A 142,815-nucleotide genomic window follows, 5' to 3' on the forward strand; every position below is an offset into this window, starting at 1 on the left:
ATAAAATTATTACTAATCTCTAACCTATCTATGTATTTGCTACCTCTTAAAATATCTGAAACATCATGATGTTACAAATGCCAACCAGTTTGGAGACTGATGGGACTCGTTTGAGAGGGAGTTCAGCTGTGTCAGATCCACTGTTAAAAAGGTTCTGGTAGGTATGTCAGAAGGCATACAGCCCACACAGAGAATTGAATGTTGAGTACAAAGAAACTGTACAATTAAAAATGTATATATTATTTGCTTCTTCATAGAATATTGACTTTGAGCTGCAATCAGACTGGGCTAGTGTAATGTTTGTATATGTATATAGAACCTTTATTCGCATAAATGAACAGTTAGCAATCATATACACAACAGCAAACAATAAACAGACAGCAAGAACAGAGTGAGTGACAATAAAAACTGATGTTCCTTACTTTCTAAGTAGTTACTACAGAGACAATAAACCCTTATAGTTTGGGGGAAAGTGTAAATAGCGTTTGGCGTTGTTGGATAACTAACAGAAGATAAGTGGAGATTTGTCTAACAAAGTTCTGGTATTCTGAAGCTAATAGTAGGTGGATACAGACATCATCCGAGTTCCATAAATGCGGTGGTAGATAAGGATACAGGTTAGTCTGCCAAAGGTCTTCATAGACAATATAGAAGAATTTGAGGTAAGAACTCACTAACTCCCTTATTACACGTACACAGGCAGTCTGTACTGCTATCTATAGAGCCATTAAATGGGACTTTTAAAATGTTACATGGTAAGATATTACATCCTGTGATTGTAAAAGCCTGATACGCTTGGGGTTTTCAATTAAACGTAGATACCTCGGCTTGCAAGAGTAACAGCCCAATCCTGAGCTCCCATGGTGCACAGCTTTGGCTGCACCAAAAACAGCTGCTGCTGCATCCTGCACACCTCAGGCTGTCGCAGACGGCACCTCGGGAGGAGGGTAAGGAAAGTGGCCCCACAATGGGGCTACTTAATTCACCACTGACCAAAAGGTCGGAGGTGAGGTAAAGGCATTCATGTAGCGTGCCAAGCCCCACACGAATGGACAGGATCTAGTGGAGCTCTGCTCCACTGGACCCACCTCCCTGCCTCCCCACTCCCTCCTCCCGGCACGCCTCCTGCCCGCCCTCTCCCCACCTCCCTGTCACACCTCCCCACCCTCTTTTCACCCTCCACCCGCCTCCTCTCTCCCCAGAATGCCCTCACGCTCCTGCTTTCCTTACCGTGGCTCAGCGCAGTCCGTGCAACCACCAAGCAGCAGAGGCCAGGCACCCACCCGGCACTAGCCCCATGCTGGCCACAAGCTCAGAATTGCGCTCTAAGTCAGCAGTAATTGAAGGTACAAAGGTGAACAAACCTTTGACACCTTGGCAAATAAATCCTGTCACTCAATGTCAAATAGCCTGGGCATAAGAATACTGGATGCTCTACTTAAAGGTCCAGCCCCCAAGATGTCAGCAGAAAGACCCATGGACTGGATTTTATGGGAAAGGTTCCATTATAGTAAGTGGGGCTTACTCCCAGGAAAGTGGGGACAGGAAAGCAGCCTCAGAGCCCTGCCCTGCACCTCTACTCAGCAGGCAGACCCCATACAGGCAGTGGGGCTTACTCCTGGATGCTGCCATGGGATGCGTCTGCAGGTGGGGGAACTGGACAGACCTGTCCTATGCACAGGCTACTCCCTATCTGCTTTGAGCAGTGACAGTCAAGAGTGACAGTCAAGGGGACTTACTCCTGGGCAAGTGCGGGTAGGACTGGAGCCAAGGAGCTGAAGGTGTTGCGCAGGCTCCTGCCCTCCTTTGGTCCTCACAACAACCCTGTGAGGTGGGTGCTGCTGAGAGAGTGCTGGCCAAGGGCACCCTGGAGGCTTCCTGGCCAGGGGGCTGTGAGCCGAGAGTCCTGCCTGGCAAGGGGGGCAAAAAAGTGGGTTCGGCGTGCACACCGGAGCCGTGTCTCGCCAGCAGGGCCGGCGGGGGCCCGTCAGGCTTCCCGGAGAGAAGGCTCGCGGCGCAGAGAAGAGTCCAGCGGCAGCGGGCGCCTCGCGGCCTGGAGCTCCCTCTGCGCCACGTGGGATAAGACTCTGCCTCTCCCCCACCGCGCCCAGCGGCTTCGCCCTCGAGAACCCGCGTCGAGCAGGCTCCGCGCGCTGAGCGGCGGGGGAGGAGCCTCCTCGGTGAGCCACAAGCGTCCTGACGCTCCAGCCTCCCCGCGGCGCCCTCTTGGCGCGCGCACGGAGCAGCCGCGCAGGGCAGCCGGTCCCCAGGCGGGACCAGGAGCGCCCCAGGCGGCGGCTCTCCTCGCAGTAGCCCGGGTAGCTGCCTTGGCTGGCAGCCTCAGAGCCCCTCCCTGCGCCTCTGCTCAGCAGGCAGTCCCCTTACAGCCAGTGGGGCTCACTCCCAGGAAGGGGGGACAGGAGGGCAGCCTCAGAGCCCCACCCTGTGCCTCCTACTCAACAGTCAGCCCCCTTATATTCAGTGGGGCTTACTCCCAGGAAAGTGTGGGCAGGAGGGCAGCCTCAGAGCCCTCCCTATGCCTCTCTACTCAGAAGCCGGTCCCTTTATACTGACTGGAGCACTGGCACTAGGGCCAGCAAACTCCTTAGGATTCGGCCTCAAAGAAAGGAAAAGACAAATAAATGTACTAGGTAAGCGCTATACTGTCAGCAGATGCTGCCACACTTTTAAACTGGAAGAGTTGGTTATTTTAATTTCTGGAAAATATCTTAAACACTAAAATGGGGTGCTTTGAGTTTTTATTTGCATACTGTCTTTAATGCCAAAAAGACAATGTTTTGTGTTTTTCTCAGTTTTTAAACAAACACCCCTACCAGTTGCTGAGCCACATCTTGTACAGAAAGCATTAACTCTTACATCACCACAGCAAAAGGAGGACCATAGCAAAATGGGTTGGGATATGAACCACTGCAATTACAGGTGCTTGGGCTGACATCAGCCACACTAGATGCTGTTCCAGAACCACCATCCAGAGCACGATACCATAGTCTTTCGAGACTGAAGGTTGCCAACTACTATGGGCTTACTTTCCATATTGGAGATGAGTTGCCCAACCAAAAGCTTCACAGAACAAGTCAGTTACCAGGAGAGATGTCAAGGAAGTTGCCAGGAAGCTGGACTGGTTGGGCTCTACATTGGGATTTCTGTAATAATGCTCTGTGTTTTAAATAGTTCTCCCCCCCCCCCAGTAGTTTGACAGTTCTTTTTATGACTTTATTGTTTTACATGTTGTACATTTGGTATTTGTAAGCCACCTTAGGCATTTGCTTAGGCATGGGAAAGGCAGGAGATAAATCTTTTAAATAAATAAATAAGGGCACAATCCTCACCCACTTTCCAGCACTGACATAAGGGCAGTGCACGTCAGAGGTAAGAGAACAAAGGCAGTGGGCAGCCAGGAGGCCCCCCCTCCCGTTTACAAAAAGAAACCCATGGGAAAGCCCTATGGTCAAGCTCCTTTTAATACTGAAAGTGCCTATAAGGATGGTGTTGAGACTGAATACAGTGCATCCTTGGTGGGGTGGGGTTAATGGAAAACTTTGAATTGCAGTGGGCAGCCAGGGCTCCCCCCCTTTTAGGGACTCTTATCTGGGGTACAGGAGTCATCTTGGCTTTTTCCCCTGTTGGGTGAAACCTGCTAACATTTTTGTACTGCAAACAACAGACCTCTGTACCCGCTGTTTGAATCGATTGAGCTATCTGTATTTCCCTTCCCTGGTACCTTAGGCCAGTGTTTCCAAAGTGTGGGTCGGGACCCACTAGGTGGGTCAGAAGCCCATTTCAGGTGGGCCCCCATTCATTTCCGTATTTTATTTTTCATCGACTGGATGCTGCCATGGGATGTGACTGCAGGTGGGGGAACGGGACAGACCTGTCCTATGCACAGGCTACTCCCTATCTGCTTTGAGCAGTGACAATCAAGAGTGACAGTCAAGGGAACTTACTCCTGGGCAAGTGCGGGTAGGACTGGAGCCAAGGAGTTGAGGGTCTTGTGCAGGCTCCTGCCCTGCTTTGGTCCTCATGTCAACCCTATGAGGTGGGTGCGACTGAGAGAGTGCTGGCCAAGGGCACCCTGGATGCTTCCTGGCCAGTGGGGCTGTGAGCCTGGAGAGCCCTGCTTGGGGAGGGGGGCAAAAGGACAGTAGAGCAGCCTCAGAGCCCCTCCCTGCGCCTCTCCACTCAGCAGGCAGTCCCCATACAGTCAGTGGGGCTTAGTCCCAGGAAGGGGGGACAGGAGGGCAGCTTCAGAGCCTTTCCCTGTACCTCTACTGAGCAGGGAGTCCCCTTACAGTCAATGGGGCTTACTCCCAGGAAGGTGGCACAGGAGGGCAGCCTCAGAGCCCCTCCCTGCCCCTCTCTACTCAGAAGGCAGTCTCCTTTTACTTAAAGGGTCTTACTCCCAGACAAGTGGGGACAGGAATGCTACCTCACAGCCTTGCCCTGTGCCTCTCTACTCAGAAGGCAGTTTCCTTATAGTGGCTTACTCCCAGGAAAGTGGGGACATGAGGGCAGCCTCAGAGCCCTGCCCTGTGGCTCTCTACTCAGAAGGCTTTTTCCTTGTACTCAAAGCAGCTCACTCCTAGGAAAGTGGGGTTGGGAGTGCATCCTCAGAGGGAGATAAATCTGCGAATGCACCAACAGAGAGATGAAACACATTCTAGGATGGTGATTTGGCTTCAGTTGGGTTCTGCTTCATCACATCCTGTCCTTGGAATAATTTGTAAAAAATGAAGTTGTAGTCTGTAATCCATTTTGTTGGACTCAGTAGCTAGAACTACGGATTACAGGACATTTTCATTATTCCCAAGCCAATGTTTGCCTTATAATGTAACTGTAGGGCCGGTATTTGCAGGAAAGAATATCATGTTTAACCCTTTCCCACAACCCCTTCCTCCAGAGCACTGGTTCTCAAACTTTTAGTACCTGGACCCACTTTTCTGAATGAGAAACTGTCAGGACCCACCGGAAGTGATGTAATGACCAGAAGTGACATCATCGAGCAGGAACATTTTTAACAATCCTAGGCTGCAATCCTACCCACACTTACTCAGGAGTAAGTCCCATTTACTATCATTGGTAGTATACATAATAGCCTATATCTATAAAAGTATAGATCTGTAACATTTCCCCAAATGCAGTCACAGACCATGGTAGCATCAATTCTAATATATTAAAAATACGATATTGAAATGAATGAGGACTCACCTGAAATTGGCTCATGACCCATCTAGTGGGTCCTGACCCACAGTTTGAGAAACACTGGTCCAGAGTATTTCCTTTCAGTTTTTCCCAGCTGACTCCAAGGCCAGAAATAAGTCCAGCTGGGAAACTGGCAGAAAAAACATCTAGGTGAAGGGGTTACAGTGGAGACCTGGTGGTGAGGGGGAAGGTTGAAGCACCTGACTGCTACATTTCCTTGAAATATGCCCCCTCCACGTTATTATTAAACATCAGGCAGAACAATCCTAAAGTTGCCCTGAGCTGGCACAAGTCTTTTGTGCCCTGAGCTGGCACAAAGCATGTTTGTGACTACTTGGGAGCAGAGCTGGACCTGTGCCAGGACAGGGTGAGTTTGTGCTGGCCTGGGCAGTCTGTAACAGAGGGTAGGAGAGGGCGGCAGGAGGGAGGAACGGGGGTGGGGAGGGGGCATTTTAGGGTGGGTGGCCCAGGGAGTGGATCGGGCCCAGGAGGAGAGTGGGACTGGCTGCAGCAGTGCATGTTAGGTCCTAACCCCTGACCGAAGCAGCGTTACAAGGGCCAGTCAGATTTGCAAAATTGTGGGTGCAAACCCAAATATCCCCAAAGGGCTGCCTGAGGCATTTTTTGGAGTAAGGGGAATAAAATCCCTTTACTCTGAGTTGTGCTTCAGTCTGCACTGTCTGTTGGTCTGCCTGTTCCAGGATTGCTAAGATTCCTTTGTGAAGCACAGATTTGCTGAGTCACTATGCTATTGGACTGTGACCATATCAGGGATGTGAAACTTGTTTCATACAATGGGCTGAATAGCAGTCGTGGCACTTACTGAGTGCTGGAAATGGTAATTAACCCTCCTTTGCCCAGCCTACAGATGTACAGATTTGGTCCCTGTTGTGTATATGCAACGTTGGGCAGAAATGACTTAAGCTTGAAGAGCCTCAACAGCATCGCCCTCTGCCACCTCTCTTGGTCTGCCCCTTTTCCCATAGCATTCCTTTCCTTCTTAGGCCTCCTTCCATCTCTCCCTCTCAGAGCCGAAGCAGAAGCGGTGCTGCTGAAAGGGTGGCACTGGGAGAGCCCAGTTACCTTGAGGGTTGGATAAAAAGTTTCCATGGGCAATATGTGGCCCACGAGCCTTGTTTGACAATCTCATTTTATATGGTTAACTTGTTCCGTGGTCAGACCAGAAGTAGCATTAATTATGTATCTAGTTAAGGGGATCACTTGAGTGAATAACTGCCTCATTCTCTCTTATTATAAATGGCTCTTCTTTTTCATATTTTCATGCACAATCTGTCTCTTTCTCTGTTCCGTCCCACTTGATTGGTCAGTCACAACTGCATTGTTTTGCCTCCTCCAAGATAACTGCATTTCCAAACATCACCATATGCATTTCAATAGTCTCTCTGTTTAAATATTAATTTGATAGCTGACAATTGCCCTATGATTAGAGAATCATCAGAGAACACAGGACCCATTGCAGTGTGACAGAAATATCTTGTATGGGGTGAAAGGAAGGGAAAAAAAGCTTTCCAAGATTAAAAAATAAAGAAAAGAAACAAGATAGGGAGACAAACATGTCATGACTGGTTTTTATGTTTTGTTCAGGACCACACTGATGTGTAAAGGTTTTAAGTTCTCCAGATCATTCTCAGTTTAAGCAAGTCTTTTTCTGGCAGACTTGGAGCTAACAGGCTTTGGGCGCAATCCTAACCCCTTATGTTAGTACTTTCCAGCACTGGCATAGTGTTGCCAATGCGACGTGTGCTGCATCCTGCAGCTGGGTGTCACTCAGGGAGGCCTCCTCAAAGTAAGGGAATGTTTATTCCCTTACCTCAGAGCTGCATTGCCCTTATGTCAGTGCTGGAAAGCACAGTGCAGTCTTCAAAGCACTGGAAAGCACTGACATAAGGGGTTAGGATTGTGCCCTTCATCAAAGAATAATACAAAGCATTAGTAGAACTCGAAACGAGTCATACACTGAGGAACAGATCTATGTGGGCATTACTCAGGTTGTGTGGTGTTTCCCCTCTTTTTGAAGTGAATGAAGCAATCTGCATGTGCAGGAGCAGCAAGGGTTCATAAGAACATAAGAACAGCCCCACTGGATCAGGCCATAGGCTCATCTAGTCCAGCTTCCTGTATCTCACAGCGGCCCCACCAAATGCCCCAGGGAGCACATCAGATAACAAGAGACCTGCATCCTGGTGCCCTCCCTTGCATCTGACATAGCCCATTTCAAAAATCAGGTGGTTGCACATACACATCATGGCTTGTAACCCGTAATGGATTTTTCCTCCAGAAACTTGTCCAATCCCCTTTTAAAGGCGTCCAGGCCAGATGCCGTCACCACATCCTGCGGCAAGGAGTTCCACAGACCAACATCACGCTGAGTAAAGAAATATTTTCTTTTGTCCTAACTCTCCCAACACTCAATTTTAGTGGATGTCCCCTGGTTCTGGTGTTATGTGAGAGTGTAAAGAGCATCTCTCTATCCACTTTATCCTTCCCATGCATAATTTTGTATGTCTCAAACATGTCCCCCCTCAGGCATCTCTTTTCTAGGCTGAAGAGGCCCAAACACTGTAGTCTTTCCTCATAAGGAAGGTGCCCCAACCCAGCAATCATCTTAGTTGCCCTCTTTTGCACCTTTTCCATTTCCACTATGTCTTTTTTGAGATGCGGCAACCAGGACACAATACTCCAGGTGTGGCCTTACCATCGATCTGTACAACGGCATTATAATATTAGCTGTTTTGTTCTCAATACCTTTTCTAATTCTTCCAAGCATAGAATTGGCCTTCTTCACTGCCACCGCACATTGGGTTGACACTTTCATCGACTTGTCCACCCCCCCCCCCGAAGATCTCTCTCCTGATCTGTCACAGACAGCTCAGAACCCATCAGCCTATATGTGAAGTTTTGACTTTTTGCCCCAATGTGCATGACTTTACACTTACTGACATGGAAGCGCATCTGCCATTTTTCTGCCCATTCTGCCAGTCTGGAGAGATCCTTCTGGAGCTCCTCAAAATCACTTCTGGTCTTTACCACTCAGAAAAGTTTGGTATCGTCTGCAAACTTAGCCACCTCACTGCTCACCCCTGTCTCCAGGTCATTTATGAAGAGGTTGAGGAGCACCGGTCCCAGAACAGATCCTTGGGGTACACCGCTTTTCACCTCTCTCCATTGTGAAAATTGCCCATTGACACCCACTCTCTGTTTCCTGGTCTTCAACCAGTTCTCAATCCAGGAGGGGACCTGCCCTCTAATTCCCTGACTGTGGAGTTTTTTCAGTAGCCTTTGGTGAGGGACTGTGTCAAACGCTTTCTGAAAGTCCAGATATATAATGTCCACGGGTTCTCCCGCATCCACATGCCTGTTGACCTTTTCAAAGAATTCTATTAGGTTTGTGAGGCAAGACTTACTCTTACAGAAGCCATGCTGATTCTCCCTCAGCAATGTGTTCATCTATGTGTTTTGAGATTCTATCTTTGATTAGGCATTCCACCATCTTACCTGGTATAGATGGTAGGCTGACTGGCCTATAGTTTCCCGGGTCCCCCCTCTTTCCCTTTTTAATGATCGGCATGACATTTGCTATCCTCCAATCCTCTGGCACTGTGGCTGTTTTGAGGGACAAGTTGCATATTTTAGTCAAGAGATCTGCAACTTCATTCTTCAATTTCTTAATAAATCTAGGGTGGATCAGGGCCCGGTGACTTATTGATCTTATTGATCTTTAATTTATCAATGAGGTCTGAAACATCTTCTCTTTTAACCTCTATCTGACTTAATTCCTTGGTATCTGCCCAAGGTCTTCTGCCATGAAGACAGATGCAAAGAACTCATTTAATTTCTCTGCCATCTCTAAGTCTCCTTTTATCTCCCCTTTCCCTGCCTCACCATCCAGAGGGCCAACCACTTCTCTGGCGGGTTTCCTGCTTCTAACATATCTGAAGAAGCTTTTATTATTCCCCTTGATGTTGTTGGCCAAGTGCTCCTCATAGTCTCTCTTGGCCTCCCATATCACCTTCTTACATTTCTTTTGCCACAGTTTATGTTCCTTTTTATTCTCCTCATTAGGGCAAGACTTCCATTTACGGAAGGAAGCTTCCTTGCCCTTTACGGCCTCTCTAACTTAGCTGGTTAGCCATGCGGGCATCCTCCTGGACTTAGTCGAGCCCTTCTTCCTTTGCGGTATGCACTTCACGGAGGACTCCTGGACTCCTGGACCAGACTGATTGCTTAAAATGTGAAAATCAGAAATATTAAAAGGAAAACTGGGAATTTAATTTCAAAGGCAACAGAATGATGGCTTATCAAATCTGCTTGATTGAACTGCAGAATTTCAAAATCATTAAATACCAGAACTCTAGAGAGTGGTGAGTAATAGTTTTCCAAATCAGGAACAATTTACTGGAATGGTCACATTTTAAAATGAAAAATATTATATTTGGATGCCTCTTTGGAATGAATATGTTCTCCATGGGAAAATTAGATGGCTTCTCCTGTTCGTGGTAGAGATTGCAGCATCTGGTAATTAGATAATTCATTTTTCTGTGTTTCAAAGATGTTCACAGGACATTCTTTGGCCCCCCCCCCTTCATTGTACTGGCCTTGAATGGGGCAAGGGCTTCTCGCAGATGTAGTAACACTGGTAGGTGCAGTAGACGTCATTCCATTCCCCATAGATCCAGAGATGGGCACAGTCCTCATTGCCCCCATCATCATTGGGCTCTCCTCTCTTCCAGTACCTGTAATTAAAGGAAAACTCTTTTAAAAATCCAGAACATTCAGAATTTGACAAATGTCTCTGTCTTTTGAAGGCAATACAGGTTGAGCATCTCTAATCTGAAATCTAATCACTCATCTGAAAACCTGAAATCTGAAAAGCTCCAAAATGCAAAACTTTTTGAGCACCAACGTGAAGCCACAAGCAGGTGGCTGAGTGTCACCAAAGTGACACTTTTGCTTTCTGATAGTCCAGTGCACACAAACTTTGCTTCATGCACTAAATTATTAAAAATATTGTATAAGGCTATGTGTATGAGGTGTAGATGAATTATAAATGAATTTCCTGTTTAGACTCGAGTCCCATCCCCAAGATATCTTATTATGTATATGCAAATATTCCAAAATCTCTCTCTTCCCCCAAAATATTATTTCTTTAATAAACTCTTTATCTTCTGTGAAAAGCTCTGTCTTGTGGTTACTGTTAGCCTAATTTTGAGGTACTTTGAGATTGGTCGCATTGCTCATCCATGTCAACGATCCCAAACCTTGTCACACTGCTAGATTTGACCTCTGGCTTGCTAATTTCCCCAATTTCAGGTATTTGTGTATGTGCGCATGATACGTGTAGGTCACACGTGTACATGTGAAGGAGCAGTGTTGGCAACAGTAGGGATAGGTTACAGCAGCTTAACTGATACAAAACTAAAGGCAGCAGTTGTGAAACTGACATCCTAGTTTCAAATGGTGTATGCATGTGTGTTTTAAATTCCATTTCCTTTTTAGATTTATACTTTTGGTGACATCACATTTAGGAGTCCTCCAATTTTATGGCCTACTAGAATTTTGGAATGGCCACAATTAAATTCAAGTTTGGATAATTTGGGTGAAAATTTCCACTTGCACATTTGAAAACTTGAATGAGAAAGGGTCTTTTTCCAAATTTGTTTCTGCTTTAGCTTGACAATTTTCAATGCTTATATGAGTCAAATTGAGTTAATGCTTACTTGAATCCGTTGTCATAATCACTACCATCCAGCCATCTCCATATTCCTTCTGTATTCCAGTCTGTGAGTCCGATCCAGTAGCGTTCATTCCTGGTTCGGGTCTGCAGGAAATTCTGCAAGAGAAAAGTCAGACCAATGTGGCTGAGTATACATTAATTTCAATTTTTCTCAGAATCTGAAGACTGGAAGATTTGGAATCATGGGCACTTTTGCACAGAGTTCCACAGGGATTTGTTTTGTCCCTAATATTGTTCAATATTTGTATAAACTTTCTATTTTCCAGGAAAATTTTATAACTTCAACTTGTCCATTGAAAAACCCCTGATTGCCTGTCATAGAAATTGTTCACTATCCCTGTTCCTTGAACCTCAAAAAGATCCTAGACTGGATTCATATCTAACTATTCCAGGATTATCTCTTTCTTCTTGGGAGCTGGGACTGGTAGTTTATCTCTCTGATGTAGGAGTATGCTTTTAACCTTCACTTTGTAGGTTTTGAGTCTTCTTCTTTAGGGGGAATATGCTTTTAACTTTCTTTTAGTAGATTTTTGCCTTCTGCTTTACATCCTGTGGGATATTTAGGTTCCAGGAACTCTTTGAATCTTGCTGTGTCACACTTTGTATCACAGATAAACCTTACCGCATGCAATAAATGATTTCCCTTTATGTCACCTCCAGCCAGGTTGTGGCTATTCTCCTGGCTATTCTCCTCCAGCCAGGTTGTGGTTCCATGAATCACTTCAAATGTGATGCTGTGCACACTTCCCTGGGAGTAAGCCCCACTGAACTCAATGGAACTTATTCCTGAGTAGACATGCATAGAATTCCACGGTAAGAAAGGCCTGGGAGGTACTAAACTCCTGTAGGATCACCTAATAGCAGGGAAAAGTTCTAGACATTAGGTTTAGGTTACAGGTTCTGGAGAAACAGGCTCCTGCTCTGCAGGACCTTGGAGAGCTCCCAGGAAGACAGCAGTTGATCAGACATAGTCCAGTGTTTATGTCCCAAGGAGAATGAGATGACTGCCCCAGAAAAACCATCTCATAAGCATTTAAGTTGCATCGCATTTAAAGCTGCAGTGGGCTTTCCAGTTTAGGAAAGGGCACCACAGTGGTTAATGATTGTGGGATAGCCAAGTAGAAACTCTCTTCTTTGAGATGGAAAAAGCATCTGGGCATTCTAGGGCCAAGAGAGGTACCAGGAGAGCTTCACAGTACTCTTGCCCCAAGTTGATAGAAGAGTTGAGGAACCAACTGCATTATACTATATGTCATGAACTTAGGAGCAAAGATACTGGTCTTTCTGATTGTAGGGAAAACTGCTGCATCAGTAGTAGTGGTAGGCAGTGGTAAACAGAAGAGCAGGTATTGGTGCTGGGCTATGCCCCCATGGCCAATTGCTTCTAGGCCATAGCAAATACCCCACTGAGCCTTGCGCTCAGTCACACCAAAACTGCTGCTCCGATGGGATGATTCCTTCAAAAGGGGTAGGTTACCCATCTCTTTACCTGTTCAGCCATATTATTGATGATAACCAGCTGTGACTGCCTGTCTTGACACGAAACCTTGGCCTGATTCCAGGTGCCTTTACTCAGGGAGAAGTAGTAACACTTTCCATTGAAGTACTCCCATTGTCTGGTTTCAGTGCCACATGGGAACACTGGGCATAGAAAAAGAGTTAATATTAGACAAATGGCCATAAAGTATGTCATCAAGGCAGAGAATAGCAGCATTATGCTGGGAGACCAACAGAGGCAGTGCAACCCGGCTGATTCTCCTGATTCTCTCAGTGACTTTTTATACCATTAAACATAATATTCTTCTGCGCAACATGACCAAGAAGAGGTTTGGAAGTACTGTTTCACAACGGTTCTACTTCTTTCTGGGAGATAAGGCTTGGAATGTGCCTTTGAGGGACTCTTGCTCCGTCTCATGGCCTGTGCTACATGGGACGCCACAAAGATTGATAACTTCCCTCATATTCTTTAACATGTACATCAGTGGTTCTCAAACTTTGAGGGAGCTTTACTCCCTCATTAAGTCTTTGCGGGAGTTCTAGGATTTGCGTCTCTAAGAGGGGTGGGGGGGTTGCTTTCCACTTACGTTTAAGTAGGTAGGGCTACTGGAGGCTGCAGGAGGTGAGGGCAGCCCTGCGCAGTGCTTCCCAAGGCTTGGAACTTTCACTAAAAGCGGGCACAAAGCACTTTCGTTTTGCAGGAGATGCTTTGTACCCGCTTTTACTGAACGTTCCAAGCCTCGGAGAGCGCTGCGGAGGGCTGCGCAGGGCTCCCTGCACCTCCGGGAGCCTCCAGCAGCCCTACCTACTTAAAAGTGAAAGCACCCCTCTTCACCCCCCCCCATAGGGACATGATCCTGGGAGTCGCTTCACACCACTCCCCTTTTTGGAAACCTTTACACAACTGGTGAGTCATGATCCACCAGTTTGAGAACCACTGATGTACATGAAACCACTGGATGAAGCTATCCAGAGACTTCCATTTAAGTATCATAAGCACACTGACAGCCAAGTCCTATCCAGCTTTCCAGTGCTGATGCAGCCATGCCAAAGGGGGTGCACACTGCATTCTTTGTTGGGGGGGGTAGACACAGAGGGCTCCTCGAGGTAAGGAAACGTATGTTCCCTTACTTCGGAGCTGTATTGTGGCTACATTGGTGCTGGAAAGTTGGACAGGTCTGAACCTTTAGTCCTCAACATATGTACTGGTTCCATTCTGGAGGTCTGTCCAGAAGTCAGAACGTATGTAACTCAAAAGTCAGAACAGCTGGCTCTTGCCAGCCCAGCAGCAGGGCTGGCTTTAGGGCAATGTGGCCTATATTGTGACACTGGGCCCTGCTCTCTGGGGGGCGGGGTCCTGTACTGGGATTGCAGGTGGCTCTCCCACTGCTGCAGTATCTGGAAGCCTGGGAGGGCAGCACGATGAGCTGAGTTTGGGATTGCTCACCCTCTCCTGGGACTGTTTGGCTTGAAGTAGGCCTCCTGGAAGTAGTTGGTGGTGATGTAATGTCACCACCAACTATTTCCAGGTCCCATGCTTTGCGTGCATCACCGCAAGTGTCTAGCTGCAGTTGCCGCAGTTTCCTGGTGAGTTGGGGGGGCCTGTGCAAGTGCCTCTCGTTGGGCCTTTCTGGTCCTGGGCCTAGCCCTGCCCAGCAATATCAGGCCTGTGTAAAAGCACCACAATATAGATGGCCCATACCTGCAGGAAAGCACCAACACAGCTGCCCTTCGCTCAGATATCTGTAACTCAGATATCTGTAACTTGGGAAGCCATTGTATGCTGATGATGCCTAATTTTATCTTTTGTTTTCATCAGCTAGTCTTGGGGAGCGGAGGTTCTGAATTCGTGCTTGGGAACAGTTTTGAATTGAATGAGAATCCAGATAAGATGGCTTTCTCTTAGAAGTGTCAAGTGAAGACCTAGATGCAAGCAGGGCCATTCTACTTTCTACAGGGTTTCTCTTAAGCCTTCTTCCCCATTCTTAATTTGAAACCCATACTGTTGCAATGTATTATCTTTCTGTGGGACAGAATGATTAAGGGGGCAATTCTATCTTGGGCTGCAACAGGTAAGCCAAGAGGCTTGCGCTATATCCTGCGCAAGATAGGGCTGCAAAGTGGCTCAGCCGAAGGTAAAGGGAAACTCTTCCCTTTGCCCCTGGGTAAACTGCTGCAGCCTGTATGGGTCTCCTTGAACTTACACCACCTCAGGAGAGCGGACTTGTGCCACCGAGGAGAGTGGAGTGGCTTGAAGCTGCTCCATGCTGCTCGGGAACAGGGTTGGAATCCGACATAATAGCCAGATCCCAGCCCCACCTCCTATTCCCTGCCTGCCCCGCCCCCAGGACTGCCCCCTGCCTGCCCTCTTCCTGCCCCCAAACGCCTTCCTCCTGCCTCCTTCCTGTTCACCCCAAAGCCTTGCGTCGGCCGGGCTCAGCCGGACTTACATTCAATGGAGTGTGTGTAGGATTGCAGCCTAAGAACCAGTCACCAAGACAAGTATTACTGAATAAATATATTTTGAAAACATAATAATAATAATAATAATAATAATAATAATAATAATAATAATAATAATAATAATAAACAACTTTATTTGTATCCCGCCCTTTTCCCTAAAAGGGACCCAGGGCGGCTCACAACATATAAAAACAGTTTTAAAAGCATGATTTAACAAGATAAAAACATATTAAAAACACATTAACAGAGGCCATAAAAACAGTAGTCAGAATAAAGTCAGAATAAAAAGAGCATAAAACAGCAAGTCATAGAGGAATCCAGCCTGTAAACAGAAACTAAAAGATGTATAAAAAAGTTAAAAAGGCCATGGAATCAGAAGGCTTGTTTAAAGAACAGGGTCTTCAGGCCTCACCGAAAAAACTCAAGAGAGGGAGCCATTCTCAAGTCAAGGGGAAGGGAGTTCCACAACGTTGGTGCCACTACTGAGAAGGCCCTATTTCTTGCCGCCGCCCCACGAACCTCCTTGGGCGGCGGCACTTGTAAAAAGGCCTTTTCTGATGACCTGAGAGGATGAGCCGATTGTACGGGAGTAGGCGATCTCTAAGATAGCCTGGCCCAGAGCAGTATAGGGCTTTAAAGGTCAAAACCAGCACCTTGAAACATGTGGTCAATAATTCTGAAATGGAACTCAGTTAGGAGAGATTTGAGATCCTCTCGAATAAAATAATCAAGGGACTCCAGGCCCTACCCCTTGCTCAGCAAGACACCACACCTAAGCCTTTGGAAGTCTGAGTTTTAGGAAATTGAGTTACCCTAGGTTTACTTACAGTATGTTGATACTTACACAGGGAATCATTTGCAGAGATTTGCTGTACAAAATCAGTGTCTATTTTACTCAGTTCTGATGACAGTGTTGCCACTGAATGTTGTAATGGAGGGAAGGGGGAAAATTGTCAGAATATTGAAGCTGAAATGAAGTGTTCAAATTTTAAAAGGTGGATTAAACAAACATGGTTTTTAAACATGCTTTATAAAAGATGTCATTTTATTCTTTTGCCAGAATAAACACAACAATTGTGCATTTACAGCCCAATCCTGAGCTGCCTGGGGTGCGGGGCTGCAGCGTTGCTGAAAATGGCTGCTGCCGCATCCAACGCGCTCCAGGCAGCCACCGGCAGCTCCACGGGAGAAGGGAACTTTTGTCCCCTTCCCCCAGGTAAAGCGAGTAGCCCTGCAATGGAGCTACACCACCAACCAAAAGGATGGCGATGAATCAAGAGCCTCCGTGTCAGTCCCACCTCAGTCTCTCCCTGCTCTCTCCCCCGGCACGCCTCCTCCCTGTCCTCTCCCCGCCATCCCCCTCCCCAGAATGCCTCCTCTCCACCCGCTTCCCCCCTTCCTGGAACACCTCCTCCCCGCCTTCCTCCATACCTCCACTTACCTCTCCACTGCTCGGCGGTCCATGCAACTGCCGAGTGGTAGAGCTCCAGTGGCTGCCCAGCGGTAGCCCAGCGCCAGCCAATGCTGGGCTACCACCAGCAGTAAGCCGGCACGCACTTCAGGATTGGGCCCTCAGTCCCTTACATACATTCCAACTCTGTTCTGGAGGTCTGTATGGAAGTTGGAACATATGCGGGTCAAAACTCTTGCTAGCCCAGCACTTTAGTGCTTGTGTGTGTGTGAAAGCACTGCAAAAGATGTACTGAGCCTGTGCAAAAGTGCTGATGTAACATCAGTAACTCAGATGTTCATGTAACTTGGGTGTCTGTAAGTCAGGGAGCCTGTGCGCAATAAATGAATGATGCCCATTCCCCCATATTTCACACATATATTACTTCTGCCTTATGGAACATCCAGGGAACAGAAGAGATAACTACCAGAGCTAACGGAGCTTAACTGCCGATAGTCAGCAGTTGATCTGGTGCCCAGCATCTGAGCAGGTTTCTCCCTCTCTGCCCCTAGAGCCTAAACAGCAAAAAAACGCAACAGTCCTGGCAGGATATGCTATAGTTGCAATGTAACTTTGGTTACTTTTGTCTTCTTATTCTCCAAACCACTTTTTTTGATTGTGAACCTCTTGGGGGTAGGACTATTAAGATTTAGAAAGATACTATAAACCTCTTGAGTCCATGGGGACAGAGGGGGGTATAAACCAAATGGCCAGAGTTTTGCTTGTGGGGTGGGGGCATGGGGGTCCATTTAAGTGTGTGCTTTATTTCTTGGGCTGTGTTGGTGCTTGGAGAAATCCTGGACATTTGAGCCCATTCATTCATTCATTCATTCATAAGAACATAAGAACAGCCCCACTGGATCAGGTCATAGGCCCATCTAGTCCAGCTTCCTGTATCTCACAGTGACCCACCAAATGCCCCAGGGAGCACACCTGATAACAAGAGACCTCATCCTGGTGCCCTCCCTTGCATCTGGCATTCTGACATAGCCCATTTCTAAAATCAGGAGGTTAAACATACACATCATGACTTGTAACCCATAATGGATTTTTCCTCCAGAAACATGTCCAATCTCCTTTTAAAGGCGTCCAGGCCAGACGCCATCACCACATCCTGTGGCAAGGCGTTCCACAGACCAACCACACACTGAGTAAATAAATATTTTCTTTTGTCTGTTCTAACTCTCATTCATCTAAGTTCCATCTCTAATGTATTTATTTAAATTTTATATTTCATTTTTTTTCTGGCCCGTCGACACCTGCCAGATATTTGATGCAGCCCTTCGGCCGAAAAGTTTGGAGACCCCTGCTCTAATATAACTACCAGTGCAATCCTATGCATGTCTACTCAGAAGTAAGCTCCATTGAGTTCAATGTAACTTACTGCCAGGAAAGTGTGTTTAGGATTGCAGCCTGTGTTTAATATTAAAAGTTAGGCCCCAATTAGTTAAAGGAATGGATGAATATATTTATTCATTAAAATGACAGTCTTCTATCAGATCCTGTCGTATACTGGCTACTATTGCACGTCAGCTATCACCCAGTTAATTCATATACTTAATTGGGGGCTCCTCAATTCAACACAACTTCCAATGCAGCTGCGCCAACATGGCACTTGTAATATCTTATGGGGAAGTTTGGGATCTGTCATGGGTTAGGGCTGCAGTTTTCAAACTCTCCAGGAGTTTGAAACCTGCAGTAAGACCTTGCGGGACCAGAGGGAGGTAGTGGGGGTGGGGGAATGTGCACAGTACTCTCTTCCCCTCTGCATTTTCTCTTCCTCTCTGGCCTCCTCTTCCTTTCCAATCCAGGGAGTGAAAGGAGAAGAGCAGTGGAGGCAAGTAAGTGGGCAGAGATGGGTGGCTACTACAGGTAATCTGCTGCTTGAGGTGATCACTTCAGTTGACCTAATGAACAGGCTGGCCCTCTTCAGACCCGACAACCCCATGTAAGTAGGAATTAGCTTTTGGTCCTTGCTTGAGCAGGTGTCATGTGTTGGGGAGAGGTCTAGTTTGCCTTATTTTCTAATCTAAACTATTTGGAGTGTTATTTATCATTTTCGTAGTGTCAAGTTATTAGGATTAATACACGCCCCATTCCTCAGTGCACCTGGTGAATTATTAATACTTATAATAAAAAATATCCCTCCTTATGAGGTCCAAGATATTCCCCCCTTTACAGAAGAAGCATGTTCTTAACAAGAAAAAAAATATGAAAGTACCTTTTGAAAGAACCACAATATAGTAAACACTAATCAGTAGAAGAGAGACTGCCAGTAGCACGTAGACTTGAAAGAAGGGATTCCGGCCATGCTGAAGAAAATTTCTTTCTTTAAAAGAAAGTGAAAAAAAGAAAGAGCAGGAAATCTATTCCTCTACCACTGGGAATCAAGTAAGTACAGTATCTTTTGTTCTGTTCTAGCAGTGTGCCAGTACATGCCTTGAACAGGAATTAGTCCATATGCCTATCTTTATTGCATTGTATTTGTAGTAGAGAAGCTTTGGAAGCCAACTGGTTGAGCTAGTCTGATGTCACAGAATGTTCCTGGACAGTGGTCCACAAATGTTTGATTGGCTCTCAGCTGTTGTAGTTGGTGGCAACAGCTCCTTTCCCCCCCCCAAATATCTCAGTATGTTAGCTGTTGCTGCTCAGAAGGGACTCCTATTTTTGGCTGCCTAAAAAAAATGATTGCGGAAACATAGCCATTGGGGAAGGGAACTGTGTGATCCTGCCTGAAGTGTGGCCTGAACCATGGTTCTGTTTGTCAGAGAGTTGGGGGGGGGGGCAAAATTCTGGTGAGATAACAAGTGTGTTTGTGGCCTGTTAATGGCTCACTTTCTTGAGGTATCAGCTCTGCATGTAGGTTATTGTGGCACTGGATTGTGCAGTTGCAGTTTATGATCTGAGGGTGGGGTGAGTGGGCCGAGTCCACAACACCAATACTGAATGCACCTACAGCTGGAATGGGACAATCTTTTTGCATGTATTAATTGTATGCTGTCTAAAATTATCGGCAATGCATACTCAGCCCCACATGCTACAGCACAATCCTGTGTATGTCTGCTTAGAAGTAGGTTCCATTGTGTTCAATGGGGCTGACTCCCAGAAATGTGTGCATAGGATTGCAGTGTATTTTCCTATGTCTTTTTGGTCTTAGATACCAGGTCGTCATAGAACTGTGACCCCAACATAGTTCACCACCTATGCATTGCAGCCTGCCAGATAACTGATACCTCTTCCATCCAATTTTGCTCTCCTAGGCAGTCAGCACAAATAGGAGGCTAATCAAGGTACCATAAATGGTTGTGGGGCCGTGCTCACTCTGATGGGCCACAAGAAGCTGCAATGGTTGCCAGTTCAGTTCTGAGCTCAATTTGTAGTTCTAGTTTTAACCTTTCAAGCCTTAAATGGCTTAGACGTCTCCTCCAGTATGGATCTCCTGCAAGATTTGAGGTAATCAGGAACGTTTCTGCTGTTTGGATTGCCAATTTGTGAGATTAAGGGCGCAATCCTAACCCACTTTCCAGCACTGACATAAGGGCAAAGCAGCTCTGAGGTAAAGGAACAAACATTTCCTTACTTTAAGGAGGAATCTGTGAGTGCCACCCAACTGCAGGATGAAGCACACGTCCCACTGGCACTGCTATGCCAGTGCTAGAAATTTGGTTAGGATTTGGGTCTAAATGTGGTCAATAGCTGAAGCAGAAAGAAGTTTGACTGATCAGAGTGCAGAGCCTGGTGACTTCTAGTGGGTTTTGGTGTTTTGGGGTGGAGCTTATAGAGAAGCATGTGGGGTTAATGTTAACCATCTCCCTGATCTAAAAAAAAAAACACACCTGATTAATCCAACTCTAATCCCAAGGTAAAAATACTGTAAGACAGGCAAAATAAGTTGGCAACCACATCATCCTCAAAAACACATTTCTAAATGAAGATCTGACAATTCCAGCTTCAGCTAAAACCTGACTCTGCCACTTGCCGACGTCAGATGGCAAGAACGGGAAGAACAGTCTTACCTTTATATTTCCGGAATTCGTCATCAAACTTCTCTTCATCCATTTCAGGAGTGGGGAAACCCAGCCTAAGTTATTTGACAGAGGACCTTTTATACAGGGCCAGACTTTCAGAACTAAGGTCCTGGCAGTTCAACATAGCTATTCCTCAGCAAAGTTATACATTAACTTGCTGTGGTGGAACAGACCACACCCCTCCTTTTCTAACCATAGGACACCAGTTTTGAGAGCAGGACCATCCCGAAAACGTTGTTGAACTCCAGGCCAGAGAGAGTTCTTGCACAACTTGCCTTTGAATCATCTGCCTGCTCAAAATGTTCTCGGTCAGCGATCAAAATACAACCTCTATACAGCATTTACTTAGCTTGTAAACTGCACCCCCATTATTTGGCTATGTGGGTAAATAGACCCACATTATTCTTCACAATATCTTAATTAACAAAAGGACCCTCTCAAATTTATGAAAACAAGTGTCACCCCCAATGGGGTGTGTGTGTGGGGGGGGGAGCAGCACTATAGGGCATGTAGCCACACCCTTCCTCTTTGAACATCTTGATACAACCCCATTATTAAAGAAACAGACAGTTGTACTCCAATCTAATATCATTTCATCATCATCATCATCATCATTATTATTATATTTAACTCCAGACTAATGAAAAATAGTGCCTAATGAATGAGTGCCATGCAGCTGTTCTGTTTAAGGGGGTGAAGAGAGGCTACTGGAGGAATTACAGCAAGGCTGGCATGCTTGGTAATTCAGCAAAAGAAATGGCTGTGTGCACAGCCACTACCAAAGCCTCTGTCATGTCATCTTCAACTTACTTAAAGCCCAATCCAACCTAACTCCCCATGCTGCTTTGCACACACACAAACACTGTTGCTTTCGTAAGTGCAGAAAAGCTATAGGATTTGGAGCCCAATCCTAAACGATCCCTTGCGCAATCCCTTGCGCCAGCTGTAGTGTGAAAGTGCTGTAAAGCACAGGTAGCGGGCATTCTCAGAGGTGGGCAGGGAGCGGGAGGTGGGACCAGGATCTGGAATCTATACCAGATCCTAGCCCCCGGGTGGCCTGGAGCAGTCCTGGGCTGCTTGGCTTTGTGCCACCTCACCTCAGTCCTGGGCTGCTTGGCTTTGGTGCAGATCTCAGTAGACCCATTGGGGCTGCTGCAGCTCTCCCTGGGGTAAGGGGAAAAGTTTCCCCTTTCCTCAGGCCAAGCCTCAGACAGCCCAAAACTTTTGCTGGATACAGCGCAGGCCTGCACAAGGTAGGACTGGGCTGTAAGATAGTTTTGCTGAAACTGAATTTGGGACTAGAGTCTTTCAAAAACATATTGCCATCTACCCATTACCAGTAAACAAAGCAGGAGATGACGGAATTCTTTTTATAAGCAGATTAGAATAGGGCTCAGCCTGAAAGCACAAGTCTGAAGGATTTTCAGCATACTATATTTAAGAACATTGTTTGAATGAATACAATGATAAGTTTAAATTTATATATTTGGTTTTTTGCTTTTGACTTGACTATTGTTGCCCATGGGGAGGAGGATGTGTCCAAGATAAGGAGGGGGTGCTTAAATTTCTGTCTTTTCTCTTTCCAATAGATGGTGGTATTACTTACAGAAGGTGAACAGAGTAGAAATCAATAGTTCTTGTTAGTTTAGGCTGTGGGTAAATATTCGAAACTTGTCTAATCCAGAATACAATTAGGAGAGCACAGCTTCCTGGATTATGTATACTCTATGGGATTTTGTACAAAAAGAGTTTTGTCTGTGAAACATATTAATATTCTTATCATTCATGTTAAAAAAAGTTTCTAGCCCTTATAGAATTTTTTTAAGCTCCTAGGTATTGCCTAGTGAAATTGCACAGTCTAAAGCAGGGGTGTCCAAACCCCGGCCCTGGGGCCACTTGTGGCCCTCAGGGAGCCCCCAGTCTCCAATGAGCCTCTGGCCCTCCGGAGATTTGTTGGAGCCCGCACTGGCCCGACGCAACTGCTCTCAGTTTGAGGGCGACTGTTTGACCTCTCGCGTGAGCTGTGGGATGAGGGCTCCCTCTATTGCTTGTTGTTTCACGTCTGTGATGCAGTAGCAGTAGCAAAGGAAAGGCCAGCCTTGCTTTGTGCAAGGCCTTTTATAGGCCTTGAGCTATTGCAAGACCTTCATTCATCATATAAGTTAATCTTTAATATATGCATTTATGTAAACTTATGTAAATTTATTCAAATTTGAAATATAAATTAATTCTTTTTTTCTCTGGCCCCCGACACAGTGTCAGAGAGACGATGTGGCCCTCCTGCCAAAAACTTTGGACATCCCTGGTCTAAAGCACTGGTTCCCAATCTGTAGTCCATGAATCACAGATGGTCCGCAAGACCCTGAGAAGTGGTCCATGAGATCTCAGGGGGAAAAAATCACCTTGGAACACTTCCAGCGTCTTGCCGAGCAAGTGCTCCCTCATAGACCACCAGAGAGGGCAGAGAACGGACTGCCCACAGCTGGCACTAAAGTGCCAGCAGCGGGCATTGCATTCTCCACCCTCTCTGGTGGTCCGTGGGGGAGTCCTCACTTGGGAGATACTTCCCCATGGACCACCAGAGAGGGCAGAGACCACCTACAGCTGACATTGCATGTGGTTCAGCTGACATTGCATGTGTTTATTCCACTTTTTGCCTCAGTGGTCGGTGGGCTCCTAAAGGTTGGGAACCACTGGTCTAAAGGGAGCCTCAGTGAATGTCCAGGATTTAGAAGAGGATGCTTCAACACAGCACTGCCTTTCCCTGCTGTAAGGGGCTCCCTAATGTACAAATTTGAAATATCATAGGGGCATGCTTCATCAAACGTCAAGATAGTTATTTTTACAAGATTCAATAAACACAACAGTAATAAAGTAACAATGACAGCGGCAACATTTATTTGGTGTTTTATAATATTCAGAGTATAGTATTTCCCGTACATAAACACAGTACAATAATTCTGTAAAGTAGGCAATTTTCACCCATGTTGCAAGAAACTGTCGTTTAAGAAATGATATGAGTTGTCGATGTGGTTCAGCTGCAGAATTATCAAATATCTATAATCCACCTGAAATTACTGATACCAATAATCCACTGTTGAAATAGTCATATTTGAAATGTATACATCTTCCTTCCAAAGCTGCATTGCTCTCTCTGCCGCAGGGTGGAGTCTGCAACCTTTTGCAATAGCTTTCATTCCTTAGGGGAGATGAGAACAGGTGCTCAGGTCCTCTTTATGCAACCCTGGATTTGCTTGGTAAGGCTTTCTCACAGACATAGTAGGAAATACTGCTGCAGTCATAGTCGTTCCACTCCCCATTGATCCAAAGTTGGCCACAGTCCTCATCAGTGTTTCGATAACTGTTGGGTTCCCCTGCCTTCCAGTTCCTGGAATGAAAAGATGCTATGCTTTAAACCTCCAAATGGTCCAGGATTTACTAAATTTGTTCGTGTACCCTTCAAGTCATCTCAGTAGTGCAACTCAAGCTTGTGGTCTGTAGACTGATGCTGCCAGACTGTGGTAAATTTCCAGGGGAAAAAAAGGCATAATATGGCATATGGTACTGCTCCCTGAGGTACTGAGTACGGAGGTACTGAGCCTCCCTGAGGCTCCCTGAGGGCTGGGGGATAAGAATAGGCCTTCAGTTTGGCTGTACTTGTCGTAAGAGGCGACTAAACAGCCACCGGGTAGATGGGACTCGTCAGCCTGGGAAGGCAGCTCATCTGAGAGAAGGAAAACTCTGACCCCAAACCTCCACTGCCTTGTGGCTACATCCAGTTGTGGAAAAGGCTTCAGGAGTCAACCTCGAGGCAAAATCCGGAGCCGGAGTCCCTGAGGCAGTTCATGGCTGAACACAGTCACGTTCTGGCAACTCCTGCGACGCCGCTGGAACCAACCGTATTGGCCTCTGCCTTTCCATTGGACCATTTCAGTGATGTGGAGAGGGGGGGATTTGCTGCATGGGTAACAGCCTATCCTCCATACCTACTTTACCCAGGCTTCGCGCACTGGAGAGGACACTCTGTTCCAGAACCACCATTCAGAGCGTGACACCATAGTCTTCTGAGACTGAAGGATGCCAACTGCTCCCTGGCACATTTGAAAGCTTGCTGGTCTGCTATATCAGAGAGTTTGAAAAGCACTGGTGTAGGCCTCTGTTTCCTAAACTCTTGATAGATTAATCTTGATAGATTAATAAAATTAATAGTTTAACTCTTGATAGATTAACTTTTTTTCAGAGTTAAACTTGGGAACCCACTTCATTCTTATATCTACATAGGTTTAAAATGTGTAAGAATAGGACTTATCCTTCTTCAGAGCAACACAGCACTTGTTTCTGTAGGAGTCATTGATTCAACCCACAGCACTGACTCATGCAAAGATGCAACTGGCAGTCTCTTCTGGGGGTTGGTATTTCTGGGATATCTCTGTATATGTGCTCTGCTCACCCTCCATGCAGAGAGAATGGAGGTTGATAAATCATGTGGAGATATTGCAAGCAGCCTCCTTGGCAAGTGGGCAGTTCAGGCTTATAGAGCAAGCAATTTATTTGTTGTGGCACATTGGTATTTTTCTCATAGGGGCATGCATTCATTTTGGAAGAAATGAAAAATTGAACCAAATTGGACCCGTTTGGTTTATTCTTCATTTGTTACAAAACAATCGATGAGATTGCATATTTGTCATTTGGTTGTGTTATGGGAAGGCTTATAAGGAGCATCATATATGGGTTGAGCCTCCATTTGTCTGAAGATAACATCCGAAGGTCGCCAGTTCGAGGCCACCGGCACCATACGACCTTGAAGCAGCTGACAAGCTGAGCCGAGTTATTCCATCTGCTCTGAGCGTGGGAGGCTGGAGGCCAGAATGTGTGGCCAGATCAAGAACGAAACATCTGATGGTTGTGGTTTCTTGAAAGATAGAACCTTTCTAATTGTAAAAATCCCTACAGGGATTTAAATTGCCTGCCCATGTAAACTGCCTTGAATAAAGTCTGAGGAGAAATCTGAGGACCTAGAAAGGCGGTATAGAAATACCTGTATTATTATTATTATTATTATTATTATTATTATTATTATTATTATTATTATTATTATTATTATTATTATTATTATTATTATTGACATGAGCTTTTTTAAACTTAAAAAAAACAACCCAAATTATAATACCTGGTTCTTTTAGCTGGGCAGCTGATTGAAGAAAATACTTGCAGCTGTTATTCAATTTAAGACAGGGGCGTCAGACATAAGGCCCAGGGGCCAGATGCGGCTCGTGGAAGCTTTTTATCCAGCTGTTAGGCTCTCAGCTGCTGAGCAGTGCTGAGATGTTACTGCTGAAGGGGCAGCCCACATGAAAATTGGGCTCTCCCATATCTTGAAATATGATCAAGATTTGCGTATTTTCTCTTCTGTCATTTGCCATTTGTCATTTCCGTCACACCCCTGGTATAAGACATCTTTACTGTTATGCATTCTACAATAAAGGGGACCTCACAGAGACAACATCCATATAGGGACGAAAGACCAGCCCAAAGAGCTTCTCCTTTGTCTGCTCTTTTTATAAGACAATGTAAACAGTCTTACGTTGCTGCTACATTTCTCCATACGTCTAATCCTCCTACCTAATTTGGACATCTTATTTCCGTAGAAGCCCCTCTTACGAAAGCTCTTGGCCACTGTGAAGTTCCTGACTTCCTGTCAAACCCTGTCAAGAGGGCTATAGCATCAGAACTGGAAAATCAGTCCTTGAATGAGAGTTGATGAAATGGAGAAGGTGCATGCAGGGCCAATCCCAATTCTTTGGACATCATGAAAATGTCCAAATATCCTGGACCAGCATCTACTGTATTGCTAGCTTAGGGATTTCAAGAAACAGGCTACAGGAGAAAAAGAACTCTTGGTGTGAATCAGCAGTGCCCTACGCTAACCATCAATTAAGTGTCCTCTCTCTTCCCTTGATTCCAGTTGAGAACTTTGCAAGCGCTAAGAAAAGATCTGCTCAGTTCAGTTTGGTATTCATTCCTTAATGCAACCCAGTAGCCTCTGTCCACAAGCTTCCTGGGTGACCTTGGGCCAGTCACTTTCTCTCAGCCTCACCTACCTCACAGGGTTGTTGTGAGGACAAGGAGGATGGGAGGAGCAGCTATGTAAACTGCCCTGAGCTCTTTGGAGGAAGGGTGGTATAAAAATGTGAAAAATAAATCAATAAATAAATAAACAGGCGTGGGGAATAGAGGTGGCAAGAGGAAGGAAAAGAGGGAGGAAATAATATTGAATATCCATTCACCCTGATCACTGTCTCACCTGTAGTTGTGCACAGCCTCTCAGAGGGCTGGTATGGATTTGGAAGAATTGGGGTCAGTTCCAGAAAATAGAGTAAATTTACCAAAAGTCCTGTTTTTGAAAAGTTTGAGTAAAAAGCCTAGTGTGGGCCAGAAGTATCAGTCTCTGCCCCCTAAGATGACAATAATGGGATTGCCTATCACTTACTTGAACCCTGTTATATAATCACTGCCATCCAGCCATTTCCACTCTCCTTCTGTTTGTATGTCATGGAGTCCAATCCAAAAGCGTTCATTCCTGGTCCGGGTCTGTAGGAAAAACTGGAAGGGGAAAATATACCCAATATGGCTAAGCATCTATTGATTTCTGTTTTTGTGGGAAAACTAAGGACCTGGGAAATCCCTGTTGCATCATAAAAATGGAGGAGGAATAGTTGGAGAGGAAATTGGATTTAAAATAAATAGTATATTCCACAAGATGTGGGGAACTACTATAAGGATTCTTTTTAGATTTGTTTCCTTTTGGGAGGCATTGTTAGCAGTGCCCTTCTCTACTCTGGCCCACACTTTTGCAGACTCCATAAGACCTGCTGGAGCTCTGCTGTGGACACTGATGTGTAACAAGGTTTGCAGGACAGTTTTATTTAGGGTTGATGCAGAATTTTAGATGAGTGTGTTGACTAATGTTTTTATGACAGCATTTTTCTTGTAACATTTTTGATTGGGTTCATTAAGTGGCAGCCTAAAGCGTGCCCCTCCCTCCCCCCCCCCCGGTAGTCTCTGCAGGTTGGAAAAATACATCACAGAGGGACCTTGGTTACCTCTTAAATGTTAAGATGTGGGTGAAAGATTCTTGCCCAGGCTGGAAAACTTTTCCCTAATCCAATCTCTCCGAGCATGACAGAACTCAGAAAGGCAGCTGGAAAAGCACCACAGCACTTTTCTATTCAAGAGAGATGTGGGACTAGAAGAGTGGCATCTCTTGGCCTTAAGAGGCTGTGATGCTGTTGTGGCAGTGACATCAGAAAGAATGACTGAGAGAATGGAAAGTGTTGTTACTCAGGCAGTGGCATAGCTAAAGGGGTGCAGGGGGGGTAGCAGTTGCACCAGGCATCAAGCTTTAGGGGGGCAACAAGCTGAGCTTGACACTAGTGACCAAAATTGTGAAAATCTTGGTATATACGAATAATACCATCATGTTATATATCGTTGGAAAGGTAACTTAATGCAGAAGGCAATGTAACAACCTGCATTGGAATATCTGTATTCTATCAAAAGTTATGGCCAGTTAGGCAGAAAATGAAAGCACAATTGCCTTATGGAACAAAAGTGGATTTTCTTAACTTAAAACCGACCTATGAGACTGATTGTTCTGAGAGCCAGTGACATATTATGTTATTAATAAAATAACCATCCCTCTTCACCCCAGCACAGTGACTCAAATCTATCAGGGGCACACTTTTTATTTATTTGTTTAATTTGATTTTGTCTGGGGGGTGTTACAAATCTTCTTTCACCCCAGGTAGCAGATAAATGCCTTAGCTATGCCACTGACTGGGGGGAGGCAGCAGAGCAATTAGGTGGCAAGCTGCTGGGGGCAGGAGCAGTTTTCACTTTTTAAAAAGCCAGGGCGTGATGTCACTTCTGGTTGTGACATCACTTCCAGGGCAACATTTTGAGCTTGGCACTGGGCTACATGATCATGAGCTATGCCACTGTACTCAGGGAGCGATGACTAGCTGCTCCTGACAAGCAACTGGCACACTGTACCTGGGCCTTGATCACATCTGCCTTCCTCTTATGGGATGTTCCCTCAAAGGTGGTTTATTACCTGTTTGGGAAAACCATCAATGGTGACGAGCTGCGAATCGGAGCTTTGGCACAGATTTCTGGCCCGGGTCCAGGAAACTGTCTCTAGGGAGAAGAAATAGCATTTTCCATTGAAGTACTCCCACTGTCTGTTGTCAGAACCACATGGGAACACTGGTCGAATAAAAAAGAGAAGAGGGTCAAAATTCAGTAGCTTGGTTATTTATAAACACATAGGAAGTGCTTGGGGAGAAGTGTTGACCACGGGTGGTCAATAAGGTTTCTTAGTACAAGGCTGCAAATGTACTCTCGAGGTACACGACAGGGGCATAATCTCCTATTTGAACTTGATGTGTCAAAAATGACTTGGAGCAGAATTGCCATGTAGAATGGAGTCTGGGAAGCCAACAATAATGGACCTCCCCCTCTATGTGCCCTGGGGGAAAGGTTTGTGATGCCGCCCACCTGCACCACACCACCCCCCTGTTTATCTAAGCGCGATGGAGCCTCGCATGGCATTAGGGATAACCCAGAAAGCTTCCTTAAAAAGTACTTCTGGGAAACTGGAAGTACTGCTTAAGATGGCATTGGAAGCCTCAGAAGGCTTCCTGCGCAATCTGGAATGCTGCGTAGATGCAGTGCTTGCGACTTTTGCCCCTTGCCCCCCCCCAAGCTGGAAGGGACCTTAGAAGTCATTCAGTTCTACCTCCTGTTTAGTGTAGGCAACTGCTGCAGCATTCCTGAAAGGTGGTCTTCCAGCCCCTGCCTGAAAACCTCCAATGAAGGAGATCCCACTTCCTCATGAGGGAGACTTACATCAGTGTCAGGTAGCTCTTACTGTTAAGAAATTCTTCCTAATTTCAAGCCTAAATCTATATCCCTGTAGTTTCAATCTATTGGTTCTAGTCCTGTCCACAGGAGCTGCAGTGAGCAACTTCTTCCATTGCTCTGTGTAACATCTCTGAAGATGTTTGAAGGTGGCTGTCATATATCACTTCAGTCTTCTCTTTTCCAGGCTAAACATGCTAAGTTCTTGAACCTTTCCTCATAGGATGTGATTTCCAGATGCTTCCCTATCTTTGTCGTGTTGATCTTAACCCACCCCACCTTATCAATATCCTTCTTAAATGTGGTGCCCAAATTGGATGAAGAATTCTGAGTGAGATCTGACTAGTGCAGAATAGAATGAAACTATTGCTTTTTATGATCAGGACTCTATGCTGCTGTTAAAGCAGGCCATATTTGCATTAGCTTTTTTTTCTTGCATCTGCATCATACTTCTGGTTTATGTTTAGCCCATGGTCCACTAAGGCTACAATCTCATATATACTTTCCTGGGGGTAAGCCCCACTGAACACAATTAGGCTTCTGAGTAGACATGAACAGGGTTGTGCAGTAAGGCACCTACCGGTAGATCTTTTCCATTCATGCTATTGCCAAACAAGGCCTCCCCCATTCTGTACTTGTGCCTCTGATTCTTTGTACCTATGTGCAGTACTTTCCGTTTGTCTCCTTGAATTCCAGCTTGTTGGTATAGGCCCCATTACTAAGCCTGTCGATTCCCTCAAAAGGAATTCACCAATTTACTTACAAACAAAATCAGAGCCAAAGGGGTCCTTTGCAAGGCTGGCATGTGTCTTATTAAGTTCTGAAGAAACAGTTGTTACTGCGGTTGTAAAACAGAGGAGAGAAATATATGTCAGAGTGTTCCATTATCCTGCTACCCATTCGCTATTTTGTCACATCATGTAGGAATAACATTGCCAAGTGAGTCAGAAAATCCCCGCAATCTGGCTGACTGTTTAATCTCTGAACCAGTTGCCAGATTTTTATTTTTGCATAAAAGCCAGAAGTGTGGGTTCATCAACAAACTTTATGGAGTCAAACCAGATAGTTTTAAAAGTAAAAACCAGTACAATTTTTTTAGAGTGTAATTTTGGGTAGCAGCTTTGCATATTGCTCTTACACTTGCTTCCCAGCACAGTCCCTTCCTCCCACACTAAAACCAAGCACAGCCTCTCTGCCAGCTATGGAAGCAAATTCAAAGCTTTTGCTATTGCCACAGCTTCCCTGCATCACTGCAATATCGTGGAGATTATACATAATATATCATATATGAACAGCATGCAAATTAAATGCATTCATTGGAGTCATATCCCAAGAGGCTCTTGGCACTGAATAAGTACCAGTCCCCCTTCGCATCATCTAAATATAGGAAATAAAGGCACACTTGATACCGGTCAAGGTATCGTGGGAACCTTGTGATGGTGCACTTATCTTCCCCCACAACATCTTATGATAGGAAAAGTGACAAACCAAGGCTGCAATCCTATATACAAGTTCCTGGAAGTAAGCCCCATTGAATACAATAGGTCATGCCTGGGCTTGCACCATAATTGACATCAGCACCAATTTACTTTTCATACTAATATACTTTAAGACATGCCCTCCTTTACAGATGAAATATTTTGGACTCTAATAGAGAAAACATACTTTTGGAGAGGGCCACCACCAAGCCAATGATGATCAGCAGGTAAGAGACAGCCAGCAATACGTAGATTGGGAAGAAGGGCCTCTGAAGAAAATTTCTTCTTCCTTCATATGAAAGAGGAGAATGACATGGTGGAAATCCAACTGGTCCAGTGGCGTAGCTAAGGATCCTGTTGCCCGGTGCAGAGCTCAAGATGATGACTTGGAAATGACGTCACATCCGGAAGTGACGTCACTCCCGGGTTTTGATTTCACACCCACCTTTTTTAAAAAGTGCAAAATAAAAAATCTGCCATATCCCCCAAGCTGCTTGCTGCCTCCCCCCAGCACCAGCTCCCTCCTACTCACCCCCAAGCTGCTGCCACTTCTCCAAATGAAGAGGTTGCTCCCCATCTCCGTTCCCTCTGAGGTCTTACACTGGGCTACTGTTGCAGCCGGGCCAGGCTCATTGGATTGGGGGAGGGAGAGAAGCAGTCAACCACCACCACTGGCATGCGCCCCACCAGCCAGGCACATTGGACTACAGGAGGCAATGGGCTTCACTGAGGAGAGCCCTGCACGCGTGTGAGGGGAGGTTGGGGCATGCCTGCCACTGCCATTTTGTTTGGTGGCACAGCTCGGGTCCTGCAGCTGCCTTTGTGGGGGGGAGGGAGGGAGAGGAGGCTGTGGAGAAGCCACCAGCCTGCTCACTGGTTCACAGTGTCTGTGGGGGAAGGAGAACTCAGGGCAGGCAGGTGGGAGGAAGCTGCGCCTGACTGACTGAGGCTCCAATCCTATCTGCACTTACCTGAGAGTAAGCCCCATTGACTGTAATGGGACTTACTTCTGAGTAGACCTGCCTGGGCTGGGCTCTCAAGCTTCTGTCCTAGCCCCACTTTCCTGGGAGTAAGCCCCATTGACTATAAAGAGACTTACTTCTGAGTAGACATGCCAAGGCTTGGCTCTAAGTGGGTGAGTGAAAGGAAGGCTTGCTCGCTCACAGCGGCTAGGGGGAGGACTTGGGCCAGGCAGGCGGGAAGACGTTGTGCCTGACTGACTAAGGCTGCAATCCTGTCCACACCTTCCTGGGAGTAAGTCCCATTGGCCACAATGGAACTTACTTCTAAGTAGACATACAGAGGATTGTGCTCTGAGGCGGAGGTGGTGGCGGCAATATGCCTCCTCCCTCCCTCCCTCCCGCTGCTGCCTCTGATGGGAATAGTGGCAAGCAAAGTGGAGGTGGTTGGCAGCCCCATCTTGCCTCAGCACCCGCAGGCGGCTGTTGGTTCTCAGCAGAGGGGGCTGCAGCGACCCCCCCACATCGAGGCATCCCACGAAAGCCTCCCACAGCCCCGCTGAGGTCTCAGGCACAGCGGAGCAGAGCCAAAAACTTTCTCCGTTCAGTGCCTGCTGTCGCTGCCTCGACCCACTTCCAGGCTCCACCAACAACAGTCACGCAGAGTATCTCCTTGCCTCTCCTTCTCGCCCAAACACAGAGTAAGAACAGCCCAGGTGGGGCTTCCCCAACCCCCCTCCAAGGAGCTTTCCTGCTCTCTCCTGGCTGCTGGAGGCTGCTGGGGGGGGGCCAACAGTGTAGCCCATTGCCTCAGGAGCGCATATACTCAGCATCTGGCCAATGTGCCTGGTGGGGCTGCAGCAGCCCAAGGTAACTCACGTGTGGGCGTAGTTGCCCCGATGTTGCCCCCTCAGCAGCTGTAGCCTGGTGTATTTGCTACCCCCTGCACCCCCTTAGCTATGCCACTGAACTGATCTTCCATAGTTGCACCTTGGTCTCCTCAGCTCTGTTTAGTACTCTCCTACCAAATTCATCTACCACTCACTCTGTTTGGATTGGCTCTTGTACTGAAGCATTCTGTGTGTACTTAACTTTCCCCCCTGAAATAAGTGGGAAATCACTGAAATGGGAGATTTTGACTATGTGTTAGAGTGAGCAGAGATCTTAGAAATTATTGATGTGCCTCGCTGACAATACTATGTTCCATAAAGTAGAAGGGGGAATGACTATCTTAGACGTCATCCTCACCTGTTGGGAGGAACTGGTTGATGATTTGAAGTCAGTGGGAACCTCAGGAGCAAATTACTGTGTCCACTTGGGATTCATAATATGGAGATGGGAGAAAGTTGAGTGGGACTGGACATGTACCTTCGACTGTAGGGAAGTGGTCTTGGGAAAGATAAGGAAAATACGGTGGACAAAAACTCTCAAGGGGAAAGGGTCTCAGGATGGAATTTCTTAACTGGGAGGCAAATAAAGCACAGTATCAAGTTATCTCATTCGGGAAGAAGAGAGGTAGGTGCCTAAAGAAATCAGACTGGCTCCACAAGGAGCTATCTGAGCAGTTGGTACATAAGAGGGGCATGTATAAGAAGTGGAAGGAGTGGCAAATTGACAAAGAGGATTACAAGCCATATTCCCGCTAAAGGTTCGTTTGCTGGGTGTTGGCGCAGTAATGTAGTCTGGCATTTGGCTATGCCTTCCCTTTAAACTTAAACCCATGCAAGGATGGGATTCAGTGAGGTGGTAAGGAGCTGGAGTTCCCACCTCCCAGTTCTCCTTCCAGTGCTGCTGGAAGGAGGGGGAAAGAGATTACTGCACACAGGATTATTATTGACTTCTAATTCATCTTTGTACAAACGTTTGCTATTTTTTCCCTTAGGCAATGGGACAAACAAATATATAAACAAATATATACAGTATATTTCATGGCCTGAAAGTATGAATGTCCAATATTCAGAATTGATTTCCAAAAGTTAAACTCCATTAAAAAGTTATTTTGGGTCTACCGAAAAGCTCTGAGTAAATGGAAAATTTTCACAATCTTGCCCCAATCATAGCGTCTGGACGCATCACATCCTGGTACATTCAAAACTCTTTTTCTTTGAAACAAAGTGAGAACAACTTGAAATATAAGATGCTTTGCTGCTATGGTAACTGTTCTCTGAACTGGTGACTTTCCAAGAAAAGTGGACGAATTCTATTGAAAAGGGGATAATTAGCAACCCTATTTAGAAACTTCAGTTGTGGTTTTTCTCACCTTTGCCTGATACCAAACACTCTACAATATTCATAGAGAACTGTCTTATCAATTGCCAAAGGCAATTGGTTCATTTAGCTTAGCACAGTCCTCTGACTGTAACTGCTCTCCAGGGTCTCAGACAATTGTCTTTTCCTCTCCCACCCAGAGATGCCAGTTCCACAAATAAAGCTGGCCCTCTACCACTTCATGGGAATGATCAGTAAGAATGACCAAGAATGGAAAGATCATCTTTACCTGTATAAGTCTGGAACTGATCTCTGTATTTTTCTTCGTCCATCATACGAGGAAGGCAGTGGCAGGAAAAGTTGCCTTTTGTGCAGTTTTGAAACACTTCCTAAAACAGGGATTTTGTCATTTCTTTTTGCTTTGTCTTTTGGCACCATGCAAAAAGTTAATTTGTAACTTGGGAGGTAGCAAGAGGGGCCAGACCACGATTCTGTTCTTTTGACCTCAGACCACCCCTTGCTGGAGTATGGCCACCCCTGAAGGCTCACCCATTGGACAAAAATCCAATAAATTAGGTGAATCAGTGGTAGGGCAAATTAGGTAAATCAGTAGTAGAACTGCGTAAATACAGGAGCTTAATGGAAGCTAAGCAGGTCCTTGCTAACTAACAAAACGATCCTCTTTTTTTTGTAACTTTAGAAGGTGAGGGTACTGTGAGCAGGGCCTCTGAATCATTGTCAGGATCTGAATTGTTCAAAAGTCTGAATCATTGACAGGATCATCTGGGAGTCGGTGGTCTAGGTGGTCACAAATTCCAAACCAATTAGAGCTTTAAAGGTTGAGAGTAGATCCACACTTTCACTTGTGCCTGGAAATCATTTGGTAGCTGATATCAGGGAGAAATGTTTTTTATTAGCAGTACCATTTTGCAGCCCACCCAGGGCAATGTCAGGGGTTGGCAGCATTGGGTAGCTGATAGGGGTTCAGGAGACTCAGAATGACCTGATTTCAAAGGGCCCCTGATGCTCATAGCCTTTGTGTAGTGGTGGAGCAACTGTTTTGGGGTCCAGTGACCTCAGAGATGGCCCATGGGGGGCACTTGACTGAGGACTCCCTGAAACCTGGAGCCCAAGTATTGTGCACCAGTTGTAGTTTCCAAACAGTCTTAAGAGGCAGCCGTACATGGAACACGTTGAATTGCTATAATCTAAATATCAGAGCCATGTTTGACTCTAACCAAGTCTTGTTTTTCCAGGAAAAGCTGCAATTGGTAAATGGTGCTATGAGCCACAAAGGATACCTGAGCATACATACTACACCAACATGTGTGTGTTCTAGGAATCTTTGCCTATTGGCTCATGGCATACCTTAGAAGAAACTAGCATTACAAAAGATGAGAGAGTCAGATATAGATCCAAATGCAGTAAAACCTTTTGTTTTTTGAGGGGAGGAGGGAAATAAACTTACAATCAGAGGGTAGGGAATCAAGAACAAGAATCAAACGGACAAGCAGCAAGACAAGTGAAGAGGCAAGTTACCTTCTTAGCTGCTGATGTTCACACAGAAACTTCAGTGGTGGGGTGGAAATGCACAAATGCAGTGCAATTGATTTCTCTCAAACAAGAGTGAATGAGAATGCACACCTTGGGAGACTCTGGTCTTTGATCTTTCACATGGGTTTTCCCCTCAACTATTTTTAATAACCCTAGAGAGATTTGCATGTTGGTTGAGGTTTACCTTTAACTGTCTTGAGCCAGGGGAGATAACTGAATACTGGGGGAGGAAAAGGCACACCTCCAACCTCTTTTTTGTATGCTTAAGGTGCCAAAGAAATGTGATCAGCATAAGGCACAGTTAAAGGCCAAAAGCATTTGAGCCTGTTGTTCCTTTGGTGGCCTAAATGACTTTGAGCCCAATCTTGGGCTCGGCGCGCTGGCTCGACGCTGGCACACACTGTCGCAAATGTGCCATAAAGCATGTTTGCGGGCCCTACCGCTGGGCGAGTGCTGGTGGTAGCCCAGCGCTGGCCGGCACCAAGCTACCGCCGGGCGGGCACCCAGCCTAAACGGGGGCTTGGGAGGAGGTGGGGAGGAGGCATTCTGGGCAGGAGCGAGGTGGGGAGAGGGTGGGGAGGAGTTGTCTTCTCCTGAGGAGAGAGGATGCGGCGGCAGCCATTTTCGGTGCCGTCGCAGCCATGCACCCTGGGCAGCTCAGGATTGGGCTGTTAATCTCTCTCTACAGTAGTGGCAGGCAGTAGCATACCAAAGGGGTGGGGGTTGATCTGCCCCAGGTGTCAGTCACAAGGGCAGTGCCAGCATCATGTTGTACGTTACTAGCTGCCCCACAAAAATTGTAGCACCTCATTGTAAATAAATAATGCCTGTAAATAAAATTGATCCTCCTAGCAGCCTGATACTCTGTCCCCATCTGGCCCCACCCCTTCAAGCCATAAATGTGCTTAGGAGTAATGGTGTCATGGGTATGGGTATTTAAATGCTAGGTAGACTTGTCCCCTGCTGGGGGTGGGTGGGTAGGGAAATATCAAAATAGAAGCCAGGTCTACCCGCTGCTTCAAATGTTCGGTAGACCTGGCTTCCTTGGTGAGGATCTGGAGTGGCAGCACCTGGCACTTCAAATGCCAGGTAGACCTGGTCACCACAGGTATCTCAGGGGTATCACAAAGTAGAGGTCAGGTTTGCCCATGGCTTTCAGGTGAAAGTGTGAGGTCATGGCTGGGGTGGTGGTGGGAATAGTCTGCCCAGCTACCAGTGGGGCTAGGTATGCAACTGGTGGCAGAATGACCCAATATATGTGCCAGGCCTTGCAAATCTTAATAATGTAATTAGGCAGTCACATCAGGAAATTTCCAAAGGATCCTCCAAGCAAAGAGTTAGGTGGTGAGGGAAACAAGGTACAGGGGGAAAAGGTTGCCCTTTTAAAATCCTGTTTAGGTTTCTAGCACCGACCTTCGACAAATGGCACATCAGTCCTATATTGACTTCATGAATTTCTAACATTCTTAACTAAAGACACAGAGGCACCCCAAAACAAGGAGGGTAACAATCTGTATGACCATATCTAAATAGCACATCAAAACAGTAGAGCTGACCCTTAAGAGTGTTCTGACCCCATTTACAACAGGTTAAATCCCAGTTCAACTGTCACTGTATGTAAACATTACTGTAACCATGGACAGCACCCCCACACTGATGTACTCCTGCCCCCACCAATCTTCCCATGTACATCAGAGAAGCTTAGCAGCACCCAGTGATTTTAATCATGAGGAGAGATTGCTCCCAGATACAGTGCTTGTCTTCTGCACAACACGAACTCTATGTTGGGAGAATGGGAGGGGTGGGCTAATTGATGTAGGTTCAATGCTTGCCATTTTACTTCTGCTGATAGTGTAATTTCAGGATAATAAAAACAACTTTCATAATAACTTTTATAGAAGGTTTTAGCGTGTTCAAAACATGTCCTATACATTATCTCAGAAGTCCTTACAACAACCCTATAAGGTAGGTCAGTATTATTATTTCTGTATTGCAGAAAAGACTTAGGAAAGATATGAAATCATTTGGTTCACTGGCAGAATGGCAAGTAATTCCGAGCTAATAATCCAAGCACCCAATTGTTCGTAAATGAAAAAGGACAAGTTTTTAAATGGAATGCTAAAAGTCTACTTTGTGTGTGTGTGTGTGTGTGTGTGTGTGTGTGTGTGTGTGTTTGTATAAATTTCTTCCAAGTTGCATTGTTGTATCTGATGTAGATAGAAGTTTGCAGCTACTCAGAATAGGTCTTTTGCTCACAGATGCTTATGGGAGGGTGGGGGCAGGCAGTCAGGTCTTCTTTGATGCAGCCATAGCTGTGCTTGGCAAGGGTTTCTCACAGATGTAGAAGCACATGGAGCTGCAGGTGTTATCGTTCCATTCCCCCTTGGTTCTGACTTGGACACAGTCCTCATTGTGGTTTTGATAGTTGTTGGGCTCACCTTGCTTCCAATACCTGTGGCCAAAGCATGTGATATTTTTGAAATGAAGGCCAGAACACATAAAGACAGCCATGTGGCTCTGGTAGCACAGCAGCAGCAGTTTGGGGGACCCCTGTCTTAAGGCTACACTGTATTCTGCATTGTAGTGGATCTCCCATGTCAGAACAGGCTCTTTTACTTTATGATACAGGTTCTTTATTTTAGGATAGTCTTAACATTACGATACAGGGCTGAGGCTTAGTTAGAGTCTTTTTCATTGAAATGATGCAGTGCCTCATCCTCATCAAGAATATTCAACAAAAAGTGAACAAATGTTAAAACTGGACTAAATCAGAAATGATGTGGGAAGTTTGTGAACAGAAACTCCTACTGCTGCAGGGGTGACGGATTCCATTCAGACCTCCTCTGTTTGAATTCAGACCCATTTTTCAGATTTAAAATCTGGAAAATGCCCCCTCCCCCAACTGCTGTCTGTGGGGGTCAGTCCCTGTATAGTTCAGTCTCTACAACCCCAGATGACAATGATGGGATTGCCCAGTGCTTACGTGAAGCCTGTGATGTAATTACTGCCATCCACCCATTGCCACGTTCCTTCTGTGCGGATGTCATTGAGTCCAATCCAATAGGCCTCATTGTGGGTCCTTGACATCAGAAAATTCTGAAGTGGAATATTTGATACATTTGGATGAGGTATATTGTCTTCTATGATTGCATGAACCATAAGCACATAATTAAAACAGAGGAGAAGGGCGAAGTTGCATTTTAAATAATTATCATGCCATCTTCAAAACCAGAACAGACCAGCCAAATTCAAAAAATCACTGGACCAGCCACGTCTGCTGGAAGAGCTCTGCTTAGAATTGCTTCCTCTTGAAAGGGAAATGTTAGCAGGGACACAGCACAGGGTCATCTTCACTGTGGCCCAGAACCTGCAGAGCCAATTGCTCAGTAGGCTTACTGGTTCTCTGCTCTGCAAAGCATTTTTATTTAGCATTTTAGCCTAGTAGTTTTCCTAGCTTTTCTGGTTGTGGGGGGAGTGAGAGCATTTCAGTTGCAATGATGGGGTTTAGATGGGGGTTCAGCAACTGGCAACTCCTAGGACAAATATGGCTGCCTGTTGCCATCTTGAATAGCTACTGGTGGTCTTTACACATTGAGAAAATATTGTCAAGCTGTTTGGCTGCCTCTTGCAACTTTTAAAGGTAGAAGATGACCAAAATAGCCTTCAGGCAGGGGCAGTGAAACCTGATATGCCACCTGATGCCACCACCATCACCAGCACTCTGCAGTGGCACACTGGAAAAAGTTGCTTACCATGTTCCTCATGTAGGTTCTGCAAACCCAGAAGTGTGGTACCTCTGGTTTTATTTACTGGGACCTTGGTAATGAAAAAGCTCCTTTGTTTGCACAGTCCCTGTAAATAAAACCAGAGATCTCACACTTCTAATTTGTGAAAACCACACAAACTGCATAGTAAGTTGATGATCTGTTTCCTGCTTCAGTAAGCAGAAAGTGGATCAATGCGGATTGCATCCATGGCTGTCCGAAGAGAGGGAGTGGCAGACTTGGGGGTGAATGGCAACCCAAATCTGCTGCCTCCTTGCTCCCCTTGCGATCTGCTACTGTCACAAAGCTGCATCAAGTCACCTCATGGCTGGGCCACCTCTCCTTTCAGAACTTCCCTTGCCTAGGCTAGAACGCTTTTCCTTGAACTAGCCAATCTGTGACTGTATGCAGATGATTAATATTTGTGGGAAATGGAAAGAAGTTTCCTTTCCCCAGCTGTCTTCTAACTACTGGGCTAACATTAGAATAACCAATATTTTGGTGGTAGTAAGTCTACACTGCATTTAAGTTGAAATATACAAAAATATATTAAGAAGTCCTTGAGAGATGTTTTCATCTTCTTCTTAAGAAGGTTTATCCTTATATCGTTTTATTAGTGCAGCAAGAATCCTTTATGTCAAATACTAGAGATCAGGATATTACTCCACAGGTAATTGTGGAAAAAATGTCTTTTTGCCATTTGGAACTTTTTGATTTGCACTGTATCTATGGTCTGGAATTATCAACACTAGTTTTTCAAGTTTAGTTGTGTATGGCCTCATCACTGAAGCACAGACAGGAAATTTCTTGAGAGGCAAATAACTGAGCCATTGTTTAAAGTGCTACCTGACTGAGAACGTTAGGCATTTCCCTTACTGGATTGGGGGGGGGGGGTTACCATAGCCTCCATCATACCTGCACTGGTCTAAGGAACTGTTCCCCAAAGTTGGTATGTTTCCCATCTCATTACCTGTTCAGCGAGATCATTGATAACAACAAGCTGTGACGTTTGCTTTTCACACTGAGCCTTGGCCTCATTCCAGGTCATTTCTTTCAAGGAGAAGTAATAGCATTTTTTATTGAAGTACTCCCACTGTCTGGTATCAGGACCACATGGGAACACTGGGCAAATAAAAATGGAAAGCGAGTCCAAACTTAGCAGGTTGATTTTGCAATATGAGTGCATGCAAAGTGCATGGGAAGAAATACTGAAGGAACACCAGTCTGGTGATCAGGGGGTGGTAAATAAGAACTACACGTACTAAACATACTCCTGGTGCATACTAGAAGGACATTATCTCCTGTTTGAACTTGACATGCATCAGAATTGCCAACAAGGGACTTTGAACAGAATTGCCCTTTACAGAAGGGACAGAGAAACCAGTTCTCCCTGAAAAGGGGAAGAGATTAGGGATACTTACAATAGAAATCATGGCCAGAAGGCTGCTTTGCCAGTTCAGCATGAATCTTGCTAATTTCTGATGAAACTGCTGCCACTGGATTAGTAAAGGAAATAGTAGAGAAATAGATGTCTGATTGTTTTATTCTTCCATTACCTATATGCAGTTTTGCTACATCACATAGGGTTAGCATCTCCCACCCAACCCCTTCCCAGTTAGGGTTGCCAACTCAGGCTGAATTTTTTAAAACTTTTTTAGAAGTTCTTGTTAAAATCTCCAAGATGGTTTTCATTAGTCACCTGATGCTTTCTTGCACAGCTGCTTCATCCCACATTAGACCCAAGTGCCCAGCCTCAGTCCACTGTACCTGCGAGCCATAGTAACAAACTGAAAGTGTTACTTCTTCAGTAGCGTTACTACTGCTTCTGCTTCATCCCATTAGCTCCACCCCAACCTGTCCCACCGTCCATCATGGCCCCATCAAGATAACAGCATATTGAAATTAAAAATGCCCCCCTTTCATCAGAGAGAGAATGGGCCGCAGTATTTCCTGATTCAAATCGACAGTGACATAGGTTTGTCATTGAATCAGGGTGCAATCCTGAGGTGCCCATGGGCTGACACAAGTCCCTTGTGCTGACCCAGGAGGGTTGCAAATGTGCCTTGGGCCCCTGACCTGCGCTGGATATAGCACAAGCCTCTTGGCTGGCCTGTTCCAGCGCAGGGTAGGATTGCGCCCTCAGTGTCACACAGGAAACCTAAACCCATCAGATTTCTATCAGCATCTGTATCAGGCCAGTTGTATTTTCTGTCGTCAGTGCAACAAAAATGTATTCCTGACACAGGTCTCTACCATTCACTGGACATTTTGTGTTATAAGAAAAGATAAGGATGTGGGGCTAGGATAAGGGGATAAGATAAGGATGTGGGGCTAAGATCATGATGGTCAGAGAGTCCTGTGTCTTCTGGTGGTGGCAAGTCACATGATCTTCCCCCTTTCCCCAAACCTTGTAGGAAAGGGCAGGTGGTAATTTCAACCAACTTAGGGCCCGACCCTGTGCTTCATGCGCCACCTTACCACTGGGGTGTACTGTTGCAAACATGCTGTAAGGCATGTTTGTGAGCAGTACCGCAGGCCCAGTGCTGGAGCTAGCCCAGCACAAGACTGCGCTGGGCCAGCTCTAGCACTGGGCCCACGGTCCACCACCCGGCGCTTGCCTGGACCACTGGGCGGTGGAGAGATGAGTGGGGGCATGGGGAGAGGCGGGGGAAGGTGTTCTGGGTGTGTGGAGAGTGGGGAGGAGGCATGTGGGGAAGGGAGCAAGGCAGGAGGGGGCCGGATCTTGAGCCCCATGTTGGGCCACGGAGCCCAACAGGGGACTCCTTGATTCTGCACTAGCTGAAGAGCCGCTGCAGAATCGAGTAGCCCCATTGTGGGGCTACTTCCCTTACTCAGGGGATGAATGTCCCCTTCTTCTGAGGAGCTGGCGGTGGCTGCCTGGTGTGCACAGGATACCATGGCAGCCCCATGGTCCAGGCAGCTCAGGATTGGGCTGTTAATCGCTAACAATATATCTCTCATATAGTCCTACCAAAGAAATTCCCTCTTTTTCAGACAAAACTATTTAGACAATAAAGGGAAAAAAAAACATACCTTTGGGGAGGGCCACCATGAAACAAATGGCAATCAGCAGGAAAGAGACACCCAGCAATACATAGATGGGGAAGAAGGGCCTCTGAAGAAAATTTCGTCCTTTGTATGAAAAAGGAGGAGATGGTGGAAAACTTACTCCCCTGCTGTTGCAAATCATGTAAGCCCCTCTTATGGTATAAGTGTAAACTTCGGCCAGGTGCTGTCCATTGTCATTATCGTCATAATTATTATGATAGAGGTGGGTGCGTTGGCTCGGTCATGTCATGAGAATGGATGATGGCCGGATCCCAAAGGATCTCCTCTATGGAGAACTCGGGCAAGAAAAGTGCCCTACAGGTAGACCACAGCTGCGATACAAGGACATCTGCAAGAGGGATCTGAAGGCCTTAGGAGTGGACCTCAACAGGTGGGAAACCCTGGCTTCTGAGCGGCCTGCTTGGAGGCAGGCTGTGCAGCATGGCCTCTTCCTGTTTGAAGAGACAGTTGGCCAACAGACTGAGGCAAAGAGGCAATGAAGGAAGGCCCATAGCCAGGGAGACAGACCAGGGGCAGACTGTACTTGCTCCCAGTGTGGAAGGGACTGTCACTCCTGAATTGGCGTTTTCAGCCACACTAGACGCTGTTCCAGAACCACCTTTCAGAGCGCGATACCATAGTCTTTCGAGACTGAAGGTTGCCAACAATCCCCAGAGGTGGGTGAAAGCAGTTTTATTTTTCGCAGATTTAGAAGTGCAGAAAGTGGTGATGTTTTTATTCAAAATTTACATGATAAATATAAATTAGAATCACTTTAAAAGTGAACTCGGTGGGTGATATAGGTGGTATAGTGTCAGCAGATGTAGCCGCAGTCATTACCCCCATTAAATAATAAAATCAAATAAAGTGGGGTTATTTTTTCACAGGGGTTTTTTTTCCTCCAAAAATGAGAAGTGTGAAAAGTGGTGTTATGTGTTTTTATTTCATTATCACCATTTTCACCCACCTCTATCTATAGAGCATTGTGTTTGTGTCTCTGATACTAACTGACTCCAACACCAACACTACTGCTGAGAGAATGAGGCTGTTATCAACAAACCATTCAGGGCCCAACCCTATCCAATTTTCCAGTGCCAGTGCAGTCATGCCAATGGGGCATGCACTGTATCCAGTGGTGGGGAGGCAGTCCCAGAGGCCTCCTTAAGGTATGAGAACATTTGTTCCCTTGCCTAGGGGTTGCATTGTGGCTGCACTGGTGCTAGAAAATTGGATTGGGCCCTCAGTGTCTCCTCTTAGTAGTTGTTCCCAAACATTTTTGTTTGGTGGTCCCCTTAACCTACTGGGCCATTGTCTGTGGCTCCCCATTATGGCTACAATCTTATACATTGTATAGGGCAGCAGGTTTTTTGCAAGGATTCCATGACACCCCTGGCTGGTTTCCATGGTTCCTCAGGGTTCCATGGCTCACAGATTGGGAACCACTGCCTCTCAGGGTTCTTGGTGAAAATAACCCTTCCTGTCCTTGCATAAATGTTTTATAATTTCTGTTCCTTGCAGTGAGAGCTCTCTTCCTTTGCATGTTTTATTGTTCTTCCTGTTGAAGTAATATTAGTCTTCCGCTTCCTCTGCTGCTTGTATGAGACATTTTCATTCTAAACCAGGATAAGAAGAGCCCCACTGGATCAGGCCATAGGCCCATCTAGTCCAGCTTCCTGTATCTCACAGCAGCCCACCAAATGCCCCAGGGAGCACACCAGATAACAAGAGACCTGCATCCTGGTGCTCTCCCTTGCATCTGGCATTCTGACGTAGCCCAATAAACAAGTCTGAAGTAACAAGGAAAGAATATGTCTGGGAGACCATTCCACATAGCACTATCAGTAGAGGTGTTTGAAAACAGTATTTATTTTACTCAGAAATAAGCCCATTCTTATCAGTAAGACTTAGGCTGTAAGCCTATCTTACTCACTGGAAACACTCTATCAGTTAGATTTGCCTTCAAGTTTCATTATTGTTATGTGTTGTAATAATCTAATTCATCACTGGCCCCCCTTTTTTTTGTGCTGTGGCTTTTTGACTTAAGCAGCAAAACAAGCCTTTCTCTGTATAATTTTCATGCTAAAGGTTTGGATTGGATTTTAAAAACTCGTTAAATGTGAACATTTTAAAATTATGTTTTGGTTCTGCTGAAAGAGTGCTATATCACTACAGAACCCGCATAGCCTGATACCAAGAGATATGTTTTCCATAATGTACCAATACCTAGTTACGTGTGCGGTTGTTACCTCCATGAAACACAGCAGGAGCAACTGCCTAAACTCAAAGTATGAAATAATTTGGAGCTGTACTGACCATTTCCTGGATTTGAGACACTCACGGAAAAATAGGCAAATCCTTTGGAGTACGGATAATTGGCAACCCTCATTACAAACTAAGTGGATGCTTAGCTCAGCTTCGGCTGACACCAAACGCAGGAAGATCACCTTTACCTTTATAAGTCCAGAATTTATCTGTAGTATTTTCTTCCTCCATCCTGGAAGGAATGCAGTGGGTGAGAAGAGGCTGTCTTCTGTGTATTGGAGTTTCTAAAATAAGGGTTCTGTCATTTCCCCAGGGATGTTCCCTATAAAAGTTAATTTATAACTTGAGAGAGGGGCTATATCTCATCCCTCCTCTTCTGCCAACAAATCACCCCTTTTGGGAATATGCCCCTCCCAAAAGCTTATGCAGTGGATGCAACACAAGCAAAGTTCATGGGCAATTCAACCTTGGGTGAATAATTCGTGGAAGCTTGCACAATGATATAAGATTAATAGGAGCAGAATAAACAGGGCCTTGTCAGTTTCCAAAAAAGTTTTTCCTTGCCTGCCCTCTTTCTCCGGAAGGTGAGGGCACTCTGAGCGAGGCGGTTCAGGAGATGGTTTGTGGTCAGGCAGGTTGGTGGATTAAGTGGAAGCAGCAGAAGCCTGGCTGTATTAATTGTGTAACATTTTAAGAAACATACACGTGCAGCCCAGTCCTATCTGAACTGCCCTGCCAGTGGAATGTGCATTCTGTCGGTGGAATGCAACACTGTCTGCCCCCACCTCACAGGGTTGGGGGGCGGGCAGTGGGAGGGAAGGGAGGGAGCAGGAGGAATGGAGGCATTTCTGGGCAGGGAGGGGGAGGAACGGGGCAGGATTTGCGGCACTCATGTACATGTGTCCCCTTCCATCTCCCTTTCCCTTTCCCTCACGCTTCACCCATTCCTTGATTCTGCACCAGCAAAATAGCTAGTGCAAAACTGAGAAGATCCATAGGCAATGCCTTTCTCCAGGGCAAGGGAATGAAGAGTGCAACTACCCCAGCACCATAGAATGCAGTTTGTGCCTCCTTGGCATGTGAGCATCAGTGGAGGGGCGGGTTTGTATAGGATTGGAGTCGTAGCCTAATTTATAAGCACAGGCATCTCAATTTCCCAATTCAAGGCTGAAGGGAGGCTTTCTGCTTCTCCTGGTACTTGCCATCACAACCATCTGTGTGCTTCTGGATCATGTAGGTTAAAGTGTTGGCCTGCCCTAAGCCAGTCATTCTTTTTGGCTGGAGAATCCACGCTGGCTGTCCTGGTTACCAGGGACCAGCACAGGTTATGAAGTTCCCACTGACATGTTCGGAGGGTGTACTGAGGAAAGTATTATGCTCCAAGATGACCACATACAATTTTATTGCTCTTTCTGCATCTGCCACAAGGTGGCGTATGCAGCCTTTTGCATCAGGCTTCATTCCTTAGTGCTTCTGGGAAGGTGAGTGCTTGAGTCTTTGATGCAGCTGTAGGAATCAAAGCTGCAGCTGCAATCAGTCCATTTCCCATTGATCCTGATTTGGCCACAGTCCTCACTGTGGTATTGATAATTGTTCAAATCCCATCGCTTGGGATTAAAGCATGTGATATTTTTAAAAAGAAAATTGAAGCTCAGCAAATGTATTTGCATACTACCTGCAGGAAGTTGAATATTCTGTTTCCTAAGTATCTGAAGGGATGAGTCACACTTCTTTCTGAATTAATTCAATCAATTTGGGTCCTGCATATATTTGTTCCCCCCTCCCCACTGAATAATTTATTCTGATTTTGCTATGGAGAGGGAAAGGAGTTCTACAGGGAACTAAAGCCCAATTCTTGATCGCTGGAAATCATCAACTCCTTCAGCTCATCTGCCCTCTGTATTGTGAGATTTTAGCAGGCTTAACATGTTTTCTGTTTTGGAAACAACAGTAACAAAATGAGAACAATTTAGAGCCCAATCCCGAGCTCTTCAGTTCCAGTGGTATGTGTGTACCATCAGCTCTGGGTGTCCCGAAGTATGCTGCAAAGTATGTTCGCATCACCTGGAGAACAAGGAGCACTGGGCCTCAGCACCAAGAAGACATTGCTGAGGAGCAGCCAGTGGTAACACCGCAGCTTGGCAGTGAGGCTTCTTGGGATGGCGGGAGGCAGGGGGGGTGGAACTGGGTGGAGAGGATCAGAAGGGCAGAGACAGTAGCAGTTTCTGTCGCTGTATCCTATGCTCCCTCTGTGGCTGCAGAACAGGTCTCCTTGGTTCTGCACCTGCTCAGTAGTGGACACAGAGCCAAGGAGACTCATTGGAGCTGCTGCAGCGTTACCTGGGGTAAGGGAGCCAATGCTCCCTTATCCTGAGGAGACTCTGGTGGCTGCCTTGCTGCCCATGGCATACAGCAGTGGCCATTTTGACACCACTGTTCCTCTGGGCACTGAGAAGCTTAAGTTTTGGCTGTTAGTACCTAACTAGGATCTTTTTACTACTGAAAGACGCAGGCCAATCAAAATAGTCAAACACATAGCTTTTCTTTTAGTAGAGTTCACTTATTGTGTCTTGAGACACTGAAGAAACAAGTTACTCCTGACTGCAATTAACGGAATCCAAGTGCTACAAAAGAGTTTAACCTCAATAGTGCTGGCATGAAGCATGCTGTTATAAGGTAGTAATGAAAACATATAGTAGGAAGACGATTTCCCCCTCACACATACTTTTAAGCATACATTGGCAGCCATGAGAGCTAGAAACTTGTTTAGATGAAAGCTGAGATTTTTAGGAAAGTAAATTCTGTTCTGTTCCAGATTCTGTGCTTCTTTTTCATTTCTAGAACATTGTGGTATGTGCAAACCCCTGACTATTTTATAATAATTTTATTTTGCAAAGCATAGTGGCGTCACTAGGGTTTGTGTCACCCAGTGTGAGAAGCTAGCGTGTCATCTCCATGATGGACCTCTGCCCATGCAGTAGGCAGGGCAACACCGAGTGGTAGGTGAGGTGACGCACCATCGACTTACCCCCACTGGTTTTTTTGGCTATAACTTTCGATAGAATAGAGCTATTTCAGCACAGTTTTTATTGCATTCTGTATGAAATTACGCATCGAATGATATATAACATGAAGTACCAAGTTTTCAAAATTTTGGCCAGTAATGGTGTCACCCCCCATGTGCTCATCACCTGGTGCAGCCTGCAGCTCCCCAGCAATGCCACTGGTAAAGCATAGTGCTTCATATAGTTTTCACTCTATAAAGTAGTTCAGTTGATGAACCAGCAGCACAACCTCAAGCATGTCAGCTCAGAAATAAGTCCTGGTATGTTCATTGGGGCTAACTCCCAGGAAAGTGTGTTTAAGATTGCAGTCTGAGTGTGCATCTTCTTGGAAAAGAAGTCACAGAATGACTTTGAGGCAGACTTCCAAGGTCACAGAATGACTTTGAGGCAGTTTTGAACCAAGCCTCTAGATCAGGGGTGCTCACACTTTTTTGGCTCGAGAGCTACTTTGAAACCCAGCAAGGCCCAGAGATCTACCAGGGGGGAAGGAAGCATCTGACAGACACCCCCTTTAATGTATGGAGCCCCTGCTGGAGTCTAGTCAGTTTCGTCAGTTTTGTTGCTGCATGCCTGAAGAGCAGCTAAAGTGTCAGTTTCAGTGTCAGTTTAGTGTCAGCTAAATATGTCAATTTCGTCTAGTCACTAGTCAAAACTGACATATTAACAGTTTGGAGAGACAGGGCTCCGCGATCTACTCATTTTGCCTCGTGATCTATTGGTAGATCGCGATCCACCTATTGAGCACCCCTGCTCTAGATCCTTCCAGCTTTGTATTTGATGAGCCCATGTGATGCAATGCACAGTTCGACAGTGAAAAATGAGGGAGAGGTACAGATGCTATTCTTCAAAATGCATTCAACAAAACAAGGAACACTTATCAGTATGAACGTGCATAGAGTATCTTGCAACAAAAGGACCAAACATCAAACAGCTTGCAGATAACTGTAAAATAGCATATAAATTGTCAAGAACTCTTGAAAAGTTTTGTCTGGAATAAATAGATCCAGGAGTAATCTTCTAAACAATCATATATCTAATTCTCATTTGCTTGACCCTCCCATCTAAATAACTCAACTGTCTGCATTATGCATCCATTCTTCATTAGGACTGGTTTGTGTTTCTGAAAGTATATGGTCTATTGAATTATACACTTCTTGCATTGGTAGCAGCAGCTTAAATGAAAGAAATAAACCCCTACCTGTGTTCTATTCAGAGTCCTAAAGTCCAGCGAACTTTAACCACACCCGTTTACACCTTTGGTCATATTTTTCTTGAAACACACACTGCAGTGCAATTGTAGCATTGAGAAAATACTGTCTTTGCTAGTGTGTATTTTATGCCAGGTCTTACCTAGCTGCAGACTGAAAGCACTTCCTGCTCAGAGATCATAAAGAACTGCTGGCTGAGAACACTCTGGGAAGGAAGCTCTTGCTACACCTGATTCTATGAAAGAGCTCTTGGGCTATAAGAATGACCATTCTAGAGTCACCCTGTCCAACTTATCTCTCTTGGTCACTTCAGAGGAAAAGGGAGGCCATGCCCATTCACAAGATCAGTGAAGAAAAAGGATGCAACAGCAACTGGAGAGGCCTGCTTTGTGTTCCCCTTTTCAAGCTTATAGGTTACTGCTGTACACCTGTATTATCACTCAGCTCAACCTTATCATCACAGAATCCAACATTTGGAAAGGGCCTTCAATCCATCAACACCTGCTTAACCCATTTCTGCCCGGCCCACAGGTGTACATATTTGATCCCTGTTGCATATATGCCACGTTAGACAGAAATGGCTTAAACTAGGAAAATTCTCTCTCAAGTGTCTCTGAAAGGCACCTGTCAAACTTATGCTTTTCCTACTCTATATCTGTCCTTTCCCTGGTTACTGTACCTTAAGAGAGAATACAGGTCATCCCGCATTATCCACTGGGGTTCCGTTCCAGAACCCCAGTGGATAAGAAAATAGTGGAAAAATAAAGACCCACTTCCAGGTTTTTTGCCCCTCCATTGCTCTTAATGGAATAAGGTTGTGCCTAGACATCCACAGGGGTTGATTCTGGGACTCCCTGCTGATACCATAAAATCTGTTAAATAAAAGCAGTTTGAAAAAATTAAAAAGTGCGTCCCTTTACAACTGTGGTTAAAAACAGCTTTTCTTACTGTTGTAGAGAGGCAGTCAGCAATTAGAAATGCAAAGGACCCCCTGCCTTTGTCTGGCTCAATTGAAGAATGGAATGTTTGCTTGCAGGACTGTCTCTACAACAGTAAGAAAAGCAGTTTTTTTAAACTGTGATTTTAAAGGGATGCATTTTTCCCCTTCTCCAGGGATCAGCACATTCCTTCTTATTGCAGTGACCATTCATGTTGAGTCAAATCCGTGTATAACAAGGTTGGACCTGTACTCCAACTTTATTGTTTTGTTGCAGGAGAGAACAAAAAATGAGCATAACTGTCATCATGTTACATACCTACAGACCACTGTGATGAACACCTGGTAGAATACAGGAAGCTGGACTAGATGGGTCTTTGGCTTGATCCAGCAGGGCTCTTCTTATGTTCTTAACACTGGGTTCCCACCTCAACCATGGGGCTAGGACATCTTTCCCATGGATAGCCACTTGCTTCTTTTCCCATATTTTGAGACAGAAACCACAGGATATTTGTCTTGTAAACTTCACATGTCTTCCAAATGAACCTGTCCAGGTTTTTCAGTTGACTGAGGAGCGCCTGCTCTCTGGGCCACCAGTGACAGATGTTTGGTGAATCCTAGGAAATAGCCTTTTCCCATGGTGACACTATGACTCTGAAGTTCTTTTCCCAGGAGCTTCAGATTGACCCCTGCTCAGTCCCTCAAAAGAGGGGTCTGAAAACACTCCTGTAATGCAAAAGGGATGCTGAACCTCCCTTTTCTCACTTGGTAACATTACCAGGGCCAATTTCTTTAGCAACTACTTGTCAGGTTAGTGCTTAGTCCCCACCAAACAACACTGACAGTAGGATTTCTTCTAAAGAATTTTACTAGAAACTTTACAACAGTGAGGTATTGTTCTACAGGTTTGCTCCTGGGGCGGTTGAGATGGTCTTCATGCTTCTCATGTACCTCAGCCCTTCCTAAGCCTCTGTTCAACCTTCCCCCCCCCCCCGAGCAAGTGTCTCTCTTCCCCACATTCTTTTCCAACTGTCTCTTTTGACTGCTCCTTCCCAACATTCTAACTGCCATTGTCCAATACAAAGTTCTCTTTTCCTCCAACGTCTCCCTGCTTCTCTCATCCCTTTCCTGTTTCCTGGGTGCACAACATTGATACTGCTCCCCACTTTCCCCTGGCCATAGTGGACAATGCCGAATGAACCTGATTCCTCTGCTCCAAAATACATCCTTTTGACAACTTCTTTTTTTTTCAGAAGGTTTTTTATCATGCTTTATAATGTTTTAACAAAAGTTTTATCTTTTATTGCTTCTGTTTACTTTATTGTTGGTATTGTTGAGAGCCAGGGTGGTGGTGTGGTTTGGGAGGTGGACTTCGGAAGATCCATGTTCAAATCCCCCCTCAGCCATGAAGCTTCCTGGGTGACCTTGGCCCAGTCACTTTCTCTCAGCCTCACCTACCTCACAGGGTTGTTGTGGGGACAAAAGAAGAGGAGCAGCTGCGTACACCACACCGAGCCCTTTGGAGGAAGGGTGGTATAAAAATGTGAAAAATAAGTGTTTTTATGCTATCAAGATATACTGTTTAGTTATTCTGATTGATCACAAAGTGGATAACACCACATGGTAAAAAGCAGGACATAAGATACGACAAATGATTATACGCTGTCAGCCCTGTGGGGTGAGGGATGGCTGCCCTTGGAGTGACTGATATTGGGGCATCACGAGAGGTCACTGCGGAAGCCAGAGAATGTTGTGGCCAGGCTCCCTCCAGTCTCCCGTTCTGTCAAGGGATTCAGTAGCCTCAGAGATAGGTGGGGGAGGGGCTTTCATCACCCACTGACCCTTCTCCCTGGCAGCAGTCTTATCGTATCTGGTAGTCAACCTCTTCCAGACTGCCCTTCTCACTGGCTAGCCTGAGGTTATATGGAGCATCTCTACCCCCTTGCTCTACCCCTTCCTCCCCATGGGGCTGCAAAATCCCAGCCCCACAGCCTCCCAGGTCCCATATCCTATGAGCACTCACCGCCGCTGCTTCTCTGGAGCTTGCTAAAGGCACCTTTACTCCCTTTGCCCCAGGCATCAGTCAACCAACTGGGTTTCTCCCTTGATCGCAGCAGGACTGAACCAACTAGAAAGGCAGGAAGGCAGCATATCATTGCTTCTGCCCCCATGGAAAAGCCTGCTGGCTGGGAGCTCAACCGTGTCAGAGTGGGGTCCTGGGCCAGATCCTAGACATACTCGTCATTTTTATACATTGTTTATGATCCAATGGATAGCAAATTAGCCATGTATTTGTTCAGCCTATGTTTAAGTCTTCCTTCTGCCACATTAGAACTGTGGGCTTCCATTTTCTGCTAGTGTAAAGTCCTTTTAGGTCATACTTCTGGACTGAGCCATTTAGAAGGAGCAAGCCATTGCCATCAGACCTTTACACATTGTTGAAGAGAAAGTATTAAGGGAAATTTGACATTGTGCTTTCCTGTTGCAAAGAATGCTCAATACAACCAGCAATTGTGACAGCCAGCAAGTTAATTTTTATTAGAAAGCTAAAATAAATACTTTTCACTGTCTCATCCAGAATCACAGCTATTTTAAGATACAGAAGCTAACCAATGCAATTCATTAAATTTTTACAAGGCAAAAGCATCTTGGAATATATATTTTAGCACCAGTAATTTAGTATTTTAAAAGTTATGCTTGCTAGTTTTGAGAGAAGATACATCAGGCAATGAGACAGGATTTTAAGAGATAAAATAAGGTCCTTTAAGTTCAAGTATTTATGAATTTAGAGGTGCAACCACCTTGTTTATTAAGAAAGTTACACCTTTCCTGAGTTTTTCAAAATAGGGGCAGGAGAAACAGGACAGGCTGCAATGAACAAGGATGGGTTGAATAACAGATGAAGGCACTTGGTGCAAGTTTGGATCTTTGTGATAGTTTCCAAAGGACAAAAACACCCTTGTGCAACCCACAAATGATGATTATTTTAGCTCTCCCTATTTTCTCATTTGTCCAATCATCCCCATCAAAGTCAGAGACAATTTACAGTACCAAGCAGTGGCCATGCAGCCTCTGAAACAGCAGATAGGTTTTCGGCCGGGGAAGGGAAGAACTTGCTTTTGAATGTGTTTTTTAATATGTTTTTATCTGTGAAATTATGTTTTAATTTGTTTTATATGTTGTTAGCCGCCCTGGGTCCCTTTTTGGGAGAAGGGCGGGATAAAAATAAAGTTTTATTATTATTATTATTATTATTAAACCTTCTGTGTCGTACCTCTTGCACTTCCAGTTTAGCACAGCACTGAAAGTACAGTCAGCAGCTGGGAAAATGCATCCCAGGGTTGCCATCTTCTGGCCTCTTCAACCATGTGCATGGACTGACCTCTTCAACAGCTAAGATTCCACACTGAAATCTGTAGGGGAGGCAGTGCTTGTGACAACACAGTTTGGCAGACTTGCCTGGATTTTGTGGATCACCTGGTTTTCAAAAGCTATCCTGCTTACATTGAGATGCTTCAGCTGGGGCAGCGCCTGGCAAACAGCCACAATGGCCTCTGGGGAAAGTCTGCAGCAGGATTCCAGGGAAAGCTTTTCTAAGCCTGGCAAACCAGTTAAGCAAGAAAGACCTGCATCTGTCAGAGAAGAACTGCCTCCAAGGTCTAAACTGTGCAGGTGCTTCATGTGGCGACTGATGAAGTGGACAGCCAAATCACCAATGCTACACTGGCGAAGGGCAAGATACTCCAGGTCTCCCATATGTGAAGCTGCTGCTTGAATCCCTGCATCTGTTACCCGGTAGGTCTCAGACAGGACTAGAGTCTGGAGTGTGCCCTGGACCGAAATATTTATCAGGTGCTGGTTGGAGAAGGCAGGGACGTTCTGGATTTTGAGATTTTGGATCCGTGGGAAGGCCTGTGTGGACTGGGAGGCTGCAGACACTTGGAACCATACAGAAGGGATCTCACAGCAGTTTAGCTCCAGAGTTTTAAGAGATGGGGGGATACAATCGTAGGAGAGTGAGCGGAGGTCTGTCTCGGTCAGGCACAGGCTGTGAAGGTTGGGGCACTGCTTGCCCAAGGCTTGCATCAGAGCTGGGGAAAACACTTCTTGCTTCCGAACGGAGTGGAGGGTGCCCCGCGCTTTCAGGGTCTGCAGGCTGCCTCGGAGATGGTTTCGCAGCAGGTGCCACAAGGCCTTAGAGGTCATCTGAGTAAAGGAGATGAGAGTGGACAAGGTAGGTGAACAAATGCACAGAGGTTTTTTTTTTGGGGGGGGGGCCGGTTTAATTACTAAGAGGCTACAATTGTTGACAACAATCATAGTCAGGCCCAAACAACCTAAGCCTGTGGTCACTTACATGGAAGAAAATCCCATTCCATTGTGGAATTTGCTTTTGGGTAGATATGTGTAGGATCAGGGTGTATACCACTAATATTTCAAGTCAACATCCAATATGCAAAATTTGGAAATAGTCCAAAGTTTTATTTCATTTTCGAATGTAAACCCAACAAAGGAAATCTATTGCTTCTTTTTAATATTATGTAAAGGACAAAAATTAAGAGGCATGGGCTTGATAGCTTTGTTATAATATATAAGAAGGTCCTTGCTGGTCAGGACAAGGGCACATTGAGTCCAGCTTCCTGTATCTCATAGCGGCCCACCAGATACCTCTGGGAGTACACAGTGCAAGAATACAGGAGATTTGTGTCTTGCGGCCACTCCCTTGCATCTGGCGTTGAAAAACAGGTCATCTTTAAAACCTTTATTTATCTTTATAAATCTTTATTTATCAAATAAAATAAGTAAATGAAATCATGTCTTGTAATCTGTGATAGACTTTTCCCTCAAATCTGCCCAATCCACTTTTAAAGGCATCTAGGCCAGGTGCCATCACAATGTCCCATGGCAAGGAGTTTCAAGGATTAATTACACACTAAGTAAAGATATACACACACACACTTTATATCCTGCTGTTCTGTCTCAGTAATGGGCACCCAAGGCGACTTATGAAAAAAATAATATAAGAACTTAAAATATATAAATATGTATAAAAATAAAACATTTAAAAACAATAAAACACAATAAAACTTGGAGCCAAAAATTAAAAAAAAAAGCCATGCCCCCTTGTGTCAGCATTAAAAGGCTTCTCTGCAGACGCGTGTGGCCTCTGGGAACCAAGTGCCTCTGGGAACTAAGTGCCAGGTAAGGCACGAGAGTTTAGCATCTGGGCGAGGAGAAGGCAAGGAGACCTCTGAGTTTTGGAGAAGGAGAGGAGGAGGAGCAGGAGGAGGAGGTAAGTGTACTCATTCTAACGCTTTGTCTTTCTAACTCCCTGTCTTCTAACCTTAATCTTACCTTTAAAGCAACCTTAAATCAAAATTGAAAGTTAGCACCTAAGGGAGGTACATAGGGCTACTCTGAGCAGGAGCAGAGTCCTACTCGTGAGTAAGAGCAGAGTCCTACTCGTGAGTAAGTGCCCAAGGGTCAGGCATTTAAATCAAAATTGAAAGTTAGCTGCACCTAAGGTAGCACTTAATCGAAGGAAGGGAGGAGGATAAAGTGGAAAGCAGGTTTTCTACTTGTTTAAATTAAACCTATACTTAACCCAGGTTAAACCTAATCTAAGTTAGAACATAACCTAAACAGGTCAGTAAATTGGGACACAGGATCTAGAGAGCAATAAATAATTAAACAAACCCAAATAAAAACTAGCTTGAGGTTACAAAAACAGTCCAGCCTAAGAGAACAGAACTAGGAGGGAAAGGACCTAGGAAGGGCCAATTCCCAACCCATTAAGAGCCCCATTAGGCTAATCCAAGCAGTCCATTCAGGAGCCTGCAGAGTAGGTCACGCCCATCAGCAGCCATTTGCCTTCCTGAGCTTTTGTAAACTCACCTGGGAAGGCCAGCCCCCTTTCAATCAGGAAGGAAGGAGGGGGGAGGAGCCAGCCAGGAGTATAAAGCTAGGCAGGCCATCGCGTGAGGCTCTCTGCAGACGCGTGTGGCCTCTGGGAACTAAGTGCCAGGTAAGGCACGAGAGTTTAGCATCTGGGCGAGTTCAGCAGCAGGGCGAGGAGGCCAGGGCCCCATACACTGCCCTTCCTCTTCCCTAGAGAAAAGGGCTGCTATCCAGTGTACGGTTTTTAAAAGGACCCCTAAATAAAACAACAACAACAACAAAAAAAAAGCTATGCAGTCAGACAGCCAGCAGCAGAGTGGGGGCTATCCAGTGTTCTGCATCGAGTGCCACATGTATGATTATATGCCTCTGGGGCATAAGTCATGGGTGTGTCCTCGGTGCAAGGAGCTCCAGGCTCTCAGGGAACGCGTCCGCTCCCTTGAAGCCTTGGTGGCCGACCTGGAGAAGCGCAGGCAGCCAGAGGAGGACCGTGGGGAGACTTCTGGGGACGATCAGGCTTCGTCCCAACCTCAGGCGTGCAGCTCCTCGGCTGCCCGGGTGGGAAGTCTCGGGACTGGAGGACGTCATCCTGGAGAGGAGGGAAACAATCCCCTAGGGGGGATCCCTTCTCCAGGGGATGGGCCCGTATCCGAGCGCACTCGGGATACTCCTCGGCGGGAGGGGGGTCGGGGGCTTCTTGTAGTGGGGGATTTGATTATTAGAAACATAGAGAGGGGGGTTTGCGACGGATGTGAGGACCGCATGGTGACTTGCCTGCCTGGTGCGAAGGTTGCGGACATCACTTCTCGTCTAGACAGGCTAGTAGACAGTGCTGGGGGAGAGGTAGCGGCTGTGGTGCATGTCGGCACCAACGACGTGGGCAAGTGTAGCTGGGAGGTCCTGGAGGCCAAATTTAGGCTTTTAGGCAGGAAGCTGAAAGCCAGGACCTCAAAGGTAGCGTTCTCTGAAGTGCAACCTGTTCCACGCGCAGGGCCAGCTAGGCAGGCGGAGATCAGGGGTCTCAATGCGTGGATGAGACGGTGGTGTAGGGAGGAGGGGTTTAGATTCGTTAGGCACTGGGGAACGTTTTGGGACAAGTGGGGCCTGTACAAGAGGGACGGGCTCCATTTGAACCAGAATGGAACCAGACTGCTGGCGCATAACATTAAAAAGGTGGCAGAGCAGCTTTTAAACTGATCCCTGGGGGAAGGCCGACAGGAGCCGAGGGGCATCCGGTTCGGGACTCCTCATCCCTATGGGATGAGGATGGGGAGGTTAGAGAACAACAAGACAAAGGCAGGGTAGGAGAAGAAATTGGGAAAGGTAGGGTGATGGGATGTGATAGACAGTTTGGCACAATGAGAGGATGCGGGGACAAAGGAGCGAATAAGCAGCCCATCCTGGGGCATTCCGTGTATAAATGCTTTTATGCGAATGCCCGAAGTCTACGAGCAAAGGTGGGAGAACTGGAATGTCTGGTGACAAGGGAAAATATTGACATAGTGGGCATAACGGAAACCTGGTGGAATGCGGAGAATCAGTGGGATACCGCAATCCCGGGCTATAAACTCTACAGGAGGGACAGGCAGGGGCGTGTTGGAGGTGGGGTGGCCCTTTATGTTAAGGAAGGGATAGAATCCAGCAAAGTAGAGATTGAAGGTGGGTCCGACTCCACTGTAGAATCTCTGTGGGTTAAATTACCAGGCTTGAGCAGCGATGTAATACTGGGGGTGTGCTATCGTCCTCCAGACCAGAAATCTGATGGGGACCTTGAAATGAGGAAACAGATCAGGGAGGTGACAAGGAAGGACAGGGTTGTAATCATGGGGGACTTCAATTATCCTCATATTGACTGGGTCAATTTGTGTTCTGGTCACGATAAGGAAACCGGATTTCTTGACGTGCTAAATGACTGTGGCTTAGATCAGCTAGTCACGGAGCCCACCAGAGGACAGGTGACTCTGGATTTAATTTTGTGCGGTACGCAGGACCTGGTTAGAGATGTAAACGTTACTGAGCCATTGGGGAACAGTGATCATGCTGCGATCCGTTTTGATGTGCACGTTGGGGGAAGAATACCAGGCAAATCTCTAACAAAAACCCTTGACTTCCGACGGACGGACTTCCCTCAAATGAGGAGGCTGGTTAGAAGGAGGTTGAAAGGGAGGGTAAAAAGAGTCCAGTCTCTCCAGAGTGCATGGAGGCTGCTTAAAACAACAGTAATAGAGGCCCAGCAGAGGTGTATACCGCAAAGAAAGAAGGGTTCCACTAAATCCAGGAGAGTGCCAGCATGGCTAACCAGCCAAGTTAGAGAGGCTGTGAAGGGCAAGGAAGCTTCCTTCCGTAAATGGAAGTCTTGCCCTAATGAAGAGAATAAAAAGGAACATAAAGAAGGTGATAGGGGAGGCCAAGCGAGACTATGAGGAACGCATGGCCAGCAACATTAAGGGGAATAATAAAAGCTTCTTCAAATATGTTAGAAGCAGGAAACCTGCCAGAGAAGCGGTTGGCCCTCTGGATGGTGAGGGAGGGAAAGGGGAGATAAAAGGAGACTTAGAGATGGCAGAGAAATTAAATGAGTTCTTTGCATCTGTCTTCACGGCAGAAGACCTCGGGCAGATACCGCTGCCCGAACGGCCCCTCCTAACCGAGGAGTTAAGTCAGATAGAGGTTAAAAGAGAAGATGTTTCAGACCTCATTGATAAATTAAAGATCAATAAGTCACTGGGCCCTGATGGCATACACCCAAGGGTTATTAAGGAATTGAAGAATGAAGTTGCAGATCTCTTGACTAAGGTATGCAACTTGTCCCTCAAAACGGCCACGGTGCCAGAAGATTGGAGGATAGCAAATGTCACGCCTATTTTTAAAAAGGGAAAGAGGGGGGACCCGGGAAACTATAGGCCGGTCATCCGGGTAAGATGGTGGAATGCCTCATCAAAGATAGGATCTCAAAACACATAGACGAACAGGCCTTGCTGAGGGAGAGTCAGCATGGCTTCTGTAAGGGTAAGTCTTGCCTCACAAACCTTATAGAATTCTTTGAAAAGGTCAACAGGCATGTGGATGCGGGAGAACCCGTGGACATTATATATCTGGACTTTCAGAAGGCGTTTGACATGGTCCCTCACCAAAGGCTACTGAAAAAACTCCACAGTCAGGGAATTAGAGGACAGGTCCTCTCTTGGATTGAGAACTGGTTGGAGGCCAGGAAGCAGAGAGTGGGTGTCAATGGGCAATTTTCACAATGGAGAGAGGTGAAAAGCGGTGTGCCCCAAGGATCTGTCCTGGGACCGGTGCTTTTCAACCTCTTCATAAATGACCTGGAGACAGGGTTGAGCAGTGAAGTGGCAAAGTTTGCAGATGACACCAAACTTTTCCGAGTGGTAAAGACCAGAAGTGCTTGTGAGGAGCTCCAGAAGGATCTCTCCAGACTGGCAGAATGGGCAGCAAAATGGCAGATGCGCTTCAATGTCAGTAAGTGTAAAGTCATGCACATTGGGGCAAAAAATCAAAACTTTAGATATAGGCTGATGGGTTCTGAGCTGTCTGTGACAGATCAGGAGAGAGATCTTGGGGTGGTGGTGGACAGGTCGATGAAAGTGTCGACCCAATGTGCGGCAGCAGTGAAGAAGGCCAATTCTATGCTTGGAATCATTAGGAAGGGTATTGAGAACAAAACAGCTAGTATTATAATGCCGTTGTACAAATCGATGGTAAGGCCACACCTGGAGTATTGTGTCCAGTTCTGGTCGCCGCATCTCAAAAAAGACATAGTGGAAATGGAAAAGGTGCAAAAGAGAGCAACTAAGATGATTACGGGGCTGGGGCACCTTCCTTATGAGGAAAGGCTACGGCGTTTGGGCCTCTTCAGCCTAGAAAAGAGACGTTTGAGGGGGGACATGATTGAGACATACAAAATTATGCAGGGGATGGACAGAGTGGATAGGGAGATGCTCTTTACACTCTCACATAATACCAGAACCAGGGGACATCCACTAAAATTGAGTGTTGGGCGGGTTAGGACAGACAAAAGAAAATATTTCTTTACTCAGCGCGTGGTCGGTCTGTGGAACTCCTTGCCACAGGATGTGGTGCTGGCGTCTAGCCTAGACGCCTTTAAAAGGGGATTGGACGAGTTTCTGGAGGAAAAATCCATTATGGGGTACAAGCCATGATGTGTATGCGCAACCTCCTGATTTTAGGAATGGGTTAAGTCAGAATGCCAGATGTAGGGGAGGGCACCAGGATGAGGTCTCTTGTTATCTGGTGTGCTCCCTGGGGCATTTGGTGGGCCGCTGTGAGATACAGGAAGCTGGACTAGATGGGCCTATGGCCTGATCCAGTGGGGCTGTTCTTATGTTCTTATGTTCTTATGTTCTTAAATAAAAAGGCTTTCAGCCCCTGCCAAAAGGACTCTAAAGAGGGAGCTGTTCTCTGTTCCAGGGGGAGGGAGTTCGACAGATGGGGAGCCACCACCGAGAAGGCCCTCTTTCTTGCTGCCATCCCCCTCACCTCCACTGGTGGCAGCACAGTCAGAAGGGCCCCCTCCGATGATCTGAGAGGACGGGTTGGATTGTATGGAAGGAGGCAGTCCCTGAAATAATCTGGACCTGAGTCGTATAGCCGTATATATCCTTTTGTCTGTTCTAACTCTCCTGCCAGTCAATTTTCGTGACCGTCCCCTGGTTCTGGGGTGGTGCAAGAGGGAAAAGCACTTCCCTCTATCCAACCCATGCATAATTTTATATGTCTCAATCTTCTTGCCTCTCAGATAACTTATTTCTAGACTGAAGAGCCCCAAAAGCTGTAGCTGTTCCTTGTAAGGGAAGCACCACGGCCCATTAGTTATTTTCATAACTCTACATGCTATACAGTACTACCTCTTAATGCAGTAGAACTATTCTTGGACAACAGAGTGCTGTGTGAAACACTGCTATAATTACTCCCTACAACACTGTTCTAACGTACATGTGTTCATAGCACAATATTCACCAGGGCATTAGATCAGAGCCTGCTGCACAACCAACCACTGCTGCTATCACTCCTCCCAACTGGCAGCAGTGGAAGATAATGGGAGGAACTACTCTCAGGAGCTTGAGCTAGGTTGCAACTCATCCTTTGGAACTAGAGAGGCATTCATTCTTCTTGTTGAAGGTGGCACTTAAGGCAGATTACCTGGTCTGCTGTTACCTCTTCCAAAGCATTTCCTAGTAGTTAGCCCGGTGCTAGCCAGAATACACCCTGCCACTTGCCCAGAATATTCTAGCCAAAATACATAGCTCCCACTAGCTGAAAGCACCATATAGACAGTTGTACCTTCCTAGATCAAACTTTGAACAGTTTTACTGATTTTGACCATTTCATTATGAAACTGTAAAAATAACATCCAGGATGGGCTATAAATAAAACACTGTTTTAGGAAGCAGTTTTATAGGAGGTTGTGGCCTCAAGGAATCATGGGCATTGTAGTTTAACACAGGCTCTCTGATGTTGCTGTTGGAAAATTTTATCCTCTTTACAGAAGTACAGATGCCAAGGTTTCCCGACAGCTAAACTGGAACATGTGTAGTAATTTCTGTAGGCTTTTATTCTGCAACTTGTCTACTGTAAACCCCGAACCCAGACACAACTTCAAAATAATAAGGGAGCTTTCAGTTTAAACCAGGGGTGTCAAACATAAGGCCCAGGGGCCGGATGCAGCCCGCGGACACTTTTTATCTGGCCCTCAGGCTCTCAGCTGCTGATCAGTGCTGAGATGTTACTGCTGAGAAAGCAGCCCACATGAAAATTGGGCTCTCCCATATCTTGCAATATGGCCAAGATTTGCGTAATTCCTCTTCTGTCATTTGAAGCCAATGATTTCCTAAGTGAGAAAAGGTTCTTATTTTTGGTCATGACCTGTTTAACGACATCACTTCCTGCCTGATGACATCACTTCCGGCGCTCAGCAGGCATCACAATGCTGTTCGGCCCTCTGTATGAAATGAGTTTGACACCCCTGGTTTAAACTGAAACTGGGCAAAGTGGGACAGGCTGCATTCAGCTCTGTGACTGCTACCATCTGGGAGCCTTCGGTTCTGGTCCCATCCTGGTGTTAAAAACATAGCACTAAGTTTAGATACCAGAGGTTCTGATCCTTTCTGCGTCAACAACAGAACCAATCAAGCTTCTAATCCTAGTGGCAAAGTGCTTGGAAGTGCCTTGTTGATGCCTGAGGTGTATCTGATAAGGGTTCCAATGGTTGAAGGACTAGCCTAGTACCTTGCCCTTCCCCAGGACAAGCAGAACCAGAACAGGTGCAAGAGAAGTCAGTTTACAAATCTGTTTCCATTTGCATACTTTGACATGCTGCCAGAAAGCCTCATTCCTGACTCTCAGAGCATGTTTTTCCCCCATATCAGACACCAGTTAAAACATTCTCTAGTGTTTTTGTAATGAAACTGCTCTGAATATCCTGCTCTCTTCATTCCAGTGCCTTCCTCCTGCCCCCTCCCTAAAATTCAAAAGAGGCAGGTTGGAAGATGGAAGGATTTCTGACCTTGTAAGCAGTGAGGTCCAAGTGCCTCCATAGCGACTTGTCCCGAACCAACTTGCGCCAACGCCTGCAGACCCTGCAGAAAGAAGAGATCAGGTGAGCCAGCAGCAGCAAATTCTTCTGCCCAGGTCAGTGTGGACAGGACTGCAGCCTCAGAGCCCCATCCTAGGCATGTCTACTCAGAAGTAAGCCCCATTATAGCCAATGGGGCTTACTCCCAGGAAAGTGTGAATAGGACTGCAGCCTCAGAGCCCCATCCTAGGCATGTCTACTCAGAAGTCAGACCCATTATAGCCAATGGGGTCTCTGGCGGGGGGAGGAGTCAGAACACTCACCTGGCCCCGCCCAGTCGGTCACGTGGCGGCAGCAGTTCCAGAATCTGGAGCAGAAGCGAGTCCGGCAGAGCGGAGAAGTTTGACGTCTGCATCGTGGTCTGTTGTCCCGGACTCTCTCGCCCCCCCCCCCGCCCTTTGAGGAAGGCTGCCTGAGCGGCTTCCGCTTCCGAGGTCAGCAGCTCTTTCCGCTTCCCTGTGCCTGCCTGTCTCCCGGACTGCCAAGCGGGGCTCAGCCGGCCTGTGGCTTCAGCCGTCCTCCTTCCTTCGTTGGGGTAGGTGGCGGCCTGGCAGGCCGCGCTCCCCTCCCCTGTCGCGGGGGGGGAGGCACCTGCCCTCCGCCCTCCACTGGCTCCAGGCGGCTTGTGTTGACTTGGGTGGTGAATCTGGAGCGCTCCAGGGCTGGGTGTAGAGCAGGGGCGTGCGGTGGGTGGGGAGGCAGAGCCTCCCCCGTAGTCCTCCGAGAAGCGCCGCCGCGGAGCGCGTGGGTTGGGAGTGCTTGCGCGCCTCCCCGGGCGGCGGCGGCGGCACTTCTCGGAGGCTCTGCCTCCCCACCCACCGCACGTCCCTGGTGCAGAGCCTCCTGCTCCCTCCCCACTGTGGCTGTAGTTTATGTAGTTTATGTAGTTATGAGGAAAGGCTACGGCGTTTGGGCCTCTTCAGCCTAGAAAAGAGACGCTTGAGGGGGGACATGATTGAGACATACAAAATTATGCAGGGGATGGACAGAGTGGATAGGGAGATGCTCTTTACACTCTCACATAATACCAGAACCAGGGGACATCCACTAAAATTGAGTGTTGGGCGGGTTAGGACAGACAAAAGAAAATATTTCTTTACTCAGCGCGTGGTCGGTCTGTGGAACTCCTTGCCACAGGATGTGGTGCTGGCGTCTAGCCTAGACGCCTTTAAAAGGGGATTGGACGAGTTTCTGGAGGAAAAATCCATTATGGGGTACAAGCCATGATGTGTATGCGCAACCTCCTGATTTTAGGAATGGGTTAAGTCAGAATGCCAGATGTAGGGGAGAGCACCAGGATGAGGTCTCTTGTTATCTGGTGTGCTCCCTGGGGCGTTTGGTGGGCCGCTGTGAGATACAGGAAGCTGGACTAGATGGGCCTATGGCCTGATCCAGTGGGGCTGTTCTTATGTTCTTATGTAGTTTCCTTGTCCCCTTCCTAAAGGGTCTGCCTTGCACCCAAACGCGCTCCCTCGCGGTCCCTGTTTCCCATGGGTAGCCCCAGGGAAGTCAGGCTGCACTGCGATCCTGGGCACGCTTTTGGGGAGTCGGCTCCATTGAACCCAACGGGACTGCCTGTGCTTCTGAGTGGACGCACGTAGGACTGTGCTTTAAGTGTTGGAACCCTTTCCCGACGTCTGTTCCTACAAGTTCTAAGCAGGTCTACTCAGAAGCAAGTCCTATTTTGTTCAGTGTGGCTTAGGTTGGGACTGCAGCCTGTGTCTTGCAGTACAGTCCTAACCATGTCTACTCAGAAGTAAGTTCAGTTGGGCTTAGTGGGGCTTACTCCCAGGAAAGTGTGTATAGGACTGCAGCCTATGTCTGTTTCCAAACATTCTGCTTTTTTTGTAATTGTTTTGTCTGTGTTCATATGTATCTTATATGTATTTCCCCCTGTTCATTCACTCACTCCCTTACTCCAATTCCTACAAGTTGCTGCCCCTATTCATTTGCCTTTGATGAAGGGTGTTGTCTGTTGTGGTCTCTGTGGGCACAATCCGAAACAGGTCTACTCAGAAGTAAGTCCTGTTATGTTCAATGGGACTTACTCCTGGGAAAGTGCGGTTAGGATTGTAGCCTGTGTTAAATATTTAGTGCATACACTGATTTACTAGTTTTTTTTCTGAGAACTTTTCCTTTCCCTGATTCACTGAAACTTGGGGAACAGCAGCATCCTTATTCTAGTGTACTGTATATACAGTACTGTTCTAAGGTAACAATGTTTGTCCAGCATAATAACTTTTTGTGTTTGAATTGTAAGACTTCATCTCCGCAAACCATTTTTTCTTTCTCCTTTTTTCCCCCCAGCATTGTCTCCAGAGTGGGGAGGCCAGAGGTCTCCTTGTGCACAGGTGTGTGCGAAGCGGGATGATTGAAGTGGTGTGCAACGATCGGCTGGGGAAAAAAGTGCGAGTGAAGTGCAAGTATCCAAAATGCACCAATGTAGCTCTTGCCTACCTATCCAAGGGAGGCTGGTTGGCATCTTCCTGCCTCTGTGTTCAGTTGTTTTGTTTAATCAGATGCTCATGAAAGGGGTACTATACTGGGGAGTTTATTGTCATGAGTACTATTTATCTGAGATTGTGTGCATTATGGGAGAGTAGGGTCCCATTGGCATACTGGGGGAGGGATCAGAGGGACGAATTTCCCAGTTGGCACCCCATGAGGGGGCGGCACCACAACCCTCTCTCCAGTCATTTTTTTTCCAAATTTGGCTGCTTTCAGGCCTGTTTTTCAAGGCCTTTTAAGGCCTAGTGAGGCTGCCTGTGACCTCCCCAGCCCCCAGAAGGACTTCTAAATGCCAAAAAAGGCACTTCCGATTTTCACAAAAAACTGTATGTGCTGTTTTTGGGAGGAATGCACACATTTTGAGGTCCTATGCCCCCAAGCGGACCAGGGCTAGGTTGCAAGTGGTCCCTCTTTTTACACATTGTAGGTTGCATTTTGTTGTTCCCATAAGAGGCAGGGGATAGATAGAAAACTGCTGCCCTAATTGTTTTCCATTGACTGTTCTGTTGGGTGGGTGGGGGGCTTGCTACGAATTGCCATCTTAGAGAGGCATGACTGGTGTCATTAATGTCACCATCCAACTCCACTAGTTTTTTCAGATGGCTGAGGAAATATTTTAATTTTTCATGGAATTTGATGCATCCATCACACTGTGTGCATATATATCAGTGTGGTGCAAATTCCCAGTGGTACTCTGACTAGATAACTGGGACAATACAGGTACTAATGGAAAGAGCATTGGGTCAGACATTTTGTGGCTATTGATGAGCAAAGGGGATTGTTTGGGCATTTTTTAAAAATTGTGCTTAGTAATCCGAACATTACTGATCCTTAGGTTTTGAAGATATGTAGCTTTTAATATTCAAGTGTGTGCGTGCATGCACAAGTACACATCTTCTCTTCTAAACTCTGGAAGATTAAGTTGCAGGCCTTCAGGTGAGAACGTATGCATGGGTATCTGCACAGCCTCCAGCACATTCTTCTCCAAGGTACTTGGTGGTTTGGAACTGGTAGATTGTTCATCACAAAGGCATGGTCTGCCTAGGGTTAGCACTCTATTTGAGAATTTTTTCCTTAACTATCATCACTGCTCAGCCCTGATGACACCATTAGGGACCTGAAAAAGCTCATTGCTGCCCAGACTGGTACTCGGTGGGACAAGATTGTACTAAAGAAATGGTGAGTATTTATTTCACCACGCATGGTGTTGTATGTTGCTCCTTTTCCCTCCCTTATAGCACAGTCCTAACTAACTTTGCAGTGCTGATGCAGTTGTGCCAGTGGGGATGGTACGCTGCATTCTGTGGGGGGGGGGCACTCATGGAGACCTCCTCAAGGGAACATTTGTTCTCTTACCTTGGGACTGCATCAGTGCTGGAAAGTTGGTTAGGACTGGGCTGTTGTTCTCACACTAAAGCTGTGAGATAACGTAGGCTGAGAAATAGTAACTGTTTCAATGTGAAAAGCTATATAACAGCATGGATGTGAACCTGAGTCTTCCTGGGTCAGACTCTAGCACTCTAACCATAACATTACAGTGGCTGTTGGTAAATATAAAAGTGAGGAAAGGACAGTCCTGAAATGAGGAGTCCTTTCACTAAGGCAGTACCTCACATAGCACTGAGAACTTGTAGGCAACCTCTTTTGCTTATCCTTGGTTTCTGTAACTCAGTAGTAGAGTGTGTGCTTTGAACGCAAGAGGCTCCCCAGTTAGTTCCTGCTGCCTCTATATCGTTGGCACTGTCCAGATCACCACACATTGTTAAAAAGAGGATATGCATTGCGTTGCTTAATTTTAGTGTTCCTCTCTTTTCTGTTTCCATTGATCCATTAATTTTTTTTTGTGACAGTTGTGTTTTAACAGTGTCAAAAATATTTTGCTTTTTATTACATTGTGCAACAGATTGTGATTTACCTTTTTAAATTTTGCAGGTACACAATTTTCAAGGACCATGTGTCACTGGCAGACTGTATCCTTAAATGATTCTGGTGGTTGGTGGTAAAATTTGAAGCGAGGCAGTTTGGGTTTGATAGGGTGGGGAAACAAACTGAACAATACTCACTGTAACTGTCTTCAATCCTTACCTGCCTTGGGGCCCAATCCTATCCAGTTTTCCACTGCCAGTGCAGCTGTGCCAATGGGGCGTACTCTGCATCCTGTGGTGTGGAGGCAGTCACGGAGGCCTCTTCAGGGTATGGGAACATTTGTTACCTCAGGGCTGTATTGTAGCTGCACCAGTACTGGAAAGTTGGATAGAATTGGGTCCTCGGGCTGCAGCCCTATGAACACTCACCTGAGAGTAAGCCTCCTTGATCACAGTGGGACCTGTGTTTTGAGGAAATATGCATAGGTTTGCCCTGTTAATCCTGTTGGATTTTGACATTGATAGCTTTGCTGGAATTTGCAATCACCTTCCTATCCTTTTATTTTTTTTTTGGAGGTGGAAAGGGCAGCAGGAACATGTTGGTTTGGACCTGCGCTCATTCAGGTGCCTTGGTAATGAAGCAGTCAAACAACCCCTAGGCTTCCTCCCAACCTAGGAAGTAGGAAGTGGGTGGGGATCACCATAAAAATGTGAGGATGGTTCCTACATTCCTCCCCACCACAGTGCCCAGTTTGAGTGGAAGGTTTCTCACCCTTATCAGAAAGTAACCTGCCATGATGAGAGAAAATGTGAAACCCTACTTCCAGGCCTTCTCCATCACTCCTACTTGTTTGCCTGCACACCTATCTCTTACCATACGAACAAACTGAAAAGAAATCTAAAATTGGAAGTCTGAATGGCACTGGGAAAAATCAAGAGAACACATTTTGGACTTTGAAACTTGACAGAATGTTGATGTTTGGAGATAAAACACTTGCAGTTTTCCACAGATGTTGATTTTCCTGTTTCAGGGGGAGAAATTTAATTTAGGAGAACCCCAAATCTAGATGGAGTCATGGAACCTGACTTTGACCATTAACTCTTCAAATTCAATGAACAAAATTAATTCTTAAATACATTCAATCCTTTCTTTAATAGTATTAAGTGTAGCTTATAGAATGGATGAGAGCCACTGGTTGTGGAGATAACCCTATCTGATACCAATAGTTGAAAGTTATAAATGTAGACATTCCTACCCATGGTTTCACCTTCATCAGTAATGGCGGGCAGCCCAATCCTGAGCTGCCCAGGAGCCCAGCCTCCACTGCACTGAGAACGGCTGCTGCCGGATCCTGTGCGCCTCAGGCTACTGCAGGCGGCACCTCAGGAGAAGGGGATAAAAGTAAGGGAAGCAGCCCCACAATGGGACTACTCACTTTACCACCAACCAAAAGGTTGGCGGGAAAGTGAAGGCGTTCATGTAGGGCGCTGAGCCCTGCACAAACGCCTTGGATCTGGTGGAGCAGAGCTCCACGGATCCGCATCCCTCCCCTGGCACGCCTCCCGCCCGCCCCCCACCCCTGCCATCTGGTGTTGGGCACGAAGCCACGGCACTGAGCCCAGGATTGGGCTCTAAATTGTCCCTAACAGTGCTCCCCTTCAGTATTTATCTATTCAACTGAGCTGATCAGTGTCTAGAGTGTAGGCAGGGTGACATCAGTGGTGGGGCAGGTGGAGCTCTGACCAAAGACCCACCCCTTTAGAGAGCCCCCCATGGTGGGGGGGAGGCCCAAGCTGGCACCAGCAATGTGTGTTGGAATGGGCAAGTGTTTAAACAATTCATTGTTGAAGTATTAATTTCATTTCCTGCAATATTTCTGAAAGGAATTTTTTCATTATGGTACACTTTTCCAAAACATGTTCATCTAGCTTTTTTTAGACCACTGAAGTATTTTCCAATAAAAATTCACCTTAACTCTTCCCTTTCAGATGAAATTCATGATGGCATGAACCTGGAATTGTATTATCAGTAGTCTTAGCTAAAACTCCATGTGGAGGTGCTACTTTTTCTATTTTGTGTTGGGGGGGATGTTTCTTAATTTCTCATTCAACTGAAAATATTTATAGTTTTTATTTTGTGTCTTGAGGTTTAATCTGAAGACTTTTATCTCTAATGGCAATAAATTAGAAAAAAAAACTATTCAGGCGGTGTGTTTTTTCTTGGTTTTTTTATAACCAATGTAACCTGATAGCCAAACTGCACATACGTTAAGGCAAAAAGAAACCTTAAATGAGATCTGATAGTGAAGACTAGAATTTTGCAGACCAGCTTGTGCAAAGAAGTTGACAGAAGTTACAAAAACACACACATAACATTCACAAAATATACAGGTCCATATTTTGTACAGCAGCAGTTTGAAATGGGGTGAAGAGGTAGACTCAATGTTACATGCCTACTGGTAACACTTCAGCCTGAATGGGTGTCTCCATTTTGCCTAATGGATTAATGTAAATTTTTTTAAAAGAAAAAAATAGGGGAACAAATAGAATCTTGTGGAAACCCCTGGGCCAAGGGAAAGAGCTATAGTTCTCTAGCATTAGCTTCTAAGCTTCATCTTTGATATGAATCACTGCAAAGCCAACTACTTCCAATACCATTGATCTATCCAGAAGTACACTATGGTTGATGATGTCAAAACAGAGCCTCTCAGTGACTTATGCCATCAAACACTTTTTGTTTTGTCTGGTGTTTGTATGATGGGTTGTCTGCCCTTTGTGCCTCTATGGCAGATCCTTGAGTGCAAATACAGTAGTTTTGCTCTCCTCCAATTGGTTTTATTTTTTCTGATTTTAATCATTGTCTTTAAATAATGTATGTTTTATTTATAAATTGTGAGCCGCGTTGGGCATCTGTTCCTGCAGAGGAAAGGTGGGATAGAAATAAACAAACAAATGTGCTGGAGACTCAAGAAGCCTTGCAGCCCAGCACATGAACTTGGGAGGAAACCCTGTGTAACTCCAAGGGGCTTACTTTCAAGTGAAGATGCATACTGTACAGTTGTGCTGAAAAACTCTGATGCTTCAGATCAATGTTGAGATGACATCATTAGATTTTTGCCTTTTCTTGCTACCTAGTGGGAAAGGTTGGTCTACCTCCTACTAGTCCAGAAAAGGAGCGACTCTTCCACCAGTGATGGCCAAAGGGACTCTTATTCCCCCAGTGGAGTTGAACCCCATAGGCTAGTTTGAGAAGTGCTGCCACAGCAGGAGCAGCCCTCAGTGGGCCAGGGAGGAGGACCTACCCCACAGAGGTAGAGCACTGGCAGCTAAATTCTGTCCACTTTCCTGGGAGTAAGCTCCACTGACTCCAATGGGACTTGCTTCTAAGTGGACATGCATAGGCTTGGACTGTTAGAGCCCAATGCTATGCATGCCTACTCAGATGTAAGCCCCATTGTAAGTGGGGCTTACTCCCAGGTAAGTGTGGAGAGGATTGCAGCCTTAGTTTTGCATGCTTAAGGCTCCACGTTCAAGCACTTAAATAGGCTTGCAAGGAGGCCTGAGGTCGGGCTAAATGGCCTGGTGCTCTGGCAGTGGAGAAGTGCTCCACTGCAGGGAGATGCGGTGGGTGTGGAGGCTCTGCCTCCCCCCACCGCACCTCCCTGGAAGGCAGTGAGCACAGAAAACAGCACCCCTTGCAAGCGAGGTGAGGCGGGCTTCGCTCCCACGTGAGCGCCTTGCAATGCAGGCGGAGCTGCACAAGCATTCCAGGGGCCCCGCACTGCAGCCTCGCGCCGTGCTTTGGCACAGCCCTCAACTGCAGTGCGTTCGATCTCGTGACGCTGACGTGCTGCGGGCCGCAGAGCCCCAGGCCGAGCTCCCTGCGGGTGGGGGCGAAAGGCACTGCGTATTTTCTAAGTCAAACCCACTATGCGTTCTATGACCTTTTCGTCCCTCCGCGGCATCCGTCCCGCCCCTTCCCTGCCAGTTTCAACGAGGTGCGGACCGTTAGCGGCTCGGGTCACCTTCCCCCTGGGCGAGACCAGCCAATGGGCGCGCGCCTTCTTCGCAGCGGTGGCCAATCGCGGGAGGTGTAGCATCGCCGCCAGAGAGGCGGTTGAAGCCATTGTGCGCGTGCACAGGCGGCGGCGTTGCCAGGCGAAGTGGGCGTGGCCGGCAGCCTTCTGAGCCGCTCCGGGCGCTGCTGCCGTGAGAAGAGGGAAGATGGCGGAGGAGGAGAAGCTCCCCGCAGGCTGGGAGAAGCGCATGAGCCGCAGCTCCGGTACCGCCGCAGAGGGAAAGGGGGAGGCGGACGGCCGGGCTGCGCCTGGGCCGGGCTGCCTGCACGGGGGGCGCTCGCTGTGGTGACAGTGTCGGGGGAGGCTGCCGGCCGTTGGGGTCTGCCAGGCCCTCACGGGGGTGGAGGGGCGCGGGGGGGGGCCGAGAGGGAGAGCGCTGTGGCCTTGAAGGTGAGCAGGAGGGTAAGGTGGCTGTGGGGGGCGGGCTCTGCTCTGCGGGGTTATGGAATGCAGGTCTCCAGCTCTTGCTCCTCCCCCAAATCTCCAGCCCCACAGATACTTCTCTACTGCAACTGCAACGCCCCTTCTCACTTCCATATCTTTATTATCATATATTTGTTTTTGCATTTATTTCCCCCCCTTCCCAAGTCTGAAAATCCACTGTGGCTTATTCCCTTGCCTTCAGTCCAGTGTTTCTCAAACTGTGGGTCAGGACCCACCAGGTGGGTCGCGAGCTGATTTCAGATGGGTCCCCATTCATTTCAGTATTTAATGTATGAGACTTGATGCTACCATGATATGTGGCTGCGTTTGGGGAAATGTGACAGATTTGTACTTTTAACAAGCTACTGTGGGCTGTGTCAAGAATGCCAGATGCAGGGGAGGGCACCAGGATGCAGGTCTCTTGTTGTCTTGTGTGCTCCCTGGGGCATTTGGTGGGCCACTGTGAGATACAGGAAGCTGGACTGGATGGGCTTGATCCAGTGGGGTTGTTCTTATGTTCTTGCACTCTTTTAACAATGATAGTTAATGGGACTGACTCCTGGGTAAATGTGGGTAGGATTGCAGCTTTGGTTTGTTAAAGCTCTTCCTACTTGATGTTATCATTTCCAGTCTTGGCATAACTTTTTGTGGGTCCTGACAGATTCTAATTCTAAAGAGTGGGTCCCGATGCTAATAGTTTGAGAACCACCATTTCACTCTTTTTTAAACTCTCCCCGTGGTAGTCTTTCCCACCCTCTTTGGCAGTGTTTTATGCAATAAAGGCTAATTCCTGATAAAAGTGTCATCCCTTCTGTCCCCTGTTGCCTTCTGCAAGTGAAGCTCCCCAAGTACAGAGAGTTAATCTGCATGTGAGCGACCTCCTGAAGCTCACCTTTTTCCCAGTTTCAGATTGCTGCAAAATTGCTTTATTTAGAAACATTGAGCTGATAATTGTGAGTTAAAGACTACAGGGCTCTTCAGTGTTTATTTTTTTATCTTTAGACGTTTGCAAGCATCACGTGTAGCAGGTATCAGTTTTGTAAGCACTACTGGTGATGGCAGCAGGGTACAGGGTACAGGAGTTGCAGTTCCTCCACAGTTGAAACATCCTCTTTCCCTAAACTGTGCCTCTGTGCCTTTCCCTAAACTGTGCCTCTTTGAAGGTCCAGGCAACTGCTTAACCACGTTTAGCCCACTGGGGTACCTCCACCCCAGCCACTTCCTGTGGGGCAGTGCCACATGATTACCATGGCAATGGGGCAGACAACCACTAGTGGTACTAGAGTACAACTGGCAGAAAAGCGTTGTCCATGAGCCTTTGTGCTAACTGTAGGGGTATTTCTTTGCTTCTGGTGGAGGATGCTGTCCTGTAAATCCAAGTTGACTTTGAGGCTTCTGGAGTACACACACATGTACTAGTTAGGTTCTGGGGTCTGTAAGTTGAAATTTATGTAAGTAAGCTTGAAATATCCAGCTCTTGCCAGTGCTGGACAAAAACACTATAAAAGGTGTACTACACCTACACAAACGTTCTGATATAGCAATCTTAACTTGGATGTCTATAATTTGGAGAGCCAGTGTACCAAGGGTTCCTCCATTCCAGTGATCTCAAAACTGGAGACTGCTGCACGCTGGGAAGGGTGTCCCTGGCACAATCAGTGCTTATTCTGCTAGGGAGCCTTCCTTCCCTGTAGCTGATCTCTCCCAAACTACATTCTGGCCCAACACATCTACCTGGAAATCCAGGTGCAGTGGTTGTTGGGACAACAAAACTCAGAAGCTGCGGACCAGTGTGCATTTTGTGGGAGGTTTGCAGTGGAGAAGGAGTGTTCCCCTGTGGAAAGTACGCACCATTCATACAAGGGAGGGTGCTGGATCTGTCCCTTTGGGCCGGAGTCTGGAGAGTCTTGCTCCAGTTCATCATCCTATTTCTAACCTAGATGCTTTGGGTAAACTTCCCAGAAGGGTAATGAGTTCCAATTTCGGTATCAATAAGAGTATTAAGGCAAGAGCACCTCTCCACACTATGGCCTTAGGGACTGGCATTCACTTTACCTCTGAATAAGGAGTTTCCACTTACCTAATATGGCTAAGGGGGGCTGGGGGCTGGGGATAAGAATAGGCCCTCAGTTTGGCTGTACTTGCCGTAAGAGGCGACTAAACAGCCACCGGGTAGATGGGACTCATCAGCCTGGGAAGGCAGCTCATCTGAGAGAAGGAAAACTCTGATCCCAAACCTCCACTGCCTTGTGGCTACATCCAGTTATGGAAAAGGCTTCAGGAGTCAATCTCGAGGCAAAATCCGGAGCCGGAGTCCCTGAGGCAGTTCATGGCTGAACACAGTCATGTTCTGGCAACTCCTGCGACGCCGCTGGAACCAACCGTATTGGCCTCTGCCTTTCCATTGGACCATTTCAGTGACATGGAGAGGGGGGATTTGCTGCATGGGTAACAGCCTATCCTCCATACCTACTTTACCCAGGCTTCGCGCACTGGAGAGGACACTGTTCCAGAACCACCATTCAGAGCGTGACACCATAGTCTTCCGAGACTGAAGGATGCCAACAATATGGCTAATAACAGTTGACTGATGAATCTCCTCTTTTAATTTGTCTAATTGGCTTTTGAAACCACCTAACTCTAGTGGCCATTGTTGCATCCAGTGGCAGCAAATTCTAGAAGTTATGCATTGGAGGTACTGGCTGCTGAGGTTATTCTGCCAATCAAGTTCATTGGGTGACCTTGAGACTTCTAGTATTATGCGAAATGGAACAAAAAAGCCCTATTGATCCAATTGGTCCACATCACACCTAATTTTATAAACCTCTTATGTTCTCCCTTGCCCTTTTTAGTCCCCCAAAATTCAAATGTCCCCGGAATGCTAGGCTTTCCTCATACAGAAAACACTGTAACCCTTTAATTATTTTGGTTGCTCCTCTCTGTGACTTCTCCAGGTCTTCTCTTTTCAAGATGGTTTAAAGAAAACTACTTGTGGTATGCCAAATGAGGTTACCCCATATTTATATAAAAGGTTTATTATTGGTTTGCTGTTTTTGATCCTTTTCTCCAATAATCCCTAATATGGAATTATTGTGGGTTTGTTTTTGCCATGTCTCATAGAATTGACGTTTTCATTAAGATGTCCAGCAAAACCCCAAGATTTCTTTTGTAGATAGTTGCAGTGTATTCAGAACTCAAAGATGTACGGTATATGTGAAATGGTGAATTTTGAAGATTTTATGCCACAGTGTGCATCAATTGACATTAACTGTCCTGAATGATTTGGTGAGCTCCACAAACCTGGTTACTTTACTTATAATGTCTGACACCAGATAACTTATGAGTAAGTAAATTAGTGACAGTCCCAATGCAGATCTGTGGGGGAACTGTTAGCTTCCCTCCAAAATGAAAATTGCCCATTTAGTCTTTCCTGTTCATTGTTGTTGAACCAATTTTGTTCTGTAAGAGAGACTGTTCTTTTACCTCCTATATGCTAAATTTATTGAAGAACTTTTAATGATGGACTTCATCAAAAGCTTTTGTAGGTCCAAGAATTCTGTATTTGGTTGTGCCCTAGAGAATTCTAAAAGGTAGCTGGGGCATTACTGCCCTTTGTTAAAGTGCTGATATTTCCTCCACAAAGCTTGTTTATATCTTTAATAAAACTTGAATAATGCTTTCTGCCAGTTTTTCAAGGAACACAGAGCTCAATCCTATGCATGTCTACCCAGAAGTAAGTTCATTAGAGTCAATGGGGCTTACTCCCAGGAAAGTGTGGATAGGATTGGGCTGAAAGTTAGACTAAAATGTTTTATAATTTCCAGTATATTTGTGACTACCTTGACTGGAACCTTGCAAGGGAAGGCTACAGGATTTGGGGCTCTTTAGTCTAGAACAGGGGTATCAAACTTACTTTTTCCCAGGGGCCACATAGGATTCATGGCATCTGCTGAGAGCCAGTGGTCCAAGGTCTGGAGTTCCAGGGCCTTGGAACTCCCTGGGCTATGTTAAGAAGTTTCTCAGACTGTATCTGATTCATGGGCCTTATGTTTGACACCTGTGATCTAGAAGAAGATGCCTGAGGGGGGGCATGATGGACAATATATAAAATTATGCATGGGATAGAGTGGGTAGAAAGAAGTTCTTTCCCTCTTGCATGCATCAGAACCTGGGGACATCCACTGAAATTGACTGGTGGGAGTGTTAGAATTAACAAAAGAAAACATATAGGACCTTCTCTGTGGTTGCACCCTACCTGTGGAATTCCCCTCCCCTGGAATTGTGAACAACTCCCTCTCTTATATCCTTTTGGTAGGGTTTTAAGATCTTTTTATTCAGGGAAGCTTTTATATGCTGACATGGGGAGGGGGCTGGCACTTTTTATGAACGTATTTTAATCGTGCTCCAAGTTTATTGTTTTAATTGTTTTTATCATGTATATTAATGTTTTATTGTTTGTAAGCTACCTTGAGTCCCTTTAGCAGGGTAAAAGGCTGGGGTATAAATTCTATAAATATGTCTTCACCCAGCATGTAATTAATCTGTGGAACTCCTTGCCACATGATGTGGTGATGGCATCTGGCCTAGATATCTTTAAAAGGGGTTTGCACAGATTTAAGGATGAAAAGTCCATCACAGGTTACAAGTCATGTATGCAGCCTCTAGGTTTTAGTCTGGCCTTTCTCTGAATGCCAGGTGCCAGAGAGTGGCAACAGGTTACAGGTATTTTGTGGTCCTGTGAGCCCCCAGAGGCATCTGGTGGACCACTGTGAGATACAGGACCCTAGGCTAGATGAGCCTTTAGCATAATCCATCAGGGTTTTTCTTATGTACCCTTGTCTGAGATTGATTGTAGCAGCAAATTACATCTTTGAAGATTTTTAATTTTGAACATTTTTAAAAAAGAACTCATAGTGCAAGCTACCTGGAGCCAATGGCTTAGTGTTTAATCCCCCCCCCCCATTAATTTTAGAACTTAATTCCCTGGATTTCGTTCTTCAGGTGCACTCTGGTGGGGGGGGGGGTATACTTCAGATATGGCTATCTGTCCTAACATCCTTCACAATGAGAATCACTGTGAAAAACCTATTCAGCTTCTCTGCAGCCTGCTTATCATCCTTTAGCAATTTTGTCATTCCTTGTCTAGTGGCCCAACTGCATCCCTGTCTTGTTTTTAATGTATTTAAAGAAGTTGTTGTTGGTTGCTTTTACCAATATAGTTCTCACATTCTTTTCTGTTGTTCTCTAGTTTGTATTTTTTTATTCAGTCTCCCTTTTTTATATTCTTACTTGTGCTAGATTTTTACTTTTAAAGGAAATTGTCTTGCTTTTTTAAAAATTGTTTAAATATTTTTTAAAAACAAACACAAAACACAACTGACTACCCAAAACAAAAAAAGGGTGCAGGAAATCATATACCATTATCATATATCACGAAAACTAATAAATAATTACATATCTTATTCAATTTCTTCTAAATTTACTTCTTAATATCATTTTTCATTCATCTATCATATCATATCAAGTTGTATATATAGCATAATCATCGAAATGCCCTATCATATATTTCTAAAACTTCATTTTCAACCTAGCATAAAAAGGTTTCCATTGCTCAATTTGTGTGGGTAAAATTGTCTTGCTTTTTATAGATTCTGCTTGTTAACCACACTGGTATCTTTTGGGCTTTTTTCCCCATTTTTCTTAATGTGATCCATGACCACCAAGCATCCTGAACAGATGTGGCCCTCTTCTCCCATTAGCTTTCCCTTTCAACTTTCCTTTCAGTAATGCCTTATTATTCATGCTGAATTAAAAAAAAAAAAATTACAGTGCTCACGAATATTATTACTAAGCATTTGTATAGCACTTTCAGGTGTTGAAAGTGCGTTATATATTATCAAGATGTAATCTTGTTAACAGCACTGTAAACTAAGTAGTATTCCTTATATTGTAGGTCACCTAGTGACTATGGCTACCTAATGAACTCATGGCAGAGGTGAGATTCAAACTTGGGAAGTCCTAATTTACAACTCCTAGCCACTGTTTTATCCCAGCTTTCAGCGTGAACCAGTGTGAACCTTTCAGTAAGTTTCCAGTTGTGTTGCATTTGATCGCACACTCATCACTGTTCTGAGCAGTTCAACCACACTTACCAATTGTGACAACTCCCAAGGTTGAGTCAAGGGGTCATATCCTTGTCTAACTGTTCCAAGGCACAGTTGTTTATCATATCTAGAAATTTTGTCTCTTTGCTGTTACTGGGGTCATTTACCAGGGATGAGTTATCTTAAATCAGATACTTGTCAACCCCTGTCAATTTCCCTCAGGAAGTCAGTATAAAAAAAGCAGTTCAGGGATGTTTTTAAGTCTGGTTCCATTATAGTTCAAGTTACAGGTTTGGCTTCTTGTGTCACTGGGGAACAGTTCTTAACCTTCCTTCTGACACTATGGATTTGTCTACACTTGGAGACCTGTCAGCAACTGTACCTGTCTAACTGGTCCTGCTGGTGGCACAGTTAGGATTTCGGAGAACACTTCTGTGAAGGTCATGAACTTGGCATCTTACCTACAAAACTAAATTTGTCTTCCCCGCTTGAGGGGAAAGGTGTGTGTTTTTCTGTAATACTGTCGTTAATGGATCAAGGTACGCAATATGCTTAAAATCAAATTATTAAAAAAAGGAACAGAGAACATTTGAGAACAGAGCCAAAAATGTGAGGAGTCCCCAAAAAAGAAGAGAATCTTGCACGACTCTGTTTCTGTTCCTTCTTCCCCACATCCATGAATACTAGAATTTATAAAGAAGCTTTCTCCTGATCCTTGGGGTAAAGGCAGAGCTGGATAGGCCTTTCTGATGGTCTTGGAATGCTTGGCTGGATATGGGTGGAGATGGACAGTCTGATGTTCCAGATACCTGGGAGGATGGTTTGGAACCTGACTTGGAAAGAGAATGGAATCTAAAATATTGTAGAAGGCATTCTTTGTGAAGGGGATTTTAGTGTTACTGAGGAAAGTACTATTTGGGGTTTTTCCTTGTGCAAAGGAATTATGTACAATGTTCATATACATTTTTCTGTGCATAGAGAAATATGAGAATGCAGGGAGACTGTTCTCTACTGCTGTGCTTGCGTAGTGAGTTCTTTTCCCTCTTGCGCTTGTGGAAGGACCTTGAAAAACAGTTTGTTATGTATGTGAGTATTATCACCTGTGGGAAAAGCAACAGGTTATATGTGATTGGCTGTCCAATCAAGAGGGATGTAGGCTTGTTGGAGTTGTATATATATCTGGGGTATTTGTGTATATGGGTGTGTGATTTTAACTCATTTGGAGTAGGAATAAACTATGATGGAACTTTTATTCAAGTCTACTGATGTGTGAGACCCACTATATAACACAGTTAATGCCCAAATCAACCCAAGAAATTATGTGTAATTGCCCAATGGCTTAGAAGTGGACTTCAGGAACTGTTCTGGTGCAAGTTATGGGGGACTGCAGTTGTGTTCAAAGATATCTCATCCACTCTTTTTTTTTTTTTTTTTTTTGTATGACAGGAAAGTAAATTCTACCGTGTTTGAAAATGTCAGTGATTGGTGTTGTAAGAATAAATGCTTGAAAATTGAAAGCTATGTGTTCCATCCTCAGGAAGTATTATAGGCCACTGGTTGACTGTAATGTCAGCACACTTCATCATGCAAAATAGGCAAGATTTCCTGCCCTACTCAAGTCATGTTATGTTGCAGTATGGCTGTACTTGCTATTGAATGTGCAAAGTGTTGTGGGGAGGGCTGTAACTCAGTGGCAGAGTACATGCTTTGCCTGCAGAAAGTCCTAGGTTTGATTCCCGGCATCTCCACTAGGGCTCAGAAAGATTGCCCAAAACAGAGTCATTACCTACAGTGTAGAATCCCGCAGAGCCATTGCCTGTCAGTATAGACCTGGGGTCGGCAACCTGTGTTTTCAGAGCCGCATGCGGCTCTTGCAGTCCTCTGATGCGGCTCCCCAGTGGGGGCTGGAAGTGGGGCGCCTTCCCCTTGGCCTCCGCCCAGCCCCGAGGGCGCCTCACTCCAGCGATGTGCTGCGGGTGGCTGCTGGTGAATGCGGGGCGCGGCTCCTCCCTGCAAAGCTGCAGCTCCTTCACTGCAAAGCGCCCCCCCCCCCCGCGCACAGCAGCTCCAGGCAGGGGCAACTGCACTCTCCTGGACCCACTGCAAGCAGGTGCGGGGGGGGGGGGGCGACCGGGCACCTCTTCCCTGCGCTCTTCCTTCCTTCGCCCTGCAGCGGGCAGGGGGCTGAACGGAAGAGGCGAGGCTGGTCGGAGAAGCGCGGGAGACGCAGCGCTGCTGAGGCAATGGGCAGGAAGGAGCGAGGTGAGCTGCATTCCTGTCCACACTTCCCTGGGAGGGAGCCCCGGTCCCTCTACTGGGGCTGACTTCTGAGTGGACAGGGAGAGGGGCCTGTCCACACTTCCCTGGGAGGAAGCCCCGGTCCCTCTACTGGGGCTGACTTCTGAGTGGATAGGGAGAGGGGCCTGTCCACACTTCCCTGGGAGGAAGCCCCGGTCCCTCTACTGGGGCTGACTTCTGAGTGGACAGGCAGAGGAGCCTGTCCACACTTCCCTGGGAGGAAGCCCCGGTCCCTCTACTAGGCTGACTTCTGAGGAGACAGGGAGAGGAGCCTGTCCACACTTCCCTGGGAGGAAGCCCCGGTCCCTCTACTGGGGCTGACTTCTGAGGAGACAGGTAGAGGATGTCCCCTGGTTTTGGTGTTACGTGAGAGTGTAAAGAGCATTTCCCTATCCATTCTGTCCATCCCCTGCATAATTTTGTATGTCTCAATCATGTCCCCCCTCAGGCGCCTCTTTTCTAGGCTGAAGAGGCCCAAACGCCTTAGCCTTTCCTCATAAGGAAGGTGCCTCAGCACCTACAAGGGAGCTCTAAGAAGGGGCTACGTTATAAAAATGGGACCTGTAAGAGGGGAGCGCATTATAAAAGTTGCATATACAAGAGGGGAGTGCATTATAAATTGAGACATACAAGGGGGAGTAATAACTATAAATCTCTTTATTGTATTGAAAAATACTAGTCATTAGATTTTGTATTTCATTGTACCTCTTTTACATTACTGTGGAAAAGACACAAAGATGACTATTTACTGTTGGTCAGGATTTTCTGCTAGGGAGGGCACCAGCCCAAGTCTTGCCTATAGCACCAAATTGGCTAGGGCAGGCCCTGGGAAAATAAATTAGTATTTAATTTAAATGTATTTTATTTTAGCTCTTTCGTTTTTTATATATAATTCAAAATTTAAGATTATGGTGATCTTGTAACATTAAAATATGTTACATATTCTTTTCTCTGTAGCAGTTCATTCATTTCAAAAATGCAACACACTATAGTTTTTTTATACATAGCATAAAGGTAAAAAAAAACTATATATGCAGTATTATCTTCATTTTAGATGTCAAAAGGGTTTTGTGGCTCCCGAGGTTTTCTTTTCTCCAGAAAGCAGGTCCAAATGGCTCTTTGAATGTTTAAGGTTGCCGACTCCTGGTATAGACAATACTGAGTAGATCGGGGTGGTCAACCCACAGTATGCCATGTGCCACCTTTTATGTAGAGAATTTTGAATGTGCCAGTCCACCTTAATGTTACTTTTAGCAATTACCACAATAGCTAAATAGTCTCCAAGGGCAGTGTATCTCCGAGTGCCGGAAGGTCCAGAGCAAGAAACACAGGAGTGCTGTTGCCTTTTTGGGGCTTTCCAAAGACACCTGGCTGACTGCTGATGAGGCCAGAAAAGTGGCCTGCCTCAACCTTTAATCTGGCCCTAGAGGACTTGTTCCGAAGTCTGTAAGTTCATAGCCCTTCTGAACAGCCAAGCTCCTCTCTGCCTGCCATCTTCTCATCCTCAAAGATGATCTTAGCCATGATCTATTTGCAGATGATTTTCCCAAAGATGGTATATCTGCCCTGCTGGGCAACCTGGGCTTTGCTGATCTCATTGGCCATTTCTGTGCTACCCTATTCAGTTCCTGCCACCTTCCACAGCCCACCATGGGCTTTCTTGTGCAAGCAAATGACCGGCCAGTTAGGATGCAGCTCTCTAGCATTTGCCATATTGACTTTCTTTCCTGTCTGTCATTTTCCCCCCCGCCTTTCTTCCTGTTTTCTAGCCTGAGAAAATCAAGCAGAGTATGTGTGGCTGCCCTGAGTGTTCCCCCCCCCCTTGCAGTGTTAGAAACTTGAGGGCATGTTGTATAAGGAGTAACAAAGAAATCAAGCAAACTGTAAACTGCTGTGGTGCTTTCTTTGTTATTATTTAAATCTTCTTCAAAAATATATGGTAACTTTGTTTATGCCATTTGGAAAGTGCCTGTTTGCCACTATTAGCACACGTGCTGCAGGTTGGCCACCCTGGAGTGGATGGCTCAAAGGTCCAGCTGGTAGATAGCATCTTTGTATGCTCCAGTGTCCAATCTCATTGACTTAACAGATATTGGGTAGTTAAGACAATTGCAGAGATCTGTTAGTTTCCTGGCCTTATATGTTAATCTTGGCCATCCATGTTTTACTATTTCAGTCCAATTGGCTATTCAGCTCAAATTCAGTACATTGTATTGTGAGTTCTCAGAGTTTTTATCCTTCAGATGGCATCTTATCCACCTTGAACATCCTATCGCTTATGAGGATGAAGAGGTTCTAGCTTGGAAAGGACTTGGTCAGATAGCAGGGTCTGCAATTTCATATTGTTGAATTTCTGCAGCATCTTTAGATTCACTGCTGATTTTTCTGTAGGAAACGCTATCTTATTATGGGCTACTTGGGCACTGTAGGGAGAATGATTCTTATAGTACATGCTATGCGCATCGCCTTTTTCTGAGAAATTTAGAAGCTTCAGAAAAAGTTGCGAAGCTTTTATCCTTTGTTCCCTACTAACTGGCTTCTGCCAGCTAGTTTGGTACAGCATTAACTACTTGTCCATTACTTTCAAGTGACTACTGCCGATGACATTAGCATGGGCCAGAATTATTATGCATGTTGTAGATTGCATCCCAGTTGTGATTTTAGTGAGATGAACTTGGGTGACTATCCTTGCTCCCTTTCTACTAAACTGAAAAAACAAAATGTTCCCTCTCGAAGCATTCTGGTTGAATGACAGGACTGTTACATTGTGCATTTTAAATAACAGAACTATGAGTGTACAAGCAGGTCACAATCCAACTTCGCAGTAAAAATGTGAAAGGTGGTTACCCACCCCTTCCTCTGCTTGCTTGATTTGGTATCTTGCTTATCTTCCTTCACCTAGTGTTGCAGCACTACTCAAGAAGCTTTCCTTGGCTGTTCAAAGTCAGGGTTGGCACTGTGAACTGCCCTGCACATTGGTTTCCAGTCTGAATATTCAGTACATTATATCCAGCAGGTATGCTGTGGGGCACTCTTCCCCCATACCTTGAAGACTGTAGGCCTATTAATGCAGAGAACTGCTTGCATGAGAAATTGGATGTACTTCTGCATTGGAAACAGATGTGTGAAAGAATTTGTGGTTCAAATGTTAGTTTTAATCAGTCAAGGCAGGCAGCTAGAATATCTGTGGCTTTTTCAGTGGATCAGTGGCAGCCCATGCATGAGAGGAGGGCAAGTAGGCCAAGATGCAGTTTCATGCTTTCCAAACTGCTTGTCTGTAGGCTCTTGTTTGTCACAGGTGGTCAGGCAGGTAACTGTTTGCGTGCTGAGTTTAAGATGGATTGAAGATAGGTTTACTGGGTAATTAGAAGTAGGTGAATGAGGGATTTTAAAAAACTCATATTTTGGCTGCTTCAGGAACAGGAAGTGCTGAGGGAAGGACAAGTACTAGAAGGCAGCAAGGATGGGCTTAAGATAGGTAGGTGGTCCTGTTATAATGAAGGGAGCAGGTGAATTGGCCAGTGGACCCTGAGTTAAGCAGAGCAGTCAGTTGAACCAGTTCTCATGAGAACAGCTGGTGGGACGGCAGCTATGGATATAGGGAGATGGATTCCATGTGGGAGCTTTGCTGGACTCCAGAGCAAGGTAAGGTAGAAAAGGAGGGATTGCCAGGCCCAGGAGTCCCAGGTTCTGATGTGTGTCGCGTTTAATATTTCACCTAGAATTCCAATTATTAACAGTATTTATTAACATTAATCATTTGATTTTTCTCTGTAAACCGCTTTGTGAATTTTTTCTTGAAATGTGGCGTATAAATACTGTTAATAATGATAATTCCAAGATGAGAGAAAAAACAGTTCAGAGATGCAAATCTGTAACCAGCAATGGAAAATATTTGAAATTCCTAGAGGTTGCCTTGAAATTCTTGTATGTCAAAAGGCTTGGATTTCTCTAACCTTGATCATGCTATTCAGCCACGTCTAAGGTCTGTAGATGTCTGCAATGCGTTTAAAAGGCAGTGCCAGGCCCTGCAACATCCAGGCTTTTCATGCTCCCTTCATATAGATTTTTTTGTGTGACTTCACCCTTTCCTGGGTGAAGGGAAATACAATCTCTTCCTGCCCTGTACAAGAAAATCCAGCATTCCTCATCTTGAAAGCAAGCCTGAAACTGTCGTTTTGTGTGGTTGTATTGAAAGGTAGGCTGTGATCACATGACTCTAGCAAGCTGCAGTAGCTCATTTCTCAACAACTCTTTCTAGGGTTATGCAGCAGGCATGCTTCCTGCTTACCTTTTGAATTGATGAATGTCCAAAGGGCTTTTGGTGTCATTATGGAGTAGTCTGGCTGCGTCTGATTCAGTACCTTGATTGGTGGTGCTCTCTGTTCATTGGGGCTTACAACCATGGCACAACTACTACAGAGCAAGCTTCTCTTCTCTTGTACCAGCCATATCTGAGTGGTTCTGCGAATTGCACTGAGTCTGGTACTTTCTCCCAGTTGTTGCATAGGATTGTAACCATTGTCATATTTGTAATGTTGTTATTACTCAGGTATACTGTCTCTGGTTCTGTTAACACAGAAGAACAGGCATTAACAAAATGTGTCTGATAAAGGGTTATGGATTCAATTATAATTTCAGTCTTCATATAGGCCTTAATATGGAGATTTAACATTTTAACAGAAGCTCCATTCTTTGTCTGACAGTTTCATGCAGCTTACCGTTGGAACTGAACCAGACTATATTGTTGTGTCATAATGTTGCTCTCCTTTTGCGCGTACAATGATGTCACAAGGTAGTTAATTGTGATTACCTGGCATAGTGCCTGGTTTGGTGTGCACAGTTTTGGGAAATGCCTGACTTGGTTGGGAGAGTAAGGGAGGCTGAAAGGAATAATCAGGCATGTTTGGAGAAGGGAGAACCTGATATGAAAGCTGAATGTTGTTATGAGTTACTGAGTAATCTTATCTCAGGAAGAGATCGATCCCTTAAAAACTTGCTCAGCCTCTTGAGGTTGCGCCCTTAAGAACCTGCTCTGCCTCTTAACGCAAACGTTTCCTTCCTTATTTTTCAGGACGCGTCTATTATTTCAACCATATCACAAATGCCAGCCAATGGGAGCGCCCCACCGGAAACAGTAAGAACGGTCAAGGGGAACCAGCTAAAGTACGATGTTCACACCTCTTGGTGAAACACAACCAGTCTAGGAGACCCGCATCGTGGAGGGAGGATAAGATTACTCGGAGCAAGGAAGAGGCCCTGGAGCTAATTAATGGCAAGTAAAAGCAGGAGAAAGTGAGAGCTTAATGCAGTTAATCCCTTCTTTTCACACCAGGCAGTCTGGTACTCTGTGCAATTGTTTCCTTTATTTTATTTTATTTTTTTGTTTGTGGACCCCAGTAGCCTGTAGATGAAAGGGATTCCTTGCCTCACTAGTCACACTTCTTGATCTGTTTCAGTTGCCTGTTAGGGCTGCTTGTTTTTCTACACAGTATGGTACTGACTCTAATATAGTGAAAGGTGAGAGGAATCCAAGTTCTCTCCTGCCTGTTAAAGTCTCTAGACCTTAGGATTGTAGGGGGCTTTTTAGAAAAGAGACATGACTAATAAAAATGTCTGCAAAAGGTTGCCCTTTCAAGCCCCACCTGGCTACTTTTCCTCCTAAACTGCTGCTTATTAATATTGGCCACTCGTTTAACTTAGTCAGGTTATCTATCATTCTTTTCAAAGCATCTCAAATGCCAAACAGACCCTCCGGTGTCATGTTCATGATAAAGCATGCTGACTGAGATGACGCAAAATAAGTAAATTTGTATGATGTGTAAGAATAAAATAGATTTTGGGGGTAACACGTATAGATGGATCATCATTCTGTAGTAACAGCAGTACTTCAGACTTTTTAGTGAATTTTTTTAGGGTCTAAAAGCCTGATTCATAGTGGAGGAGGTGGCAAAACTTGGTCCCAAGTCCTATCCAACTTTTTGTGCTGATGCAGCTGCAATGCAGACCTTGGGTAATGGAACAAATATCCCCTTGCTTTGAGAAGGCCTCCCTGACTGCCCCCCCCCCCCGCCACAAGATGCAGCGCATATCCCATTTGGCATGGCTGGATCAGCTCAGAAAAGGTCAGTTCATTGAATAAAGTAGTTCAGTTTCTGTTCTGTCCCCACTTCTGGTGTGTTCCCCTTACATACACAAATCTAACATATTAGAGAGAACCCAAGATAGGAGCTCTTCTCTGTGACACATAGTTTTCTGTGTGCAGGGAGAGAAAATGGTGGCATGTGTTCAATCATGCACTTTCTTTCCTGAAGCAGTACAGTCCAAAAACAGTCTATGTTGTATGATCTGGTCCTGCATTCAGCAAAAGTTTATAAAGGCAGTGAACTTTCTGATGTATGAGAATTGAAAAGAGTGAGAGTGTTGGAAAAAGCTGCCCAGGCCACACTATTTTAGAATGTGCAGTGTAAGTTCTAGATCTCTGTGTATATTGTGTAGAGAACCATGTCTTCAGCCCATTCCACCCTATTTTTCAACTCCATTCACTTTCAACTGATAGTTTCACCTTTTCTAGTGCTGTGTTGGCTATTGTGGGTAGAACTGACTAAAAGTGAGTAGAACTGTATTAAAGATTTGGCAATTCTCTCATTTGAAGGTGCTTGGTAAGAGAATGGAACAAGTTGCCTTCCCATATGTTAGTCTATAGAGCTCTAAAAGTGGACAGCCATTGTTGAGGATGTCAGGCCTTTTTTTAAGGCCTCAGTTGAACAAACGATGGAATGGGAACTCTGACTTACTGTTATTGAGAACACTTCTGGCATTGAGGATTTTGACTGTCAACTCATGTACCGCAACTCCTCAGGAAAAATAATTAGTGACTGAAATATTAGTTACCTCAATTCCATGCTTGTTCTTTTGTCCCACTCTCACATTTAGCATTTTATTTTGCCAAGTAGAAGTATGCGTTGCTTAGTGACTTTCCAATGACGACTGACTGCATATACAATAGTGGTCGGTTCCCTGCATCTTCCCCTTTATTTGCACACACCTTGGCCACTTGCTTGTGGAAGTAAGGCTGAACAGCAGCTAAAGGCCATGTGCTGTTGCTCACTCATCTCGTTTCTGATCTCGGAGATCAAAGAGTTGTGTTTAGCAGGCAATTGGCTAGTTCATTACAAATTCATGGGTTTTTCAGCCATGTTCAAAGGACTACGCTTTGTAAGGATGCTCCAGGCAAGCACAAGTTCAGCAGTTGGAAAGCAAGAGACCCTCAGGATGCTCCAGGGAAGTGGCTGCTCTGCTCCCATGACGGTAAAAATTTCACACGCCTCCCTGTCTGTTTTCTGGATCTGCCTGCTGATAAGTCTGTGGCTGATCTTGCCTGCTTTTTTCACTTAACAACAGGGATCTGAGAATGTATCCCCATCGTTAAGTGACACATGCCTGTATCCTACAAAGCGCTTGTGCATTCTTTGTATTAAAGTGTATTTTTATATTTAAAATAAAATGGTGTTTGAAGGCAAAACTAATGTGTTTTACACCTTTTCTTTTGTTAAATATTTCATTTTGCCAGGGTTGGTGTGTGTGGTGGGGGTGCAGAGTAATGGTAGCAGAGTGGGAGACTAAGATACTGCGGCTTGTTCATCTTCCATGCAGAACATGGTGCGGTGTGGTGCAGTGTCATTCTTTGCTTAAAACATCTGGTTAAGCAAGTAAAATATCCTAAACCTGGTGGCAGATGCAAACTGAGACCACAGAATGAGACTGAGTTGCACCTTCCCCTCCACTCACTTCCGAAATACAGCATGTTAATGCTCTCTCTCCTGTGAGGTGATGGCACTGTCGGGCATCACTAGATCTTGCCTAGAATGGACCATGTCTGTTTGCATTAATAATCCTTGAGTTATTCTGTTGGGTATTGTTCAAACAATGGTAAACTTGCTTAAAAAAAAAGGGAGGTAGAGCTATCTGTGTAGTATAGAACCAATTCCAAATCAGCTGACAGGGTTCAGTGGACAGAGTTGCTGTGTCTTGCACAGCCATCTACTTCTCTCATGTGATTATATCTCATCTTCTCCCCATGTATGTGCACACTGCTATTGACTTACTAGTACTGTTAGTAAGCCCCCCCCCCCCCCCGCATCACTAGGAAAGATATCCAAATTCTTCAGATATTGAACTTGCATTCATCAAGACGCTGAGGAATATCTTGCTGCTTCTTACGAGGGTCGCCCAGAAAGTAATGCACCACATTTTTTTCTTCAACAATTATTTATTGAACACTATGAAACTTACACACAAGAAAGAATGATGTTTCTTCTACACTCCCTATTTTTCCACGTAATCTCCATCCAGTTCCTTCCTCCAGCGAGACACAAGGGCATGTATGCCCTGTCGGTACCACTCCTTGTTCTGGTCACGAAGCCATTTCTGCACTGTGCGAATCACCTCTTCGTCATCCTCAAAATGTCTTCCGCGAATGGCATCCTTTAATGGCCCAAACAAGTGGAAGTCTGAGGGAGCTAGGTCAGGGCTGTAGGGTGGATGGGGTAACACAGTCCAACCCTGTTTAGTGATGTGTTCTGAAGTCCTCAAACTTGTGTGAGGCCGAGCGTTATGTTGAATCAAACATTCACCTGGGTTGTTATGGCGCCGAAGTCGCTGGAAGCGCTTCTTGAGTTTGGTTAATGTCTTCACATAAGCTTCAGAATTAATGGTGCTGCCTCTTGGCATCACATCAATGAGTATGACGCCCTCACAGTCCCAAAACACAGTGATCATGACCTTACCGGCGGAAGCAGTTGCTTTGAATTTTTTCTTCTGTGGAGATTGAGGATGACGCCATTCCATCAACTGTCGTTTTGTTTTCAAATGGTGTTTTTGTGCTGTCCGTTTTGTCTCAAAATGGTGAACCCAGGTTTCATCACCTGTCACAATCCTGGACAAGAACGCTTCCCCCTCATCTTCAAAACGTTTCAGCAACTCAGAAGAAATGTTTTTTTCTGAGAGATTTGTGGTCCACTGTAAGACTGCGCGGAATCCATCGTGCACACACTTTTGAGTAATCAAGAGCACGGATGATTGCATCCACACTTCCTTTGCTGATTGACAGCTTCAGCGGCAACTGCCTAGTCGTTATGCGTCGGTCCTCGCGAATGAGCACATCAGCAAGCTGCATCTTGTCAGGTGTGACAGCCGTGGATGGCCGTCCCGAACTCTGCAAATCTTGGAGCTCTGCCGAACCGCCTTCTAATGGCCTCACCCTCTGTGCCCAGCGACTACTTCTGTCGACTGCAGATTCTCCATAAACTGTACACAAATGTTTGTGAATGTTCCCAACAGTTTCTTTCAACTCAGTGAGAAATTCAATGACGACATGCTGCTTGTAACATACATCACTTACAGACGCCATTTTGAAACACTGCTGCAGCTACGCTATCTGTCTGAAGAAACCAAAAATTTGTGTGCGCACTCCTGAAAATTCAAAATAATGTATATCTAAAGTTTCGCATTCGTACCATTACTGTAGGCTGAGAAAAAAAAATGTGGTGCATTACTTTCTGGGCGACCATCGTAGTAGCAAAGTACAGCATGGGGACTCCTGAAGACTTAGAAATTTTTCTTTAGGGAGGGGAAAATGAGGATTGGAAAAACAGTATGGAGAAGGGTTGTATGGCATTCTGGTGTAGCTGTGCATTGTGAATGGGAATAAGCATGGTTGTGTTTGCCAGAAATGCCAGGGCTATAGTTGTCAAGCCTCTTCTTAGGCAAGGGATTTTCAGTCTTTCATTTCGTGGCACACTGGCAACATGCTAAAATTGTCAAGGCCCACCATGTTATTGGTGGGAGTCTCACATCTTCCAATGTCCCTATTAATAATAATGTCCCTTCTCCCTAACTCCCACAACAAACCTGCGAACCAGTCGCAGTACACTGGTTGAAAATTGATGCCTGAGGCTATGTCAGGGTTTCTCAAACTGTGGGTTGCGACCCACTTGGTGGGTTGTGATTTGATTTTTGGTGGTTTAATAATAATAATAATATAATATACAGTATTTATATACCGCCTTTCTTGGTCTTTATTCAAGACTTTATTCAAGGCGGTTTACACAGGCAGGCTTATTAAATCCACGCAGGGATTTTTACAAATTGAAAGAAGGTTCTCTCTTTCAAGAACCACCACATTCAAGATGTTACACTCCGATCTGGTTTTAACATTCTGGCCTCCATCCTCCCACACTCCGAGCAGATGGAACAGCTCAGCTGCAGCTTGCCGGCTGCTTCAAGGTCGCACGGTGCCGGTGGCCTCGAACTGGCGACCTTGTGGATGTTAATCTTCAGGCAAATGGAGGCTCTACCCTCTAGACCAGACCTCCTGCCCTCCTCCTCCTGGTTTGCAAAACATTAGCTGATAACTGAGAAGGCAAATGCATGGAGCACTATGGAAAGTGAAACTGAGCTATATTGTGCAGTTACTCATTTGTAGGCAAACTTGCCATAGTCCATTGGAAAGGACAGAGTGAGAAGAATCCAACAACACCAGCGTGGTCCCAGTCCAATGAACACAGCCTCCAAAAAACACTCAAGAAGGAAATCCCTCACTCCAAGCTGATGAATATGTTGAGCCCTATGGAAAGCAAAACTAAGCTACATGTCCACATTTACTTGTGAGTAAGCAAACATCCCTTGGTTTGTGATCAGGCAAAGAGGAGTGCAAGGCCACCAGAATGGTCCTGATCTGATGAAAGTGGAACTCAACAAATGCTCCAGAAGGCATTTCTACACCCCCCCCCCCCCACTAAAAAGGAGAAAAAAGGCTTCAGCTGGTAAGGTGAAATTTTTTTTAGACTTGTAAAGCTAGGTGGTTCCTGATAGTGACATGGTTTAAATATAAGAACTTAAAATTAAGGACAACCCAATGCTAATGAAAGTCCTGTGCATCTTCCACATCCAGTGCAAGACTAGAGGCTGCTGGAGGTCTCCTAGTGGGAAGGGGACATTCATTCCCTTAGCCCAGCAGCTTCTATGGGACTACTTGGATCCATGCCAGCAATATCACTGGAACAAATCCTAGCAGCCCCATATTGGGGGGTGGGGAAGGATCCAGAGAGGGAATAGGATACATTCCTGCCCCCTCCCCGCTTCCCCCTTCCGTCTCCTACCCTGTATTAACCAAAAGTGTAGACAACCAGACAGGCAGTTCTTGGTTCCTGTTAGTCTCTCTAGCATGCCTGCGCATTTTGGTTCAATTAAGTAAGAATGTTTAAGCAAAAAACACCCAGCACAACTACACAAAAAATAAGGTAATAGGTGTAGGTAATGGAGGAGGCTCAGGGGCTGTTATTTTAACAGCTTTCCCCCTTATCCGTGGCTTTCATATCTGTGGGGGGGCTGGAACGGATCCCCTGTGGATATGGGATGTGCCCTCCTGTATGTGTCTTCACAGATCACTCAAAGGACTATAATTAAAGGTGAGCAAGCTATCCTTTTTTGGAAGCTAAATTTGAAGGCTTGTACTTGAAGTTCATCTTTTATGAACTGAAGCCCTTGGATTTTGTAGGGGTGTGATTTTTGTTGGTGGCTCCCTTGCCCCTCACAATGCCGCAGGCATTTGACAGACACAGAGGGTTGTTGTGCCAAAGATATGGAGAAGTTTGCTTGCTTGAGCTTTCTTCCGCACGTTGTTTGTAGGATACAACCCTGTGAGTTTTTTGCACTTCTGCAGAATTATGGCATACAAGCAACTCTGCTTGTAAGTGGGTTACTTTACTGTTGCTGAACTTGATATTTGTTATGTTTAAAGCTCATAGTTATGATGAAATTAGTAATTTGATTAAATAAAAACTTCTAACATCAAGCTTTCTTCTAAATGGGTTGTATTAGAAATTATGCCGCATGTACATATAAAATGACTTTTTTCTCTTGTAGTGTGAGCATAGCTTTCCATCATATGCCTCTGATCTCTAGAAATATTTCATTTCATCAGTATTTCTCGTATGTGGGAGGAGAGTGACCTTCTGGTGATCCTTTTCTCACTCTGCACCATGTGAACATTGAAAAATGGTTCACCAAGACTGCACATAGTTAAACAATATGCAGGTTTCCTTACAATGGGATGTTCCTCAGATGAAGTTGCTGTTTGATGTAGGGGTAGTTAAAGAGCAAAGAATTCTTATCTTCTAAATATAAGAATATATGCTGCTGCTGCAGTGTAGATGGAGGTTAGGAATTATTGTGTTTCAGAATATGCCCCTTCACAGCGAAAATGATACTACATGACAGCACATCCTTCTGAGATATCAGCTTTTATCTTTAAATAGTGCCCATCCAACCCACATGCTTGCAGAGAGCCACACTAAAATGTGTGCAGGTCGGGGCCCTGTGGGATCATACTCGAAACTGTCAGGTTTGGGAATCTGAAGTGGGTAATGGCTATTTATCTGAAGGCAAGTATGCATTCCAGAGCAAGCAAGGGTGAAGTTACAGTCAAAGGAACTAGAGACAGGAAGTATGGTCCATGATAGCATTGTGAGATGTGCATGTATCAAATTCTGGAAGCAGGAGCTTAGTCGGGCAAACAGCTTTTTCTGGTGAGATGAGTAACTCAAACTGGGGAGCAAATTTTGAAGCTACAGTCTTATACTGCCTGGTAGACTGGGATTGATCCTTGGGGTCTGCTGACAATACTTGGATAGTAGAGTTGAATCTATAGCGTACATGATGACTCTGAAGTGCGTAACTCAGCCTGGCAGATCTGTGGTTGACTCATATTGGTGGGCATAGTAGGCAATGTACTGGTAGCCCTAGTTATGGCAAGCTGTATCCCTTGCATTGGTGGCCATGCCCATGCATAGAGATGTCAGTGGATGCACAGAGATGCACTGGTGTCAGTGGAGAAGGTTCTTCCCCATGGTATAGAATTCTTGGACTGGGGGCGAGGGGCGGATTTTAGTACATTCCTGATTTCTCTACATTCAATGAAGAGAGATAATGCCTGCAAAAGGCTCCTGTCAATCTCCAAAGCTGGGTCCATGGTGGAAAGACCTAAAGTATCCTTATGGACTTTGGAGGCCACAGCACATGTTGGTCAGAGAGTAAAGAATGGAAAAGAAAAATAGAAATCTACCCTTAGCTCAGTCTTTCCTAATTGGAGTAATTGGGCAATCTTAAGTGTCCTCTGGTCTAAGAAAGGGGTGACCGCTGTCCCCCATGACATAAACCCAGTTAAAAAGTTTTGGTTCCATAATCATGGCAAAAGGTAGGGATTGTGGACAGCCATTCAGGAAAGCTTATTATAGGGAGAGTCCCCCTTCCTCTGATTCTTAATTAATCTTGATTCAATTAAATATTTAAGTACTACATTATTAGTGAGTTCAGGAAGGACCAAATAGCTGACTCTCCCTGCTTTGGGATTGTCTGGCCGACCAACAGGGTAGTCCCAGACAATACCTAAATAGATACTGATGTTTGAATAACCACTACTGTTTGTGCTCCAAATTTCAGCTGAGACAGACTTCAAAATCAGTTTATAATTTATTAATATCTACACTGTACTAGGCAAGTTTTGGTTTTTTTAAGACTAGAGTCTAGGGAAGGAGGCAGAAGGAGCTGTTAGATTCAGAGACTGGCTTACATTAAAGGTGTAGTTGTGAGGCTCTTCCTTTGCAGAATCTTCTTTGGCAAGCAGTTCTTTGGTCTTTGGCAAGCAGTTGGTGATGTCATAGTATAGGATTCCAGCCTCCTCCACATGTCGATGGATCCTTGGAGCCATGTGAGAGTAAAGACCGCAGCTCATAGAAGATTGCTATGGTAATTAGCCACTGATGTAAGCATAATGGACAGAGGAAAGGCTAGCTTTTGCTTTCTAAGTTAAGATATAAAAGAATGTTTTCTCTTTGACTAAGGAAATGGAACTTTCAAAATGGCAGTAGTGTCAAACAGGCCAAATATTACCAGTTGTAACTAGTATACACTCAAGTTACTACTATGTACCTATCCCCCATACTTTTTAACTTCTACATGAAACTGCTGGGGGGAGATCATCCGGGGATTTGGTGTGGGATGCAACCAATATGTGGATGACACGCAACTCTATCACTCTTTGCCATCCCACACTAAGGAAGCTGTGGAGGTCCTGGGGCATTGTCTGAATGCCAATAGGGACTGGATGAAAGCCAATAAGCCGAAACGAAATCCTGAAAAGGCAGAAGTTGTATTGCTCAAGAAATCCTCAGTGCAGGCACTGAATTATCTACCCACTTTGAACAGGGCTGCATTCCCTTTACAAAAACAAATGTGTAGCTTAGGAGTTCTGCTGGACTCTCAACTCTCCTTGGAAAATCAGGTAGCAGCAGTGGCTAGAAGTGTGTTCATCCAGCTTAAGTTGATGTGCCAACTGAAACCATACTCGAGCTGTCTGGACCTGGCTACAGTGACCCATGCTTTAGTAACCTCAAGGCTGGACTACTGCAATGCGCTGTATGTGGGGCTACCTGTTAAAACAATTTGGAAACTGCAATTAGTGCAGAATACAGTGACCCAAATGGTTACAAAGGCCATTGACTTGCTGGACCACTTCTTCAGCAGCTACACTGGCTGCCTTTACACTTCTAGTCCCGATTCAGGGTGCTCGTTCTAACCCTCCATGACCTGGGCCCAGGCTATCTGAAAGACCACCTCCATACATGCCAGCCCACCCTCTCAGTTCAACTGAAGGGGCTCTTCTACAAGTACTGCCTTAGTCCCAAGTGAGAGGGCTGGCAGCTAGCATGCAAGCTTTCTCTGTGGTGGCACCACAACTATGGAATGCTCTTCCAGGGGAACTAAGAACAACTCCCCCCCCCCAATGGCTTTTCAGCAAAGGCTGTAAACATACCTGTTTCGTCAGGCATTTGGTTGCTAAGTGAATTTTTGCCCTCTGTTTCTCTGATATACTGTGGTGACTTGATTGCCTTCCTGGATCCCTTGGTTCCCCATTGGCTCAATGAGCTATTTTCTCTTTTTCCCTTAAAATTTTTTACTGTGTTTTTAATATTGTTTTTCACTATGCAGTGTTAAAATTAATGTTTTAATGCTTTGTTTAATGCTTTGATTTTTTTTTACCTGTTTGTTACCTGTTTGTAAGCCGCCTTGGGTATTTGCTTCGGAAAGGTGGGGTATAAATTTCTTAAATAAAATAAGTTAATCACAACTCCTCAAAAGCTGGTCTGATGCTCTTGCTGAACCACTTGGATTTTCTTGAACTTCTGGCATATAGAAGAAGGGTATGGTTTCATAAGGGATGAATATATTGTCACTGTTTCTTTTATACAAAGTAAACTTCAGTATCTTGAGATCATTGCGGAGTTTAATGTGAATGCACACCCCAAGAATCCTATCTGCCAACTGAAATCCCTGAGCCTCTTCTTCAATTAGAAGTTCCGTTTCTGGCTTTCCTCTGTATGTTATCTTTCTCAGATAAAAGGCCAAGTAAATGAAAAGTTGTCGCTGGGCACAGCAATAGAAGGTCTCCATCATCTGATAAAGTTATAGAGAGAGACGTTTTAATCTTGTTTCGTATGAGATCCAGATGTAATTCTTATATTCAAGTGATGTTTAAAATGTATTAAAGTACCAGTCTGATAGCCCTAGAGGCGGAATTCTCTTTGCTATCAGGTAATTTTTGTGTTGGAGCAATCTTTTGTGTCACCTTAAAGACAGAAGGAAGGACGTGATTAAAACTTATTTCATCTAAGTATCCTGCTTTGGGGTTGATAAAACCCGTTAGGAATTCATTCATTCGTCACTTTTATTATCATTGTATTTTTTTCCTATTCTCCCAAGTATGAAATGCCATGATCGGGAGGGGGACAAATCTATTTTCTGTCAACACCTCCATCTGTCCTTGATAAACACCATTTGCTGTAAAGGTCATAGGAGCTTGCATATAATTATTTTAAATCTGCAGTGTGCACTTTAACTCGATAAGGGTATGAAGAGAGATTGATACTGTTGACTTGGTGAGAACAGTCTGTTGTTATCTTCCTAAAAATGAGCAGGTGAAATTATAAACAAAAAAGCAATAAAGAATTTATTGCATGAATACCCACCTTAGCCACAATCAAACAGCTGAGCCTCATTGAATTTCTGTGAACAGACGTACCGTACCTGATGAACATAATTATAACCAAGAATTGTTTAAATGGCTCCCTTGGGAAGCATCAGTTTGACAGGCGTATCATCCTTGCCTTTCACGTTTTTGTTTGGAGAATTTTAACCCCAATATTACTGTTTTTGTTAAACACCATTGTGAGGATTGGGAGTTGTCGGAGGGCTTGTATGCATGTGTTAGATTTTTGCAGTAATTTTTGTAGTGTTTATCTAGGGTTGTAAATGGCTGCTTGGCCTGGTGAGGTATATTTGCAGGCATTGAGGTGTCCCCCTTTTTTTAGGTGGCCTGAGTTGCTGAAGATGAGTTGCTTAAGTATACATGATTAGGTGACTAGTGCATTGGGGAAAATGTCAGTGAACTCGTAAACATTTATAGACATGTTTGTAAGACTGTTGTTGGGTTATTAGCCTTACCATGGTAGGCATCTGCTTTCTTCTGAGTCAGGCGTTTATTCCAGTATGGCCAGCAGTTCTCCAGGATCTTGGGCAGTGAGAGTTCCTCCTACCTGGAGTTCTTTTAATTGGATGCCAGGGATTGAACTTTGAACCTTTTGCATGCAAAGCACCTGCTCTACAATTGATGTTATGTGTGGTGCTCCCCTCATGGATTCTGACCTCAGCTGTTTCTGGAGAATCTTGCAGGGGAAGTCCAATGCTGTGCACTGCTAAGTGCACATGACACTGCTCGAATGTCTTTTTGGCTTCCCATTACTTTCCAGTTGTTGTTCAAGATGCAAATGTTGATCTAGAATACCATGATTTACATACCACATAGAATAAAGTTTATTATCCCCAGAAACATTTGAAGGTGTTCTTGACTTCAGGGTCAGAGTTAAGCTAGTATGGAAGTCTTGCTTTCATATAATAGCCAGTGCGGTATTCAGAGCTGAGAGAACCTCTACCCTGAAACCTTGGAGGTCTACTGCCAGCCAGCATGTACAAAACTTGACTAGATGAATCCTCATTCAGTATGAGACAGATTCATATGCCAGTGTTTTAATAGGTGTTTTGCATTGGGCTGTTAGTACCTGTTAGGGCTTTGGAGCACCTAGGGTGCATCGGGCATGGATGACGTTAGAACTCCGTGGTTCTCACTATCGGGGAAGTGGGGTTCAGAGATATACAAGATCCACATCTTCACCAGCTTTGCTCACCTCACTTATGCTAACCACAATCAAATAGGACTTTACAACTACTGCTTCCCATCAGTTTTCAAGATTTGTTTCTATATGTGTCTTTTTTTGGGGGGGGGGGAGAAATGTCTGCAGAATAGAATGGGCCTTGAGCAGACAGAAGTTGTCTATCCCAGATCAGAGTTCCTCTTGTTGTGGAAGAACAATGCATAGCTTCTGAATCCTTGGCCATGGGACTTGCTTGAATTGGCACATAGTTATCCAGTGTCTCATCTCTCTCAAAGCAAGTGTTTAGTAAACCCAAAATATCACAGTGGCATTTGCTTTCTGTGCAGGTGCTGTTGATCTGCGTAAACTCTCCTCACTGCAAAATAGAAAGGAGTGGGGAGTTTCCAGACTTGGCTTATCTTGAATATATTGTGAAATTCAGCTTGGAATCCTTGGATACTGGTTTTCAGTATTCTTCATTCCCCCATCACTATGTTAATTATGCTCTTTCAATATGCTCTCAACTACCTTGCTGATGATGATAATATTTAAAAGTTGTTGGGGAAGAATAGGTAGCCCCTGCAGAAGTCTCTGAGCTGACCCTCTGGTACACTTAGTGTTTTGGATAGACACAATATTAGCAGAGGTTGTTGCCATGAGTAGGTAGGCTTAGATAAAGCCTAGAACAGGGGTGCCCAATATGTCGATCGCGAGCTACCAGTTGATCTCGAGGCGAAATGAGTCCATCGAAGGCTTCTCTCCCGTCCACACATCCCTAGGAGTGAGCCCCTGGCAGGCTTGTGAGCCCAGGGAGCGAGCCTAGGGAGTGAGAACCTGGCAAGCTCCTCCCTGGGAGAGGAGCTGCTGGCAGGCTTCTCTCCCGTCCACGCATCCCTGGGAGTGAGCCCCATTGACTCTACTGGGGCTGACTTGTCTTTCCCCTGTTCTTGCACTGGTATGTATGGAGATCTGCCCCCCCCCCAACTTCCATCTGTTGGTTCAGTGTGCAAAGGGTTTTGCACTGGTCTTGCTGTGATGTCTATACAGAGATCTTCGTTCCCCCACACCTTTCCCCTGCTTTTGCACTGGTATGTATGGAGATCTGCCCCCCCCCCCAACTTCCATCTGTTGGTTCTGTGTGCAAGGGGTTTTGCACTGTGATGTCTATATAGAGATCTTTGCTCCCCCACACCTTTCCCCTGTTTTTGCACTGGTCTGTATAGAGATCTGCTCCCCCCCCCCACTTGTATTGGAATCAAGGAAGATCTGGTGAGGAGGTAGATGTGGTGTCAGCAGTGGCCCCTTTAAGGATAAGGCCTGGGCATCCAGCAGAGTGTGCTGCACAGCTGCAGTCACCTGAAGGCAATAGGGCCCTCAGGGTTAAAAGAGCACCTGAGGCAGGAAGGGCTCCACTTATTTATGTGAGTCAGCCTTTTCCTACATGAAGATCATTAAGTCCAAGTACCGTTCCACCATGACTGATGAGCATTTGGAAGTGTGCTTGAGGCTGGCTGTCAGCAGCTACTGTCTGACTATGCATCCTTGGCTGATTCACTTCAGTGCAAGTCATCAAAGTAAACTCAAGTAATTACAAAAAATGTTTATAGTTAATTATGTTGTGTTGTGCAATATTGGCTCATGCGGTTATGCAAGGTACACCAACATACATTGTACACATAAATGTTATATGTTATGATGGTGCGAACATTGTAAGTAAAACTCTGGTAGATCTTTGGGCCTTGCTGGGTTTCAAAGTAGCTCTCGAGCCAAAAAAGTGTGAGCACCCCTGGCCTAGAATGTCCATCTGAGTAAAAAGTCTGTCCATCATAGGTCGAAGGCTGATAGTACAGGCAGGGCCATGGACATTCTGCTGTAGTACAGAAAGCTGAAACATTTTCTTATTAAATATGACTTTCAGTTGATGTAGAACTAGCATTGCATAATGGCTAATATACTACACTTCAACTGAGAGAGCCAGGATCGAATCATTAGGACAAATTGCTGTGTCTCAGCCTAACATACTTAGGCTGCAGTCCTGTCCACACTTTCCTGAGAGTAAGCCCTAAGGAACACAATAGAACTTACTTCTAAGTAGAAATGCCTAGGATTGTGCCCTAGGTGGGTTGTTGGTGAGAGTAAAACCAGAATGAAGGAGTGGCCAGATCCAAATGTGATCAGTAGAGGTGTTTGAGAATGATGCTATTTGTTTTACTCAGAAGTGTAAACAAATATACTTTGTGTAAGTCTTGCTCAAGTGTTTAGCAAGACTTGAGCTGTAATCCTATCTTACTCTCCGGAAACAAACAGCCCTAGTGATAGAATGTTCTAGGTTCATAAAGCTTAATGCTTGCAATGGAAACTGGTAATTTACTTTTTTTTATAGCACATTGATTTAAGCAATGCTTGGGAAATAGACCAGTTTTCAAAGAGCTGCACAACTACTTTTGTCACCCAACAAGACTTGAGTTATTTGAACTGCAGCTCTTTCAGCTGTATGGCAGAGTTATTTTTTGAAACTAAGGGTATATGACATAGGTGTGAGCACCTGCTGCTTGGGAAGAAAAAAGGAAAGAGCATACACAAAACCCCTCGTCCTGATGGGCATATGCAAGTGTGTTTAAAAATAGGTTCTTACTGAACATGTGAAACGCTGACTGCTACCTTTAGCCTTTTACTGAGATGATAAATCCGAGTCCAGGATGTATCACTTCAAAATACAAATGTGAGAGCTCATATGACTTAAAGTTCTCCATCTTCTCCCACCTCCTCAAATCTGCACATAGAAAACTAGCATGTCAGAGAAGGATTGCCACCTAGCCTTCTCCCTGATGTGTTTTCTAGGTTCAGAACCTCCTTGTAAGCTTTTTGGCAGCGCAACCACACAGCTATAATGCAAATCCAATGCAGCTGAAGAAGCTTGCTGTGCAGTAAAGTGAGGAACTGTTTCATGCCCATCCTTGACTCCATGGCTGGTGGTCATTGAACTTGGACTTGTCTGGCCTAACCTGTGTAGGCAATGGCAGTAGCATTTCAGGAAAAAAATTAGAGAGAACATTGCATTCAGTCATGTGAGCTGCATTCTGCAGCTCTACAGAATGACAGACCAAACAATGTATCAAGGCTCTTGGAACCAGACCTTATTCAAATATTGGTCTGTAGAGAGAATTGGATTCCATGTTGCTCATTGAGAAGAATCAAATGAGAAGTAGCTGAAAACACACAGCTGTATCACTTGGTGTATCTGCTTTGATGACCTTCTGAAGTCAATGTTGGCACTATTCATGCCGTTGCCACTTCCCATGGAACATGGGTTCCCTCCTCCCATTAACGTCCATCATATAAAAGTTTCTTGTTTACGGCTGGCATAGGCCTTGCACTGCAATCTTTCCCCAGGGAGCAGTAGAAAAAGTAAATCCAAGCACCTCTCCTTTTTTTGTCTTGACTTAAAAAAAATTGCACTTAACAGGAGCTTTGTTTATGCTGGATTCATAGCCTGTCCCATTCCTTAGTAACACTTAGCGTTCATATTGTGTGCTTTTGATCCATGTGCAAAGCGATCCATGTGCATTCTTTTGCTAACTAACTTGTGAGCTAAGTAGTGTTATCCCTAAATTGCAGCTGGGGAACTGAAGCTACCGGTGCATAGGCTGCCTAAGCTCACCTAGTGAATTCATGGCAGAGGGGAGATTCAAACTAAGGAAGTCCCGATTTGCAACTCAGAATCTTGGGGCCCAATCCTATCCAACTTTCCAGCTTCGGTGCAGCTGCAATGCAGCGCCGAGGTAAGAGAACAAATGTTCCTATGCCTTGAGGAGGCCTCTATGACTGCCTCACCACCACAGGATGAAGTGCATGCTCCACAGGTGCACCTGCACCAGTACTCGAAAACTGGATAGGATTGGGCCCTTAGTTGGGTAACACAGAGCGAAAACTATCAAAATGGACTTGGATTTTACCTAATTCAAATTATGTTTCCCCCATGGCTTTTTAACTTCCCCAAAGACAAGAGGTAGGCAAGATTTAAGTGAAGCAACACTCATACTTGCAAAATCTGTAGAGTGACAGTCGAAGGCTAAGTGTGTGCCTCATAGGCAATGATAACTTGTTTCATTTTTTAGCTGTCTGGAGAAAATAAACCCATTTTGTTTTTCTCTTCGAAATTATTTCCTTATAGAAATCTGGCACACCAAGAAGGAGGCTTGGCTAGGTTTTCTGAGACATCTAGTCTTCTATGTGGAGGGAATTTCTTGAATGGAAAAGTACATAATCTTGTGGACCCCCCTCCTCCCATCTGCAGTGTTACGGACCAGACACAACATTCTCATCTCAGTGAAGCATAGGTCTCCATATGGAACCGAAACTGTCTGTGTGTTTATGCGTAACTGAAAATGTGTTCTATTTTTTCCTCATTGCTTAACTTCTTCCTCACTCTAAATTACTCTCTCGTCAATAGGCTACATCCAGAAGATTAAGTCCGGGGAGGAAGACTTTGAATCCCTAGCGTCACAGTTCAGTGACTGCAGCTCAGCCAAGGCAGGAGGAGACCTGGGTGCTTTTGGAAGGGGTGAGTCAAACGGGTTTTCTGCAGCTGTGATCTGTCTGCTGTCTGTACCAGAGGAGTCTATAAATGGAAAGGATCCCAAGTCTTCCTTATGAGAAATTGCTTTTCTGTGGACACCTGCTGAACAGGAAACATGATAAGCTAATTAAAAAACTAACTGGAATACCTTTGAATAGGGTGGAGGCACCCCCAGTGTAAAGTCTAGGGTGTATTAGAGTCTTTTTTCACACTGTAGGCAAACCTTGAAATTTGGAGCTCCTTTCAAAGATAACTCTATGCTGAGCCCTAGCCCGCATGGATTATGGCTAAAATGATGCAGGCATTATGGGACAATGCTGGGCAAACATAGATTATAAATCCGCCCACCTCAACTGTTGTATTCCATACAATGTTAACAGTCAACTTCTCTTTTTTTGTCCCTGTATGAGGAACTGTCCCCCTTTATTGCCTGTAGTGGATACAGTCCCTGGCTGGTAACTCCTGGGCATCAGCAAGTCTGGGACTGAGACCTCTGTCACCTGCCCTGTCTCTTTGTGTGTTGTTGATGGCCTTGTTATAAAACAAGTTCTCATTGAAACAAGGTAGCAACATCCTCAATTATATTAAGCCATCCTGTAAGATTTACAGTCATGTGGCAGTAGGTAAACCACATTTTGCATTTTTCAAATCCTCTAGGACAGTGGTTCCTAAAGGCGTTCGACACAGTCCCTCACCAAAGGCTACTAAAAAAACTCCACAGTTAGGGAATTAGAGGACAGGTCCTCTCATGGATTGAGAACTGGTTGAAGACCAGGAAACAGAGAGTGGGTGTCAATGGGCAATTTTCACAATGGAGAGAGGTGAAAAGCGGTGTGCCCCAAGGATCTGTCCTGTGACCGGTGCTTTTCAACCTCTTCATAAATGACCTGGAGACAGGGTTGAGCAGTGAAGTGGCTAAGTTTGCAGACAACACCAAACTTTTCCGAGTGGTGAAGACCAGAAGTGACTGTGAGGAGCTCCAGAAGGATCTCTCCAGACTGGCAGAATGGGCAGCAAAATGGCAGATGCGCTTCAATGTCAGTAAGTGTAAAGTCATGCACATTGGGGCAAAAAATCAAAACTTTAGATATAGCCTGATGGGTTCTGAGCTGTCTGTGACAGATCAGGAGAGAGATCTTGGGGTGGTGGTGGACAGGTCGATGAAAGTGTCGACCCAATGTGCGGCGGCAGTGAAGAATGCCAATTCTATGCTTGGGATCATTAGAAAAGGTATTGAGAACAAAACAATTATAATGCCGTTGTACAAATTAATGTTAAGGCCACACCTGGAGTATTGTGTCCAGTTCTGGTCGCCTCATCTCAAAAAGACATAGTGGAAATGGAAAAGGTGCAAAAGAGCGACTAAGATGATTGCTGGGCTGGGGCACCTTCCTTATGAGGAAAGGCTACGGCTGGACAGACCAATAGTTTAACTCTGCATTGGCAACTTCATATGTGCACCAAGATGACCTGAATTCCGTATATAAATTAAGCATATTTGCACATCATTGCTTGCTCCGTCTATTCTGCTTTTGCTTCTCTTGACCAGTTGGAGCTATCAATACACTTTCAAATTTACTTTTGTAGCCTTTAGGAGTAAAAACTTGCTTTTCTTTGAAAATGGAAGTCACAATCTGAAATTGCCTGATACCATTTTCTGCAAAGGCTCAGTGTTGATGAATACAGGGAAGTGGGGGGGGGGGATGGGATGTGTGAACACTATGCAGTGGGATCAGCCAAGGAGCTGTTGGGAATGAATAAGTTTTCCTGACTCTGGACTGTACCTTTCCTTGAAATCTTTGTGTTTGTATGTCAAAACATTCTTTCACAAATGTGAACCATTTAAAAGGCAAATTCTTGGGAGCAAAAGCAATACTACTTATGTGCCTGCCTTCAAGGGGCCACTGAGCCAACCATAGTGTTTGCTCTTCTCCTTGTTTGAGTTATGAAACAGGAGAAAAAAGGAGGGATGATACAACTAGGCTGCCCAATTCCTTTCTCTGCAGTAAAACCGCATCTCCTCTAAATGTTGCTGCCCTTGTTCATACAGGCAGGCAGCTGCAGTTTGACATCTTTTTCTAGAGTAACTGCTGTATTTTCAGCTATTATTTCGAATATGTCTTTCCAGAAAGATAGGTTCTACCCCTCTGGAAGGCCTTTTCATTCTGAAATACTAATATGGCCTTTATCTGACAAGCTTTGGAATTTTTATTATCTGTTTTAGAATAGTAATAGGTGGATCACTCCTTGCATCCAAATTGGAAAAGAGATTTAAAAAAACAAAACAGATTAACTTAGCAGGTTTCCACTGGCCATCTAAATTGATTTGTTTAAGGGTCAGTTCCAGATTGGTGAGGCCTCTGGGCTTTGGTGCATTTCCAATAACATCAAGAGAACAGTGGGGCCTAGAGGTATATCTGCAACCTTTCCTGTCCCAATATACCCCCATTTATGACAAGTGTGGAAGAAGGTGCAGTGGGGAATGGGCATTCAGGGAGAATGACTGCACTAAGAGAGGTGTGAGAAGCTGTAAGATCTCTAGATCCCAGCGTGCTTCTGGTTGGTACTGATATAAATAAAATGCCAGCCTGCAAGTAGGTGAATGAGGGGCTTCACTTGGGGTATGTTGGTATAGCCACAGTTCTTGTGGATGTCTCCCAAGATGCATTTTCCACTTGAAAACCCTGTCTGTTCTTGAGTTTGTGTGTGTGTTCAGCCATAGCAAAAGGTTACTAGCTTCACCTTGTCAAAACTTTTGTCGTCAGGAGTCTAGATCTTGATCTGCATGGAGATGCTGTTTTAATTGCTCTTTCTCTTCATTTCCATGCAGAGTGCTCTCTCGCTGTCAAATAGCAGCAATTTCTTCCTCAGTCAAATATTTCCTGTTTTAAAAAAGAAAAAGGATGGTGCTAATATTGGCACTTCATGGATTGGGAAGTAATGAAACAACCATTAATCTTGGGCTGCTGGTGACTGGTAGTTTGGTCTCATTTAGGAACTGTCAGCTCAGCTGTGATCTTGGTGACTTACTGAAGGAGATGGTTTAGATCAGCAAACAATTACGAAGTGAAGCTGCTGGTGTCTCTCATTCCACTAGGTGGCACTTGCAGCACAAGCAGCTGCTCTGCTCTTCTCTGAAACTCCACATTCAATCTCTGACTTTATGCACTCATTCTTTTTGGGGACGGGACTACTGCAAATCATAATTTATTACAACAGTGAATCCTGGTTACTTTTAGAGCCAAAATGGCTCAAATACTCCAATTTATCTTCCCTCAGAATTTCCTAAATAATTAACAATTTCCGCCTTCCCTCCCTAAGTAACCTTGGGAGATCTTTTGCTCAAATGTTCCACATATTACCCTGAAAACCTTGTGGGGAATGTTGCCCAGATCCCATCCCCCTGTGTACCTGGGCTCCATCCTGCTCAAACCCTTCTCTCTGCCAGCATGTCCAGAGACAATTCAAGGGCCTTAGTGAACTCACACACTGAAACTCTGAAACATAATTCTTTAGTTTAAGCCTATTAATAAATACTGTTAATAATAAGTCATGTAGCATTGCTTGCATCCTTTTCCTTTGGTTTCTCACACCACTTCTTCCCCTCCCCCTTGGGAAATGCTGGATATCTTCTATTTGAAATCTTAATTTTAGTTCGGGGGTTTCTCTCATAGCTCCTTAATTCCAGTTCTGAGTCACTTGAATTTTACTTCTGCATCTTTACCAGATGATGCCAAAATCATATCTCTCGTTTAATGAATGCAGGGAACACTGGTAAAGATTATTGATGGCTCTTTTCTAGCATTATCCTAAAAAATATTTAAGGAGACAAGATATGCTTCAGATGCAGGAGGACAAGATAAAAGTCATGCCTGGGAATTCTTAGTAGTTAAAAAATACCTGACTTCTGAGGTCAAGTATTACAGATTTGATGCTATATATATAATTGTATATTATGTTATAGCTCTTCTATCATTTTTTAGTTTTTGATTGTTTTAGTGTTATTTTTAATGCTTTTATTTTGATGCTTTATTTTCTGTACATTTTATCTCTTTTTACTCTGCTTTTGGATTTTAGAATAGTATACAGTCTAAATCTTTTAAATAAAAAAATATACTTATTGTTGTCAGCTTCTACTAAAGTCACTGACACCTACTTGAGCTTCCCTTCCAAGGAAATAGCAGCTGTGGGTGTCCCCAGTCTCATTTGATGGGTGGGGGCAAAGGGGTTAAAGGCTCCTCTGCCATGTGGTAGTCCTGATCTGGTTCAGAGTCCCTTATGGCTATTAACATTAAAAAGAACAAACCCGCAGGACCAAATAATTGCTGAACCTTGATTCTAGTGCCAAACCCTATCTAGTTGATCTCAAACTCCTATATTACACATTCAATAACTGAGCTCTGTAATGTTTCCTTTCTCAGATTATGAATATTTGAGTCTGTCATACAGGTGTCATGGACACTTTCATGGAGAAATGCTGTCCTTTATAAGCATACATCATTACTTCTGGAAAGTTCCAGGCACTTGCAGTATAGTCCTATGCATAGAAGTGTTTAAAAATTGTGTTATTTTACTCTAAGCCCATTGTGTTCAGTAAGACTTAGGCTGCAGTCCTAACTTACTCATGGGGAAACAAACACCTCTATCTTCTATGTACCTTTACTTGGAACTATGTTCAGCGGGCCTTACTCTGCTTAGGTACCTGCTATGATTGCAGCCAAAGTCTTCAGATGAATCTTGCTTAGTGCCTGTGTACTGAGAAATCCATCTATTTAGGGCAGACCAATGTTTTGTTTCTTATAACAGCCAGTTAGTATTCATATTTGTTCAAGAAGTGTGTGAAGTACAAAATGAGAAATCTAGTTACAATTAATTAGAAGCTCAATTAGAAAATGGGAAACAATATAAATCACCAGAGGAAAAGACAGACAAATCATTATTCAGTTGTCTTTTAGTAGAAGTTTAAATGGGATTGATTTCAATCAATCTAACCTTGGATCTTTTTTGTGATTTGTCCAGTCATCTTTTAAAACCATGTAAGCCAGTAACCATCATCGTATCTTGTGGCAGTGAATTCCATAAAGTGAGTGGGATGTGTCAGTGAGTGAGGAAGTAGCAAAAAAAAGTTGTAGCATTTAAGAGGGAGGAAATTTCTCCTTGTCAATTTCCTACACCTTTCATAACTCTAAGCTTCTGTCATGTTCCACTCCTCACTCAGGCTGCAGTCCTATACACATTTACCTGGGAGTAGGTTGTATTAAAATAAATGGGACTTGGTTCTGAGCAGCCCTCCCTGTAAGAAGTCTGTGCTCATGTGTAAACCCCTCCAGCTGCTGTGCAGCAACGCTGCCTCCAGATGTTTGATGATGATGTCATTGCCAGATTTCTGGGTTGCCAAGCTCTGCGCTGCACTGAGCTCTGCAGGGAGGTGTGCGGCCGAGCATCCTAGAAGGGACAGTGCTTTTCAGTAGACAGGCCTAGGATTGTGCTGTTAAGTCTTTTCTCTAAACTAAAAAGCTCCCAATGCTGTAACCTCTTCTAGTAGGGAAATTATTCCATTGTCTTGATCATTTTGGTTTCCCTTTTCTGTTCCTTTTCCACCTTGAGGATATATTTTTTGTGGAGGTGTCTAGCACACTGTATTGCAGATGTGGCCACACCATAGATCTACATAAAGGCATGTTCCAGGGTCTCAGTACATGTCAAGGGTGAGCAAGGCTGTGTCCCATATCTCCCCAAGTCCAGCGCATAGTCCCCAACACCAGATTTGTTTGATGTGTGGTGTGGGGTTAGCCCAATTTTGTAGGCAGACTTCTGATAGCTGCTCTTGGGCAAGGCTGGAAGGAACAAATGGGGTAGTATTTACACATTGTGTGAACTGAACTGATTTTACATGCTCCTAAACTTTTGGGGAGATCACACTTGGGGATGCTGCCTGTCCTCAAGGCTAAAAGAGAAAACTCTTGTTCTATGTCCTGACATCAGCTTTTAATCATCCAGCAAACTGTGGACTGGAGATTTTTACAGCCTTGGGTAGATGGATGTCTTGCAAGCCCTCTTGTAAATGAGGCTTGTGGGAACAAAAGGCCAAAGCCATCGGTACTAATCCTGCAAGAGGAAGTTTAGAGCTGCAGCCAGAAGAGGCAGAGAGTGATTTAAAGCCTATAGTAAAAAATATAAATTCTTTCCAGCCTTCTCAGACACACGATGCATCTGTGATGGGCGACCCATGCAGAGCCTGTGAAGAGATTAGTATATCACCCAAATGTCTCCCTTTGAAAAGGGGGAAAATATCCTGCCAGAGATTCATCTATTACACTGTCTTTAAGCTTTCTGTACTCATCTCTTACAGCAGTGGCTTGCAACTCCTAGACAAGGGTCATAAACTTACATGAGATTTACTCGGTCTTTTCAGCCTGATCCTTGCTTTGTGGGGTATCTCAAAGCAGCAACTGCTTGCAAAGGCTATTGGTGCTGAGTTAAGGAAGCTGAGCTGCTGCCTGCTTCTTTCCTTCTGCGTCTTTTTATTCCTGTTTTGTGAGCCTTCTGTTGCCCTTTTGCAGTAGTTAAGATCCTCATTATTTGAGTTGGTCTCTTCTGTGCAGACTCCTGGACCCTTTTAAATTGGATGCAGATACCATTTCTTCTTTGCTCTGCTGCAGCTTCATTTTCCCAAGGGGTGTTTAGTTCTGATTGTTGCAAAGCAAATCCCCTATTATCTGGTTTGTTGGGCTGGCTAAGGCAGGAGTGTTTGTTGACCAGGGCCTTGTCGGAGTTGAGGAAAAGAAGGCAAGAGAGACCTCCTTGCAGTGTGTTCAGAAGCAGGGCAGGTGCACAGGCTTGAGTAAAGGCTTCCCAGAGGGACACACAACAAGAAGAAACAGCTGTAAAGTCAGGGAGGTGCAGGGAGTGAACAAGCTCTGAGGCAGTTGGTTATACTGTTGACCGGCCTAGCAGCAACCTTTTTCTGTAACCTTTTGCTGCTCTCTGTTTTGGGCCAGTGAGGTCAAGGAAATTAGAGGAATTTTAGATATGGCCTGATTACCTCAAAATTTTTTCCTTGAATCTGAACAAGTGCTGTCACGTCAAGGACCAAGTTGTCAGTCCACCAGGAAAGCTAGAGCAGAATGGGCTTTTCACTCCACAGACAAACAATTTTTCCAGTAGTTTGGCATACCCTGCGTCATTGCACATTACTATTTGGAGTCAGCACCAAGCTATGAACTGTATGGAAGGAAGAAATGTCAGGCTCTCTACCTCAATCATTTCTTGTTGATGTTAGGCTAACAAACCAAATGCAGCCATCTTTCCTCAGCCAAGGCCTGCTTTGCAGATTCAGTGGAATGGATTGTACCACTTCAGATTGTAGGTGAGGGGTGGGCTTAGCACATTTTTGAAAGTGTGTGTGTAGACAAACATTCCTATGCATATTTTCTGCAACTAGAAATCTTGCACCACAGGAAGCATGTTAGGCTAGAACCAGTTTTCCACATGCGGGATGTTTCAAAGCAAAACCAATCAACCACCTACAGGAACAATCTCTCTCTCTCTCACTCACTCACACACACCCCCATCTGAAGTGGTGCATTCATTCTTCTAATCTCATATAGCTGTGTAGCCTGACTGATGAGTAGCAAAAATGGCTTGGAAGTCGGAACAGGCACAGTAAGCTATGGCACGAGATTTACTCTGTCTTTTCAGCCTAATCCGTACTCTGTTGGGTGCTGAGTCAAGGAAGCTGAGCTACTGCCTGGCTGCTTGCCTGCTTCTCCATAATTCCCTAGTTTTAAGTGGAGAGAAGTGCTCCATATTGAAATTGTGTTTCGGTCTGTGCGGGGGAGGGAGGCATTTGAAGTGGCAGAACTTAAGATTGGAATGTGCTGGACCCATTCTTCCAATTCTAAGTGTTCTAATGTTGTTCAGAACATTAGATGAAAATTTGCATAGGGGAAAAAAGGAGATGGTGTAGAATTATACAGTTTGAGATATGTAGAGAAGTTCAGAGCCAAGATGTGCTTATATACCAAAATAGAACACAGACGTGCCTCCAAATTAGGAGTACAGAATCATTTGGCTTGGACCTTTTTGTCTATTTGTACCAGTGTCCTGGCAGATATGGTGACAGACTTATTTCCTTACGTTGCTCTGTCTGTCTTTAGGAAACAGTGAAGATAAAATCTGCAAGCCCTTAAAGTGTCTGCCTGGTCTGATCCAAAGTGCTCTTTAAATGATGTATTTTGCCCACTGCCTATGTGTTAATTGAAATTTCTCTCCTGTCTGACAGGTCAGATGCAAAAACCTTTTGAAGATGCCTCATTTGCGCTGAGGACTGGAGAGATGAGTGGGCCAGTATTCACAGATTCAGGGATCCATATCATCCTGCGTACAGAATGAAAAGTGCCTCGGCAACACGCTTGGAAAGGAAAGGGTGGCGGGACAAAGGAACAAGATAACCTTTATTCCAACCCTCTGTGCACTCTCTATCCCTGAACAAACTTCATATCTAGCTTTTTTAATTTTTATTTTTTATATAAAAACTCCCCTAATTTCATATTTCAGTCCCTTCCTTGGCACCTTGACACAGTGTTACTCCCCCACCTATTAGAGATGCATGGTTAGCTGAGGCTGAAAACACAATCGAAATAAAGAGGCAGTAACATCTTTCATAGAGCACAGCAAGGAGGATATTTTAAAGAAAAAAATAATAAATCTATAGCTGCTTGAGTTTGATATTGAGAATTCCTCCAGTTCAGGAGATGGCACCTGTGTTACAAGGTCATACTTCACTGCTTTCGCTCCACAACCAACTTAAAATAGAGTTATTTATTACAGAACTCCATTGATGGTGGCAAAATTTAGCTGTTGGTGTTTTAGATAGAATGAAAATCTCTTCTGCCATCTGCCATCATCCATGTTTTGTTTATAAAGTAATTATGCCCCTCACCCTTCAATTCAGCGACATTCAGTTTTCCAGTCAGCCAGTCAGTGATAAATTACTCTTGGGCATGTAACAAGCACTATGTTTGTGCAGCTAACTCAAAAATATACAGTACTATGAGTGGTGAGAGTGTGCACATGGAGCCTACCACCCACAGGCCTTCCTCATTTGCTTCCATAGAAGGGACTTTTTTTGTGCATGTGAAAGGAAGTGTAGGTGAGACTGCCCCCTTCACTGAAGCAAATAGAAAAGGCCTCCTTGTTCAGGAATTCAGTGTGCACAACATTGCACGCCCAGGACTCTGAATCCGGGGGCCTGGTTTATTAACCTGCCATGTGTTGACTTTATATGTGGTTTGACTTAAAACTTGAAGATGCCTTTTTAGGACAAGCAAAAGGGGTTAACCATTGGTTCCCTTTCCATACTTCTCCTTCCCCCTTTCTTCAAGGTTATACCTATGTAAAATGACATTAAGATAAACTGTGTGTTAATCATTCCTGTGTGTGGTTCTTGCTATTGCAGTGCCATCCCAAGGGAGGGCCATTAGATGCAGAGTTCCAGAGTGTGGTTTTTTTTTCCCCTGAAGGGGCAGGTCATGATCCACTTGTGGTTTAAAAAAACAAACACTGTAACATCACTCTTTCAGTTATTCTGCATTGCTTTCTGTTTAGTAAAATCAGTAAGATTCCCACCAATTTCCCTGGTTTGGTCTAATGCAGGCAAGCTGTGTGGGGGGTGGGGGTGGGGGAGAGAATGAATGTTCCCATTGTCTTATGCAAGTAAAAATTAAAAACAAACAAAAAACTCCACCAATTAAGTTCCACCAGAGTGTTGACCTTTTTTCTCCCTTTCCCTCATTCTTGCTGCTTAATTGAATGTATTGTTCTTCTTGCAAGTTTACTCATAAAATGGGACTCCTTGGGTATAAAATAGGACTCGCCTCAAGTTTTTAGTCTCTAAAGATTTTTATTAACTAAAAAACTTGAGACAACTTTTAGCCTCAGGCTTTGCTTTTCCTTTGTATTAAGAATTTCCCTGTGGGTTTTTTTTAACCATCAGGCTGGGTAAGCAGGGCTGGAGCTATCCATTGAATTAATGAGGTTTGTCCCAGGTGGCCCACAGGAAGATTGAGTGGTAACAGTAATTTGTCCATACTTTGAATATCCTGTGTAGTGATGCCTCCAGAGCTCATAACAAGGAGGGTAGGCTTCCCAAAGTCAAGCACAAGTATAGTTATTTTCTCTCTTCCCCCACCCGCATAAAGCAAGTCTAAAATCTATTGAATGTGGGCTTTATTCTGAATATTCTTGCCCTGATGACCTCCTTTTAGGAGCTCTACAAACTAAATTTCTGCCCAAGATACTGCTGCACCAGTGTCACTAGCCTAATGGAGGATCCAGCATTAGGCCCTGCCTTTTAAGTATTTGTTTTAAGTGACTTGAGGCAGAGAGGGTTCTTGGAAAGATGGCAAGGGAAAGTTATAGAGCCCACCATGTTTCCTGATGGAACCAAACTTTGGAATGGACTTCGTAAAAGACCATATTCTCATGCTTTTTGCAAACCTCTTTTTATCTCAGCCCATCCCAAAACAAAGTAAAGGCAGAGAAACTCAAAACTAGTTGTGACTCTGAAGTTGCAAGTAAATAAGTTTAATTCTGAGGTGGGGATGGGAGTATGAAATGCATTCTAATTGAAAATACAAGCAGAAATCTAAATTTCAAGATCTTAAGTTTGAAATATTAAGTTCTTGCTTTGGCACATACTGAACTTTCAATAGGGGAAGTAATATTTTCTGTGTTTGAGTGAGCAGATCTTGGAAATAAACTTCAAGATGCTGAGGCTTGAATAAAGTCATCAAATTGCATTTCGTACCCTTGTCATAATATATGCCACTCTCTCACCCACTGTCCCACATAACCAGATGACAGTACAGCATTGGTGGAGGATGCAAGCAAAACAGGAACTACCATATCAGTTCCAGCCCCTTTACAGTCAATGGTCTAAAACTGTAAAGGCTATTTTCTAAGAAGCTGAATTTTGGCAGATTTAACATTTTCAGTTTGTTTACCATTCTGTTTCTGCTCGAGTGAACCAGAAGAATAATCAATCTTGGATGTGCCCTGTGATTTTGTGAATCCTTATTCTGAAACTAAAGTATTTGCGGGCATTGAGGACTAAGACCTACATTAAACTGGAGAAAGGTATTTGGTATTTCTCTTGAACTTAACAGGTTGCGCACAACAGAAAAGCTTGTATACTTTTTCACCAACAGAATAGATCCAAAGAGGCAGTAGTAACTAGTTACTTTGTTGCTCCCTTGTGTCATTTCTATGTTATAATTCGTACTGTAATAGAATTTGCTTTTGTACAATGCGGTGTAGGAGTGAATTCAGAAACTTTCTAAAATCTGCTTAAACTGTGGTGGGAGATAATTGCCTGTAGTCTTTCACCTTGTCATGCCTAGTGCTAACATCTTTGCACTATCCTTGTGAAGATCTTTATCTCCTAACATCCTTCTGTCTCATTTCATTTGTTGCGTATGTGTGCATTTGGCAAAGCTTCCCTACTTCACTATTTCTCACTATTTCTTCACTATTTCATTCTCAAGCCAATTCTCCTGTCTTCTGTGTACAGTGTCTTAGCATTTTTTAAAACCAGTCAATGGGGAGTTGGTCCATAAGCTCCTCTACTCAGCAGACCACTGCCTTTATGGACACTCATTGGGGACGCCTGTGTGCATGAGAGCCCAATCCTGTTCGGGCCTTGCATTGCCAGAACGTGCGCCTCCCCACTATTGGATGCAATGTGCGCTCTGCCTATGTAACTGTATTGGTGCCAATGATGAGGGACAGGTTTGGGCAGTTGATTGGGGATGGGGTCATAACATCACATATACCAGTTTCTGTAAGAAATGTGTTTGTACACAGTGATCTGCATGTTGAACAGGTTAGTGCTGGTCTACCATGAGAGAATGAATACAGTAAGTTTCCACTGAGTGTTTGAAGCAGGGCTTCAATCAGAAGTGATAAGAACATAAGAACAGCCCCACTGGATCAGGCCATAGGCCCATCTAGTCCAGCCTCCTGTATCTCACAGCGGCCCACCAAATGCCCCAAATAAGTGTCTTATTTTGTTCCTAGGGACTGTAGGCATTCTTTTACTGGGCATCTGAGTCTGTGTGCATCTTCCATAAAGAAATGGAAGAAGTTTGAGTTAGGACTTGAATCCAGGACTGATGGCTCGTATGAGTTTCTATGAATCAATATACATGAGTCACTTGCACAAAATGTTTGCAGTACTGTGGAGGCATTTAGATGCTCACCCAAAGCAAAAGGGACTCCTGTTTCAGCCTCTGTTTTTTCTTGTGAGTCAAGCTTGCTGGGGAAACGAGACTGATGCTGGAGTAAAGTTTGGCATGGCAACTCATTGATTTCTTAGTTTTTAAATATAAATCTCCCGCCTAGGGCAGCAAAACAGGTGAAATGCAGAAAAAAAAGGATTGCTGCAAATGACTGTAATGTGATGAGAACAGGATGAAGAGAAGCAAATTGGTAAATGGGCTGGGCACAAGGATTGGCAGATTGGTCAGTTGTGGTAGGGTTTGAATGTGACCTGCCTTTCTGAAATGAGTTGACTTCTGATATGAAGGGAGTTCTTTGTCCAGCAGTAACCTGAGGACTGATCCACCTGGAACTCTGAGAAGTCCTGAACTAAGGGATGCTGGGGTGTTGTGATGCCCAGCTTGAGAGCTCTGCCCCCTTAAGGGGCAGGGGCATTGGGAGGTAGTGACATGATCCCCAGGATTGCATTGCTGAGGGGGCTGCAGAGACTGGCATTTACTTACCAGTCCTTGTTGCAGCCTCCTGGGGGTGTGGGGAGCCCTGCATGACCCTCCACTGGGCTCCCCAGCCTTCAAAAAAGTGAAAGCTGAGCGATCACGCTCCACTTCCACTTTTGCAGAGACAGAGTGATCACTCCGCTTTCACTTTCTGGAGGCAGGGAAGCCCTGTGGATGGTTGCACAGGGCTCCCTGCCCCCCCCCACCAAGCCTGCAGCATGGACTGATAAGGAAATGCCAGTCCCTGCAGCCCCCTTAGCAATGCAGTCCTGGGGATCACTGTTGCTGCATTCCCCACTCCCACGCAATAACTTACTGCGGTCTTCCCTGAGAGTTTGAGAACTGCAACCTTAGTCAAAAGTAACTGACAAGGCCTTCATATTTCATGTAGAAATATGAGATGTTATCCAACAGCCAGATGACTGCATAAACCCATTGGGAAAAAGTCCATGGGTGATTTGGTCCATGCAGAAAGAATTCAGAGGTTTTCCTACTAGAACACCCTCTCCTAGAACAAGAGACTGAAACAGGCATATACATATATCTTATACGATTCTGTACTAAGAATTTTAAACTCTTTGTCAAGAAATGCTGAATACTATGCCTTCTATAAATTATGCAAATTGAGCCAATTTGCATAACACCCCTTGTGTTTACATAATTTATTTTGCATAACTTGTTTCAAGTTTACAAGTCATGGGAAGAGCATGGACCCACCTAACACTATTGAAAATATTACTCAATATGGTATCTGAGGTTCTGGTAGGCCAGGGGTGTCCAAACTTTTTGGCAGGAGGGCCAAATCATATCTGACACTGTGTTGGGGGCTGGGAAAGAAATTAATTTGCATAACTGTGTTAGAGATGGGACTTATATGAAATGTCTTGCAATAACTCAAGGCCTATAAAAGCCGGCCTTTCCTTCGCTGTGGCTGTTGTATCACAAGTGATACAAGCAGTGTGAAACAAGCAGTGAAGAGAGCCCTCATCCCACAGCTCATGCAAGAGGTTGAACAGTCGCCCTCCCCCTGAGAACAGTTGAGTAAGGCCAGCACAGGCTGCAGCAAGTCTCTGGAGGGCCAGAGGCTTGGTGGAGACTGGGGGCTCCCCTGCGGGTTGGATTGGGAGTCCTTAAGGGCTGCAGGTGGCCCCTGGGCCGGGGTTTGGGCACCCCTGTGGTAGGCCTTGCCCACACTTTTCAACCATAGTTTCTCAGCCATGAAAGCTAGAAACTGATTTTTTCTTTAAGGGAAAACAGATTCTCAAGTTCTGTTCTATGCCCACTGCACTTCTGAGGAATTGCAGAATATGACACAACCTTCATAATGCTCTATCCTGGATACTACTGGGCAGGAAGTCGGGCCATGTGTGAAAGCAGTATATAAGAATACTTTAATTTGAAAAAAAGATTCTACAACACCACATTAATCTTAAAAAATAAAGATATACCCAGCATATAATATAGTCTTATGTAAGAAGAATACATGCAGGTACTAGACCAGACATGCAGGTATCTATCATCCCTGGACTTGACTTATGATGACCTGCACTGTTACTAGTTAAACAACCTTATTAAATATCTCAGTTGCAAGTTGTGGCCATGCTGTATCTAATCTCAGATGGAAAGGATATGTACCCTTTTTGACACATTACGAATTTTGTACTTTATTACAATAGCCTTCATCCAGCGCACATCAGGAGGAATTTAGCAGCAGGACACTTTTTGCGTTTCAAGCAACATTGCAGCAAGGGGGAACAATCTAGTTTCTCAATTATTTTCTAGGTCACTTCCATCCACAGGGTGATCCATCACATGTCATCAAATCTGTACTTGAACAAGGCTAAAGCTATGGCCACTAAGTGGGAGTTAATACAGGGCTGTGACCTCCATCCACAGAATTAAGACTGATTGCTGTAATGTTGCCCCAAAGAGCCAAGGGCATCCAGGGTCTCCTGGGCAACGGCGAATACAAGGAACACAGTTCCCAAACATGCACCTGAACCCTGCCTCCTCATAACGTTATCCGCTTTGCAGAGCACATCGTTCCACCTCCCTACCTGTACCTCTCCACGTCCAAAGCTCTGGCTGCCAGCAGGAGGACGAAGATCACCAAGTTTTCAGATAGTTTACCCAAGCCTTCCAAGGATTCCTCAGGATAGCCCAATTCCCTCTGGTCAACCAATAAGTATGGACTTCAGCAATTTGCTTAGAAAGTTTATTAAAACTTTTCCATGTTAAGAAGAAATTTCACCGCCCTACATGGTGGGCCTCTAAAGGGAGGGTTCCAAGCAATGGGTGAGATATGTATGTTTTAAAGGCACTAGAAAACAAACACTACTTTTGACATGACTAAATTCTCACAGTCCGGTTGGGTAGGGTCAGTGCTCAGAACATCTTGCTGCACTCCAGCCACAAACCACGCATAGGCTCGCTTCTCTCACTTATGTAGCTAATGCCCTTTTTGGTCCAGTTCAATCAAATACCCTTAAATTCAGTCAAGTTGTGATCTTTTGCTATCCCAAGTAGCTTCTAATTCTCAGGTATTTGGCACAGCTCCAAACTGACAGCAGCTGGTCTCTGCCCTTGCAGCCCCTGTGCTCATCAGTTAATGGGCCATCTGCCAGGTCACTCCCCTTGGTTCCCAGAGCAGCAATTCTCCCCACTGGTATCGAAATTGTCAGCTTATTCTTCTGGCTGGGCATTCCTCTGACTTCTCCATGGACTTCAAACAATTTCACACTTAACTGCCAATCTGAATCTTACAGGAAGGGTATTTCCACTTCAATACAACCCAGATCTTATAGAAAAGGCATCTCACTTCAAAGCACAGAATCCTCAATATTCTTCCCCATTTCCGACTTGCCCCTCTGAGAGGATGGAATAGGAAGGAGGGGCAAACCCAGCTCTGCAACAATTGCCATTTGGGCTTACAACATCCTTAACATGCTTGAGACATGCCTTCGGAGACACTGGCATATTCTGTAGGGAGAATAAGGTGTAACCTGTATTTGGTTTTGAAGAATTATAAGTAGTGGGAATTTCCTCCATTTGGGAAATAATGTCAGTAAACCACTGGTATGACATTATAACCATGGATGTTGTACTCACACATTTGTGCATGCACACCCACAGAAAAAAGTGGAATTGTCAACTGATCAGACCAAAACTGGCCTGATCTGCGCTTGTGCCTTTCGCAGTGGATTGGTCTGCAGGAATTAGGAGTAGAGCTTCAATGGCATGAAGATCAGTATCAAACACCTGCTAATGTCTGCATATCCCACTGCTCTTAAAAATCACAGGAGCAGGGGTCACTGATGGCCCTTTCAGAAAGGCTTCAAGTAGTAAGAACAGACTGTTTTTATTTCATAAAATGTACAGTTTGCCGTAAGGGTAGAAGGCTGATGATTCAAAGTGCTCAAGGATAGCTTTGTTCAATGTTTTGTCCCCCACCATACCACTTCACATGGTGCACCTATTGGAAGTACCACTGGAAATGACTGGCAATGATGTCATCACCAGTTGCATCTGGACTAGGAGGCCCAGACATAATGCAACAAACACCAGTAAGAGGCTCAGGGCGGATGGGAGGGCTTTCTTGAGCATGTGAAGAGTGCATGCTGGAGTTTTGCATGCAGAGCTGAGACTCTTACTGCTGCTTGTTGCATTGCTGGTTTTGCTGCCAGGCAGTGGGGGGTCTGGACAGGGGGGTCCAATGAGATTACTGGACACCATCTCAAGTACCGCTGGTTGAGAAAACACTGCCGTAGGAGTTGTAAGACTGTCATGAGTAGTGCAACAATGTAGAAATCCATTCCAACTTTGTTGGAATGGAATGAGATATTTCACACAGCATATCAATTTGTAGAACCCCAGAAATCAGCATTCAGTATAGTGCTATCATGCCCCCAGAGGTGGCACCAGAAAAAGATATATGGTGGATACAGAACTCCCTGATGAGTTCACATCAAGGGGAGATTTGGAATGATTTGCAGCTCTGTCTCTGACCCACCCCAATGGGGCATTTCTTGGTAGTAGTCTTGTCCTTAACATATTTGCTGAAGTGAATCCTACTGAGTATTGAGACATTTGATTTCCACTTTATGATTGAGCAATGGATCCAGCAATGAGGGCAGGTGAGAGACTTAGGGTGCAATCCTAACCCCTTATGTCAGTGCTTTACAGCACTGACTTAAGGGCAATGCAGCTCTGAGGTAAGGGAACAAACATTCCCTTCCTTTGAGGAGGCCTCCGTGAGTGACAGACACCCAACTGCAGGATGCAGCACATGCCCCATTGGCACCGCTATGCCAGTGCCCTTAGCTACTTGTCAAGGGATCTTTCCTCTCCCCCTCCACCCAACACCAGCGCTCGCTCTCTCTCTCTCTCTCTCTCTCTCTCTCTCTCTCTCTCTCTCTCTATATATATATATATATATATATATATATATATATATAGTCTGTACCTCTACTAGACTAACAGAGACAAATTGAACCTCGCTATCTGGGACAACAGTAATTAAACACAACTGAAAAGAAGGCTGTATAGTTGGACTAACTCCCAGAGAACCCTCTTTAATGAATGGGAAGAATATCTTGTTCCCTGTTATACCCCTTTGCATGGTCCACCTATTGGAAGTACCACCAGAAGAACTGGTGATAATGTAGATGTTAGGTTGTAGGAAACTGGGTGTGTCCCAGGGTAGGGCAGGGTGCACAAAAACCAGCAGACACAGCAGAGTCTTTGAATTTGCTGTTGTATATTTGAGCAACGAGTTGCACACACAGAGTAGTCAAAAAACAGTCCAGGTCATACACATAGAGTATAGCAGTCCAGCGTTACGTTATCCAAGTCAGTAGCCACAAAACACAGTTGGTCAGTCAGTCCAAGGTCATTTACAGCATATACTTAGTTATTCGTTTGTCAAAGTCTCCAGCAGCAGTTTCACAGTTTTCACCTACTGCACTGGTGGAGCTGAAGACTGAGGCTTAAGTAGTCTGAGCACTCAATCAGAGTCTGCTCAGTTAATTTGGGTGTGTCAGGCACAGGTGCAGTGTAATCCAGCTGACTCAGCTGCCTGCAACTTTCCTTGAACCAACTTGTTAGCTTTGTCTCTGGCTTTGCCTGAGCAGAGAGCTAACAGTAATCACAAGTTACTTCTGGATAGGGAGGCCAAATGCAATGTGACACAACCCTAGTAAAAGGCTCAGGGTGGACAGGAGGGTTTTTTAGAGTGTGCAAAATGGGCATGCTGGAGCTCTGCCTGCTGAGTGAACCTCATATTGCAGCTTGTCGCATTGCATTGCTGGTCTGACTGCCAGGAAGCAGGGGCCTAGGGATCCCGCTTGTACCATTGAACATCACCTCAAGTAACACCCTAAACAATGACTTGTGTAGAAACAAGAGAAAAAATGCCCTAAACAATGACTTGTGTAGAAACATTTATCTTTAGCACACCCTAGTAATGGGGATGGGGGGCAACTTTCCATTGTTTTGAGAAAATCAGTAGCCATTAGTGCAAGTGGAGAAAGATCAATATGTTGCTCTCACAACCAGAGCTCTTTTGGACATAAAAAGCACAGAGTTATGAAGGATAATAAAATTTATTTGAATGTGTGCCTGTACTTCATTTTTGGTTAATAAGTTTAGGCACTAGGAGGGAGGACTGCTGCTGTTACAACTTCTTAATGAATGCTATTAAATCCAAGACCTGTTGATGTCTTTTCTGGAGTGACCACACACACATAGCAGCCTGGTGGTTTCAATGCGGAGAGCTGTGAGTCAACAAGTCTCTGGGTCAAGCCTACATGGCAGAAATGAGGTGCACTTAGGGGAAACCACTATCTCAGCCTGTAATACAGAGACAATAATACTGGCCTCCCATTGAGGGTCAGCACAACAATTACCAAGACCATGAATGCTCCAGAGTGCTATATAAAGAGTATGTGTTGCTATTTTATTATGATAGGAGCTTGCCTATGAACAGGTATGAAATGAGTGACTTCAGGCATGCTCAGGAACATGCATACATCCACGGCATGTTTGATGAGCTTCCATGACCTGATTTCTGGCATTTAAATTCAGCTGCAACTCAGGCCAAAGCGCCTTCTACAGAGTGTGCTGCATTGTAGCATCTGCAGTACTTACTGCTCTGCCCCCCCCCGTAGCTACGCCACTGCCTCTGTACATACTGTTGCATTGCTCTTTTAGATGAGGAAGTTTGAAAGTTAAGGCAGGATCCTTTATCAGCAGAATGGAAAATTCTAAACAACTGAGGAAATTAAACTTCTGGTAAAAGGTTGCTACAACAGACAGAATCAGGACAGCATTTGCAGTGTATACAGTGGCAGGCAGCAGCTTAAACTGGGGGCCAATGTCTGTTCAATGTGACAGAGGCTGGTTTGGTGATAAGCATAGCCTGATATGAACAAACTTGGAAGTTTTGATAGAGATCAGCTTAGAACTATTCAGTCCAGTGATATCTGAATTCAGTGGACCTTACTTCTGTAGAATTCCCCCTTGTCCCCAGGTAAGCAAGGTATACTTGAAGCGTTAAATGTAATTCAACAGTGGAGATTTTTGAGTTAGATTTACTCTTTAAGAGCCAATTTAGCATATTGCGGCTCTATAATTATGAGCTTGCATAATTTGCTTTATTTTGTAATTTTGTTCTTGTATTTGTTTACTCAGTTTTTTAAAAATTATATCACAATTTACAATAATACAAATCCATTCCAATATAGGGAATAAGCCACAGGGGTAAACAGTATTGGACACCTTCATTTTCTAACACTGTACCGTATAATGACTCCATGTTTCATTGAAAGTATCATAGGAGTCATTCTTTTTAGTTCTTAACAAATCAACCAGCCTTGTCAAACTGCTGTCCAAATCTATATATACCAGTCTGAAAGAGTGGGAATCTTTCAAGATATCCAATAGTGTGCAACCCTTTAGCTTGCAGAAATGATTAAACTTGTAATCAGTTTAAAATCCTCTTCTGGAGCAGTTTTTTCCCCAAGTATCCTGAAACAATTTAGGAGTGAGAGGGACCTCATAACCCCTGCTAGTTGGGCAGAGATATCTTTTAAAATGATGTACTCTTATATTTCAGGAAGCAGCTGTCCCTCTTCACCCCAGCATGCTGTTGCTTCTGCATCTCTTCTTAGAAAGTGAGCTCTTTTGGGACACATTCATTCATTCATAATTACATTCTTCCTTTCCCCCCACATATTAGGGGCAACCAGGGTGGCTCACAGTATAAAGACACAATACAAAATGAAACAATACTAAAACATAAAACAAAATGCTAAGGGAGATCAAACCCCAATGGATCACACAAAATGATAAAAATTACATTCATTAAAAGTGCCAGCACATCACATTAACAGTTAAAAGCCTTCTTGAATAAAAAAGTCTTGAGGCTGTGCTGAAAAATCTCCCAAGAGGGAGCAATTCTTAATTCCAAAGGGAAGGAATTCCACATATGAGGAACCACCACCAAGAAGGCCTTATTTCTAGCCGCCATCCCTCTCATTTCTACTTGTGCCAGCATAGTCAGAAGGGCCCCCTCTGATGACCTGAGAGAACAGGTAGGATTATACTGAAGAACATGGTCCCTCAAATACCCTTTTGCTATGTAAACAGCTTTGTGAACTACTTTTTGTTGAAAAGCAATACAGTATATGAATGATCTTAACAACAACCCACAATATTTATGATCTCTGCCTTAATTATAAAACCACCTATCTTTAATTTTAAAAGTTGTGTTAAATGTATACAATTGTTAGTGCTTTCCTTGTTTTGTGTAATCTTATTTGGTCTCCCACACCTGCATAATGGCTCCTTTCTTACTTACTTTCCTCCTCAAAACCCACAGTTTCTGGGAGGATTTTTGGCTTAAGTAGGTGTAACTGAATGACAGCCCAATCCTATCCACACTTTCCTGGGAGTAAGCCCCATTGACTCTAATGGGACTTACTTCTGAGCAGACATGCATAGGATTAGGCTGTAAGGATCCAATCCTATCCAACTTCCCAGCACTGGTGCAGCTGTACCAATGGGGTGCATGCTGCATCCTTTGGTGGGGGGACAATCACAGAGGCCCCCTCAAGGTAAGGGAATGCTTGTCCTCTTACCTCAGGGCTGCATTGCAGCTGTATCAGTGCTGGAAAGTTGGATAGGATTGGGCTCCAAGAGTGGAACCAAATCTGTCCATTCCCCTAATGATTTGTAGTCACCCCATTTGCAGATGGCAAAGTGGGGGCAGCTTGGCAATTTTCAGTTGAGGTTTGGGAGGGAGGGAGATTTGACACCAGCAGTGCTCTTCCTGGGAGGTCACTGGCCTCTTTCCCAAGAACCCCCAACCAAGAGATGCAATTTGATGTTGTTTGGAGGGGGGGGGGTGTTGGGAGTTTCTAGGAAGTAAAAATGGCAGCCTGAAAGGGGAACAGAGGGCATATCAGGTCACAGAACCTAGTGGTTAGCAACTGGTACCCACTTTCCTGCTCTCTGCCTTCACCCTTTTATTGGGAAAACTGGGAATGAACTGGAGAAAGGCGGTTTGCTGCCACCACTCAAAGCTAGAGAGCCCATAGAGAAGGACACTACCTTAGGAAAGTCTCCCTCCCAGTAAACAGAGAGCCCCAAGAGCCAGGGCACTCTCCTTAAAGCCAATGACTAGCAGAATATGGGTGGCCTGTAGATGCAGCAGTCCACTCCCTTCCAAATAAACTGAGACCAGACAGGTAAACAGTAAAACTAAAACATGCATTAAAAGGCTAAAAAAAATCAAAACCTTGGAGGAAAAGATACATGAAATCAAAGCAAGGCACTGATCAATTAGCAATAGAAAGAAAAAAGGGGCAGGACAACAAAGCTTGGCGAGGATATTAAAAGGCATGCACAGACAAATAAAACCCTGATATGACTCAGTAGGCACGATCTCTACCCTATTTACTCATACTGTTGCAGGCTTCTGGCCCTAGCACCCATTCTTGCAGCAAGCTGTGCATCATATGCTCCTGATTTTAGACAGGAGCAAATCACACAGGGAAGTGTATGACCCTGCTATTTATTCTGTGTGCCAGGTATCACTTGTGGAAACTGTGTAGGGGAGGGGAAACACCTGAGCCCTGATCTTCCTGCTCCTGAAAAGCAGGTGAGTTCACAGTCCAGGGAGGTGACTCAAAATCGAGTTCTTTGTTTACCTGTCAGGGGAGAATAGAATGCTCCAGCAAGAAACAGCAACAAATATCTCAATGATTCAGCAGTTCCCTTGGAAATTAGGGATTTTCACCACACTAGTTTGATGCGTACCAGGGACTGCTGCAGCCAAGCCAAGCCAAGACCAAGGTGAATCACTGATTGAAGTGGTGCTCCAATTCTGTCCATGATTTTGGAGGGGGCACACTGTAATGGAAATGTGCAAGCTCCCTTGGGGAGATAGGGTGTGGTGTCAGCAGTGGCCCCTTGCTCAGGCAGGCAAGCATAGGGTTAATCCCAGGGCTCTAACTAGCAGTGGGTATGCTGCACAGCTGCAGGCAACTAGGTTATTAAAGCAGCACCTGATGAAGGCAGAGTTTGGTGGGTAATAGAAGGAGGAAAATTTGAGGAAGGAGGGATGGTGATTGGACTGATGGAATTAATGAACTGAAGAACTAATGGTTGATGGACTACTGGAACTGCTGATGGGCTAACTGACTAAAGGACAGATGGGTGAATGAACTTTGGAGACTGCTGGAGATTGGTGTGTGGCAGTTACTCCCAAGACCTGCTGAGGACCAAGTTGTTGCTGTGGAGGCTGGAGAAGCTGCTGGCAGGAGAGGGGAGGACCTCTGCAATCTGAACAGGTGAGCTACCCTGGTGGTGGAGTTCAGCAGTGCTGCAGTGGAGGACTGGGGCCATTGTTGGAGAACAGAGGGGAGCTAGTTAGCTTAAAGTGGGCATAAGTTCTCTAAGTGATGTGTGAACTGGGAATCTGGCAACACACACTCATATCAGCACATGCTCAAGCTTCCCCATCTCTTTCTCCTCCAACTCTTGGAAGCAGATGCCCCCCCCCCACCTGTCTGACCAGTTTAAAAGACTCCTGACAAAGGAGTAGGAATGGTGTGGATGGGGCACATACTCATATATGTCCCTGCTATAAACAAAAAACAGGATAAGATCATCCCACTAGCTACAAACACATTGGGACAAAGGAAGCAAAAAAAACTAACTTTCCATTTTTGGCACTATAATGCTAGATCAGCAGTTACCAAACTGTATCCAAGACCCAGTGAGTGGGTTGTGACCCACCTTCTAGTGGTTTGTGAAACTGACAGGGCAGATTAGGCTATGTACATCAAGGGTTAAACCAACTGCTGCTATACTGCTGCCCAATCACCATTATAGCCACACCCCTTGGCATTCATAAAGCAGGTAGCAGCAGCCTCTAGTGCCTGTGAAAAGTCTGGGAACTGCTGGGCTAGGTGTTTGATAGTTTGTATTGGAAGCTCATTGGGGCAAGGACTGGGCCTCTTGCACTTTTGTAAAGTACCATGCATAGTTATGGGAGTGTATGATAATAGTAACAGTATTTGGGCTATTCATAGCTTGAGTATAGGATGTTCTCCAGTATGCATGTCTACTGTTCATGAGTCAGTAGCCTATGGCTAATAAAGACTGAGATACAAGGTACTTCAGACTTGGAGCAAAGGATCCACACATGGATCTTAAGCTGCTTTGGAAAGTTCCCTTGGCTTCAAAACCAGCTCATCCTGTGGTGTGAGAGACTGCAGGAAGCACAAGTCCACAACCCCCCTGGGCACATGGAAATAGTTGTGTGGTTCCTTAGATCCTGCCCAAACTGCATACAGCAAGAGGCCTTCTGCTTTTTTTGTTTTTTTTTCCACAGCTTGCCTTGTATTGGAGCAGGACATGCATCCTTGGAAAACCTGCATAGTATGAAACAGGGATTTTTTGTTTATTTTTAATGTAACATTTAGGTTCATTTTAAAAAAATATATATCTTCCAGTACTGAGGAGTAGTAATGTTGCCTGATTATTTTCCATTTGTTATAAGTATTCCAGGTATTGTTAACTGGGGGAGCATGTTATGAATGGCAAAGCTGCTATGATGTTATGGCATTGGTGTTCATTTTGCTACTCAGATGAATGCGGCTTATAGCATGTTATAATTTACTCTTGACGAAGACTTCTCCCCCCCCAGTGGATTCCTGGGTTGGCCCCCCTTTGAGTCAATGAGGCTGCTGAAGCACTGGTGTCATCTCGCCAGCTGTGGAGCTGAACAGAGAGAGGATTGCTTAGCTGCTATGTTGGAGCCTTTTGCAAACAGTTACTAACAAAGTAGCATGTTCTCATCACGGAGGCACAGGAGTGCCTATATATTTGAGGTTGGAACGTATTGAAACAGTCTATCATTAGGAAACCCGGACATATTATTCATCACACAAGTAAGGCAGTTGGTCCTATCCATGGGGAATTTGACATGGTGAAAGACTCCTGTGGGACGACACTTGCTGGTGCTGACCTAAGTAGGATCTTGGTGCAAGTGAGACGTCATTTCATGATGGATTGGACCACGATTCCATAGTGCTGGGTGTGCACTGAGTGGTTTGTGCCTGGGTGGTTTTATTTGTGCGTTCAGCCATGCTGGCAACAGTGGCTTAGCTGAGACTATTGGAATGTGCCTGGGCATTTACTACAGTACATAGCATTGAGGAAGTATGGTGCCTGGTTAGGATACATTCCTTCCTTGTACAAGAGCTGTACTGTTCACTTGGTGCAGAAGTAGTTGACCCTCTTTGACTGTCAGTTTCCACCAGTTTCGAAGTACTGTGCTGTACAACTGAAAGCACCTTAAATGTCAACTTTCACCAAAGGCTTTTTGAAGTAACTAACAGCCCTGTCACGGAGATGGGCTTTCCGCCTCCTTCTCCTGTTGCATTCCCTTGGAGGGGTGAGTGGGAAATGTGGGAAGAAGGATGCTGTGCTTTGAAGTCAAATGCTTTCCTGTAAGATTTGGGTTACCTTGAAATGTAAATGGCCCTTCCTGTAAGATTTAGTTGGAGGAAAGTGTGAATTTATTTGAAGTAAGATGGGGGGTCCGCTCAGTTAGAGGAGTAAAACTGACATGGTGGTGCCATGATGAAAAATCACTGCCAGGAATCAAAAAGGGAGTAGCTTGTCAGGTGGTCAGTTATCTGATAAGCACAAAGGCTGGAAGGACAGTGTCCAAGTGCTGACAACTGGGAATTATGCCAAATATCTGATAGCTGGGAGTTTACATGAAGCAACTAGGATTGAGCAGATCATGACTTGGCAGACTTTGATTGCGCTAGACCCACAAGAGCTTTAGGGCGCAATCCTAACCCACTATCCAGCACCAATATTAGGGCAATGCAGCTCTGAACTAAGGAAACAAACATTCCCTTACTTTGAGGAGGCCTCTGTGAGTTCCCCCTGCAAGTGCAGGATGCAGCTCATGTTCCATTGGTACAGCTATGTCAGTGCTGGAAAGTTGGTTAGGATGTGGGCATTAGCCATATAAGTGGGAGAGGTAAGCCTATAGAGAGGTGTGCTTCTTGGTTGGGGTACAGTGGGAGGATTGAGTTTGTGTATGTGTGTGGGAAACCATTCAAAAAGGCATATCTCTCACCCTCGATTGTCTTAAGAGATGTTGGACCCAATCCTAACCAATATTACAGCACTGATGTAACCATAATGCAGACCTGAGGTAAGGGAACAAATTTTCCCTTACCTTGAGGTGGCCTTGATGACTGCCCCTCCACTGCAAGATTGCATTGGCATGGTTGCATCAGTGCTGGAAAGTGGATAGGACTGGGCCTGCAGTCAACAACCTCAAAATCCTGTCACCAGATTCTGCAGCATGTGTAGGCTGGGCCTTACAGTGTGTATTATGAGTGAATACCATATGGAGACTGGAAGGATTTTTATGATTGCAGTCATGACCATGTTTTTACAGTTTACATTATTTCCGTGTATATACATGGCATGTGTGTTATAATGTATGTACCATCCACGTGGGCTCTTAGCCAGGTGTCAATGTAGCCTTCTCCCTTCGTGACACAGTGCTTGCACATGCCATCTTTGTTGACCTATAATGAAATACCCCGCCCCAGCCATTGCAGCCCTAGAAGCAGAGGAGACAGAGGCTATACAATGTTTGTCATATGTAGGTTTGTTGCATATTGTCAATTTTTGGTTGTTCAGGTGTTTCTTTTAGATTCTGCAGCCCTGGATGTAACTCTCCTGAAGCCCTATCCATTTGTTATTGAATTTGCAGAAACAATCTTTAGCTTTTAAAGATTTTGTCTACAACAATAAGGGCTAGAAACCCAGTATTTTTTTTAAGCTGAAGCATGGATGGTAGATTGTGGGTAGCATCCAGATCTTTGGCAGTGCTGTACTTCATTGTCCAACACTCTCTCTATGAATGGAAAGAGTGTTCTACTTACAGATCCCTTGTGTTTGAAGGGAACACTCCTTTCACTCAACAAGGGAGTTTCTAATGATAGAACACTGGTACACTGAAGGTCTGGATGCTACCATGTAAGTCTTGTTCTGTGCTTTATGGCACAGCCATACAGACTTCCAACTGTTGGATTAGTATTGTGAAAAGACAGGCACACTGGAAGATGATCAATGAAAGTGTCCACATCTCTGGGATCTCAGCCCATGTTCTCACAAATATGTGAGCCAAGATTCTGCACTTCATTGAGAGTTTTTGTTCTTAATGGCTTTTGACCAGCTGCAGTCCAATGATTGATCTCTCAGGATGTGACAGGCTGTTCCTGAGGGCTTGGATAAAAACCAGAAGAAATTCTGTAAATGACCCTTCCAGAGAAGTGAAGGCTATGGACATGATGTGGTCAGAAAGTGTTACTCTCTCTGTCAACAATGGACTGAATTCAAGGCCTTTTTTGTGATCCCGGCAGTGGCCTGTGATCTCTGCACTGCCGAGCCCTGCAGCTCAGCAAAGTCTGTCTGGAATTATGGGAAGTAGCCCAGAGATCAGCCAAGAGGAAGTGATGTCATGTCAGCCTTGTGTATCCAAAAGGTAGCGGGCACAGCAGCCAAGCTTACTTCAATGAAATGAGCCTCCGTTTAATTCCTCACAACTTGCTTTGTAGAAAAATTGATCTAAACAGACAGGGTCCAGAACCAGGGCTATTGCAAAAATTTTCCGTCCATCTCCAAAACTGCCATCAGAATTACCAGTGAAAAGTTCAGAGCTCTTGTGTTGATTTTTGTCTCAAGTCACTCAGGAGAGCCCCCCAGAATAAAGTTTGATGATGCTATCATACTCTCAGTACCATTGCAATGTGACATAGCATTTCAGCTTGATGCTTCTCCCACTGCACTGTCAACAGCATGTCATGTACATTGGCATGTGCCATAATGTTTACACAACAGGCTGGCTCTGACAATTGTGGATGTAGCGGAGAATAGTTCTGTGCCTTGTGGAGGAGAGTGTCGCTCAAATGAGGGTGAGCCACCTCTCCTCTTTGTACTTGCCTTGCATGCAGTAAATTTCAGCTTCAGGTTCCAGCCCTGGTATCTGCAGGGGCTGGGAACCCCAATTGTCTGGAATCACTGGAGCATTGCTTCCAGACAATGCTAAGCTAGATGAACCAAGAGGCTGACTGAATCCAAGCAGGTCCTGCCTAAGATCTGGCCACACTTTGGGCAGGGTGACAAAACCTGCCATCCTCCCTGACCTGGTGGCACAAAGCATCGCTGGTGCTTCTCTCTCCCTCCTCTGCTTCTTGTCACCTTCCCTTGCTCCCAGGATTGAAAAAGGGAGCTCTAGGTCATGGCTGTCCTCTTCTCCACACCTTTCCATTTTCTACTTCCTTTTTAAATTCAGGGAGCAAGGAAATTGGGGAGAGGGCATGAAGGACAGTAATAGAGTGGATAGGCAAGGAATCAGGCAAAGGGGCAGGTCACAGGCAAACACAAACCAAGATGGTGAAGGTAGTAATGGTGAGGGAGACCTGCCACCAATTTGTCACCTGTGATACTAATCTCCATCTTCCTCATAGATTAGCTTCACATTCTACTTAAGGGAACCTCTGAGAATGGGACACTCTATTCAAAGGACACTCCTGCATTGTCTTCCCTCTTATAATATCCCTCTGCACAACAGATGTTTTCCTCAAGGGTATAAGCCTTCCTCCAGTTAATGTGACCTTGTTGTCGTCTTCTTCCTTCTGTTTGTCACAGTGATGCTTGTGACACTGCATAAGAACAGCCCCACTGGATCAGGCCATAGGCCCATTTAGTCCAACTTCCTGTATCTCACAGCGGCCCGCCAAATGCCCCAGGGAGCACACCAGACAACAAGAGACCTCATCCTGGTGCCCTCCCTTGCATCTGGCATTCCGAAATAGCCCATTTCTAAAATCAGGAGGTTGCGCATACACATCATGGCTTGTACCCCGTAATGGATTTTTCCTCCAGAAACTTTTCCAATCCCCAAGACACTACCAAGAAGTTCACTTTGTATCAACAGCCTCCATTCAGTGGCACTGCCGGTGCAATTATCCACTACCATCAGTTGAAATGCACAGTAGTGAACAGAAGCATCTCCGACTTGGAAGAACTACATTAAGATGCACTCTGTGGCTATTCGTCCTTTAACCACCAGTCACAGGAGCCAGAGCTGGCAAGAGGAATTTATGGTGTCCAATTAATTCCTTCTGAGTTCAGATAAGGAGTTCCGAGCAAGTAAAACAAACACTGAGGATATAATGAAAGTTCTTGATATAAAAGGAAAGGGAATATAATCATATTAGTAAAGACTGATGGCTCGGAAGCAATTCAGGATCTCTCTGGAGCAGTTTTGCTTTGAAGCAGCACAGAATATGTGAATAGAGTTGTCAAATGGCCAGAAAACAAACAAAAAAACACCTGGCATCTTTCAGGAAAGTAACTAGAAAAGCAAGAGGCCAGGCCAATTTCTTCTCCTTTGGTCATTTTTTAAAAACTGCAAAATTTTTGACAAGATTTGTGCTGCGTTCTGTCACCAGACCTCCCCTCTCCAGCTCAGATCAGATTTTTTTTGATAAATTTCAGGAAGTGGTATTCTGACAGGGAGGATATCAGACCTGATTTGCCTTGGAAGGGAAAGAAAAGCGAATGTCACTTTATTCACATGACTCACACTTTGCAGGGTAACAGGTGGAAGCCAGGAACACCTGTTGAACTATCACTTAGTATACACAGAGCACATTGGTAGTTTTGTTGGTTCATGGGGAGGGGGGAATCCAGTGTATTAATACCTTTTATTAAGATCAACGAAAATGTCACCAAGTAGTGAGCAAGCTTTGGAGTTTTTCCAGGATTCTTGATCAGAGCTTAGTTTGCTACTTGGTCAAAGAGGCACTTTTGAACATAGTGTCATCTTACAGTTTGCAGGGGGAGAGTAGCTGTCTCTCTTCACCCTAGGATGCTGTCTTTTCCAGCTAGTGTCTCTTCTGCATCTTCTTTAAGCTAGTGAGCCTTGGGGGGGGGGGGAGGAGAAAACCATTTATTGACTTATTTTGCTATGTAAATAGCTTTGTGAACTACTTTTTGTTGAAAAATCTTATATAAATATTCTTAATAATAGTAAAGGGAAGGGAGACAAAATCAAGCATGATGGCAAAATCTCCAAATCTGCATTTTTAACTGACTTGGGAATGCAGGGAGTTTTATGTAGACACAATCTGATCAGCCTATGCTAATCAGAAGGTTGATTTTGGGTGGTGCCAATAGTCATTGAGTCGAACAAACAAATAGCTGTTTTATTTTATAATCTAGGAATATCTTGGGTCTGACTTGCATGAATTGTACAAGCAGTGGTGAACCTCCCCAGCCTCATGTCCTGGGGCAAAGGTGCAATGGTGCCCCTCGCAGGATATTGCCACCCCTGTGTGCAAATCTGCCCCTCCCACTTACCTGGAACTCACAGAGCCTTGCATGACTCCAAGACGTACCAGGGAAGCCTCTCTGAGGTTCCCCGATACTTAAACTGTGCTTTCAGAAAACCGGAAGCACAGTTTCTGACCCTGTTGGGAGCCTCGGAGAGGCTTCCGTGGGGTCTTAAGGGCGTGCGAGGCTCCACGCCTGGTGCCTTTGCCCCATAAAACAAATGGGAAGTTGTCATCTTGTACAAATGCCTCCTTGCTTTCTTTGACAAGCATGTACGTGACGTTCAGAACTGTATACCTCTCCTACATGGTTAGTCTGCTGTCCCTGTCATATGCTTGACATATGCATGTCATCCACCACTGATGACCACCACCACCACATGTCATCCACCACTGATATGGTATTCTCCCTTAGACAACTGCAGGAGAAATGCAGGGAACAACGACAGCCACTCTTTATAGACTTCATAGATCTCACAAAGGCTTTCGACCTGGTCAGCAGAGACGGCCTCTTCAAGATTCTCCCCAAGATTGGATGTCCACCCAGGCTCCTCAGCATCATCAGATCTTTCCACAAGGACATGAAGGGCACTGTTGTCTTCGATGGCTCCACATCAGACCCTTTTGACATCCGAAGCGGAGTGAAGCAGGGCTGTGTTCTTGCACCAACCTTGTTTGGGATTTTCTTCGCTGTCCTGCTGAAGCAGGCCTTTGGAACTGCAACAGAAGGCATCTGTCTCCGGACCAGATCAGACGGAAAGCTCTTCAACCTCTCCAGACTGAGAGCAAAATCCAAAGTCCAGCTGAAATGTCTGCGTGACTTCCTCTTTGCCGACGATGCAGCTGTCACTACCCACTCTGCCAAAGATCTCCAGCAGCTCATGGATCGTTTTAGCAAGGCCTGCCAAGATTTTGGACTGACAATCAGCCTGAAGAAAACACAGGTCATGGTTCAGGATGTGGACTCACCTCCCTGCATTACAATCTCTGAACATGAACTGGAGGTTGTCCATGACTTTGTGTACCTTGGCTCAACGATCTCCGACACTCTTTCTCTCGATACCGAGCTAAACAAGCGCATCGGTAAAGCAGCTACCACGTTTTCCAGACTCACAAAGAGAGTCTGGTCCAACAAGAAGCTGACAGAACATACCAAGATCCAGGTCTACAGAGCTTGCGTCCTGAGTACACTTCTGTACTGCAGCGAGTCATGGACTCTTCGCTCACAACAGGAAACTGAGCGCTTTCCACATGCGCTGCCTCCGACGCATCCTCGGCATCACCTGGCAGGACAAAGTTCCAAACAACACAGTCCTGGAACATGCTGGAATCCCTAGCATGTATTCACTGCTGAAACAGACGCCTGCGTTGGCTTGGTCATGTCGTGAGAATGGATGATGGTCGGATCCCAAAGGATCTCCTCTATGGAGAACTCGTGCAAGGAAAGCGCCCTACAGGTAGACCACAGCTGCGATACAAGGACATCTGCAAGAGGGATCTGAAGGCCTTAGGGATGGACCTCAACAAGTGGGAAACCCTGGCCTCTGAGCGGCCCGCTTGGAGGCAGGCTGTGCAGCATGGCCTTTCCCAGTTTGAAGAGACACTTTGCCAACAGTCTGAGGCTAAGAGGCAAAGAAGGAAGGCCCATAGCCAGGGAGACAGACCAGGGACAGACTGCACTTGCTCCCGGTGTGGAAGGGATTGTCACTCCCGGATTGGCCTTTTCAGCCACACTAGACGCTGTGCCAGAACCACCTTTCAGAGCGCGATACCATAGTCTTTCGAGACTGAAGGTTGCCAATACCAATACCTGTCATATGGGGTCAAACTCTGACTTAGTGCGCAATCCTAACCAACTTTCCAGCACTGGCATAGCTGTGCCAGTGGGGCATGTACTGCATCCTGAAGTGGGGGGGGGGACAGTCATGGAGGCCTCCTCAAGGTAAGGGAATGTTTGTTCTCTTACCTTAGAGTTCCATTGCCCTTATGTCAGTGCTGGAAAATTAGTTAGTATTGCAACCATAACTGCTAGGACATGAAGCACTACAGCTGAGCCAGTTAGCTGTTCCTAATAACAACCTGCTTTGGTTATGTGTTTACTGGGATCTGCATTATCAAAGGAGAGCTGGGAAGGGAGGGCAGGTGGTGGCTTTCTCAGGACAGCTCAGTCTTGACAGGCAGATGAATTAATGCTGAGACTGCGAAATGCAGAAAGATCATGAAGAAAACCTTCCTGAGCAGCAAAGATTTTAGCACTGGGAGTCCCAGGAAGGAGGAGAAATGTGTCCTTTTGGAGTGTTAAAAAGTTCTCAAGATCATTTTTTTGGGTTTTCCAAAGCAGCAAGGCTGTACAAACTGTATGAACAGAGCTGTACAAACAGGCTATACCAGATTAAAGTTAATCTTTTGTTGGTTGCATCAGTAGATCTCAACTGCGATCCCCAGCTAGGGGAGTTGCACTGGATTGGGCAAATGTTATCCTGGGAGTATATACCATTCCAGAGTTAAGCATAATGACCCAATCCTAACTGGTTGGAATATGCATTCTGGCAGCATAACACACTTTCTGGCTGTGACAGTGTTGTAGTGCGTGGTCTGGCCACCACCAGAAGTGATGAGTGGTTGGTTCTGCGCTGCAATGGACCACCAATGTGTTGCAATGCCCACCACCCCAGGTAAGGCTGTGCAGGGGCCAGAAGGGGCCAGCGTTGTTATCAGGAAGAGATGGGGCGGGGAGGTGTGTGGATTGGGTTTGTGAGGGTACAGGTTTGGCAGCAGAGGTCCTTGCTGAATTCTAACCCCCTTCCCAGGCCTTATCCATCTTCATGAGTCAACATGGACTTGCACTATTGCTGGTGCAGGTCCATGTTTTCCCATTGGGCCAGCAGGGGCTTACCGTGGGGAAAGGGAGCAAATGTTCCCTTGCCCCAAGGAGGCTTCCCAAGGCTGAAACTATGGGATTCAGCAGATGCCGCATTGGTGCGGTGCCGCTGCATCACCACACAGGGAGTTAGGGATGTTAGGACTGGGCTGTTAAACTCCTTGAGGGCTGAAAAGTTGAGTTTAAATGTGAAGGCAAAGAAATAAACCAAGAGGAAACTGCTCACTAACACAACTGAAGCCAGGGCAGGACAGATCGAATGTATACAGAGGCAGCAAAATGTAAGGGGTGTGTATGAGTGATATAAGCAGCCATCCTTGATGCAAGCAACAACCCCAGAGGGGATGCTTACGGGTATAAATATGGATCGGTAATTCTGTACTCCCTACAGAAATACCACTTGTAAGCCAGCAAAGCCTGTCACCTACAGAGCCAGAGTGCATCTAGTTCTGCACTATCAACACTGATAGATAGCAGCTTTTGAGAATTGTAGAGTTAAGGATAATTCAGAGCCCTTCTGGAGAAGGCAGGCCTTGAACCTGAGTCTGTCTATATACAAAGCTAGTATTCTACCACTGAGCCACTGCCCTTCTCTTTGGGAGCTCTCAGCAGGGTAACAGGTTGGATGGCCTGCTGGTGTGATCTGTGAGAAATAGTCACAGCCTCTTAGCTCTTCCTCTTTATGGCTCTAATTCCACTGCCAGCCTTCTGGACTGTGAGACTGTGTCTTCTGCAGGAGTGTCAGCTTTGTGCTGGCAGGGAATCACCCACCCACCAACCGGTGCTAACATTTCAGGCTGTAATTGAAATAATAATCAAATAAAGCTCTTTAAAGTCACGCTGCTTCCTACGTAGGAGGAAGCCTGCATACCAGACGCCGCAGGGAGGTCTCAGGGCTTGAGTCATCACAGCAGGTAGAATACTCCTATTGCAAGCAAATGGGACTCCCGGGGGTATAAACACCAGGTTAAGTCACCTCTGTGCCCATCATATAAACAGCTTCATATATCACCAAATGTTCTCTCTCTCTCACTGTCTCCGCCCTCTCTGCCCACTAACTCCCCAAGCAACCAGGGAGCTTCTGGAGACTGCAAACAGACAAGGGGGAGGACCAGAATCTGAAACTGCAGCCTCATTGCTGCAGACATTTTCTCATTGTCTCTGAGCATCTGTGCTTCTGCAGGTGACGCTAGAGGCAGATGCCGTGATAGGCAATTAAAGAGTTTGCTTTGCTCCAGGAACAGAACATCCTTCTTTGCATAGGGACATGCTGCTATCAGGATCACTGAAGGCATGTGATGATCCATTCCTTCTGGCTGAGCACGGGGGTGGGGGTGGGGAATAATGCAATTTGGAGAAATGAAACTTCACTGGACTGAACCATGATAGCAGCATGAGAAAATTCAGTGGGGCTGTTAGGAACCTATACTGCACTGCCTTCTACACGGGCTCATCTAGCACATTGTGAGGGGCCAGGGATTGACGCTGAGATCTTCTGCATGAGAAGCATCTTCTGGATGCAAATGCCAAAGACTGCATCGGTATGCAAATAGCTCTATCACTGAGCTTCTGGTGTGTGGTCAGTCAATATGAGAGGTATCTACAATCAGGAGAATAAAAGCCTGGAGAGCTCTAGTTGGCAATGAATTTCTAAGCAGAGTCATGGTTTGAATTGATCAAAGGCTGAAGGGCCACTTTGTTGGCTCTGTCCTCCAAATGCCTTCTGCACAGGCTTAAGCAAAGAGCACTTCACCACTTCCTCCCAGTCTGAGTTCTCGTCCACTGCTCACTTCTATTTGTTTGAATCAGTAGCAGACCTGGGGCAGGTCAGGGGGGCAAATGCCCCAGGCACTGCACTCGCCGCCCCCACCATTGCCACCTCTGCCCACCACCCCGCCTGCCTGTTGGAGCTGTTCCATGGGCAGGTGAGGCTCTGCCTGGCTCTCAGCAGCGGTCAAGAAGCCTTCTGAATACTTCCAGTTTCATCGGGAAACCAGAAGTATTGTGTAAAACATCAGGAGAAGCCTCAGAAAGCTTCTTGACTGCTGCAGAATGTTGTGTGGGGTTCTGATATGCCTTGGTGAGTATCCAGGGGGGGGGGCGCGGCATGCTGGGGGGGCATGTTGGGAGGGTGGCATGTTGCAGACCTGCCCAGGGTCACAATGAGGGCAGGTCCACTACTGGCTTGAATCTTGGCTCACACAGGGAGTCCAGGAGCATTGAGATAACTTTCTTTTCTCTTTGTCCAGTGGCCCTGAGGAAGTGGCTGAAGAGAACACAGGTAGGGCTTTGTCCAAAGGGAAGGCTTTATCCCTTTGTATTGGGAGGGGTGGGTGAGCCATTTGTTTGTGTTTCAGCCTCAGCTTGAGTAGGATAAAGTGTCAGAAAAATAAGCACATGGCAAACCTCTTCCAAGAATTCTTTGTTACTAACTATTCACTGGAAAAACTCAGTGCATAGAACTTGCACTGGTGAACAAACAAACAATTCTCTGAACTGACAGCTATTCTCCCAGTTCTCTCACATGGCCTTTCTCATTCAGAGGCCACCTGGGCCTGCCTTTAAAGTAGCTGAAAGAGAGAGCTGCAGCCTGAGATTAAAGGTTATGCTGGAGATCACAAGGGGCCTGAGTGAGCCCCAGACTTGTTAATTGCCCAACCTGTAAAAGAATGCATGGTGGAGCTGAAAAACAGCAGCAACCCTCTGCCAAACTCCCTTTTCCTCAGAGATTTCTGCAGAGTTTGGGGTTAAGAAGTTCCTACTCTTCATGTGCAAAAGTATCTGAAAGAAAAAAGCAGCAAAGGAGTAGATAGGTGCAAAGAGGAACAAAGAATGGGGAAGGGGACAAAGAGCATATGGTTAGGATGTACATACATCCCCTGATGCCTTCCATCTCCATAGGTGGTGGTGGTGGTCTCGTGGTTCTACAGCATTATTTGTGAAGTGATATCTGGCAGATAATGCGAGTTATTGAAGCAGCCTTGGTTAACAGTCCCCAATGATGTTCTCAGCCCTGTGCTATGCTTGGACTTACTTCTGTATTACTGGCTGTTTGATTTATTTTTCACATTTTTATACCACCCTTCCTCCAAAGAGCTCAGGGTGGTATAAGCTGCTCCCCTCCTTTTGTCCTCGCAAAACCCTGTGCGATAGGTGAGGCTGAGAAAAAGTGACTGGCCCAAGGTCACCCAGGAAGCTTCATGGCTAAGGGGGATTTGAACCTGGATCTTCCAGGTCTGCTTACCTGCAGAGTTTTGTAAGCTGCCCTGTCAGGGTTCAGCAGGATCTCAGGACTCCTTCCTGCTTCACTGTGTGAATGGTGCTGTAGCTCAGTGACAGAGTTTCACATAGAAGGTCCCAGGTTCAATCCCTGGTGTCTGCAGGTAAGGCTAAGAAAAAGAGACAGACACTGGGGAGAACTGCAACCATTCCATGGAGATGCTAGATTGGAACATCTGGGCTGGTTTGGTATAAAGCAGCTTTATATGTTCAGTTCTTGAATCTTAGAGCTGGCTCAGTCAATGTCCAACAGCACTAATCTGTTGAGAGGAGTTGGGATTATTGTTTTTCTAAATTGTGTGTATTCGTTGACAATTTTATCTCTCTGTCTTGGCCAATAAAACCACTTTGGTGGTTTAGTTGCTCAACTGGTATTGTTCTGCCAGGCTCATTCCAACACTTGTTTACCTAGATACTGATGTCTGAAGAGAAGTGAGGAATGCTTGAGAGTGGAAGGACCCCTCACACAGGCAATGGGGGCCATAGAGTGGCCCCAAAGGACTACCTTCCTAAGCAATCACTGAGGTGGTCCCAACTTTAGAGGAGAAATAGTCTTTGATGGCAGATAACAGTGGCTCAAACTGCATGTTGTATTTAGCACACCATCAGCCCTTGCATCAGGGCTGGCCTTAAGCCAGTTTACCTGATTCTACTGAATCGAGTCCCATGGGTGACTAGGAATAGAGCTTTATAGCCCCAGCCTATTCATGTTTCCTCAAAAGCAAGTTCACCACATTCATTGAGGCTTACTTCTAGGAAAGCGCCTGGGCCACCTCTTCAATGTTTTTTGCTATTTTGTAGTCACGCTCTTGGGGACCACTTGAAAGCATGCAGCGGAATAGCTGTGGTTCCCCAACCAGTTTAACAGTCACTGGTTTATATTTGTGGTTTCCAAGTTTTTAAACACTGGGACCCACTTCTTAAAACAATACTCTATCCCACCCACCCAGCTTTACAAGAAGTTTATCAGATCGGGACCATTCTGATGGCCTTGCGTTCTCCTTCACCTGGCCTTCAGTAAGATCCAAACAGTCACCTACTCATGAGTAAATGCACACGTTTGACCCAATTTCATTTTCTATAGGGCTCAATACATTTTGCTTTTGAGTTGGGGAGACTTCTTTCTCAGAGTCTGTTGAGGCCTGTGTCTATCAGATTGGGACCATTCTGGTGAACTTGCATACACATGCTGCCCCTTAGGGCTTGATACATTTTCCTTGTCAGCTATCAGCTTGTCAGTTTTGCGAGCCACCAAAAATTGAGTTGCGACCCACTGGTGGTCCCCACCTATACTGTTGGTGTAGTTGCACTCCTGGCTGAGTTGAATTGTATTTCATCAGCATGCCCCCACTGAAAGCGAGATAGTGAAATGGCTCCTTGAGGGCAATGCACTTGTAAACACCACACTGACATTACACTCCAGTCAAATTGCACTATGGATGAGCGCTGCAACGAAATGGAGCAGAGTGTGAATCTCACAAGCCGGATGTGCGTTCCATGTACATTGACATAAAAGCCAACTATGAATGCACACAACAGCTCAAGTGGAGGAGGGGGAAGAAAACCTTACTTCTGATATAAAGAGGCATGATTTTGCAGCATAGAGATGTCCATTCTTTGTATTGCTTGGAGGACTGCCTATACAGAGATTGCTGGTGGGCTCCAATGCTTTGGCAAACACCGTCTTAATTGGATCATCAGCCGGGTCTAATTTACCGAGCTGGCTTCTCCCTGTGTGGTTCATTAAAGACTGTGCCTACACCAGCCAGCTGGACTGCAGAACACCCCAGCTTACTGGTAATGAACTTGGTTGGTAATTATTTTTATCTACCTAACCCCCACCCCCCCATTTCGTCATGCCTGTGCAACTTTTGTAAGCCTTTCTAATGGAACTGTGGATGTTGCTGTTTACACAGATAGGCAGGGAAGGTCCTGTAGAGGAGGGAGAGCATGGGACCCTGAGGAATAAATAAGGAGTAAGAACCTGAGCCACACTGATCCTGGGGCTGAGGTTTTACACTGGCCTTGAGTCTGGAGTTCAGGGCTCTGCTCTTAACATATTCACTGCTCAGTTTCCCATGGGTTACATGTCACTTGGCAAACCATTCAGCATGTTCCAACAGTAGCTGCCCAGTTGCTTACAATTGAGGCTTAATTTGGGCCTGTGGTTTACCAAGTCTCCGATGTGGCAAATCCTTTAAGGCAGGGCTTTTCAAACTGGGGCGTCACGATGCCCCAGACTGCGGGCCCTGGCCCCTAACCCCTTAAGGGGTGGGGGCAGCCTGGAGGCAGGGAGGAGGCAGCGGCGCGATCCCCAGGATTATGCTGCTCAGGGGGGCTGCAGGGGCTTGGGTACACGAACCCAAGCCCCTGCACCCTCCCGGGGGTGCGGGGAGCCTGGCACGACCTGCAGCAGTGAAAGTAGATAAGGAGCGATCGCGCTCCACTTCTGCTTTATCAGAGGCGGGGCACGATCACTCTGCATCTATTTTCACTGCTGCAGGGAGCCCTGCTGCAGGTCATGCTGGGCTCCCTGCATCCCCGGGAGGCTGCAGGGGCTTGGGTTCATGTACCCAAGCCCCTGCAGCCCCCCTGAGTGGTGCAATCCTGGGGATTGCACTGCTGCCTTCCCCCGCCCCTGCTGCCTCCCTCCTCCCGCCCACGCAACAACTTAGTGGCTCTCAAACTCTCTGGGAGAGTTTGAGAACCACTGCTTTAAGGAGTAAACAAGCTTCCCAGGGCAGGTGCAGAGCACATTCCTTGTGACTGTGTAAGCTCAGAGTTCCTAAACAGTGGGTAGTTTCCAGATCGGAAAGTTTCTAGACAAACTTGAGCCTCAGTCTTTTTTTCTTCTTCTAGGAATTAGACGTGGGGTACAAATGAGCTGTGGAAAAACGACCGCACCTTTTCTACTATAGCTGCCCTGACTTCACCCCACTGTAGGATACAGCACACACCCTGGCACAGCTGCACCGGTGCTTGAATGTTGGATAGGACTGGGCCCTTAGTCTGTCCAAAAAAAAAAAAAAAAAAAAGCCTGCTTGTTTCTGCTTTTGCTTCGTTCACCAATCTATGTTTTATGCACTGGATTTTTCCAGGGAATCTTGAGCAATATAGTGTGAAGTTATTAGAGAAGTCCTGCTGTGTGCTATCATCACATAATAAATGCCTTCTTCCACATGAAACTACACCATTCCAATGAGGCCTTGCTTTGGCCACCTTTCACTGTCACAGAGGAAGCTGCTATGAGTAATGGGGCTTTTACAGTGGTGGCGCATTCCCTGTGGAACGCCCTCCTGATGGCCTTCAGAAGATGGCCTTTCTGTTTCTTGAGAGCTTTGGTGGACAACTTGGGCACTTATCTTCCTGTTTTTAAATTTTAACTTTTGCTCTATTTGTTGCTTTTTCTATTTCTGGTTTTAACTTTTAAAATCTTAACTGTTCTAAATTGTTTTATTAAATCCAGGGAGGCACGTGACAAGCAGGATGTGACTAAAATAAAATTAAATGAGTGCTCAATCCTATCCAACTTTTCAGTGCAGATGCAACTGTGCCAGTGGGGTGTGCATTGTGTCCTGCTGTGGGAAGGCAGTCACAGAAGCCTCCTCAACTTAAGGGGAAGTTGGTTCTTTTACCTTAGAGCTGTGTTGCAGTTGCATCAGCACTGGAAAGTTGGATGGGATTGGGCCCTTATTTTTCACATTTTTCTACCACCCTTCTTCCAAAGAGCCCGGGTGGTATACATGATTCCTCCTCTCCTTTCATCCTTACGGCAACCCTGTGAGGTAGATGAGAGAGAGAGTGACTGACTCAAGGTCACCCAGGAAACTTCATGGCTAAACAGGGATTTGAATCTGGATCTTCCAAGCCTACTTGGGCAGGAGGTCTGGTCTGGAGGGTAGAGCCTCCGTTTGCCTGAAGATAACATCCACAGGTCACCAGTTCGAGGCCACCGGCACCGTGCGACCTTGAAGCAGCTGACAAGCTGAGCTGAGCTATTCCATCTGCTCTGAGCATGGGAGGCTGGAGGCCAGAATGTGAAACCAGATCAGAGTGAAACATCTGAAATGTTGTGGTTCTTGAAAGACAGAACCTTCTTTCAATTGTAAAAATCCCTATGGGGATTTAAATAGCCTGCCTATGTAAACCGCCTTGAATAAAGTCTGAGGAGAAATCTGAGGACCAAGAAAGGCGGTATATAAATACCTGTATTAGTATTATTATTACTTTGGGTTGTATGGGGCTGGATGATTCAGGGCCCAATCCTATCCAGTTTTTCAGTGCCGGTGCAGCTGTGCCAATGGGGCATGAGCTGCATCCAGTGGTGGGCTGGCAGTCACAGAGGCCTCCTCAAGTTATGGGAACGTTTGTTCCCTCATGTCTGGGCTGCATTGTGGTTGCACCTGTGCTGGAAAGTTGGATAGGACTGGGCCCTCAGTCATTCCCAAAGTAGAGATGCAGCAGAATGAGCTGTTGATCTGGATTTGTCTCCTCCTGGTGAGACATGCTCAGAACAGTGCCTTGTGCAGATACACAGAGGGTTGGGCACTTTTGAGTACTGGTAGATCTCATTCTCGCACTCCTTTTTTTTTTTTTTTTAAAGCCTTTGTGATTGTAGTTTTAATTCATGGAGAAAGTTTGCCTCATTTTTCAGAGATTTGGGAAAGACTTCTTAGCCCTGTAGCTCAGCTAAGAAGCTAAACACAATGCCAGGTGAGGCAAAGAGGGTGTTTCAAAACTACACGAACACCTGATGGTGTTTTGCTCACTCTGTTGGCTGCATTCATCAGCCCAGTAGCCCTGTGAGATGGGCTATCATTCCATCTACAAAAGCTAAAGATAATGACTAAGGGCCCAATCTTATCTAATTTTCCAGTGCTGGTGCAGTTGTGCCAGTGGGATGTGTGCTGCATCCTGTGGTGGAGGAGCAGTTGGGCCTCCTCAAGGTATGGGAACATGTATTCCCTTACTGGTTGGCAACCTTCAGTCTCGAAAGACTATGGTATAAGCCTACAGCACCCAGTATTCCCATGCAAGTACTAACCAGGCCTGACCCTGCTTAGCTTCCAAGATCAGACAAGATTGAGCACTACACTGGAGTTGGAAAATTGAATAGGTTTAGGCCCTTAGCCACTGCCACTCAGTTAAGACTAATTCACACATTAAGACATTTCAGATGTAGCCCTAAAATATGTAAGCATGCAACTAAAAATATAAAGTGGGAATATGACAAATGTCTATCACATGGAAGCTGTGATTGGTGGCATCTATGTATTGAGGTTGGTTGGAAGGTGATAAGTAAATTGCAGTAAATCAGAGACCCAGCAGGTAGCCTCTTTGAAGTGCTTTGGACACAAAGAAGCCTTTAATGATTCAATCAAAGTACTTATCACAGCACACTATCAGTCCCCCTGGGAACACATTAGCATGCTCTGACACAGAACTTGGAAATGACAAAGACCATAGCACCACAAC

At 45.2% G+C, this 142,815-nt stretch overlaps 6 protein-coding genes across 6 annotated transcripts; 2 read left to right on the plus strand and 4 right to left on the minus strand.

The window, feature by feature from the left end:
• Window positions 1-9,784: 9,784 nt before the first annotated feature.
• LOC136638761 (hepatic lectin-like) lies at window positions 9,785-20,444 on the minus strand. The gene is given in 7 exon segments (XM_066612789.1): window positions 9,785-9,974; window positions 10,959-11,071; window positions 12,465-12,616; window positions 15,780-15,854; window positions 16,813-16,893; window positions 18,607-18,714; window positions 20,402-20,444. Coding segments are annotated over 7 exon segments (762 nt in total).
• Window positions 20,445-23,647: 3,203 nt separating this feature from the next.
• LOC136638764 (hepatic lectin-like) lies at window positions 23,648-34,309 on the minus strand. Its single transcript, XM_066612794.1, has 6 exons — window positions 34,267-34,309; window positions 30,998-31,099; window positions 30,096-30,170; window positions 28,527-28,678; window positions 26,904-27,016; window positions 23,648-23,801 (listed from the first exon to the last, which is right to left on the minus strand). Exons 1-6 carry the CDS (start codon window positions 34,307-34,309, stop codon window positions 23,648-23,650), a joined length of 639 nt encoding a protein of 212 aa, XP_066468891.1.
• Window positions 34,310-37,817: 3,508 nt separating this feature from the next.
• On the minus strand, window positions 37,818-52,081 carry LOC136638765 (hepatic lectin-like). The gene is made up of 7 exons (XM_066612795.1): window positions 52,075-52,081; window positions 51,860-51,964; window positions 42,350-42,448; window positions 40,717-40,791; window positions 40,266-40,417; window positions 38,515-38,627; window positions 37,818-37,983 (listed from the first exon to the last, which is right to left on the minus strand). The coding sequence occupies exons 1-7, from the start codon at window positions 52,079-52,081 to the stop codon at window positions 37,818-37,820; spliced, it is 717 nt and encodes a 238-aa protein (XP_066468892.1).
• A 994-nt stretch (window positions 52,082-53,075) lies between these two features.
• FBXL12 (F-box and leucine rich repeat protein 12) lies at window positions 53,076-62,783 on the minus strand. Its single transcript, XM_066615306.1, has 3 exons — window positions 62,608-62,783; window positions 62,276-62,348; window positions 53,076-54,042 (listed from the first exon to the last, which is right to left on the minus strand). The coding sequence occupies exons 1-3, from the start codon at window positions 62,697-62,699 to the stop codon at window positions 53,230-53,232; spliced, it is 978 nt and encodes a 325-aa protein (XP_066471403.1). The 5' UTR covers window positions 62,700-62,783; the 3' UTR covers window positions 53,076-53,229.
• On the plus strand, window positions 62,719-68,912 carry UBL5 (ubiquitin like 5). The gene is made up of 5 exons (XM_066615307.1): window positions 62,719-62,879; window positions 64,652-64,767; window positions 65,948-66,031; window positions 66,785-66,822; window positions 68,707-68,912. The coding sequence occupies exons 2-5, from the start codon at window positions 64,712-64,714 to the stop codon at window positions 68,748-68,750; spliced, it is 222 nt and encodes a 73-aa protein (XP_066471404.1). The 5' UTR covers window positions 62,719-62,879; window positions 64,652-64,711; the 3' UTR covers window positions 68,751-68,912.
• A 1,918-nt stretch (window positions 68,913-70,830) lies between these two features.
• On the plus strand, window positions 70,831-112,272 carry PIN1 (peptidylprolyl cis/trans isomerase, NIMA-interacting 1). Its single transcript, XM_066617540.1, has 4 exons — window positions 70,831-70,999; window positions 84,696-84,896; window positions 101,345-101,455; window positions 109,755-112,272. The coding sequence occupies exons 1-4, from the start codon at window positions 70,942-70,944 to the stop codon at window positions 109,862-109,864; spliced, it is 480 nt and encodes a 159-aa protein (XP_066473637.1). The 5' UTR covers window positions 70,831-70,941; the 3' UTR covers window positions 109,865-112,272.
• Window positions 112,273-142,815: the final 30,543 nt, after the last annotated feature.

Source organism: Tiliqua scincoides, chromosome 2 (assembly GCF_035046505.1).
Source record: "Tiliqua scincoides isolate rTilSci1 chromosome 2, rTilSci1.hap2, whole genome shotgun sequence".
Classification (NCBI taxonomy): Eukaryota; Metazoa; Chordata; class Lepidosauria; order Squamata; family Scincidae; genus Tiliqua; species Tiliqua scincoides.

Coding starts and splice junctions, on each gene's coding strand:
- LOC136638764 (XM_066612794.1), bottom strand. CDS start 34,309: ATGGACGAAGAAAAATACAGAGATCAGTTCCAGACTTATACAG. Junction 27,017..28,526: donor TTGATGGTTTTCCCAAACAG/GTAATAAACCAC, acceptor TTCCCCTTCCAG/TTTTTCCTACAGACCCGGAC. Junction 23,802..26,903: donor GATTATATAACAGGGTTCAA/GTAAGTGATAGG, acceptor TTTTCATTCCAG/GAACTGGAAGGCAGGGGAAC.
- LOC136638765 (XM_066612795.1), bottom strand. Junction 42,449..51,859: donor GCTCCAGAGAAGCAGCGGCG/GTGAGTGCTCAT, acceptor TTTCATACAAAG/GACGAAATTTTCTTCAGAGG. Junction 40,792..42,349: donor CATGGTGGCCCTCCCCAAAG/GTATGTTTTTTT, acceptor TTACTAATCCAG/TGGCAGCAGTTTCATCAGAA.
- FBXL12 (XM_066615306.1), bottom strand. CDS start 62,699: ATGCAGACGTCAAACTTCTCCGCTCTGCCGGACTCGCTTCTGCTCCAG. Junction 62,349..62,607: donor GACCGACTGGGCGGGGCCAG/GTGAGTGTTCTG, acceptor TTCTTTCTGCAG/GGTCTGCAGGCGTTGGCGCA. Junction 54,043..62,275: donor TGGACCTCACTGCTTACAAG/GTCAGAAATCCT, acceptor TCCTTTACTCAG/ATGACCTCTAAGGCCTTGTG.
- UBL5 (XM_066615307.1), top strand. CDS start 64,712: ATGATTGAAGTGGTGTGCAACGATCGGCTGGGGAAAAAAGTGCGAGTG. Junction 64,768..65,947: donor AAAGTGCGAGTGAAGTGCAA/GTATCCAAAATG, acceptor ATCACTGCTCAG/CCCTGATGACACCATTAGGG. Junction 66,823..68,706: donor CCATGTGTCACTGGCAGACT/GTATCCTTAAAT, acceptor CTTCCCTTTCAG/ATGAAATTCATGATGGCATG.
- PIN1 (XM_066617540.1), top strand. CDS start 70,942: ATGGCGGAGGAGGAGAAGCTCCCCGCAGGCTGGGAGAAGCGCATGAGC. Junction 71,000..84,695: donor GCGCATGAGCCGCAGCTCCG/GTACCGCCGCAG, acceptor CTTATTTTTCAG/GACGCGTCTATTATTTCAAC. Junction 84,897..101,344: donor GGCCCTGGAGCTAATTAATG/GCAAGTAAAAGC, acceptor TCTCGTCAATAG/GCTACATCCAGAAGATTAAG.